General features: G+C 39.1%; 13 protein-coding genes and 1 pseudogene across 16 annotated transcripts in view; 4 read left to right on the top strand and 10 right to left on the bottom strand.

Annotated features, from left to right (window-relative positions):
• The window catches only part of skap2 (src kinase associated phosphoprotein 2), an 11,447-nt gene extending 11,237 nt beyond the window's left edge, over nt 1-210 (top strand). For both annotated transcript variants that reach the window (XM_053326798.1, XM_053326796.1), the window contains exon 13: nt 25-210. The gene's annotated coding sequence lies outside the window, so the exon portion shown is untranslated. The remainder of the gene's footprint in view (nt 1-24) is intronic.
• A 10,303-nt stretch (nt 211-10,513) lies between these two features.
• On the bottom strand, nt 10,514-12,244 carry snx10b (sorting nexin 10b). The gene is made up of 5 exons (XM_053327141.1): nt 12,075-12,244; nt 11,854-11,954; nt 11,624-11,725; nt 11,264-11,478; nt 10,514-10,813 (listed from the first exon to the last, which is right to left on the bottom strand). The coding sequence occupies exons 1-5, from the start codon at nt 12,165-12,167 to the stop codon at nt 10,689-10,691; spliced, it is 636 nt and encodes a 211-aa protein (XP_053183116.1). The 5' UTR covers nt 12,168-12,244; the 3' UTR covers nt 10,514-10,688.
• A 669-nt stretch (nt 12,245-12,913) lies between these two features.
• On the bottom strand, nt 12,914-16,440 carry cbx3b (chromobox homolog 3b). Its single transcript, XM_053326781.1, has 5 exons — nt 16,245-16,440; nt 15,685-15,831; nt 15,411-15,576; nt 14,839-14,993; nt 12,914-14,167 (listed from the first exon to the last, which is right to left on the bottom strand). The coding sequence occupies exons 2-5, from the start codon at nt 15,828-15,830 to the stop codon at nt 14,047-14,049; spliced, it is 588 nt and encodes a 195-aa protein (XP_053182756.1). The 5' UTR covers nt 15,831; nt 16,245-16,440; the 3' UTR covers nt 12,914-14,046.
• Nucleotides 16,441-34,817: 18,377 nt separating this feature from the next.
• On the bottom strand, nt 34,818-45,379 carry pde11al (phosphodiesterase 11a, like). The gene is made up of 20 exons (XM_053327008.1): nt 44,606-45,379; nt 43,738-43,896; nt 42,170-42,259; nt 41,757-41,897; nt 41,498-41,562; nt 40,691-40,811; nt 40,286-40,361; nt 40,130-40,197; nt 39,954-40,046; nt 39,008-39,058; nt 38,703-38,849; nt 38,492-38,599; nt 37,507-37,616; nt 37,329-37,419; nt 36,480-36,580; nt 36,195-36,272; nt 36,031-36,094; nt 35,415-35,489; nt 35,184-35,267; nt 34,818-35,072 (listed from the first exon to the last, which is right to left on the bottom strand). Exons 1-20 carry the CDS (start codon nt 45,377-45,379, stop codon nt 34,818-34,820), a joined length of 2,751 nt encoding a protein of 916 aa, XP_053182983.1.
• A 7,239-nt stretch (nt 45,380-52,618) lies between these two features.
• Nucleotides 52,619-54,744, top strand: LOC128366326 (uncharacterized protein C7orf31-like). The gene is made up of 6 exons (XM_053327007.1): nt 52,619-52,647; nt 52,794-52,984; nt 53,081-53,169; nt 53,286-53,460; nt 53,636-53,724; nt 53,815-54,744. Exons 1-6 carry the CDS (start codon nt 52,619-52,621, stop codon nt 54,742-54,744), a joined length of 1,503 nt encoding a protein of 500 aa, XP_053182982.1.
• A 2,053-nt stretch (nt 54,745-56,797) lies between these two features.
• Nucleotides 56,798-90,468, top strand: osbpl3b (oxysterol binding protein-like 3b). The gene is made up of 22 exons (XM_053326532.1): nt 56,798-56,849; nt 71,903-72,051; nt 74,552-74,668; nt 75,388-75,441; nt 75,860-75,973; nt 76,200-76,364; nt 76,480-76,603; nt 77,377-77,480; nt 77,773-77,865; nt 77,954-78,113; nt 78,928-79,058; nt 82,463-82,600; nt 83,264-83,357; nt 83,606-83,835; nt 84,774-84,911; nt 85,040-85,103; nt 85,216-85,294; nt 85,411-85,555; nt 88,298-88,442; nt 88,547-88,673; nt 89,304-89,426; nt 89,600-90,468. The coding sequence occupies exons 2-22, from the start codon at nt 71,956-71,958 to the stop codon at nt 89,694-89,696; spliced, it is 2,538 nt and encodes an 845-aa protein (XP_053182507.1). The 5' UTR covers nt 56,798-56,849; nt 71,903-71,955; the 3' UTR covers nt 89,697-90,468.
• A 2,878-nt stretch (nt 90,469-93,346) lies between these two features.
• Nucleotides 93,347-98,236, top strand: gsdmeb (gasdermin Eb). The gene is made up of 9 exons (XM_053327171.1): nt 93,347-93,551; nt 93,642-93,834; nt 94,238-94,412; nt 96,010-96,130; nt 96,233-96,340; nt 97,102-97,229; nt 97,347-97,530; nt 97,632-97,705; nt 97,804-98,236. The coding sequence occupies exons 1-9, from the start codon at nt 93,347-93,349 to the stop codon at nt 98,014-98,016; spliced, it is 1,401 nt and encodes a 466-aa protein (XP_053183146.1). The 3' UTR covers nt 98,017-98,236.
• Nucleotides 98,237-98,888: 652 nt separating this feature from the next.
• pals2a (protein associated with LIN7 2, MAGUK p55 family member a) lies at nt 98,889-109,828 on the bottom strand. 3 transcript variants are annotated; one of them, XM_053327090.1, is made up of 13 exons: nt 109,644-109,828; nt 107,248-107,332; nt 105,640-105,758; nt 103,501-103,653; nt 102,803-102,952; nt 102,315-102,542; nt 101,329-101,460; nt 101,104-101,206; nt 100,928-100,999; nt 100,635-100,796; nt 100,356-100,558; nt 100,139-100,267; nt 98,889-100,059 (listed from the first exon to the last, which is right to left on the bottom strand). In XM_053327090.1, exons 3-13 carry the CDS (start codon nt 105,754-105,756, stop codon nt 99,883-99,885), a joined length of 1,626 nt encoding a protein of 541 aa, XP_053183065.1. In that variant the 5' UTR covers nt 105,757-105,758; nt 107,248-107,332; nt 109,644-109,828; the 3' UTR covers nt 98,889-99,882. The 3 variants fall into 3 exon arrangements, with proteins under 3 accessions (XP_053183065.1, XP_053183064.1, XP_053183063.1); XM_053327089.1 differs by lacking the exon at nt 109,644-109,828 and having other exon boundaries at nt 107,248-107,483; XM_053327088.1 differs by lacking the exons at nt 107,248-107,332; nt 109,644-109,828 and having other exon boundaries at nt 105,640-105,849.
• Nucleotides 109,829-110,783: 955 nt separating this feature from the next.
• LOC128366034 (peptide YY-like) lies at nt 110,784-111,989 on the bottom strand. Its single transcript, XM_053326681.1, has 3 exons — nt 111,434-111,989; nt 111,247-111,336; nt 110,784-110,923 (listed from the first exon to the last, which is right to left on the bottom strand). The coding sequence occupies exons 1-3, from the start codon at nt 111,595-111,597 to the stop codon at nt 110,899-110,901; spliced, it is 279 nt and encodes a 92-aa protein (XP_053182656.1). The 5' UTR covers nt 111,598-111,989; the 3' UTR covers nt 110,784-110,898.
• Nucleotides 111,990-115,532: 3,543 nt separating this feature from the next.
• On the bottom strand, nt 115,533-118,853 carry malsu1 (mitochondrial assembly of ribosomal large subunit 1). The gene is made up of 4 exons (XM_053327102.1): nt 118,492-118,853; nt 116,572-116,747; nt 116,396-116,477; nt 115,533-116,310 (listed from the first exon to the last, which is right to left on the bottom strand). Exons 1-4 carry the CDS (start codon nt 118,793-118,795, stop codon nt 116,153-116,155), a joined length of 720 nt encoding a protein of 239 aa, XP_053183077.1. The 5' UTR covers nt 118,796-118,853; the 3' UTR covers nt 115,533-116,152.
• A 731-nt stretch (nt 118,854-119,584) lies between these two features.
• On the bottom strand, nt 119,585-129,196 carry smpd5 (sphingomyelin phosphodiesterase 5). Its single transcript, XM_053326782.1, has 8 exons — nt 129,041-129,196; nt 121,257-122,463; nt 121,052-121,127; nt 120,788-120,928; nt 120,591-120,680; nt 120,432-120,495; nt 120,153-120,312; nt 119,585-119,921 (listed from the first exon to the last, which is right to left on the bottom strand). The coding sequence occupies exons 2-8, from the start codon at nt 122,379-122,381 to the stop codon at nt 119,817-119,819; spliced, it is 1,761 nt and encodes a 586-aa protein (XP_053182757.1). The 5' UTR covers nt 122,382-122,463; nt 129,041-129,196; the 3' UTR covers nt 119,585-119,816.
• LOC128366325 (rho GTPase-activating protein 11A-like) lies at nt 122,407-125,854 on the bottom strand (annotated as a pseudogene).
• Nucleotides 129,197-130,765: 1,569 nt separating the features above from the next.
• Nucleotides 130,766-132,368, bottom strand: LOC128366324 (speriolin-like protein). The gene is made up of 4 exons (XM_053327006.1): nt 132,287-132,368; nt 131,537-131,737; nt 131,332-131,456; nt 130,766-131,092 (listed from the first exon to the last, which is right to left on the bottom strand). Exons 1-4 carry the CDS (start codon nt 132,366-132,368, stop codon nt 130,766-130,768), a joined length of 735 nt encoding a protein of 244 aa, XP_053182981.1.
• Nucleotides 132,369-132,825: 457 nt separating this feature from the next.
• grinab (glutamate receptor, ionotropic, N-methyl D-aspartate-associated protein 1b (glutamate binding)) lies at nt 132,826-139,780 on the bottom strand. The gene is made up of 7 exons (XM_053326646.1): nt 139,631-139,780; nt 138,600-139,037; nt 138,071-138,177; nt 136,181-136,381; nt 135,545-135,673; nt 135,314-135,457; nt 132,826-133,315 (listed from the first exon to the last, which is right to left on the bottom strand). The coding sequence occupies exons 2-7, from the start codon at nt 138,979-138,981 to the stop codon at nt 133,163-133,165; spliced, it is 1,116 nt and encodes a 371-aa protein (XP_053182621.1). The 5' UTR covers nt 138,982-139,037; nt 139,631-139,780; the 3' UTR covers nt 132,826-133,162.
• Nucleotides 139,781-141,365: the final 1,585 nt, after the last annotated feature.

Raw genomic sequence — 141,365 nt, 5'->3', positions numbered from 1 at the left:
ACTGATATTTTTCTCATTTTTCAGGAACATTTCCTTCTTGTCCGCAGTATGAGAGTGATGATGGATACATTTTTATATGACTTGAAAATAGTTTTCTCTTGTAGCAACTATCTGCACTGCTTGTTTTTTATTTATTTTCTATCCAAATGAAATTTCTACCATTCCATGCTCTGCTTTTGGCAAATTTGGTATTTTCAACTGGCAAGATGAATAAAAATTCAAACAAATCTGTTGTATCAGAGATTTCTTTTATTATATAACCTGCTAATTAACCACAAGGTGGCAATAGAGTCTCTTTAAAGGTCATAGATCTTTCCAACAGACATGCTCAAGACAGAAATACCAAGTGCCAGTTTTTTTTTTCTTGCCTAAGGGCACAATCTTGAAATGATATTTACAGACTAAATTAACATAACGTGCTTTCTGTAAAGAGCTGAGCAGTTCAAATCAGACCACTGTCAATATTAAAAACGGCCAACACAGTAATTACATGTGCACAGCCTCCTGCATAAATGAAAATGTATTTATTTATCTTAAAATATGAGTTTACTCATCTGGCCTGCACTTTTGTGCCGAGCTTCAAAGGGACACTGGGTTTCTTTTTATGGCACCAGAGAGAATTTGCTGGGCAGAGGATCACAACGTGGCAGATGGTTGGCTGTGCTGCGTGCGTGAAACGGCTGAGGTGCACTAATAAGACAGCCACCCACACGGATAGCAAGGATGCTTATCGTCCTCTGAGGGGCTGTTTGACAGCAGGCGATGTGGCGTTTGCCGGGCATATCCTGCCGAGGTTACATACAGTACATACTCTACACATCTTTTTACAGTCTTCTTACTAAAATACCAAAGTTACCACACAGTTTTATCTATCGGGGGGGTAACACAGTCCTTTTTGCCGTGCTGCAGACAAAGGGGCCTTGTCAAGGTTTCTTCAAGGTTGTGGTGAAAATGGGGAGGAAAATGCGTTCATTAACCAATAACTCACTGTATCTTTCTCTCCCTCTTCCCTCTATTTTTTTCCTTGCTCCTGTCTCTCTGTTTTGTTCCTCTTGAGTGATGAGCTAGTCCTCTGTCCTTTGGGTGACATTCAAAGCCAACATAAATCCTGCTCTTTACAGTATAGTGAAGCAATAAAGCCTCTCTGCTAATTGGAGATGTAATGAATTACCATAATTAGTTATTGAATATACCACATTGGCTGTAGAGAGGGAATGCTTTGTTTTAAGGCAGGATATGGATGTAGAGGAACAATAACATCTCTGCAACATTACTGACAAGGATCTTAATCACATAATTCAATAATTTAGGCAGATTATGAAACACTCTGACGTTTTTTGATGTTGGTGTTGAATTGTGGATTTGATTCCTAAAAAAATCTTCACTGCTGACATAGTTGATATTTCCCCTAAGAGTCCTCCTCTTAATGTTTGGCTATGGGGTTAGGTTGCCAAAGGCAAGTAAGGCTAAATATTGCCTCTCATTTTTATGTGCCAATAAAGGATTTCCTTAATGGATGTCAACTACACCCCCACCCCGCCTTTAGATTTGGACAGCCATATCCTCAGAATATACAGGTTCTTTTATTGCAATTTAACATAAAGATATAATGTTTCATAGATAAATGCCACTGTGCCATTAATCTATCAAGCACTAAATTACACTAATGATACCAGAATATCACTAATTAATACCTGCAATCATAAAGATACACTTTTACCAGCCAAATATATATAGATTGAGCTTCTGAGTAATAATAAATAACATTAGATTTGCTGAGAAAGATGATGGAAATATAAAACAAATTTCCTTTCAAGACAGAATACAGTCCTAGCGATTTTATAATGATGGCTTAGAGCTAATGTGTATTAATTCTGATACATCCTATCAACTATAACACACGTATTTGATTTTATTAGTACTTTGATGTAGGTTAACTTTTCATGCATGCTCCAGGACATTATCAGTACACTAATGTCACCGTGCTAACACTGATATCTGCTCATCTTTGTTGAACAATACCATCCCAATTTCATACCATCACCCCTGGGGTTGGTGAGAAGGCTAAAGACTTGATCTATACCACTTTAGAGAGAGGTAATCTTGATCAAGCTGTCAGCTGTTTCTGCTGCTCTTTAACCAGGTCACTCAGTCATAGATCACCGCACAGCTTCATAGAGAGTTTCTGTCAGGAATAACACTGCCTTATTTATGTGGTATCCCCTGGCATTTTGCAGGAAATGTATTACCTCTCCAACTGGCCCTCTGTCAGCATTCCATTAAGGCCTCTCCCCTGGTCTAAATCCTTAAATCTGAAATAGACACTTTTTAAATGCAAGTCACTCTTAATTGAGGTCAGTTTCTCTTAACATAACTCAGCGGCTGACAAATTAAGGTTTCCACAGCTGGCTTATGACATAGTGAGAAGACATGGTGTGTTTAAAGTGAACGTTAACGGAGATCATGACAGGCTCCCCTGAAAATTAATATTTTTGGAATTTGAGGCTTTCGCAAGATTTTCACCTCTTTCAGTGGTTTTCCAATATCTAATGTGTAATATTACGAGCTCCAGACCAAGGTTAGTGGTAGGCCAATAAATATGGGTCTAGACGGGTCATTTATTACAACTGCCACACCCACCTTCTCTCACATGTTGTCACAGTCTGTTCTTACTTCTTATTTAATTGCCTTCTGGGAGCTGCAGACAGTTATGTCTTGTAAAGATCTGTATATCTCAGAAAGGCAGGTGGAGACACAAGTGGCTCCACTGTCTGAAGAAAGAAACTAAATAAAAAGTCTAAAACCTCACCATCAACCAGCCAGAGGATGCTAAGTTGAGCCTTGGACACCATCACATCCAAGGCGATATTTTACGGTGATGAAGCTGTTCTTGCTGCAGAGGAGCTTGTCATCTCTCTTGCTTACTGTATGTTTCAGTGTTACAAACAGGTCTCATGTTTGTGGGTGTGTGTTTGGTGGTCCTGGCTGTCATACCAGGCAGAGCTATGTGCTGACATGTCACTCAAGATAAATCAGGCTTATTAAAGTGACAGGTGTTTGTCTACCTGCTATAAACATCCCCCACGCCTCACTCCTGCCCCTTCTCCTCACAGATTATTTACAAGGCTCCAGCCTCTGTACACCAGCCCTGTTTACTCTCCGGCTCGGGGGCTCTAATATCAGGTCAGTGCTCCTCCCCTGATTTACTCTACTAGTTAGTGAGGTGAGTAATGACCCTGGATGGTCAGGGAGGATAGTTTGTAATCAGGGGAGGTCAGAGATGCGACTGATGCTCTAACTGTAATTACAGCCCTCTCCTCATTGTACACCTTACACCTCACTGCAGTTGATTGCCTGCCAATCCTTTGCAAGCTGATCACTCCGCTCTCACCTTCTCCTTTCCTCTCTCACCCCCCAACGGTGTTCAATGCCCCTGGTTGTAATGACCTTGCGTTCTAAGCGAGGTCTCATCTCAATGTCAGCTCTTATATATAGAAGCTTTTTTTGTAAGACGGCCCCTGACATAGGAAGTAAAGGTATGAGGATTCAGTTACAGGGAGCTAACTGAGCCACTGGATAGCAGAATGCTGCCATCACTCCCTTTTAGTGTCAGCTTTGGTATGTGTCCAAGCACAGGTCCTGCCAAGCTAACCCGTGCTAATTTAGTGCTCAAGAAACACATGGAGCTGCACAGAGTGCACATGCACACGGTAAACAGAGTAACATAGACACCTCATAAAAAAAGATTTAAACTAAAGCCTAAATCATCGCCACAAACACTACAGTGGATGATATTTTGATAAAAATGCCAGACGACTTATATATTGTACACTGTATTCATATTTAATTTTCATGTTGTTCGTTTTAACTTGTTACCACTCATCCTTTTTATCAATGCAGCCTATTTGTGGTGACTGTTTCTCTTACATATTACATGTTTTTACAATTTAGACTGATTCACTTGCAGTCACAGATGATTTGACCTTTTTGGCCACTTGGAAGTTGCATCATGTTGCTTAAAGAACTCACTAATTTTAAGTGCTGATAGCCAGACATGTTATACTGTAAATGGTTGCAGCTTATGTTGTTGTGTTTGTTTTGTGTGAAACTTCAGTCAAACACACATGTATATACTTGTGAGACTTAATCTCAAAGAGGTAAACAGCTAGTCATATGTTGTTTATATAATCCAGTATTTGCCACAGGAGGCTTTACAGTCTGTTCAGCAATACAGCATTAACATTTGACCTTTAATGAGGAAAAATAGAAGGAATTTCAAGAAGAGCAACAGAGGGACGCCTTTTCCAGGACAGACAGACATGCTGCACATGATGTGTGTAGCAAATAGACCAGGAAAGCAAAATGACAAAAATACAGCACAGACAAATATCATTTAAAAAAAATAGATGGATTGATAACATACATGAAGAATGTGATCAGGAGGAGCTTTGTGCATGAAATGTGCTTTGTGAATAAGGACATATTCAAGACTGTTTCTTCACATGGGAGAACAATCTTGCTCAATGTTATGAACCTAAATAATCTAATCTTAAAGATCCACTTACTAGCTCCCCAAGCTTTCAACTTTTCACAACTACAGTTGGCCACGTAATGACACCTAAACCAGTTCATCTCCTGAAAAAGACCTTCATATGCAGTTAGAATCTCCAAATGCCTGGATATACATGCTGCTGAGGTTTTCGGAATGTTCAAAACCCAAAGTTTAAACATGTTAGGCCCAGGATTTAATGTGTATTAACCCACATTGGCAGAAGTTCAAGCATTCTCGTTTGGCAGTCCACATCATTTTACGTGCATATTAATGAATTTGACATAGGCCTATTAACATACCATGAATGATAATCATGTGAATTTAGGATACTCATTACATATGTATTACATGAATAGCAGGTGGGGTAATTTGAGTAATTTGTGGCTATATGCAGACACATGGATGATGGACGGTGTCTGGAGAAGACAAGCTGAGCTGGCCAGTGGATCTACTGCAGAGTAAGGAGAATTTAGGCTCATCATAAAAGATTTCTCCTTGCCTCTTATTTCACTCGGACATTTTTATGTTTTTTTTATTTTCTACCTCATTGCAGCCGTGAGCTGCCTGCTGATTTACACACACTGGCAGCAAAGCACAGAGGCCTCGAGAGACGGTGCCCTCTACCCCTCCACCCCCCCCCCCTTGCTTCTCCACCCTCTGTCGTCCTCTTGCTGCCACCATGCATCGGGCGTCTCTCCATCCTCTGAACAGGGTCTGACCAAAGAGGTTCCCCTCTACTCGTTCCTCATCTCTAATAAGACATTAGTCTTGAGGGGTTGTTATTCATACGTGATCTTGTGACACACATAGGGGCTGTTCCCCTGTGTCAAGACACAAATTCATATAAGGATGAGCAAAAGGCATCATAGACATTGAAGCTCCAATGTTCACATTTCATGGCACAGTTACAATATTGCTTGAGCTCACCGCAGCCATTGTTTGTCCACTATGAACATGACAATATGTATTGATTCATGAATATTTTAAATATATACATATATAGATATATAAATTTATACACTATATTGCCAATTGGCTCACCTGCCTTGACTCACATATGAACTTAAGTGACATCCCATTCTTAATCCATAGGGTTTAATATGACGTCGGTCCACCCTTTGCAGCTAAAACAGTTTCAACTCTTCTGGGAAGACTTTCCACAAGGTTTAGGAGTGTGTTTATGGGATTTTTTTTACCTTTCTTCCAGAAGCGCATTTGTGAGATCACACACTGATGTTGGAAGAGAAGGCCTGGGTCTCAGTCTCTGCTCTAATTCATTCCAAACTCTCTCCTCCATGTCTTTATGGACCTTGCTTTGTGCACTGGTTCACAGTCATGTTGGAACAGGAAGGGGCCATCCCCAAACTGTTCCCACAAAGTTGGGAGCATGGAATTGTCCAAAATCTCTTGGTATGCTGATGCATTCAGAGTTCCTTTCACTGGAACTAAGGGGCCAAGCCCAGCTCCTGAAAAACAACCCCACACCATAATCCACCCCCCCCACCACCACCAAACTTTACACTTGGCACAATGCAGTCAGACAAGTACCGTTCTCCTGGCAACCGCCAAACCCAGAGTCGTCCATCAGATCACCGGATGGTGAAGCGCGATTCGTCACTCCAGAGAACGCGTCTCCACTGCTCTAGATTCCAGTGGTGGTGTGCTTTACACCACTGCATCCGACGCTTTGCATTGCACTTGGTGATGTATGGCTTGCAGCTGCTCGGCCATGGAAACCATTTCCATGAAGCTCTCTACGCACTGTTCTTGAGCTAATCTGAAGGCCACATGAAGTTTGGAGGTCTGTAGCGATTGACTCTGCAGAAAGTTGGCAACCTCTGCACACTATGCTGCTGAACCCGCTCCGTCATTTTACGTGGCCTACCACTTCGTGGCTGAGTTGCTGTCATTCCCAATTGCATCCACTTTGTCATAATACCACTAACAGTTGACTGTGGAATATTTAGGAGTGAGGAAATTTCACGACTAGACTTGTTGCACAGGTGGCATCCTATCACAGCACCACGCTGGAATTCACTGAGCTCCTGAGAGCAACCCACTCTTTCACAAATATTTGTAGAAACAGTCTGCATGCCTTGGTGCTTCAATTTATACACATGTGGCCATGGAAGTGATTGGAACACTTGATTTCAATTATTTGGATGGGTGAGTGAATACTTGCATGCAATATAGTACATATAGATACATACTTCTTTTCATCCATCTGTTTTTTGGCTGTGTGCTCCAAAGGGAACAAATCTGACTTTATACGGCATATTATTTCAGGAAAATACAAAGCAGAGATTTTAGCTTCCTTTTCCCCCGTTAAGGCCATGTGTTCAAAGCAGAGGAGCTGCTTTCATGCTGATCAGCCCTGATTCCAGGGGACGAGAAGCTGTTGCTCGCCTTGGTACAGTGATCACGCCCGTTCCCAGTAATTGCTACATCCATGCACCAGGCGACAGACAGCATGTGGAGAGGAAATAGCAGGCATAGCCATGCAGAACCGAAGAAAGGTACTGGGGCTGTTGGGTTTGATGAATGATGGATAGCTCTTAAGTTACCTCATTTCCATCTCTGACAATTGAGTGATGGAGAAAAATGTTTCAGCCTTGAGAAATGACTGGAAAGTATTTTTTCAGCAGATTGAGGCAGGTGTTAGGAGAGGATTGGCTTTTGAGCCTGTGCACACATACACACAGGCGAGCTACAAGGACAGATGAAACGTCTAAAAATCCTTTCTTTTGGCTGTAAGGTTGTGGAATTTTTGTGGCTGTCAGTAAATCACCGCTCAGTATTGGCATGAAATGTGGGAGACCTTGAAAAATATTCAGACCTGAGACTTATGTTATTAACAATTCAATTAATCTAGATCAATCCAATTAATTCCAGATCATTTACCTTGCCCCTTCATCTGTCCCATGTGAAAGTGATCACCTTGCTGTATACCAAGCTACATATCAGTATCAGGAGCCTGTGCTATTGTCATATGACTCTTGTTGGTGTATAATTCTGGCATCATTCCTTCAGTCTCATCTTCTATCTATTGACAGTGCAGCTGGGCTTCTCTGATATCGATGCATCCTGGTTCCACAGAGTTGCAGTCACAGAGATTTAATATCTCAAGTGGTGCTGAACTCCTATTGCTACTAATGGATTCTGTATAATGTGGCACTTAAAATGCATGAGCAGCCCCTGACTTATCTGTAATTTGACTCCACTGGAGCATATCTCCCTCAATACTTCCATTTGTTTTTGGATCTGTGCAGTCAGCTCTGTAGAGGAACTCTGATTGGGATTTCATATTTGTTATGTTCGAGTTTCAACATTTTGGTTGTTTCCAAAACATAAAATTGATTTTTTGCTTTCGAGATTCTATGTTAATTACCCAACAGAGAGAAAAGAAAGCATCGGATCACAGACATGAGGTGGGCTTTATTTGAGCTGTCATGGCAGAAAGACATGCTGACTTGAGCTGAGGCAGATGGACATCTCCCAAAGGGACAATTTTCCTTTATCTCATCTTCTACTGTTTTATGTGTCAAACAATAAGCATACTAACTAGATTAAGCAGAGCTAAGACATTTGTAGAAATAAAACTGTGATTTTATCGTGTGTACTTTTCTCTATACAAGTTATAGCCAGCTAAACTAACCCTGAAAACAGAGTGATTTTACCCTCTCCCTGGGTTTTTACTCCATTTGACCTCTTTAGGGTCACGCAACATGGAGCAGGGAGCTGTTAGCCAATCGATCTGATAGGTTTAAATGTGTCAGTGTTGTCATGGCAGCAGAGTAGAGTCACACTGACAGGCTGGGCTACAGTGGCTCAAGGTTAACAGCCGATGGACCAGAGTCACAGACCATTAAAAGAGGAGTCAATACTGCTGGCGAGGTCAGACTAAAACCAGCAATGCAAATGTTTCAATCCGCAGCACTTTAAACAAGAAACAAGGCTTTAATGTTGCAGAGATATAAACCATGTTGGGAAAAGTCACTGACACATGTATACACTTAACCTACAGACAACAGTCTCTTTCATTTTAACTGCTGGTCTCAAAGTCCAACAAGATTACGATCTGACAGTAATGGGACAAACTACACTTTCTAGCATGGTTAGCAAATGCAGACTACCTGAATACACCCATCATTACTCTCAGGAAATGCTGACCACAAACCATAAAGACAATCTTTAGTTTTGTTAGTCTAGTTTTGATCACTTGGATTTTATTATGTTTTATTAATTCAGTTAACTGTTAATTTATGCTTTGTCAATTTTATCTTTCTTATATTGTTGTCTAAATGATACTTCAAAGTTTTCTTCACACTGCCAGAAAAAAGAATAGCAAGAATAAGAATAACAATATATCGAGAGAATAAGTAGAAGAATAATGGTAAACATTGTGAGAGGCACTTTAGACTTAGTTGTTGAGTGTTAAACAAAATGTAGGTGACATTTTCATGCATTATAGATAGATACACGCCTGGCAAGCTGACTGCAGTAGGGCAGCAAATGAGACATTTCTAGTGTTTGTCACTGAGAAATAACTGCCAGATGACTCACACAATCTTGCCCAGTGTTGCAAAGTGAAATATCACTGAAAGTGAAAGAGTTTGGACTGAATAGATCACATTTGAATAGCCTCTTTGATGAAATGACTCGTATAATCTTATAATATAACCCTTTTGTCAAGCAGGACAAATAACACATTGATATTGGAGAACAGTATTAGTAGAAATACAGTATATAATGTGAAGACTTGTGTGTATGCATATAATATAAATATAAATCAACTGGATGTATTGGATGAATATGTTTTTATAATATATCTAGGAAAAGCTTCATTGTGTTTGTGTGTCTGTGTGTCTGTATGTGTGTGTGTGTGTGTGTGTGTGTGTGTGTGTGTGTGTGTGTGTGTGTGTGGAGGTACAGGAGGTAATACTGCCCCACAGTTACACACTGACAAAGAAGACAGATGTATATTCTACATTAGCATATGTGGGTATGCATGAACATACATTTACAGCCACACATCTTCAGGGAAGACACCCCACACCCAATTTGAGTTTGTGGGCTTTTCTCCTGTCCAGGACGTAGTGCTGATCAGAGCAGAGCAGAGCAGGTCTGGGGTGATGTCACCCTTCTGTTTCCCGCAACACAAGCCTATTGTCTGCTCCTGCTCTGAATTCATGATGAATATCACAACTGCTGCAGAGAGAAAGAGCTGATCTAATTAGCTGTGCTGATATGTCAGACTGCCATCACTCTGTTTAGTGGTCATTACCTCTGTATAAGCATGGTGCTGCTCACTGTGGGAGCACATGCATATTTTCAGTACATGCACACACACACACACACACACACACACACACACACACACACACACACACACACACACACACACACAGACACACACACACACAAATACAAAGTGAGAGAGACAGATAAAGAAAGGTGGCTTGTCAGGGCAGCTGGCATTTTGTTCAGCATGGAGCAATGTAGTCTGTCTCTCTCAGACAGGAGCAAGTCCATTGGGATCCCACAGGACCTACTAGCAGCCACACACCTGACAGGGGGGGGTGTCTGAAAAATCTGCAGAGGCCCTATTACACATGTCACACTGCTAAGCACTGCAGTGGCCACCAGATGACAAGCTTCCTACACCTTACATTTTATTCGGAGAGTGGGTTAAGACACAGAGAGACGATAGGTGTCTTAACCCACATATAAGATATAAGATATTGCATTATTGCTTTATCTAAACATATCTGGTCAATTCTGTTTTGTGACTGACCATAATTCATGATACTTCTGTTAAGTTTGTGTATGAAGTAAATATAGACTGTTAAAATATAGGATGTATGTAGTGTACACAAGCAGATGAATGTATCAACACTGCCATCTTCAGGCACATTGTTGTTACCACCTTAAAAGGACACGTAAACAACAGATTAAGGATATACTATAGTTGCAATTTATTACTATTTACTGTGCATGCTTAAAAGTGAAATACATCAATTAGAATACAATAATAAGCTATGTGTTTATCATGACAGGGTAACAGGCAACTTTTTTCTTCAAATGTTGTACAGAATGCTGCATACTACTTTCTGCCAATGATGTGACGGTAATGTTTTCATGTGGAACTAGATGAGCAGCTGAGATTTTCCTCCTGGCTGGATCCCATGAAGTCAAGTGAAGCTGTACTCTCTGTTTTGTTTGTTGCCAAATCTGTCATCTGTGGCTCTGCATCTCTGCACTCTGCACGCTAGAAACAGAGAAAAGAATTGGGGGGATAAGAGGGTTTTGATGTGAGGTATCATATGCAGTAGGTGAGATGATATATAAATACATTTACCTCTACACCCTAAGCTGTTTACACTAGCAATTTACCCAATCAATCTTACTATGCAAAAAAAGAAAGACCAATACTGTATATATATATATATATATTTTATTTATTTTTTTTTTTAATAATTGATTTGAGTAATGTTGTCATGTTGTTAATCTTTTTCTTTTATATGTTAAAAATCAATAAAGACGAAGGCAAAAGGAGTTCTTACATAATCTGTACTGAAAAATAAATCAGTGAGTGTATACTACAAAACAAGTACAAAAAGAGCTCTATATCCTCATGAGGTATAGACTTTATGATCTATTGAAAGTTTTTTGAGATTTTCCTGGCAGGGATGTGTAAAGCTGAGACATTACGATACCTGTCTGAATCAGAGTCACAAGACATGCTGACGTCTGTCTGCGAGTCCACATCAAACTTGAGTCTCCTGTGGCCGCAGCACTGGACTGCCTGAGCCACAGAGTAGTGGGTCCTTCCAGCAGCACAGGCCTCTATCTTGGACACAATGAGCTGTGACTGCAGGAAAAGGTGCAGGCAACTGTCAGACAACAGCAGGGGGTTAAGGAGGATCCTGGAGAATTGGGACAAAAACAAATAAGAGATGTTGAATACTGTCTATTTTATTGCTTGTTGGTGATTGACGCACCAGTTTTGTTATGTTTGTGCTGTAGTATGTCGAAGTTCATAAGTTTATTGATCTGCAAGATCATTCTTACTTTTCCAAGAACTTCTGGAGCCCTTTCATCCGCTCAGAGATCTGCTGAGCGTTGTTCATGCTGAAGAAGGGATTCTTTGGGGGCAGCTCTGGTAGCTGTACCCTGCAAAAAACACAAATACACCCTAAAAATGAAGCACTGGGCAGATTACAGTTAACAGAAGAACTGAAAGTAAATGTGTTCAGTTGATGAGTCATATTGGCTTTGGAAAATACTGTGAATGGACTTACATTAGCATTGAATTTGCTTGTAGTTTCTGCCTGAGCCATACAAACTCACTGAACCTCCGTCTCACACAAGAGATCTTCTTGGTGAAGCACACGCTGTTGGTCTAAAAGAAGACACAAGGATGACAAATATTCACGACAAGCCTAAGAATAAAGATTAAGATTAAATTCAAATTAGATAAATAATTCAGATTAAAACAGCTTTCTTTTGTAATTTTACTTACATGTAAACAAATTTCATAGTCTATGTAGGCATGCCAGAAGTCATTCTTTTGTATCCGCGGGTCCCGCACCCAGACACTAATGACCTGCTGCATGGAGAAGGCAAGAGACACTGAAACTATCAACACAATGCATTGTGTCTTGAAAAAGGGGAAGTTTTTATGAGCAGATAGAGGAAGTGCAATGACAATGAGAAGAATGAGGATAGGAAAATGCCAGCAAATATCTTCTATTACTCATGAGGAAAAAAATACGTTCTGAACTTTTAATGTCTTTAAGCTTCTTTTAAAAACAGTTATCAAATTTGTTTAAAGCTCATCATATTTACAGAATTTTCAGACCTACCTCATTCACCAAGTCTGTTCCTTCTTTCATAGTTCAAAATTTCTTTACTTTGAATCTCAGTGACATAAAGCCAACCTGATAATGCTGTGCTTACCGTTGAGCCAGCACCTTTTATTTTCAGTGTTTCTGTCCTGGAGCAAAGGTCTCAAAATAAAGTCACGAGACTTTTAATAGAGATATGCTCCTCCTCACGTCTGCAGTAACAAGTCAACAACCCCCCCCCCCTCCGCCCCCCCTGCTGATTACTGGATAAGAGATCTGGTATGACAGCTTGTGCCAACATGTCAATACCTCATCAACCTACTGAATATCTCACGTTTATTGCTTGTTGACCTTCATATTGGATCAATTGAATCACATCCTCAGGCATCATTACATATTTTTAATACAGCTATAGTAAGATTAGGACAGATCATTTGTTTCATAGTTGTCCCTAACTCATGATTTAGGACATGAGAAATGTGATGTGAAAAAAATGAAGAGAAAAGGCTCACAAAAAGTTTCCTTTATTCACAGAGACTTCACAGATCCATGGTCAACAGTTACAGCAATTCAGTAGTAGGTGTGTTTTTAGGAGGTTTGAGGTTCAGCTGAGTGTCCCATAACAGTCACGGGAGATATGTCGAGTCAGGACAAAGCCATAAGAATACAGGTATTTTACACAGGCCTGTATAACTACTGGAAGACAATGCCCTTCACAATTGGACAGTCTCATATCTAAAGTGCTACATTTAACAATCTTATTAGCCACTGTACACTGCAGGTGTACAAAAGTTATTTTCAGTGTATGGAAATCTCAATAGATTTAACTTAAGAAATATTGTGACCTTTTGAATCATTCTGGCAAGACTTCATTTAGGGTAAAAGCACGTAATAATTACTTTAAAACCTGAACAATGTTCTTGTTATAAATCAATATAGAGGAGAAGGGAACATTTGGTACATAGCAGCTGATTGGGAACACTTTTTTTAAATTATCAGCCACAAGGGTCATACAGAGACACAGTGAGACAGTCAAAGCTGTGGCTATGAACACCTCACACAACAGACGTCCCAACAACAGGTCTACGATCTCTAACGAAAAACTACATGGACTGGAGGTAAGACAGCAGCTAGTTCATTCTGCCTAAATAGTGTTGCTGTACAAGGTTTACTGCAGAGCACACACTACATGACTAAGGGCCCTCCACAATGGAAGATCCTTATAGGGAAACAGGACTATAAATACAAACTCACTAGTTAACAACAAATCTTAAAAACAAAACCATTCCACAGTGATTGTGTCTGCTACATGATGACACAAGACCAAAGCTGCTACAGGTTAGTCCAACCTTTAAATCAGCCGCTCTACACTAAAGGTTAGTTTAAGCCCCCAACACAGTCTCCACAAAGGGACCGTGACCTTATGGAGCACCGCAGGGCTGAGAGCACTTAAAAATTCATCCCCACTGAGGTTCTCGCACCTGCCACAATCTGAAACCCCCAACGTTCAGCGGGACGCAATTTCACACAGAGTGCCTCTAATGTCAACTGACGGAAGAGGACACTCGGTGGAGGGTAAACTAAGCTTCAGGTGAGAGCGCAGCTGTTTATCAGTTCACCTCGGTAATGCACACAAACACACACACTTCACTGCTCCTCGTCTCCGCAGTGCCAGGTCAACTTCTGCTCGTAGAAGTCAATGACCACCTGGGGACACCTGGCGCTCGCTTCACGGGCCGGCAGCAGGGCTACGTCATCTGAATTTTTCCTGTGGAGATAGACGAAAAAGATGGTGCTTTTAGATGACAGTAACACACTATTAATGCATTTAACATGATTCAGCAGCAGCAGCACACACACTCCATTCAGACCAGATTATTGTGAAACACAGGCTAAAAGGACTGAGTCACATGACCTCTCATTTCTGTAATGATGAAATTTCCAGTAACTGTTCCTGCACTTTAAGGGGATATTTGGTATTGCATTAACATCAAGTCTGGAAATTCTGAATACAAATTAAATAATGGCCAAATTAAAGCAACAGAGGACAGTACTTTCTACATTTTAGTCCTTCTGGATTTGCAATCTCAAAGCACAAACTGAAATGACTTTAGTAATGTCACATTATTCAACTGTCCATGACTCCTAAACAAACTGCAATCCACCAACTGGTAATATGTACATTTACTATGATTGAAGGTGCTCTCCATAATCTGTTACCAAATAAATGTTTTACTAGGTTGTCAAGGATATATTCATATTATACAGTCTGTAAATGGCATTTTCATTGCAAATCTGATGCTTTGTCATTTTTGCTGTAGCCTATGCAGATACTTCAGCATTTTGAACAATTGTGGTTTTTACCATCCTGCAAACATGTAACCATTCAACTTCTGTCATCATTTCAAGGACAGAGAAAAGAGGAAGCATCGGAGTTACCATTTGACTAGAAACATGAGCTCTCCCTGTCTGTCTGTGGAGCCGATGATGCATTCAGGCTCGAGGTAAGTGCTGAGGTTAGTGGGTGTGTCTGACTCCAGGATGTTGCCATCGCTGTGCACAGTGTGAGACTGCTGCTGGGACTGCATACAAGACTGAAACCAAAATGGCAAGGACAAAAAATGAAGAAGTTATAGAAGAAAACCACAAAGACAACCTCCACATAACGAGACAGTCTAGATGTGGCATTTTTTTTACTGTACATGCCAACTTGGAAGAGAAAAAAAAGAAACTTAACTGCTTTCACTTCCAGAGGACATTGCAAAACAAACAACCTTCACACGCCATTTCATTTCATATTCAACCTTTTAAATGTAAGAGCAAACATTTTTTTAAAGTTGATTTTACTTGACTCCAAGGCAATCTTTTTTTCAGGGTAACTCTGTTGTATCCCAATAATAGGATTCTTTTCTCTCTCCTTTGTACAGATTTAGGTGCAGAAGTTCTGTAAATAACATGGAAACAACATGCACTTCCAGACATTTCCATCAATGCATCTCTGGCATACTCACAATTTCCGTCTCTTGTTCTGTCATCTCTTCTTTTGGAATGAACTCGGGTTCTAGCAGCTCACTTTGTTCTTCCTCATTCATTTCGGACAGATGGGCGTTTCTCAGGAACTCTTCAATGAGTTCAGGACAGTCCAGATTATCCTCTGGTTCCCAAGTGTTTTCTGCACTGTAAAATAACAAACAAAAAACAGGATATCTTACTATCTTGCACACACAAAATAATTACAGAGTATGAGGAAGACACCAAGGATTATTACAACAACATTCCACTCACTCAGTAAAGCCTTTCCACTTCAGGAAGTACTCCACTCTTCCATTGGAGACTCTGCGGCGAATTATTCTCTCTACCACAAACTCCTGGACAACTGTGACGTTTGTCTCCTCAGTCTTCCTCTGTTTGGCGGTCTGCTTCTTTCTCATACTGCCAGGATGAAGATGCAAATGAATGACAACTATGGCATGTATTTAAAAACACAAGCAAATTAAAACATAACAGAATATTATTTGTTAAACCTGCTAAATGTGACAAATCAACACTTTCATCTCCTTGTTGCTGATATATTTGCACAACACATAACAACACGGCAGCAATGAGCACCCAGCTGCGCCCTTCAGACAATGATCCATACTCTTATTATAGTGCTCCACCTGCTGTTCTTGTGTGGAGCACAGCATACTGTACTACTCCAGCCCACAGCGCAACACGTTAGTATCTATACACACGTGCATTGTACATTCCGACAGTTTAGTTTGGCTGGACAGCAGCTTTAAAACAAAAGTGTGAAGCGTATCTGGCTGATGCACAAGACGCTGTAATGAACAATATGCACGTACGCTGTCGGTGTGTACTTAATCTCGGCGGACAGCCTGCTGCTGCGGCGCTGCTCTGCTCAGGTTGGAGCTGGTCGCAGGAAACTACTTGCACACCACGTCCTCGGTGTGGCTCTGAGCTCTAATGTGTCGCTCGCCGTGTTTACATGAGCCACAACAACTTTTCATGAATGAGTTAAAATTAAAGATGGCCGTGGATGCTCGGAGGAAGTGGTTGCCAAGGGAAAAGGTCATGCCAGGAAAAGCGGGAGGAGACGACGTGGACGCGCTCACCGCCAACCAATCAGAGAGCAATCCGCTGCTCCGACCGTCCCAGTCCAGTGGTCCGGAACAGCCCTGCCACCCATGGGCGTCACCTGGTTATGGCAAGGGAATGACTGAACCTGGCATATCACACTGAGAGCAGACTGGCAGCAGATCTTTCATCTTTTCTTTATTTTCTCGCCCCCCCCCCCCCCCCCCTTTTTTAATAATAGGAAACAAATGTGAAGCATTGATTGCAAAACAACACGAAAGCAGAAATGATATGAAGACAGATTCACGTCCACTAATTCATAAAACTATACACATCATTGATTATATTATATTATATTATATTATATTATATTATATTATATTATATTATATTATATTATATTATATTATATCATATCATATTATATTATATTATATTAGGTTATATTATATTATATTATATTATATTATAGGCCTATTATATTATATTATATTATATTATATTATATTATATTATATTATATTATATTATATTATATAGCCTACATGTATCCCAATAAGCAGTAGTGAAATTACTCACGTAGAACTATACTGAAGTACTTTTCTTAGTATTACTTAGTATTTCCTTTTGATCATACTTTTTACTAACAAAAAGGGGGGAATCTCTACTTTTTTCTCCAATGCAGTTATTTTACTATACTTTAAAGTTATTGAGTAGCTAAGAATTTTACAAAGGCTATAAAACAGATAAAGTCCTCTGAGGCAAATTTGTGATATTAGGCTTTATAATTTAAACTGAGTTCTCAATACTTCTTCCACCACTCTCCATAAACGCAACTGTATGTTTTACGGAGGGGCTCTGCACTCCACCACTACCTAAACCGCACTGAGGGAATCTTGGCAAAACAGCCTCTGGAGGATTTGATTGACAGCTCCCTTTTAGCCAATGGCAAACCCGGGGCTGCTGATTGGTCACAGAAGCACCACCAACAGGCTCTTCTGTCGTTTTTCACTAGTTATTTTCCTCACCACAGGGGGACGCTGCCTACCTGCACTGGACTTCAGGATTAGTGGGCCAAAGGCTCAATGCTCCTGCATCCAAGTGAAATAATGAGAATGGATTTATGCTAGAAAGCTCATAGCAAAAGACAGCAGAACAAAAGGTTTTACCAGGAGGTGCATTCACAGTGGAACTGCCTCTGATGCACTGTTGTATCTGATATCATTTCATCCTCAAGCCAGGATTATGAAACATCGGGCGCATTTGTATAAATAATAAAATGTACTCAAGCAAGCACTACAGAACAGCTCTGTAAGAATGTAACACACATATAGGAAAGCCTACAATAAAAGCATCACATGGTAATTTCTCATAGTCCTGAGAATGAATACCTTGGTTTTATTTCCAGCCAATTTCCAATGAGAAAACACTGGAAGAAGCCCAAGGGATGTGATTAAAAGTGGTTTCAATGAAAAGGCTGACAGACGCCTGCATGGAAGATGAATGTGGTGTGCATCATCTCCAGAAAAGGGAACATATTGATCACAGTCTCAGTGGGAACAGGACACAGGTTTTATGCAGGTTACAAATCAATGTTTGGTCATTTGGATCTGCAATACTGTATGCCCAATTCCACCTTTAGTGCAGAGGAAGTTGGAAGGAGTTGGAGATTTGAACCTCAGGAATCACAGGTTCTCCACTGATAAGCTGGCGTTTTCTTCTGTGATTAATTATTAACACTGTGTGGAAGATGTTCTCAACATCCAAATACCATTTTATTTTTCTTTGCTCACAGCAGCTCTCACAACAAATGGACTCCTCTTTTCATAACATAAAAGTCATTAGACACATTTTTTTTACATTGTTTTCTGAACTATGATGACCCTGTTTTGTTAAAAACATAAAAATTGTGTATTTTTTCAGTTGTATCTTCACATTTCTACACATTTTCTTTGCTGTTTTATAGATAAATTATAAGCCAAGATTATGAACATTTGGGTTGCAGTGTTTGGCTGATGCTGTAAACAAATGTTAGCTTTTTTTAACCACAGTCAATCAAGTTTGTAACTGTTAATGTTAATTAGTTGTCAATAAATGGATTGTGGTTCATATATTTTGCTATTTTTTTCCCCAATGAATAAGTCTGGGGGATCTCCTGGGATCTCTCTGGTGAATTAACAAGCTTAACAAATAATTATTTGAATGTTTAAACCTTTTATAAAGGGTTCTTTACTAAAATGCGGTACCTTAATTTGGGACCACATATGGCCACATTACATCTGTGTCTATGAGTCAAAATGTGACTTTCCCACATGAGTTTACCCAGACTCCAAGGAAAGACATGTGTTGGTTATCTGCTGTATGACTGGTTGTTGCCCTCTGACCCCTTGCTGTCGGTTCTTTTGGGGTTTTAGTACTAGTTTCCATAGTAACTGACCAGCTATAGGGTTGAGCTGTCACTGTAGGCGCGGGAATGGCAGTAATGCATGCAGAGAGGTCCTGTCTGGATTTACTGCCCTGCTACAGTATGGATTGTTTCGGATTCTCTTAACCAAATTTTAACTCTGGAGAGCCAGATTATAACTTGGAAACACAACTTGATACTATGCTTAAACACAGGACAATCATTTACATATTTACACCAACTAAGTACGAAAACTATAATTAATTATTGTTTTTTACCTGTTGTACCCAGTGAAACTCATTGCATGGATTTAGAGAATGACAGTTGTAAGGAATTAGAGAAATGTTTTAGATGCTTTATGAAAATATTATGTCTTTTGCAGCCTACACGATTCAACAACTGACAATAATGAAATTATTTTAGTTTTTTTTTTGTGCCTTAATCCAAACTGAGTGAACCCAAGATTGACCAGGGCACTAAAAATGAAATACAGATGTTGATGAAATGACTTGCTCCAGTGTACAGGGTGAAAAGATATATAGCGTTGTGCCGTCATCCCTTAAATCTGCTCAGTCCTCCCAGACAAGCACATTCCTGGGGCCCACTGTGAGTGTAGCCCTCATACAGATGGGCCTTGAGAGCCACCCTGTCAGAGCAGAAATGAATCCAGATGGCTGGACCCTGCTGTGAGGGGCTGTGGGTGGAGTGAGTAGTGGTCTGTGTGGCTCAGACCAAGCCTGACTGGACCCTTTTAATGCGGAGGGCCCCTGGCGTTCATTCAGTACCACCCCGAGGCTCTCGGATTACTGCCAGGGCGAGGACATTCACGTTGCTCCTGTTATTCTTACCAAGCATTAATCTGAATGAATAAAGAGCAGTATTGAGTTCTTTCACAGTGAAGCAGTAATATTCATGGCTGGTCTGACAGTGAAGTGATTTACATGAGCTCATTACTAACCAATTGATTGATTGATTGACCAAATATTTGCTTTGCTTTCTTGGAGATTGTTCCCATATATAATACAGATACACACCCAACACCACATTTGGAGTGGGAACAGCAGTATGAGAGCCAAGATGCTTTATTGTCACCAACTCTGCCACCACTGCAGGAGCTCTCAGCACCTCCATCAACTCCACACGCTGTCTTCAGATCATATTCAAAGTCACATACTGAATCAATCTGGTTATGGTGCGACAGGCTGATGCAGTGGCAGAGAGAAAAGTGACATTTCCTGAGTAACAGAGGACGTGGGACAGCAGACCACCTATATATGCTTGCGTCTCCTGTTTCAGAGCACTTCTCGTGCCCCCAGATACTCTCCTTTCTGTTATGCTATACTTTGCTCTGGCCTGAGGGGGGTAGTTATTGCTTTTTCTTTGTCTCTATAGAGTTACTGGGAAATACAGTAGGAATGCAATCTTCTGAGTATTCATTTCATTACAGGTTTCAGTTGGATGATTTTAAAGATATAAATGATCAAATACGTTAAGAGAACTGAACTGAAACCTTGGACCTAGAGTTGGGATTTTTTTGTCAAATTATTATTTCCAAGGTCAAAATATTTTTTAAGGCAACAAATGTGGAAAGTCCAAAACTTCTAAGGATGAAATCAAAACTGCTATTGGCTTACCATAAGTTGATAAGGACCATGTTGTATGTTTAAAAGACCACAAAAAAGCCAGTAAGTGGACTTATGGAGTTAGCAGAGAGCAGAGTTGTAATGTTGCCAGTGGGAAATTTGATGCACAGTCATCAAATTAACAACTGATTAAAAAAGAAAAGTGCAGCAGTAAATACTGAAATTACACTCAATGAACATTTGACATAACTGCCACTGTTGTTATTGTCACTGATCACCAAAACCATCTTTGGTATAAGGAAGAACACAGCAGGCATGTAAATGGCTATAATATAATAAACACAGAAAATGATTTACATACAAATATATTACAAATCAATAAATTACCAATCACCAAAAACATAAAAAATAATAATGAATTTGAAAATATAGTTTTCAAAGAGAAATAAAAAGCCATGTTGACAAATTGAATCAACAGAGTGTGTTTTAATCAGGAAATTAGAATTAGAAATATTAATTAATAGAATGCTTTATAGACATTTATAAAGCTTCTGTGGTTTTCCATTCATCTAAATGAGAGCAACAAGAAAAATGAAAACTTGCAGACAACACCCCTCAAAATCATAGCACTTTATTAAAATAGCTCTAACTGATGGAATACATGATCAAATATATAGTGGTACTACTATATATCTGATAGTTTCACTTTTATGTTTCTGTTTAACTATTTACAGTACACTAAGACTAATGGCATAATGATTGTTGGTCATTACAAAAGTATGTCTTCATTTATTTCAAAATGTAATAAAAGGATAAACTCCTTGAGATGCACCTTCTTGTTTAAAGGGGTCCATTATACATCACCTGGTTTAAGAACAAGGGTGCCATCTCAGATTCAATCCCCAAACACAGTCAAAGTCCCTCCCTTCCGTTTAGAATTGAGACCCAGGTGTCTAGAAGAGTTTTAGATAAACATGGAAGAATTAATAATGAATTCCCCATTTGGTAAAAAAGTTTCAGAATAGTGGTTTTGTTTGTAACACAAACAGGTGGTGACTTCATCCCATGTGCCTTTCGGCTTGGGGTTTCCGTTTCACAACATGGAGCCCATCGGATCCTGTAACAGACTGATTGACAGGTGAATAGCACCAATGACAACCAACTCCCATTTGCCCAGGGGCCATGTGGCACAAAGTGAATGCATAAGATAAATAGTGCCTTTGAACCTAAAAAAGAACTTTCCCCCCTTCCTCTACACTTCTCCTTTTCTCTCTGTCTCCCTGTGTGCCATTCTCCTCACTTCTCTGTGTTTTCTCAGTGCAAGTGTTTTGTTCTTGTGAGTTTTGTGACCCATGGAGCTAGTTGACTTTAAGCATTAGGCAGAGGAAAATGTGAGTCCAGTAAAATAAAATCCTTTTAATATGTCAGTCAGCTCACAGGCCTGGATTGTCTGCAGCTTTTAGAGAGAAGAAGTAAGTAAAGTCTCTATAAGTGTTGTTAAATGATCAGTAATTGTTGCATATCTCATAAATTTAATGATTCCACTGAAGGCCCAACATTAAATTTTTTGTGATCAAATTTAAGAAAAGACATGTCTGAAAAGTTCACCCAGGGGTTGCATTTTAAACAAGGTATGTAAACAATCACAGATTTCTGTGATGTAATTTGACACAAATACTCACAGTAACTGGGACTTTTGATGGACCGCTCTCTGTTGGTTCTGTTGGAGCGATTATCGCTGCTGTCTACAAGGACATTGTTTGCTTTCTTGTGGCCTGCCTTTTGTCATACATCCCCTTCCATCTCAGTTTCTCCCAGCATTAAGTGTTCTCTGTCGCAGCTGCCCATCACCGTGTAGTGAAACCCAAACAGGGAACACAGTCTCTTGACTTAGTCTCTAAACGATGAGCAGACACAAGAAGAAGAAAGGACAATGGATTCACTCAAGGGACGAAGTCAACACACATGACACTTGATTTGAATCCTCACAAAGTCATAAAGGCCACTCTAAGTCCAGAGATGGCAGATTCATCATAAATGTGTTTTTTATAACATATATTTGCTGCTTTTTTCAATTTCTAAACTTGGCAAAAGCTGATGTACCTTGATCTGAACACACAAGAAGAATCTCTTCTATGTATTTATTGCGTAACATATGAAATGGTCACACTCATAATGCACTTTTCAGTAAGTAGACAGCTGAATAGTATCTCATCCTTGAGTGTTGAGAAGACCTTTGCCTTAGTAAATCTCCTTGTCACTGTGCAGCTGCTGACTGTCTACTCTCATTGAGTGCAGCTCCACAAACCACCGAATCCAGTCTGTTGACCTTTCACTCTCTCTCTCTCTCTCTCTCTCTATATATATATATATATATATATATATCTTTCTTTCTCTCTTTCTCTCTTTCTCTCTCTCTCTTTCTTTCTCTCTTTCTCTCTCTCTCTCTCTCTCTCTTTCTCTCTCTCTGTCTTTCTCTCTCTCTCTTTCTCACACAGCTGTACGCTTTGAACTTTAGATCTGCTACATATCCAATCAGGATTCAACTTCTTAAACCCCACATTTCCCCCCCTTTGGCTTCAGGAAACCGGGCCATCTGCAGTCTAAATCTGTTTCTGCACAGGTCTGGATGCAAGATTCTCCATTGAATAGAGAGTGTTTGCTCTCTGGGTCCTGGGAATCTGAAGCTGTTCTTCCTTAGTCAAAAGTACTTTGACCATGACCCATTTCAGCTCAGCGAGGCCTGTAGCAGCTACGTGCCATCTGAAGGCTAAGTGCTGACTGTGGGCTCCAGCTTGAGCAAATGGTGGGACTAACCAGCTCTTCGGCCTTGCCTGCCATCTGGAAAATAACAGCTTTAAGCAGGTCCTGCCAGTAATTACCCCGCAAACTCTGAACAAAGGCACAGCACACACTCTGTTGAGATCTGGATAATTGATTGAGACAGGCATCAGCAACTGAGAGTCTATTCCAAGTAGTGAAAAGTCTAGTCTTGGCTTAAAAACACTCAATTCGGGTTATAGAATTTGTATTTGGGTTTGAAGCATTAAAGCAGAAAATGAAGATGAAATGAACAGAAGGTCCGCACTAGCTTGTGTCTTTACATGTTGTTGTGTGCTTGAAAACAATACCTGGCCATATGGCTGCACCTAAACTCTAATGACATGTGTTATAAGTATAGTAACATACAACTTGTGAGCTTTTTATAACGAGAGGACTGAGACTACTATCATATTTGTTCAGTAAATACTGTATGAGGCTAAAAAAACCAAAGAGTAAATATGTCAAGTTGCGGTGTATATGTTATGTGCTTGACCGTTTCTTGGCTTTGCACGGTGATTTCATTCAGTCTGCTGGTTGCCTGGTAGGCTTTCATAATTAGGCAAATGGCAACTAGTGAGCTTTAGACGTACTGATGAGTGGATTTTATTAACTTTGAACAAAGCCAGAAAGCTTTCCTTCTTGTTTCCAGTGTTTGTGCTAAGCTAATCTAAAGGCTGCCGTATCCTCCAACAGAACTGGTTGTGTGTGAAGGTCAAAGAACATCTGAAACCAACCCCCCTCACACCTTTCAGAGATTGCAAGTGAAGAGGCTGTGCGCAACAATATCTGTAACTTCCCAAAACTGACAATCCGACAATCATGCCAAACTTTATCCAGCAATGGCCACTCTTCACACAACTATTTCATTTATATGTTTAACTGAGTGAAACACTATAAATATCTTCTAGGAAAGATGGCTCTTCCTTAAACAGAACTGTGAAACAGAAGAGTGAAAATTTGTTTCCATAGCTTGTCTTCTATGTGTCGTTATAGAGCATTGAGAAACCACAACCACTCCCTTGGTTTGAACCACTGCCTGGACCTGACTGAACATGAAGCTGATTTACATCGTCCATCCTCCAAAATGTCACTTTCAATTTGAATTCTATCAGGACCTAATCTGGAAATGGTTACTCAGTGTATCTTGAAAATAAATTGTTTGCAGCTGACTGGGTCAAGCCAAAAATGGAGGAGGGGAGACTCAGGGGGGAAACAAGTGGCAAAGTCCATCCACTGAAATGCCATGTTTAGGCTGATGCACAGGAAACAGGCTCTTACCAGCCAGGAAATGAAGTGGCAAGCACAGGCCGGGTTATATTTCCCCTCCTGCTCTCAGATGGGCCTTGTTAGTGCAGAGACGCCAGGGCTCCAGCTTTTGTTCACACAGAGCCAATAGTAAACAACTCTGCAGTGTTTTTTAAAGACATCAAGTGCTTGTGATGGCTGAGTGGTATGTTGCCATGAGGTCTTGAGTTTCTCAGACCTCCAGATTCCCCATCCCCCTCTGTCTCTGAGGGGGAGCTGAGTCAATTGTGAGAATGTGAAAGAACTGAGACAAATTTATGTGCAAGTGAGGAAAAAGACTCCTCTGACTTATGTTTTACTAATGAAATCTGTGGCTGTGTTTTAGCTTCGGTACAGATTAGGACTTTTGCCCCCATATATGATCTTTTCTCTCCATTATTGACTGAAAACATGATACAGGTGAAGGAAGAATTTTCATAAAACTTACAATGGAGAAACATACCTTATGCTTTGGGATGCCCTCTATACCCAAGGATGAGGAACAGTTAACCAGTAAAATCCTGCTTGCCCTGGATTTTTGATTGTTATTAGTATGTTAATTTGCCATAAGGCCGAAAGGTAATTCTATTTTTGACCTGTTTCAAGAACTGACCAAAGATTAAAATCAATATACTGAATACACATAAAGTTAACCAGAAGTATCATATCTTTATATTTTTGGATCAGAATAATGCTAGTCTCACACACTGTTCACAACACATAAATTACTTATACGAGGGTTCAACAGAACAAAATAAACAGATAATAATGTGTGTATTTTATAAAGACCTCAAGGATCAAGGATAGTGGTACCTTGGGACCCTGACACATTGTTTCGAAGTCACTTTGACTCAGAGCAATGAATTAAGTGCCACAGCTGCCAGCAAAGAAATAGCAATAATACACTATTTGGACAACTCAAGGCTGAACCGGAATTCTGGGTCTGACAATCTGAGAAGTCTGTAGTCTTATATGTGCAGATATTTCAATTATCTTCAAATCGAGGCTGCAACTGAAAGATCATAGAAATAATGTGTTTATTATATAATCAGGACAACCAAAGAAATCCTTTGTTTGAGATTTATGTCATTGAATTTCAGCTTGAAATTGTCCTTTGACCCATTTTAAAAAGATGGAGAAAATTAGCTGTCGGAGAGATAAAATGTAGTCCTTTGAACGAAAATCATTCAAGGGCGTTTTCTTTTTCAGAAAAAAGAGGATGACAAGTGACTGAGACTTTTGAGGACAAAGATTTACTGTTTGCATTCACATGTTCGAAGGTCAGAGCTGGCTGCATGCCCACACAAACCCAGACCTGCTTCTCTCCGATGTAAAGGACCACCTCAATGTGAAGGTCCACCACGAGGATAGTGATTCATGGTGAGGAGCTCTGGGCAAAGTTGAAGTTAATGTAAACAATTACAGTTTAGTTGATGTATTCTGAGCATGTGTATGTGAGCTGGGGAGGGATGAAGAGAGTGAGACAGAGATAATTTATTCTCACAGGCAAACAGTGATGATTCAGAGTTGGGAGGAGCTGTGCTGCGCTGCTTTGGGGCTCATGTGTGGCCGGTCATGGAACAAGTACTTATAATGGTGCATTAAGGGGCTGTAGTTCAAGCTAAACATTGCAGTAGTTATAGGGCTTTAAAAGAGGAGGAGAGCAGTGACACCAAAGACTGGCCAGATCCTTTTAAACAATAACTTGCAACATTGAAGCAGTTTCGCAACCTTTTAGTAGAACTTTAGAAAACTAGAAAACTCAATCATATAAATAAAAACATGTTTAAGCTGGTACTTAAAGGTAGATGCAAAAAGAAAAGTCCCTCTGGCCTTGTTGATTAATGGAGTGATTGCCTGTTCGGAGAATAGACAGCAGTAACACCTTATGGTTGCAAATGAAATCCGAAGAACTTTCTGTCACTTGAGCTGATAAAATGAAGTTATTCCAGTTTATATTCCATATTGATCCGCTTCTTGAGATGTCTACGCAAGTTTAAAAGGTAGTAATATCCAAGAATCATCCCCTTCTTTGTTATAACTCCCAAATGATTCATTCTGTAACTAGTATTTATTGGTTAGCCTTGCATCAGTTTTACACTCCTCCATCTCAGTTGTGGTTGTTTCCATCTGTTTGGAAAAAAAGGTTAGAAGTTGACTGGCAGAGGTCTTGCTCTCTGAGAGTTAGCGGCTCGCTGGAGGGGGCTTGTTTCTATCAGGGGTGAAACACCCTGCCCGTCCATCACCCTGACAGAGCTGACAACCATTCAGCCAAACCAGAGGAGTTCCTGCCAACAATCAAAGGGCTTTTCATTGAAGGAATCCAGCTCTGGCCTGTCATCAGAGTGGGGCGTTCCCAGCTGTCAGCAGGACAGGGGATACTCTGGTACCTCCCTTGCTGTTTTTTTTCCAAAGTTTGTGGTCACATCCATTGCATTGGTCAAGAGCACATGCTCCGCCCTCCCACCCCCTATTCTGACTCTCTCTGTCTGTCTCACTTTCTCTCTCTGTAAAGGTCAGATTGTTTTCTAATCCAGCTGTGGTAAACTATGCAATTCAGTTGTGTTATGTACTGTTGCATAGTTTAGTATATTACATCACTTGCATTACATACATATGGGTCTTCAGTAGGTAGAATTTCCGATTCAACTTAATTTGCATATGCACTTTGATAGAAAATACTACTTGCTTGCTCCTCAATCACACCAATGCTGACATTCACCACAAGAGGGAGCACAACCAAAGAAAATGTCAAGTAGCAGCATGTTTTGAAAACCTATTCAGAAATATTCAGATACATTTAAAAATATCACATTACATACACCAAATACATCTATAAACTTTCTGGTGATGTGGCCAAATGGAAATCTTTGTCCAGAAACATGAATCTTCCTCATTTCAAAGGGATGAGATGGCTCTCTTGCATCATCTATTAAATACTAATTTCTGTGAATGTAGATCATTTAAAAAGAAAACAATTATATATGTATGCATGAGTAAAATCTCTTCTTGCTGCAAATAAATCCAGTCCAAATTTCCTGCCCTAAAAATGTAACCTTTAGGAAAAACATACTGTGATGTGACGTGATGTGACGTGATGTGATGTGACGTGACGTGATGTGACATGATGTGACGTGATGTGACATGATGTGACGTGATGTGACGTGATATGATGTGATATGATATGATATGATGTGAAAAGGAAAACTGTAGATTTCTGTGTTAACATCTTTCTTCATTTAATGCACATCACACCAATCTATAAACCACAATCATTTAAATACACACACAACAAATATCAACAAGCTGTTGTAACATTTCTGTCTTTACTTGCAGCACAGTGTCAGACTCCAGCAATGTCTGATGCTTCACTGGGTATATTATTACATAACCAGTGAGCCGCCTGCATGAATCAATTATTCATCTCCATATCATAACACTGAGGATGCTTTGATTATGACAGACATCCAGACAAGGCAGTGCAGTAAATGGCAAGGAGAAAACATGCACCAATCTCCAATGAGTCTGTGGCTTCATCATGTGACTACTGAGGGAGAGCACCTTCAAATAAGACTTGTTTTCTCCATTGCTCTCAAAGACAGCAGAATGCTTGATTTTAAAAACAGCCCCCAGCAGTTAGGGAATCAACATAAGAGATCATCTGTAAGTCCTTCCACATGGGACTCAACACAACGAACTGTCAGTCTAGTGCAGACAGAAGAGGAGCAGCCATATTTTTCTCTTCTGTCAAAAAATGTTTCAGGAGTGTTCCATCTTTTACTGTAAAGGCCCCATCAGTGGAGGTGGTGTTGACTGACTACACAGGTTGGTTAAGAGGTTAAACAGTACAGTATATCTTGATTTATCTGTCAGGATAATCAGCCTCAAGCATCTGTTCTGGACAGTCAAAACAACTCATCTAGTGACCCGAAGTCAAAAAAAAAAAAGAATTAAAGACAAGTTGTAAAGGTTCAAAGGCTTGTTTTAAAGACATGAATAACAGCTATATTTATGCCCCCACTAAATCATGAGGTTCGAACTCGCCATACTTCATAGTGACACTGTGTTTTTGACTTCTTTTGTACATTTTCTTCTAAGGATCAGTTATGCAGAAAACCATCTGGGCCCAGTGAGGGTGGATTGTCAATTCCCCTGTCACATAATAAAAGCTCCTGCTGGTTCTGGTTTGTTTCTGACAGTCCTGCCTCTACACATTTGATCTCTTAATGTACATGTTTTATTGCAAAAAACAGACATTTTGATATCTCGTAAATACTCAGCAGGTCATTAGGCTGAGCCATGTATGAGGGAAAAAACTATAGTTTGTTGGTGACTGTTGGAATTAACGGAACATAAACAAAACACAGTGATATAATACAGTAAGTACAGCATAGTTTTAATGATTATTAATCTCTTTTAGCTACAGCAGTCAGACTTAAATGTGGCAATAACTGCTGCAACTGCTGTTGTGGACTTTGCACTCCACTTTGTAGATCTGGCTAAGAATTTATATAATCAATATTGATCACAATATTCTGCCAAAAAAATCTGCTCTGTATTGGTTTTGATTATTACAGTTTGTACTAAAAGACCCTCTAAAGAGTGGGACGTCGGTTATTCTGGTAAGTACATTTTATTTTGAAGGTTTTAAGCCTGTTTTTTGCTAGCAAAAATCAGTATTTGCTTTATCACTGTTAACTATAGACTGAAATGCACTGTGCTAACCAAGCAAGCTCAGCTCCACCCTCTTGTCCAAATGTGGTCATTTCTGTCTCCAAAAACAAAAACAGTCAAATCGCTGGACTTAAGGCTTCAAAAATACAGCCTACTAATCAATTGGTGACATGACAGTGACAACATAATTTTTTTTTAACAGTCATCATAATATCTTATTATAATAATTTTCATTATTACTGCTTTAATAATACTTGTGAATACTTCAATCAGTATGTCATTGTCTCCTGTTAAAGAGATCTTGATCTCAGTGAGACTTTCGAAATAAATAAAACTTAATTAACCAATGCAAGACGATATTTAAAGTGGTGAAGTGGGTCATTACAAAATGAAAGCCAGTCATTAATCAGTCAGTTTCCAGCTACAGAGGCAATCAAGGAAAAGTCACGTATTACCGGGTATCTGCCCTAAAGTTTCCTGTTGATTGTGTTCAAGCTCTAATGATGAATATTAAAGTCATCACACTGATGCATGTCAGCGCTATCGTTTTTAAAACTCATAACAGAGTTCCAATGTTGTATCATAAAAAATATATGCACATAATAAAATAAATAATCATGAGGCGAACAAAGCTATTCCTGGTACATGATGCCATTAGTATTGAGAGTGTGTATTAATATTTATAGTCTACTTCACACTATTACATTTGCATGGCTTTGCTCGCCACAATCTAGTTTCTAAAATTGGATATAGGACATTTCCTCTAGATTTACAAAGAGGCAGTAAAGGGCGGCTTCATTACTGTGATGATGTTTACACACTCAGTGTTTAATACCCTCAGTATAACTCATTCTCAGAGGTTATCACAGGTTGGTCTTCAGCCTCCCCCTCACAAGAAATCTCCCAGGATACCAACTAGGTGTATGAATAAAAGTTACATCAAGTCGCTTTAGGGTGTTTGTCTTTCACCCCATCATTTAGTGATCTGCATCGGTTTGCAAGTGTGTACATATAGTACATGCCAGTAGGAGTGAAAGACATTGTGTCTGTGAGTGAGAGAGAAAAAACAGAAAAAATCAGTAGAGAAGAGAAAGGAAAAGAGGGAGAGAGATCAAAGACTATGGCAGAGCCAGGCCCTGTATGAAAAATTAGGTTGGAAGGCTCTGCCTCCTCTCTCCATCCGGCTCTCCCCTGATCATCGACACTGAGGAGAATAAACTCAATCCATGTTAAATTATAGATTAAGGACCAGCACTGGCTATGGCTCGGCAGCTGGCGGCAGCATGCGCGTCAAGCTGCACTGAGTTTTACACACTTCTGCTGCTGCTACTATTGCCTCACCTCAATGCCATATTAAAATCAACATCAAACACTCTCCACAAATGAATAACAGGATTTAAAAGAGACTGCATGAATATGTAAATACTCTCTCTACAATATACTCTCTGTAAGGCTGTGGCTGTGGTTTGTTGGACTCTGCCTCGTTGATGAGTTAACCTTTTGCATCACTTTTCAGGTCACAAGTGTTTTTATCACTCCTAATCTTTTATTCAGAGGAGCTTTGTTCTTTTATCTCTGTGATGAGATGATTTGCAAAGTGCTAGTTAACATTTTTATGGGTATTGTCTCATAAAAAGGATTAAAAGAGTTTTTGCTGTGCTTTGTAAGCAGCCATTTGAAGCATATGGTGCAAATCAGGGAATGTAGAAATGGAAAACTATGGATAAGTATCCGTATCAACAGAGAAGCAAGTATCACATTTACATATTAGCTTCAACACCTCAAACTGCTTCTGCTTTAACTAGTAGAAATAGGTTTTTAAATTTCATATTGATATGATCAGTAAAATGAGTAATCTATCCAAAATCACATCTTTAAATGTGATGGTATCCATTATTGAAAAATATCTGTACATCTTTTTTTAAAACATTATTTTTATTGAGCATCTTTTATGCTACAGAACAAAGCAGTCCAGCTGCTACAAGTGAGAATAAACAATCAAGTATGTATGCAAAAAAATTAAAAAACAAACAAACAGACAAACAAAAACATAAAAATCAAAAACTCAAATTAAAAATCAAAATGATGTGCATATTTCAAATACACAGTATCTCCTCCAGATACATGTCACATAAACACTGCCATATCAGCACAAAAGGAAAACAAAGAAATTGATAAAAAGAAAGAAAAGAAAGAACATTTTACATGAATGGTGCTGATGGAGAAGTAGTGGTGGTGCAGTACGGGTTTAACAGATCACTGTTCTAGGAAGTTAAGCCAGGCTTGCCATGTTTTTAAGAATCGCTGTGGGTTACCTCTTATACTATATGTGATCAATTCCAATTGTGAAAGCTCTGGTTTTCCATGGTTCCCCAAATATTTGGAGGAGCTCACTTTTAGTCCAGTTAATTTTGTAGCCACAAAAACCACTAAAAGTGTCAATCAAGTTCAGTAAGGCTACAAGTGAGGTGTCAGGATTGATTAAAAACAAAAGTACATCGTCAGCGTAAGGGCAATTTTGTGTGTAATGTTTCCAATTGAAATTCCCATAATGTTAGATTCTGCTCTCACTCGTTGAGCCAGTGGTTCCAAGATGAGAGCAAAGATCAGGGGCGACAGAGGGCACCCCTGTCTTGTGCCACGTCCAATAGCAAAGGGGCTCGATATTATTCCATTGGTACAGACTCTGGGTTCATCATATAAAAGTCTAATACAATTTATAAAATAATTACCAAAATTGAAATGTATCTCTTCACCCAAGTGTCCAAGACTGTCCAAGTCTAGGGTGTCCTCCGCTATAATTATGTCCCCTTCTGCTCCACATAGTTTTAAAAATAAAAGACATAAAGTTTAAATCATCATAATTGGGGGCATAGATGTTGACCAGGGTAATGACCTCAGATAATCCCTTACCCTTCACCAATATAAATCTTCCACCTGGGTCATGTTCTATTTTTTCTGGTATAAAGGGAAAGTGTTTGTTTATGAGGATGCAGACACCTCTAGTGCTAGTAGTAAAGGAACTGAAGAATATCTGGCCTCCCCAGATCTTATCTAACTTTTCATGTTCTTTAGTATTCAAATAAGTTTCCTGAAGAAAACATATATCTGTCTTATTTCTCTTTAAGTAAGTTAGAATTTTTTTTCTCTTCCCTGGGTTATGTATGCCGTTAATATTCCAGGATAGCAATCACCAGGTCAGGAATGGTTTTGAGTATTTTTAAACTCTATGTATTTCCCCAGCATGAATTTTGGCATGTATCTGTACATCTTGATTCATTCTCTCTCAAATGTGTTTTAAGCCCCCACATTAGCGTCCTCCATGGTCACACATTAGTTAAAAAGACTGACATGAAAGCCCTGCACACTCCAATATATGTTTTCCATTATTATGGCTGATTAAACCTCGACTCAGGTTGAAGGTTGGCAGATCTATCATGGGAATTACACAAGGTCTGGTGTAAACTCTCTTGATCTAGCAAGTGCAACAAAACTGAAGGAAGTGTCAAGAAATGTCAGTCAGTATCAGTCAAAGTACTCTGAAGCACACTCACATATGCACTCGAGATTAATGTGGTCAAAGTGTTCTGTTTTCAAGGTACTAACAATGTACTTAATATACTGTTGATATATATATATATATATATATATAATTACTGCAATTAAGAATATACTGAAACACATTTAGTGCAGCTGACTGATTTTTTTGAAACACCTTTACGTTGTAATTATGTGTGCGTAAGTGAACTTGCTCACGCACAGGTCAGTGAAGTCTAATCATGCAACATTAGTGAAAGTGAAAAATTAGCTTTTATTTTATGTCTTTAGTCAATCACTTTGTGACAATGAATGAAAGTGCTTTCACACCTGATCAGTCTGTGTGTTCTTTTGCATCAGTATGATCATTACAGTTTTACTTTTCCTATAATCTACAGTAATTGTACCCAATAGAAATGGAAGTAATAATAACTTTGGTAACATAAACTTACACACTAGAAATCACAACAAAGTATCAGTTTCCACGTCCAGTATTTTATTCACAAAACCAGCTGGAGATACATTTGCTCTCTCTCAGCTGAGATTTAATACTTTTTCATTCTTGTCTTCTCCAATTGTGTATTTTTGGTGGACAGTGTTTCAATAGCAGAAGAAAATGCCAATTGTACATCTTGCATAAATATAGAGTCCAGTGTATGAAAAATAATGAGTGTATAATTTTGGTACAGTCTGTGATCGAAAATAGAAATCTTTCTCTGTTCTTAACAATACTCTCAACAACACTTTCTTGACAGTAAATTCATGCAAAGCAAATCTCATATGGCAGTCAGAGGCATCAAGATAATGTCCAGAATAAACACAGGATACATGCATTTTCTTACAGTGATCAACATAATCAGCATGCTGTCCAGTCTAAATGACAAAACACTGTGATGATAAATCTCAAACACAAACACATGGACACATATATATGCACATTTTTCTTTATAATATCCTTACAACTCCTATTTCTGTATTTTTACACACTGTACAATTTTGAAGTCATTTAAAGGAATTGTTGAGGTTTGGGGAAATGTGTCATTCCTACCCAGAGTGAGACAAACTGGACAATGGGCATTTTTTATGTGTGCAGTATAAAGATAGATAAGAATTACGCTAATTTTGCTCAGCGAATGCAAATGTATGAGATCATAATACATTGTACTCATTAGCCTAGCGATAACAATTTCACTTACATGTGAGGAAATACACATACAGATGACATGTGTTTGTCTCACTTAGGTAAAGAATTACTGAAAGTTGTAAAAACAATACACATTCCAAAAAGATGATCCCTTTACAGTCAGTTACTTTCAATAGCCTCAAGATCTATAAGACAGACATGCAAACAAAATCCACCTGAGAGGAGAGGAGGTTTTTCTTTAATACTTCCTTTTTCATTTTTATCCCTCATTCCTTACATACAAGGTTTTCACCCAAACATAACAATGTACATCACAGATATGATACAAACATGCAATTCACAGAATAAAACAAGTTGACGGCTAAAGGCTCAATTAACCTACAACCACTGATGATAATGCCATGCAGCTAAAAGTTGCACATGAGGTAAAACAGCCTATCACTAAGTAACATTCAGGAACAAGATCATGCTCCGGTCTACATTCAGGATGGCAATTTATGTGACAGACAAATCACAGTGAGTCCTTTTTGTTTTGTGAAGGCATTCCAATGGGTTTGTGTCTCTGAGTTCCTATTACAAAACATAAATAATAAGTGGCCCTCTTTGGTTTCAACAGTATCATTCCCATAGATTTCAGAAAGAAATGGGGAAACTGTCCTTTAAAAAGAGTTTAATCCCACTCCTGAGTTTAACCCATGACACTTGGGAGAAGCAGCTCAGCAGATGAAAATTGTATTTCATATACCCAAAAATCATTTTAAGGTTGTGCATGTGTTAGAAAATCACAGGAAAAATGAAGAATGTGTGAGTCAACGACAGATAAACATATACTTTGCATTCAATTTACTTCTTCAATCCAGATGTTACGTTGCCAGCTGATGCTGCTTTATCATCACAGGAACCTTTGTTCACTCTTCTCTTCAGATCGTGCCTGGCCTGAAAACATATCATTTTCAACAGGCTTCATAGTCTGTGTGAACTCTGGCTTTTCACAGGACTCAGGATTCTGACTTGATTCAGTAATCTGATTGGGCATTGAGGCTCTGCGTTTCTGTTGATACGATGAGCAGAGCTCCTGCCACTTCTTTCGATTGTTGTCGATCCCATCAATCATCGGCTGCAATTTCCTGTTAAGCTTCAGCAGTGCCTGGGAGAGACACAGTAGAGTACCATCAACCTCTAAACTCAAAACGTTGTTAAAATGAGCCAAATCCACAGTTTTAAGATTGCTTACATTACATTACATTATCTACAGTACCTGGTAAAGGGGTTTACAGATCCCATCTATCCACTCCAACTGTAAGACAGGTAATTCATCTTTGCGATTGCGGTCGAATATGGCCTACAGAGAGGTGATACGTTTTTATCCTCCACCATAAAGCAACTTTTATCATAATTATATGACAAAAACATGCTTTGCTATATGCTAACATGTAGCAACTATGATTGATAATTCAAAAAATTTCCCTTGAAGGATATGTGTGCTTACCGCTGGGGTCAACTTAAGCTCAGACCTCTCCCTGTCACCTTGTTCAAAGAATTCACTAGTCACCAGCTCTGCAACCTTGAGGCAACAATGGAAACCATCAGTATTTAAATATTTGACTCCAATGTGATGCAGTATTTTGATGTTAAAATGGTCTCAGAGCAAGAGACGATCTAAGGTGCATGCAATTGATGATATGCTTGTGTTAAATTTACTTGACATGGAAAATTATGGTATTTTTCAACCTGTGTTGTATTATCATGACTGTGTCCTTCAGTCAATCTGTCTTGATTTCAATGTTATTTCTTAAGCAGCTCTTCAACACTGAAGCAACAGCAATTTAACCCAACAAGAGTCAAAAACAATCAAAGATGCACAGTTTATTTAAGCTGTAACATACAGTAGAACCACAGGGAACCAGGAGCCTATCCCAGCATGCATTGTGCAGAAAGCAGGAAAACGTCCAAGGACAACATGCAAACCTCTGGATACTAAAATTGACTGTATGAAAAGGGTAGAACATGCAGACAACTCTTCAAGTGCCAGCTACATTTTTACAGCTTCTAGCTGTCAAACATGAAAGCACAGATGTGAGAAACTTAGTGATTGAGACTCAGACCTGTTTGGATATCTTCCAAGGACGAGTGACGGCACCTAGATCGCACGCTGTCATCAGCATAGACCTGTCAAGAGCATCAAAGCTCATTCCTACCTACTTGTTATGCTATTCACAGTTAAAGTGATTTCTGCACAGGACATTTTATTTAGTGCAAAGGAATAAACCTGAGAACTTCTCTGTGTCCTTCATCTGTCCAGCTGAACTCCCCAGAAAGAACACACTCAAAGAACTTGTTTCTGCGCCTTTCAATGCAAAGAGACAGTCAAGGATGCACAAATTATACAAGGCAAAAATTGTCTTCTACTCTACTATTGCAAGACAGCTTTTATCATAAAACATTTTGTAATAAAACAGAAATTAAATGGTTCATTTGTAGCAATGTATCAAATAATTTTTAATGATACATTTAATTTCACCTTTGTACCTAATGCAGTAAAAATACAACTTACTCAAAGTGCAAAGTAAGGTCTGTGGAGAGAATAGCCTGCTTCAATAGGTGCATCATGTTGCTGTACTCTTTAGAGCAGAGGTTTGCAAAGATGTTGTGACCCTGTGAAAAAAATACAATAGCATAGTGTAGGCAAATACACAATAACAGGTGAAGATGAGTAATAGAGGCTAAAACTTCTCCAAGGTATTGGTTCACTATCAAACAAAGCTCCCATTAACAATGTTAATTAGCAATGTGTATAGACTTTCTCTGTCCTCTGTTAAAAGAGATCAATAGAGAACACAGTCCCTGATAATCGAACTGATCTACACCTGAGACACATCAGCCTCTTTATGTCACCAGTGGTCACTGCTGCCGCCTGCCAGTATGCAGTTTGTGCAGCTCTGTGCTCTGAGACACACATTACTTTGAAATAGTTTTTAAAGACTTAAAAACTTAACACCCCCCTGGAAATCTTGTTTTTGCTGTCCTCCAGTGGTCAATCTCTTTCCCCAGGGTTTGTCAGTACACCGTTATAAAGTCAAGCATGCACATCTGATCCCGCCCACATCAGTGATGCTGGGTGCGGTGAAACAGACAATCACAGATAAGTGAAACACTGCTTTTCAGCTCAGTGTTAAATTACTTGTTAAAGAGGGATCAGATGTATAAGAAGAGTTTTTCATTGCATGTTTGTAGTATTTTTTTAAACATTTCAACATTGAATGCAATTTTGTTATGTCACTTTCAATTACACACAGCTCCTACTAAAGAGAAACTCAAAAACATTTAATACAGCAGATGGGTGAGGAATGCATAAAGCTAAGAATGACTTGTGTATTATGATCACAAGAGTTATCAGTCTCACCTCACTCTGTAGGATCATTACTGCGTGGTTGAAGTGATGATGTTCCAGGGTGGCTGATGTCCCATAGAGCAAAGCCAGAGCAGAGCCCGTCCTACAAAGGAGTATACAGCAGTGAGACATCATTCATCTATCAGACATCTGTTACACGTTGTACCTCAGGCCTACATCAGTAACTTACTTTGCTTGAAATGCGTTGTTGGTGCCTCGATGGTCCAAGTCATGGCACAGACAGCCAACCATCAGTGCCAGAATCTCTGCATCTGATAAAACATCCTGAAAGCTGGCTGTCTGCAGAAAGCGCAAGAAAAAATGTTTTAGCCCTGTCGATTAATTCATTAGTGTATTGATTGGTTACCTGAACACTCTTTCTGAGGCTTTTCCCAAATGTTTTTGAATTTTCTCTTAATGATGTTTCTCTTGTGATGTTTCCACCTAATTATATATATGTTTGTATCTGATTGCTGATTATTTGGTTATTAGTTAGTCTATTGAGACATACTTCCCCCATGATAGCCTTTATAAATAACCTTAACAACTTGTTAACCTTGCTCAGAGTCTCAGTTTTGGGGGATTGTTTTGCTTTTATTGGACAGTTTAACCATGCAGAATGAGAGAAAACATGAAGAGAGATACAGGGAGACAACTTGTGACACAGCTCCTCAAACTGAGTTAAATTGGGGATGCTGCAAATACACATGCATATTTCAAAGGTGAGTCATTTTAAATTCATATTTCTGCTAATATGTGGGCATGCAAATCTATTTATACGTTTTAACCCTTTAATATCAATTTGCTCTCTTCTTTTAAACTAGCTATATTACAGCTGAAAAAAGCTTTTTATATTCAGTTTCCCCTTTAAAGGTGGAGAAATCCTCTTATACCATGCTGTTTCATATATATTCTGTATCAGCTTTTCCCAGCTCTTCATTGATGTTTCCACTGAGTGAAAAATTCAAACCTAAGGTTCTGTGTTTTCGATGGCTGCATCATTCCATAAAATCATATTTGGTAGCTCTGAAAACGTTGGGTTTTCCACTAAAATTTAGAATAAAGCTATGAGCGTCCAATGTTTGGCTGCAAAGTGTGAGTTTGTAATGACTAACCCACAGGTTGAACAATGGCATTTTGATGAAGGAAGCACAAATAAATTAGACTTAGCTTACTGTGATGATAACAAACATGCACTGGGACACGTTGAAGGCATGTCTCCAGTTATGATATGCCACAGTTCGATAGTTCTTCCTCACAGTCAGAAGCCAACGGCACAAAACCTAAGAAAAGACACACGCATAGGTGATAAACAGTACGTGCACACACACTCACACACACACTCACTGGACTCCAGCAGCAGAGATACATTTGACAGGACCTCACCTCATAGTCAATTTTAAATTTTTGGACGACACCAAGTTCCAAAAACATCCGGAGTGACGCAGTGATCATGGCATCACTGTCCAAAGAGAAGTCGTTGAAGTGAAACTCAACAATGCCTAACTCACTGCTCAGTGGGATCTTAGCTGCCTTCGGGGGAGAGGACAGAGCTGTCAATCACACAGTGCCAGTGAAGGAGGCAGCAAAGCAATCAGCAAAAAGTTGCAGAGATTGCAGAGAGCAGTCAGATTTCATACGCTGAAAGTCAGTTTAATGATATTTTTTCATTCGCTCTTACAGTGAATTACCTTGAGTCTGTCAACTTCTACCTTTGAGCAGGTAGCATGATAGGACAACATCTGAAAAACAGAAATCATGTAAAAAAAGAAGACATTGTTATGCTGATGTAATGCTAATAAGGTGAACAACTGTCAAAAATACACACAATGCTGCAGTGAATAATCAATATGTTCCAAGAATTTTGATGCAATGTCCTTCCAACTTCTCTTGTTACACAATCACAATCAAAGAAAGTACATACTGCTTTTAAAACCAATTTGTTGCAACATTTTGGGTCAGATTAAAAAAAATCCATCAGGTGTTTGAAGGAACAGAAAAGATTATGTGACAGAGATAAAGTGTGTTTGTTGCCTTTGATGAGTGTTTGTTACGTTTGATGAGCAGACTGGCACATGTATTTATTATGAATTATTGAGAGCAGATGAAATTTTTATGTTTGAGAAGCACAACCTTGTTTGCTAAGGATAATATGACTGTTCAGGTTAGATACCGGGCAGTGGAGCAGGACATAGGTGCAGATGCTAACAAATGTGAAGAGCTTTAATCAGCTTTAATTATTCTGGTTGCACAGATAGGATACCTATTCATTTTTTCCCATAAATCAGTACATGGAATTTCTTCCTTTTGCATATCAAGATGGTACAGCTTTTATAAAGGCATACACTACTCTTTTGGGCTAATTTGTCATAAACAAGAATGTATGTAATATATTTACTTATTTACCCTTACATTATTATTATTACTGTCATTATTATATGTCATATTTAGACAGGAATGATTGGAAAATATTAGTAACAGACTGAGAACATGGAACAAAAACAATACAAACAAATATATATATAAATACTTGACCTACAGGGACAATAAAGTTTCTATCATCATCATAAATATCTTGTGTTGTTAAAGTGGTGGGCTGATGGGTTTTAAAAAGGATCAATATGTTTCTATGCTCACATCCAGAGCTACAGACTGTTTCGCCCACGTCTTCTTAACTTGATTGTACATCATAGTGTTGTTGATTCCAAGTCCACAGAATATCACAAATGCCTGTACACAAAGAAAAAAAACATCAAGAATCCAAAGATGTGGCATAGTCTGAATTTAATGCAACACAAGTTAATGCAACTGACCTCAAACAGCCTCTGATCTGCATCGCTGAAGGTCTTCCTGTCCAAACGATTCAGAATTTGTGCGACCCCTGTGAGGAACACCCATACACCGGTGACTGTAACATAAACACTTATTTCCAGTGAGCGCAAATTAAATGGATTATTTGGTCAACCTACCAATAATCTGATGAGTTCGATTCCAGATAGGGACACATAACACAGATCTGATATGAAATCCTGAGGCCTGATCCGCCTGTAAAGAGAGTAGACACTGTCAATGTAAAAGGATCTCTTTAATGAGATTCTAAAACATTAATCAGTCATTAAAAATATTCATATCAACATAAATAATGTTATGTGTATTTATTCATAAGCAATGAAATAAATTACTTGTCTGCTTAATTAACTGATGTGGTTTTAGTGCAGGCTTAATTAACTGATGTGGTTTTAGTGCAGGCTTTAGACATTATTAACTAACTTTGAAGAATCAATTTTACACAGTAATTCTGACACTTTTGCTGTGGTGTTTTGTGAGTGTGTCCACATATATTAGGTGTAATTGGGAGACTAATAGGTCCACACCTCAGCATCAAAGCGTGGGTCCTGACACACATCGCTGATGTTAACAGGCAGTCCTGTGGAAGCCACCAGCTCAGCAATGCTATTATTGATCAGCCAATCAGAGCACGAAAGCTTCTCCAAGCTGATGTAAGCAGTAACACAAGCAGGAAACAATAGTCACATAACAATATAAACTTATGCATCCAACACAAACAGCAGTAAATGATGTCCAAATGCTCATGGCATGGCTTGAGGGATGGCAACGTCAGTCAGCAACTTTGGTCCTCTAACTTTGCTCCACTTAAAAATATCTTGACAACTATTTGATGGATTGTCATGAAATGCTATACAGACCCACAGGCATTCATGGGCCCCAAAAGACAAAGCCCACCAACGTCAGTGAGCAACTTCTCCTGTTAGTGCCACCATAAAGTTGACATTTGTTGAGAGTGAAACATTTCAACAACTATCTGACGGTTTGCCATGGAAATGTTCTGCCTACTTTTTATTTATTATGCTCCCAATAGGATGAACTTTTATCACCTGACCTTTCATCTAGTACCGCAATCAGGAAAAAAACCCAACAACCTGGTTTATCACTAAATACTTTTAAAATCCAGAGACGGTCCTATTGACTTCAGCTGTACTCTGTGTTTAGTGCTAAATAATAAATATACTAAAACTACGATGGTGAACACACATGGTAAACATTATGCCTGCTAACCATAAACATAATAGCATAATTACTGAGATAATCTTAGCATGTGGATGTGAGCATTTAGCTGTTAGCTTTTCTCGTATCATTGTATGTCTGCTAAAGAATTTCACCTGTTTTCACGGTCCACGTTGCACAAGGGAGACATTAACTCAAATGTCTTGGAGAACTTCACAACCTATAGAAAATATGTATCATTATATCCAGCAGCAACTACATTTAGTAAAAGAAGTAGAAGAATTTAGCACAAAAGGGGCTGTATGGTTACATGCAAAAAATCTATTTGGATAACTGTAGGTGCATCACAGCTGAAAAACAAGCAAAAAAACTAACGTGAGGCAATAAAAGCTGATAATAAGCCAAAGATCTCACCGGTGAGTCGATGTCCTCAAGGAGAAGCACAGAGCAGCGTTCACACTGCAGGAGGGTCAACGCTCGCTGCATGATCTTCCTGACAATCTTCTCCAAGTCAGTCTGCTCCTCGAACAGGTCATTGACCACCTCCAGAAGAGCCTGTGGCGGCATGAAAGCACATCATGACTCATGTTCATAACAAAAACAGTGTTGAAATATTTGTGATACAATATCATGCTGTTAAATGATACTTTATGTACTAACTACAGACTAAAATAATTAAAATAAAGGCATCTATGTGTGAAAATTGAGAGTTGTGATTTACATGTTTTACCTAATTAAGTATACGTTTATTGAAAGTTACATTATCTGTAATTCTCCAGTTGCTGAGAAACAATAAGTCGTGTTTTTCTACATGTACATTCTCTCACCCTAGTCCTTTCATACTCCTTGCGAGACTCAGAAAACAACTTGGCATTGGAAATTGATATTCCACAGAATGGTAGATACATCTGCAGCACCTGAGTAAAAAAACAACAACATTAAAGTAATGAAAGGCATACAAAATGTATAAATGTTAGCTATCTGTATACTAATAATAATCTGTATAATGCACTTTGTAGTCAGATTCATATTTATTCTTTAACTTTGCACTAAATGTTACCTGATTTATATTGTTTGATGTACTGTTGTTGTGTTATATGTGCCTTGTAAGGTGTCCTTGAGTGCTTTGAAAGGCGCTTTTAAATAAAATGCATTATTATTATTAAACAAAAGGAGAGACAACAGGGTAAGAAAGAAAAGAAGGTGCAGAGATGGCGGTAGATATGCTGCTTCTCTGCACAAATGTGTCTTATAAAGTATTGACTGAGAAAAATAAGGTATTTAGTAAGACATCAAGAGCTCTAAAACATCTATATTAGCTGGCAGATAGAGATGTGTTTTCTTTCTTTGTTGCTCAAAGGCAGTTATTGGAGTTGCTGTGCTTTAGCTATATTTTGAATTTTGTCTTTGCACAAACAGTAAAATCATTTTGAAATGCCTTAAATTACTTAAATTATACAAAACTTGATTTAAAGTTTATTTGAAGTTGTAGCCAGATATCACACATATTGAGAATAAACAATTTCCCACAACTTTGTTCTGCCACCTTGTGGACAAACTTTTCTCAGTTCAGCTGGACTCTTGCAAAGGCACATAAACAAAGAATAGTTTGATTTACCAGCATCAGTATCTCTGTGTATTTGCTTTTCTTGCTTTTTTTTTTAGAATATATTTTCTTCAGAGTAACTCAAACATGCACCTTTGCTTTTATTAATGCCTGGCTACAGACTTAAGAAGTCAGTAATGTCCACCCTCTACAGATGTGCTATATTATTTGCTCATCAACAAACTTGGAGAATTAAATTGTATTCATGTAAGCTGCGGAGCTGTAAATGAAGCTGTGATACATGCAGATTCTAGTAAACCCATTTCAAGAGGATTACCTAGGGAGCAATTGAAAGTGTATTGACTCAAAATATGTTGCCTAAATGTGCATATATATATTGCACAGCCAGACATATTTAATGTTGCTCACTTGAGTAAGATGTGGACCTCCTCTCTTCATTTTTCTGGTATTTTGCATCTGAGGGAATGCTTTGCATCTCTCCACAGCCATTAAGAAGATTCAAAGTACAAACAGTGTTTTCAGCTGCATGGCTCAAGAGCTTCTGTGCAATAAATGTTTTGTGTGTGTGTGTGTGTGTGTGTGTGTGTGTGTGTGTGTGTGTGTGTGTGTGTGTGTGTGTGTGTGTTTGTGTGTGTGTGTGCGCCTATGCACGCTCCACAAGAATCCAATTTTAACTTCATCTGAGAATTGCTCCTAATGGTCAAACCAACCTCAATATCACACTGAAGATGATAAATATCCGGTACAGTGCATGTGAATATGAATTCCTCCTGCTGCATGAATCAAGCAAATTACTTTTTTCAACAGAGTCACATAAGAGTACTTCACCTTCTCATCATCTTCAGTGAAAGGACTGCCCATGGGGTTTTTGTTGATTGCTTGCACAACACCTATGACTTCTCCATCACTGTTGCAGATGGCCATACAGAGGATGGATTGAGTCTTGTAGCCTGTTAACTTGTCTATCTCATCACTGAAGCGGTGGTCCTGTTGTAGGGGGCACACAAACCCATAAATCACATAAACACATTCAGTACACATACAGTATGCCATCGCAATGCTCAGTTACAATCACAGCACTTCGGATTTGTAGCCTTATGGAATCACAATCAAACAATATGGGGATTTTAGCATGGCGCAGTTATTGGGTGTGATCCGTGAATATTTGAATCCACGGCTCTGCAAGAGGCGAGTAGTTTTTACTATAAGCAGAAAAACTATAATACCACTCGCTGACACATATCTATTCCATTACAGTTACAGACCTCAAGGGGATGCGCATCATCATGTTGCTAAGCAGCCCAGGGGATCTGGCTTTTGTAAAGCTGCGAAAACGATAACGCTTTAATCATGGTTTCATTTTTTTCTTTGAGTACAGTATGGAGAGTTGTTTTTACCCTGACATAAGCATAGTTGAGGTATTAACCCGGAGAGTATGTTCTCTTCTTGGAGTTGAACGACTCGCCAAGCGAAAAAGTTGCAAACTGACTTCAAATACACCTGATTAAAATAATGTTCATTCTGTTTCAACATTTATTTTACGTTGCAGGTAGGTGCTCATACTCATGTCTTTCCCCTGTGCTGAAAAAGATTCCTGCACCAGTCAAACATCAATAATCACAAATTTCACCTACTTAAAATAAAAAAAACTTTTTGTGTACTTAAACAAATGTGGACTGCAGTGGTTCACATTTACCTCATACGCGTTTGAGATGTTTACAGTCTCTCCGTGCTCTGCCACATATCCAATGATACCCTTTCCCCATGGCACCTGCACTTCATTGGAGTTTAGAGTGCTGGAGGACGGTCTGACTGTGGTACCTGAGTGGACATCAAAGAATTTGGACACCAGCGTCCTCTTATGTGCTGGTCCCTCAACGAGGAAAAGTGAACACCTGTCTGCGTCCACCAGGATACACACGTTGATTAAGATCTTATAACTCAGATTTGTCAGGTCCAAATCATTGGAGATATCCTTTACTAACTCCAAGAAAAACTCTCTTTCGTTGGTCTCTTTTAGTCTGTATTTGTAGTCGATGGCACTGGACGCGTACTGGGGCACGTTGACCCTGGACTCCAGCAGGGCGCTCAGGATGTGCGCGGTGGTTGGTGGCAGAGAGCTGGCTTTACGCAGGAGCGCACGGCGCCTCATGCTGGACTGGGACTCTTGTTCACTGAGACTCACATGCTCGTCATAGGTCCGGTGTGTAGTGGTGGCTTTGGACCGGGCGAAGTTGCGCCGCAGCTCCATATGGGACGATCTGCGTCGGAGCCCGTCTGGGTTGGTCGGCCAGAGCGGGTCCCTCACAGCGCCGAGTCTCTCCTCCGATGTGGGCACTTTCGGAGGCTGATGCTCCCTCAACCACCTGCTAACCTGATCACATTTCGCCTTTCGAACGAGATACTCCTCGAAGAGATCCGGGTGGCAGTCCAAAAACGCCTCCACATCAGAGAAGTCAAATGTTGTCATGGTGAATGCTGCTGCGAGGACCAAATGAGACACTCAAGTGTGTGAACAAGAGTTAGACGAGTAGATGACGAAATGAGGCGGCCGAGCTTCTCAGTGATGCCCTCAAAACGTTCATTCATTCATCCCCCATGTGAGCCAGTCCATCGCACTGCTCCCTAAAACACTAGCTGGGAGCAGTAATGGTCAAATTTTTGAGACTGCACTGCTTAGGAGCTGTCAGTCAAACGAGGCTGAGCTGCATCTCATGGGGATTTCTGTGGAAATACTATGCAGAGGTGGAGAAAAACACGGTGCCTGTATATTATATCAAGAAACTGGAGGGGGGGACTGCAGGGCAGGCTGTTCACTCGCTCTATTTATTCTGTACCACCAGAGTCCCTCTGTGCAAGGCTCCAATCGAAAGCGAATACGAATATGATGTTTCATTTACATTTAAAACATGCAGGCAAGGCAGTTTTTTGAATGTACTGAGTGAAACGTGGAAAGGGGATATTTTAATCCCAGAGAGAATATAGATAGATAGATAGATAGATAGATAGATAGATAGATAGATAGATAGATAGATAGATAGATAGATAGATAGATAGATACTGTTGGCTTCTCAGGTATGAAGGCAGCTCTGACTGTTTTGCTATGTGAATAACTCAAGGGCACTTGGCTCCAGGCAAACAGAATGTGACTGAATAGATGGAAAAAGAAAAAGAAAAAGAAAAAAAAGAAAAATAGCACCCCAAAGCTTTGTTATTTTGCCATGCGATGTCAATAGAATCTAATTAAGACATTTCCCATCATAAATACACAGTGATTTGCTCAGTGTGTGTTTAATGTGTGGTATACATGTGTTACCTCATGTGTGTTACCTCAGTGGCCTTGTGATTACAAAAGTATAATATTGTTCCTTTTTCCTCCCACCCCACCCCCTAACACACACCTCCTGTACACACATGTACAATACAAACACCCACACACTGACGGCAGCTCTGTAGTTGTGAAATGTGTTTTTCTGACACATGAAATGAATTAAATATTTTTTCCAGGGCTGTGTGCTTTGAGGTACAGTTCATCTTTTATTCTTTCATTCTCAGCTCACACATGAAAGAAACAGCATGAATGTCTCCGTAAACTCTGTCAGGAAGCTCACAGTGCACCAGCAAGGTAAAGCTGGATTACCAGGTCATTACTGGCTAGAGGGCCTATATGATCCCCAAGAGATATGGTGGAGGTGGATGTGTTTGCATTTTGGTTTTTGCCCACAACACTTAAACCAAACTTTAACCCAGAGAAGATTAGGAAACTCCTTAATTAATCCTTTTTGTGGTTAGAGAGGTCATTTTTGTTTGTCCTTCAGGAAGACACTGACCAATAACCAGCAGTATTTTTACCTTTACTCTTCTGGTTTATATTGTGCTTACATGGTGAATAACTTTAAATTAATGTGTAATAAATCAGATTACCCTAAACTAACTGATGTACAGCAAATCTAACGCAGTGTTGGGGGCAGGGTTGGTTTTCTGGGGTTTACAGGGTCCCAAAGCTCATTTTTGCTCTGTGAGGCCTCTAAGAAGTTAATTTAACCATGGGACAAAGCTGGCTATCCTCAGTATGATTGGAGAAAATAATTTATATTACATGCTTCTGTTAGAAAAGAGGTGAATTCATTTCTCAGAGTCTTCGAGGAGTTTATTGATGAGTAACTATAGAGTACTAGAGTAACTATGGGAACTACAGACTGAGTTGAATTCCTATTGTGTGTGTTCAACCCTGTAGGGGTTAAGCCTCAACTTGCAACCACACAATATCTTAATATTAGGGAAATCACTGCAGGCTGTGGCACATTTATAATGCAGCAGCAGGAAATGTAATCCAGAGAGCAGCTGTTCCGCTGGGGCAGAGCAGGGTAATTGGTTAGTGGACTTAGCTTAGGCTGCTTGAAAGGACTTGGGTGTTTTGCTGAGACTTTGGACAAGGTCTCTTGGGAATCCCAATTAAAAAGCAAAATATGGGTCTTGTGAGGGCCAACAAACAAGGCAAGGTTTGCTGCTTGAAAAGCACTCCATGTCATGTTCAAGGAGCGAGCTGCATTGATTGAAAGTCTTGTCTATGCACTGATTGAAAACTGGTAGTTAGACTCAGTTTTCAGGTTTCTGATGGTTAAAAAGGATGTAGAGGATATCAGGTGTGCAGTCCTATTGTAATGCATGTTTCACCTCTGTTTTACACTAATGAGATCCTACAAGAACACACTGTTTTCTGACAAAGTTGAAATGTGGCTAGTTTTGTCTTAAATGTTCTCACTGGTTTGAAAGTGATGTCACATACATTTGTGTTTCAAAACTAAGTACAACTGAATCATTTGATACATTTGAATGGGTTGTTATTGGTCACTGTCAACCACATCTGAGCAGATTAGTTGAGTGTTAACTCTTAATAAATAATACCGTAATATGTTTTTTGTTTATTGCTTATTTAGTCATGAATACTTTCTGTTATAGTGAAATAAAAAAAATAGTAATTAATTAGAAGTTTTCAGGGAATTTAATGTCAGAAATGTTATTTTCATATTGATCCCAAATGTGTATTGGGAATCCTCAGGCTTTGTGGGGTCCCTCAGTAAAATGAGGGATTATTTTCATTTGCTATTCACTCACTAAGGGCTGACACAGCAGGGGATGTAGATATGTTATAAATAATTCAAACATAACTAATAAATGACATGTCCAATGGGGTTTCTTAATTGGGAAAAAAATCATTTCAAATAGGGTCTGAGGATTAGTACAAATCTGATCCTTTGAAATAAAAAGGTTTCGGAAGAGTCCTGATACTCAGCCTTGCTTTTAAAAAAAACAATAAAAGGGGGTGGGGGGCTTGTCATTTTGCATTATGGTTACTCTTAATCATTCTGTAACTTTCATCTGAGTCAGAAAGCTATGAATTACCCCTATTCATCAAAGATAAACAAAGTAGTGGCAGAGAGCACAGCACCATGGACAGCGCATATCTAACCATCTGCTAAATCCCAGATGAAAATGTTCTTCAAAATGAGCACACAATTTCCAAATCAAAATGAGAACAAAATGATCCTCAGATGGAAATTGTCTTCTAGATGGTCCCCGAGACTTTCGATGAACAAGTTTTATTGCATGTTAAAGGCTCAAGGTCTGGATGTATAACTGTTTCCATGTTGCATAGGAAAGGAGACAATGAAACATGACTCCTGCAACCAAACACCACCCACACACAGCTTGTATCTGGTGTCGGCATGCACTGGCCAGAGTCGGCTTGATTTTCATTCCACCCCATGCTTAGTTATGCGAGTTCATCAAACTGTAAACGTGTAATATTATCCGATCTACACTTGATGACTGGATGATGGGCATCCGGTGCAGTGATTCCCCAGTGAACATATTGATATCATATGAATTATCAGCACATCATTGTTAACACTTTAAGACTACATGACATGGACAAAAATGGTTCTGGTCTTACCTCATTAAATGTGTGTTATTGTTTAAGAGTTTAGTTTATCTTACATAGCCCTATTAAACCACACCTCTGCTCACATGCTGTATATTTGCCGGGCTGGACTGGGTGTCACTCAAGCAGATCCTATTACGCCGTCACACTAGCTATCCCAGGAATCCAAATGCACCTCACTGGTTAGAGGAGAGAGTCAACAAAACCTTCAATGTTTCACCTCTAATCTACCATAGAGACCTGTCTCCTCAGATCTGCACCAGTAACCTAGAGAAACTGCACCAGTAACTTAGAGAAACTTTTCTGGTTCCGTTTCTTGCCAGTTACAAAAGTCCCACTCTGGAAAACACACAATACAAGTTTCCTCCATACCACTGTCCAGGTGAGTGTCACATTTTATGATTTCTTTGCTGTACAATTTAATTTGCACTATTTTCAGTATTTCATGATCATTTATGTTTAATGTACACAGAGAAAAAATGATCAGCTTGTCTAATTTTGTGGTGACAAATTTAAAAACATGCTAATTAGAGATTTCTTCTTAAACACATAATACTTGTTAGGAAATAATTGCTGAAAATGTGTGAAAAGACTGTGAATTATTTAACAGCTAATACTGAATTGTGGAGTTAGAGCGGAACTGTTATTATTGTTTGGGCAGGCCTATAATGACTGCACCATGACAAAGATGGTGACTAGCATAACCCCTGATCCCAGCCCCTTATATTGTATTGTATAGCGTCTTGCCATTGCTGCGTTAGATGTAAACTCTCTGGATGGACTGAAGGGTCTGTACTAAACTATGACACATTCTAGGTTAGTAGAGCAATACCTCTTAAAGGGGCCATTTCCGAGTTATTTCAAGCCCAGCCGAAGTCTCTGTTGAGAGTTAGTGTTATAGGTCAGAGGGCTGTTGCACAAAACCTCGACAGCGGATTTAACCGGGACTTGCACGAAAGCAGAGGCACAAAAGTTACCATGGAAATTTATTCTGTGCAGCAGCTACCCTGCTCCAGACCAGGATGAGAACCAGGCTTGATTAATCCTGCTTTCTTATTTGTTCAGTCAGCTGTCACTCCGGTCGGAAATAAATGTCTTTTAAAGTTATGTCATGATCTACTGTATGCATCCTGCCTCATATATGAGAGAGAGAGAGAGAGAGAGGTTTGCATTGTTGATAAGTGTTGTAATTGGTCTTTATGGTGAATTTCCTGAGTAACATTAACTTCCACTTGTCACTTTTAAGGCAGAGTGTACAAAGTTCATAACGGGTTATGTGGAAAACTCAGAGTAAGTTAACCCTGAGATGAGGGAAACTCCGTGTTATCCATTCCAGAAAGAGAGGTAACTAAAACTCTGAGTCAGTTTCTACCTGTCTCCTCTTACCTGAAGCAAGCTGCCAGACATACGTTGTCCGTTTCTTCGCAATCTGATAGATATCGAGGCAGAATTAATTCGCAATGCCTTATGTCGGGAGCAGTGTGGTTTTCGTCCAGGCCGTGGAACTGTGGACCAGCTTTACACCCTCTGCAGGATCCTTGAGGGTGCATGGGAGTTTGCCCAACCAGTCCACATGTGTTTTGTGGACTTGGAGAAGGCATTCGACCGTGTCCCTCGGGTAGTCCTGTGGGGGGTTCTCCGGGAGTACGGGGTATCGGACCCCCTTATACGGGCCGTCCATTCCCTGTATGACCGGTGTCAGAGCTTGGTCCGCATTGCCAGTAATAAGTCAGACTTGTTTCCAGTGAGGGTTGGACTCCACCAGGGCTGCCCCTTGTCACCGATCCTGAATTTTTATGGACAAGATTTCTAGGCGCAGCCAAGGCGTTGAGGGGGTCCGGTTTGGTGACCTCAGGATTGGGTCACTGCTTTTTGCAGATGATGTGGTCCTGTTGGCTTCATCAGACCAACTCCAACTCTCACTGGATCGGTTCGCTGCAGAGTGTGAAGCGGCCGGGATGACAATCAGCACCTCCAAATCCGAGTCCATGATCCTCAACCAGAAAAGGGTGGAGTGCACTCAATCATTTCTTAACATTCTCCGGCCATATCTGCCTTCTTGTTAATCTTATTTTTAGGAAATATTTTATTTAATATTCATGTACACATCGTCACATTTTAGTCTTAAAATCAATGACTACAATGTGTATAATAAAATTAAAGTAAGTAAGTAAAATTGTGTAAAATGTTAATACTACTACTAAGCAGGATATTAGATGAGAGGACATCTGTGTTAAATAGCTTTCTGTTGGGGGTTTAAATTACTACATGTTGAAATAGCCACTGTATGAATATTTACTTTGTTTAATAGCCTACGTCAACTATGAATAAAATCAAAGCGAGGTACAATCATAGCCCAGCAAAATGTGCCTTACTTTCCTGAATTATGTTTTTGTATTTCATTTTTAGCTGCTTCCAATTACGTTACACCACTTTTTCACCTGTATGCTACAATTTTAAGTGAGGTAAGTTAAGTCAGTGGAGTAGTGCATTAAAACTTAAGCACTGACTCGGGCAGCAATTTTCTCCCATGGGGCTTTTTCTCTCTTTAGCGTCTGCAGCGGTGTTACTTTTTGTGAAATATATGTTCATAAAACAGACCTGCAGGGGGAGCTCCAGTTCCAGTGAGGTGACGTAACTCGTGCTTTTTTAAAATTTTAGCTCTAACTCTGTAAATATACCACTTTATCGACATTTATAACCTTTTTAGGGGACAAAGTAGCCCTTTAGATCCACAATGTGACGCTAATTTGTCCAAAAAACACGGAGCCACAATTCGGAGCCACTCAAGTTAGCCGTAGCGAGATGATTTTGAAACCTAATTTTATATACTCAGCGATTTACAGTTAAAGTTTAGTCTGATCTATGACTCAAACTAAAATGCTGTATTTTATGTATATTCATGATGTGATTGCTCCTCATTATGAAGTGAAATGGTTTTATAAGACATAGGTGTAAAAATCTATTCTCCTGCTTGGTTTTATCAAATAAGAAAAATATTCATGATGAATTGGTGGGAATTAACAACATTTGCACTGATAAAACATGAGAGGAAAGAACACAATTCATTAAAGCAAGACGAGTTTTAACCACAGATTTGGTTTAATTATCTGTTGTTGTTACTTTTCTGTCCTCAGGGTTTCCACTTTCCTTCACCGTCCTGCATTCTGACTCAGTGCTCCAACAGCCAGATGGAAATATCATCCTTAAACCTCAGCATCCCAGCTGATTTGAATGACCATTATCATTATAGTCATGGAGGAGCCACCATGCCTGAGTGAGTGTAGAGACATCCTGCATAGAAAGAAAAACACAGTTGCAGAATTTTTAAATGCTTTAAATGTATCTTGATTATAGATAGCTATTTTACCTTCACAGGCATGTTGTCAGTCAACAACATTTCACCAATACTGCCAGGAAAAAAAGTAAAGTTCGTCTCAATGACCAACTGTGGGTAACCATTGATTTATTATAACAAAAATCCTATAAACATATTCCTAAATGGTGATACAGAATGAATGTTTTTTTGTTTCTTTTCTCAGCATACCAAAACCAAGTGATATAAGTATGGTGTGAGTACTTTGTGTTTTAACCTTTCCAGTAGATGCATGAACAAACATTTACATATCCTGGCTCCTCCAGTCCACATGTCGATGTGTCCTTGGGCAAGACACTTAAACCCAAATTGCTCCCGTTGCTGTGCCAACGGTGTATGAATGTGTATGAATGGTTAGTTTCCCTCTGATGAGCAGGTTGGTACCCTGCATGGTAGCCCCTGCCATCAGCGTAGGAATGTGAGTGAATGGGTGAATGAGATGTAATGTAAAGTGCTTTGGGTGGCCATGACGACTAGAAAAGCACTATATAAGTACAGTTCACTTACCATTTACCATTTGTACCTGCCTTAACCTACTTAATTCATTAAATTATCTTTAAACAGGGAGAAAACGATAAAGATTGCAACTCCAAAAGAACATCCTTATGCATCCCACATCTCCCGCTTTGCAGTGTTCCCATCCTTCCACTCACCAGATGACCCTGACAAAGGAGTCAGAGTTGCCTCTCAACCTTTCATCAACCCCCTCATCCCAACTGCTGCACCAGATGTCACTCTGAGGAGCAAAGCTATAGGTGGGAGGGCAACATATTGTGGTAAAAAGAAATAAAAGGTAGAGTAAAATAAATAGGTTCTGAAAAGTCTTCAAGATCATCTATCTCTACATACAGGTGGTCCATATAGACATGAGATCTTGGAGTCACCCAATAGAACCAGGAAGACTGCTGTCTTATGGACAGGAGAGCATGGTTTCTTAAATGTGAGTTGGATGTGACTCTCATTTAACGATACATTTTCACATCACATTGTCACTGAAGTTAACCAATGCATCAAACAACTGTTTTGATCATTTTCTAAATTCACCAATGTCCTTAGCACACAAAGCCACTGAAAGGTGATGGCCAAGTATTCTACCCTACTCCTCCAAAGATAGTACTGCCCAACCCCAAACTTCGTGACTGGAATTTCTCATTATCTGAGCGGACAAGCAACATGCTGAAAAATTTGGAGAGGACACACTGGGTCACCTCTTATCAAATGCACTACAGAGGTGAGCGCTTTTAAAATGTCTGCAGAAAACTGAAAGAGCATGAGGACAGAGTACAACTTGGCACTCAAAATAACGAAAGCCAGTGTTTAGAAGACTGGAGTGTATGCCTTATTTTAAAGTCGGTAATCAATAAACTAGTGTGTAATATTTGATATTTGAAGTTTTATGTTTTAAGGGTCGGGGCCAGCTAATCCTCTAAAGATAGATGACTTCAAGGAAAAAATTAGTGATCTAACTTTGATGACTTCACATGCAGCACCACTGGTAAAACCAAGAATAACGTACAATGATATTTACAGTGTGCCATATGGTGCATTAAACTACACTTGCTTTAATGAGCTCCTGTTTTTTCAGAGAGAAAGATCCTATCCTGTGTTTGTTCCCTCTAAACCAAGAGAAGGGTGGAAAAGAAGACAGGGAAGCCATGTGGTGAGAAGCACTTGCGGCCCAGCTGCCACAGCACTCCAAAATCCGTCTCCAGCTCTGAACCAATTCGCTGCTTCAGCAACTATGAACCAGCAGAGGCCACAAGAGATTACAGCTAATCATAATGAAGCACCAGATCCTAACCTAATGGGTCATAGTCAGTCGGAGTATAACAGTGGCTCTACAGAAGCAGCAAGCACTGAGCTTTCCCAGGAGGTCTTACACAAACAACAAGCTAAGAGCAAAAGCTCTGCATATCAGGGCAGGGAGCAAGAAAACTGCAAAGTCAAGTTTGATGAAAGTCTCATACAAGCATCCAAGTCACAGAGCAGCCAAGAGGCTAACACTGCTCAGATCACAGACACAAAGCAACACTTGGACCTGCACAACCGCCCACTTTCCCAGGGAGAGTTAGAGGTTAAAAGGGAGAAAATCTCAATTGAACTGTGTGATGAATCAAGCAACAAAAATAAGTATTTCGAAGTTGGAAGAAATCCATCTAGCCTTAGTCAGCCAGCTGTAATAAAATACCAGGCAGATATTGAATCACATGCTGAGTTATTATCAAGGGCAGCTTCAGAGCAGGGAAAACTGCCAGAGGGCCATGAGCTGCCACACAGTATCTGTAACCCCTGCATCATGCCACGGCCTCCTGTCCTGCCTGGTATTAACCCTGTGAAAAGAGCTGGGACTGTGGCTCTCAGTCATCTCGACCTTCAAGATTCATTCAGTAAGTCAGAAGCCCATTGCAAGTTCAACAGCTCCATCACACATGCTGCTGTCAACCTGAGGGACAATGTAGTCACAGGGAAAAAACATGACTTCTATGGGATCAACTGCTTCTACCTCCATGGATAAGCTAATGAACATGCACATTTCACATCCTATGGAAGCGAATAAAAGCCAACATCATTTTAATCTTGTACGCAACTGAACTTGAACCACTCTTGAATACTTAATAATGCTACCAAGAATAAGCAATCAAGGCTGAATGGAGCTGAACACCTCTGTCCTATCGGGTCGTTTGATATTAGTGTTTTTTCCATTTTTTGATCAGAATCTTGGACACCTAATTATATATCTTAGTTTGTGGAGCATAAAAAAAGCTTTTGCATTTCATCAAATAGTGAAATATTTAAAGACGGAGAAACCACATAAATGAGTACATACAAATTCAGATGAATGGTGTTCAAAGTCATTTTAATGGCATAAAATTTCTGGCATTTCAAATTCAACTTTATGTATATACTGTATTATTGGTTAGATTTCACAACAAGATATCCAGGTGCTTCTAAGATCCAAATTATTAAGGCTATAATTTGCTTATATCCCCACCAAAAACTGCATGCCACAAAACACAGACTCACTATTAAGGCCTGACAACAAACTATTTGCAGTGTCTGTAAGATTTTTCATATGCTGGCAATAAAATAGTTTCATCTTAAGTATGTGACTCATTATTTCTTTCAGATCAAAGCAATTTTGCAGACTGTTTATTGAGCCAGAAGTGATTCAGAATTAAACAGACATTCTTCATTTGCAAACATTATTAATTTGGTCTTTGCTTCTTGACGTTTAATTAGCGATATTAATTAAAGCTTGGGATGTATTATACAGTAATGGTGTTATATAAGGCTGATTGTAATGACAGAACATAATATAAAAAGCCCTTCAAACCTCACTCCTGTGATTTCAGACTGCCACCATAGTACACACTGCAGCAGTAAATTCATAATTCTGCACAGAAAAATACTTTGATCTTTACTGTAACCTGTTGCCTGTGTTATGGAGTTCACCTCTCTGTATTGTAGGTGCTGCAGTAACCTTCTAGCTCACCAATGTAAAAGGAAAAAATACCTTTTTGCACATATTCTGTTGCAGTCAGGCTGACTCGCAATAAAAGTTTTTTTTGTGACAGTAAGTCCTTGAGGACCAAGCCTGCAGCCTTGAGAGAAATAACAGCCTCATATTCAGTCTTTCAAGAAGATAAAAACCCAATGATAATGGCTCCCACTGCAAAGTGGATCAGTGCAATTTTCCTGCTGAATACTGTACACAAACTCAAATTGTAAGGCTATTTCCAAGGAGGCAATCCTGAGGGCTGCCTAGATGAGATTTCATTGTTGGTTGATTTGTTTTTATCTTTGTTTTTTTTTGCTGTTGGTATGCATGTGCAAAAAAAACTGCACTTCTGAGAAGTTGAAACTGCCATATTCAAGGTCCTGTACATTTTCAAACCTTATTCATTAATTTTATGCTTATCAAAAACTGGATGTTCAGTTTCTCTCATTTGGCAGTGAGCAAGACTGAAGAGCTGTGATTCAGTTATTTTTCCAGTAGGGGTCAGTGTATCCATATTTTAAGCACCAATTCAGTCATCATCCTCAATCATTATCCTCCTCGTTTCTCTTGTTTCTGAGAATGTATATTTTCTCATTTTGGTGATGTGAACTTATTTTTAACATTCAACAATAACAGAATTTTAAAGAAAAAAGAAAAAAATGCCAATCCTAATCTACAAAAAGACACGATTATACAGATCTTAACATGCATCTTAACATTTAATCTAATTCAATTATGTTAAAGTGATGAGCGATTTTCCACACAGTTTGTGCTTGCTTTGGGGGTCCTCCAAAACACGTCACGGAAAAGATGCTGTCAATGATGCAAACTCCGCCCTTTCAGGTGACGATTCTACATTTTCATTGGAGTTTGTTTCAGTCAATCACGCGTGACCGTCCTCTTCCGTGCAGCGGTGACCAAACTGATGCTCTTCAAGAGCGGCTGCATGTGTGTGCATGTCAGACTGGAGTATGCAGGCACTTTGGTTCAAGCTATCATTTGAATAGTTTTAATTCCCTGTGTTCATCTTTTTGGGCTAGATAAAGTATAATTTGTCCACCGATCGACTGTTTTCGAGATCTCCAGCCGTACTTGGAAATAACATCTGCAACTCCGTCAAGGTGAGTGCGCTATTTCCTTGACAAGTCAAATTTAGTAGATAGTTCATTCAAGACTTGTCTGTCCTTCTGTGGATAAACAGAAGGAACTGCTTGCTTGAGTATTTATAAAAAAAAGTTAATTGCTGTACATGTTTTCTTGCTCTTGGAAGCAGGATAACTGAACCATTTAAAAGCAGTCAAAGCGAGTGCTGTAAAATCTCCCCTGATGAGCTTCAAAGTGAAACAGTCCAACAGTCAACTACAGTTTAAAGGCCCATAATTAAACTCTGTAATGCTGAAAGGTTTTCCAAGCAGTCTGTCTCCACGCAGTTTATCTTTTCTATCTTTTCAGATAGAAAAGATAAACACTAATAGACCCTCTCAGTCTCCATGGTAACTCTTAGCCCTATTCTTCTTCCTCCAGACGAGTGAAAACAAGTTGTGGGGCATAGGTCTATGTTTACATAAACACACAGTATAACCCAGTCACAAGCCAAAAGTATGAATAATGTTCCTTTATGAGTGGCTGTCTTCTCTCATGCTGAGTGGATGTAGGTTTTTGTGATAGTGATCCATTTTCACACTGTGTGTTACATTAGGAGTAAAACAGGAATATGGGTGATTTTACAGTATTTCTTTTACCATGCAGATGACAGGTGTGCTTGGAAAAAATATGAATAGTATTTGAATGCGTACTCCCTGATAATTACAATTCTGTGTAAATCCAGCATAATGATAGTGCTTCTCATACTGAGTATAGGGCTTGTGCCAAAACGTTCCAGTCAAAGCTGCTTTGTTTGGTCAAATATGGCTCACAAACAGGGTAGCTGTACTTTCATGACTTACACATGAATACCACTCAGCTCTTTTGGGTGTTGTGTCAATAGTACAACAGAGCAGCCTTTTCAGGTGCTGTTTGTTGTTGGAACATGTGTGAGGCTCAAAATGGGTAACTGAGAGGATCTGGAAAACTGTCAGTCGTGACATATAGAAAAGGAGGTGGATAGTGTGCATATCAAATCCCAGATTGATATAGAGGTGAAGGACAAATACAGCATCCTGCAGTGGCAAAAGAAAGATAGTCTCTGGAGCTTTTTTTTCCTGAAGTGGTTTGCTGGTTGAAATGTCTAAATAATGAAATAAATAAAGTCAGCTTGTAAAATACTGAGACCACTTCTCCTCTACTTTTTTTTTTTTTTAAATCACTGTCACAGCTGTGCTCATTTGGGATTGTGGTTTTTTGTTCCCATCACTCCTAAAATCAGTGTTTGCGGTATGGCACAGGGGCGCTGGGAGGGGGAAGAAGGAAGAATCAATAGAATCTGTGGAATGCAGAGGCAGGAAAGAAAAACATCTTTGTCCATGAAAGCCGAGTATTTAAAACAGCAGTGGAGCATTACGTTGCATTGCATGAGGTCACCTACACAGTAATTTCAGCTTTCCCTCAGCGTCAAGGTGAATACTTGAATAAATGTCTACATCCATGTAATACACGTGACTCCTCTGTGTCCATCTATCCTGTGATTTTGTGCTGAGTCTCTACGTTAGAGGGAGTGATTTCCAGTGCAATTTTCCAGGTCACCTGTTTCACATTGTCGTGCACCGTGTACTTTTTCTTTTTCACAGCTGACTGTCATACTGCAGGTGATACTGCTCAAGTGGCCTGACCAATACGTTTAGAGTTACCAACCAATTAATCAGCTGAGTCACAGTACTGTAGTGGAAATTAATGTGTCACTTTAAGTCAAAGCATTAAATGTTAGATCTGTAGCATTGCTCCAGTATCCACACCGAAAAGAACAAAAAAAAGTTTTAGATATCCACTTAAAAACATGTGAATAATGCATGAAGTAGCTGAACAAGACCAGTAGACCAGCTGTTTTGAGAATCTCATGCATGTGGCAGGTGTTGCCCCTTTTTGTGTAGACAGTAGCCTAACGTGAATAATTCACAAGTCTTAAGATGGAAACAGGTTTATGCGCTTTTAGGCATGCAATAGTGAAAAAGTCTTTACTTTCTACATTTCATATTTAATAACAGAAGCTGGTTGTGCCATAGCAGCAAGGACAAAAAGCATTTATATTACATTATTACATTTGTAATAAATAAGTAGAATCATGAATAACTGTCTTGTTGTTACAGAAGTCTGTTTGTCAGACCATCTCATTATAGTGGTGTGGTTTTCTAATGGCAGGTTGCTGCTCTTGTCTTCAGCCTCCTCTAGGCATCAGAGAGGCTGAAGAAAGCTGATTTCATAACTACCTTAGAGACTGCCAGATATCAGCATGAAATTTTAACGAGCAGATACTTTTAGCTTAAAAACAATAGCGTACCGCATGAGTTTTTACTGAATTCTTCTATACAGGCCTGGTCATTTCCTTGGTTTGTACTGAATAATTCAAAATGTTCACCATCTTTGAGGATGGTAGCTCCGATGTGCTTTAATAATGTACAGCTTTGAGTCTTGACGTAATGTTTTCAATTAATCTTTACCTGTTTTTTTCTATTCTGGCAAATGTTAGTAAGTATTGTCCGTATTGGCATGTAAAGGTTATAATTACCTTAATCTCTTTATACATTTTATAATGAAGAATTTAATGACAGTCTAATTTTCTAAATATATTGTTGATGTTTATCAATTACAAATACTTGATCAGCTAAGGAATTTGTTTGATTTTGAAAAAGTACCCAAAGTGAGACTCTCTCCATAATTGTTCTATCATTGAAGAACATTTATCTCTGTCTCAATCTATTCATTAATTACATGATATCCATAATCAAAGTTATAGATGTTGGGCTCTGTCGTTATAGCAATACACAAGGTGTCCCTTTGTTCAAATTCTTCTTTATGGGAACAATTTTCTTTTAGCCTGTTCACAATCTGTGACAAAGTGGATGAAACCCATCATTTGTCACCCTTTTCTTTCACTTTCAACACCAGTTAACTTATTAATGTGTTTGTTTCAACCATTAGTTTACCAATAATCATATGCAGATACATACTATCCCAGCCAGGTTTATTTGTTTGTTTTGCATTACATGTGGTTACAATTTACATTTAGCAAACTTTTGGTCAAAGTAAAACAGATATGTATAAGGTTAATCTTTATTAGGTTTAGTTTTGAGTTTCATAAGTTGGGCATTGTTTTTCTTTGTTGCTTGCCAAGGCCACCATGTGCTTACCAAACAAAGAAGAACTGCCCAACTACTTCCTGTATTTATACACTGGCGATGTCAGTTGTTTGGACTAAGCATGGGGGATTTATTTTACTCAGTTAAAGGGCTGATTTCATGTCTTTGATTTATTGTTTTGGCTTATGGAAATGTTGGGAGTGATGGGTGGTAAACAGTGTTGACTGATACAAGTAGCATTGTTGAGTGCCAATTGGTAAGAGGGAGGGAACACCCCTGCAGTAATGGTTCTGCCTAATTGACTGGATGGCCTATTTAAGGGGAGAGATGTAGGTTTAGAGGAGGTCAGAGGATGAGGGTGTAGCTGTGTGCACTTGTTCATGCCTTAGTTGAGTATCTTTGTATTCTTTTGATTTTGGACACGTTCTTTTGTGTTACGCTGGACTGAATAATTCAGTTTTCACTTATTCAAACAACAGCCTGAGTCTGCCTGCCTACCACCTTCCTTGTCCCTTGAGCTACACTACATCACAGAATCCTTGCTTGTTTTCACAGCAGTAGCAGTAGCATATTTTTGAGAGGGTGCCCAAAACCAAAGCAGGGACAGTGTTAAAAATATGGAAGTTGTGCACCATAAAATAATTATAGTAACTTTATATAGCATGTTACAAGTTACAAAGTGCTTACACTAAAACATATAATACAAGTACATAAGATCTGAAGCATAAGGCCTGGTCACATTAAGGGGTGAGTTGAGATTTTTGACCATCAGTAAGGCTGTGCTATAGGATCTCAAGCAGTGTTTATAGGGAGTTAGCAGATAGGCTAGGCAGGAGTGTCACCATTCAAGGCTTTCAAAACAATTCTAAAACTCACAGTTAACCAGTGAGAGGCAGCAAGGGTAATGTCACTTCTCTTAGGACGTTTTAAAAGCCTGGCAGCAGTGTTTTGTATCATCAGTCTTGTTAAATGTTACACCTGCTGATACCAGAATAAAGTGCATTGCAATAGTCAAGTCTGGAGGAGATAAGCGCATTTCCGACCTTTTCAATGTCGGTAGAGGAAAGGGTTGAGCTTTGTTAGCTGACTCAGTGGGGCGAAGCAGGGCTGCAGCACTTTGGTCACCCAAGGGTCATAAGACAACTCTGAGTCAAAAATAACACTTAGGTTGCAGGCCTCTTTATGGACATTATTAGATAAAAGGACCCAGACAAGAGCAGACATTGTTAATTGCTGGTGCTGGGGCCAGATCTGGTTTTTATAATCACTTCAACTGCAAGACTTTTTTGGACATCTGATTTTTAATTTCAGAGGGACTGGACATAATACAGGTAATGTCTGTGGTACCAGGTGTTAATGGGACATATAATTGGGTGTCATCTGTGTAACAATGGAAATCGATATCATACCCACTCATTCAGATATTATGATTAAGATATTATCAATGCATGTTAGCACAGAAACTTCAAGGGTTTCATGTGCCCTTTTCACCCAACCACAGCATGTTTGGATGGTTCAGATATTACATTAGTAAATTTGACGGAGTGTGTTATTATTATTCTTCTAAAATTCTTGGTGTGTTGTGACAACATCCATAATTTCATTGCAGTGGCATTAATGAATGAAAAAAGAAATAATAAAAACATCATAATTACAGTATACTATATATTTTTTTGAATGTTATATTATATTAATGGAATGACAGTAATCAGCAACAATTATGGTTTTGAGTCATCTTTTCAAGTTTCTTGTTTCCAGCTTCTTAAATGTGAGTATTTTCATAGTAAATCATAGTAAACTGAATATTTTTGGGTTGTGGTCTTTTGGCCGGGACAAAATAACACATTTGAGGTTTCGTTATAAATCAACCAATTTATCGATTAATTGAGAAAATAATCTACAGATTAATTGATATTGAAGATAAAAATTAGTAACAGCCCTACAGTACAGTATATGCTGTGTAATATCTAATGTGCAGTTTTTTAGATGATTATGCCACGCAAGACGGTAACTTGTTTACTGTGAGATGTTTTGCATTCCTTTGGAACTAAATTAAGCGGTAATTAGGTCAGGGCACTATGCAGAAAAGCACAAAAACTTCAGAGGTCTGTGGGTGAAATGCAATCACACCACAACTTTACAAACACTAAAGAAAGTCCTCCAATTCAAGGAAGCTACAGTTTGAGTCAGCTTGCATGCAATGTGAAACTTAATCGCTTATAATATAATATAATATAATATAATATAACAGAGAAGGACTCTTGTTGTATGCTCATCCTCACTCTTGTTCAGTGAATTAGGAATTTCTTACCAAGGTAGTTGACAGAGTTCAGGCATGAAGTAAATATTTCAAGATGTGGTAACTCACAACTCTCAGTCAGACAGTTTATCTCTGTCTGTCCATAAATGGACAGTAATGGAAGATGTCATGTCTAAATATATCTGCACTTTGAGGACTTAGGGATTGCTTGTGGCAGTGCAGATGTTCTATCCACTTTTCATGGTATCTTCTTTTTAGGTCTTTCTTGGCCACATCCATTCTTATAATAGAGTTTCAGCATGCTAACGATAACAGGAAGTTGCTCAATGTCATCATCATGTACATGGGTCAACACCCCTGAATTGATATGTGAATGGAGGTGGAAATTCCGCTGTTGCATCCTAATCATAGCAACGGTTGAGTTTGTAAGGATGTAATCTTTAATTTGGAGAGTAACAGCTGGATTAGGCTGTCATGCAAATTGCTACACGTGACACAGGGTGAAGAGCACTATACACCATGAAGTTCAGCACATTTATGTTTTTTTCCATGACTCCTCTGTCAGTAAGTGTATTGAGCTAAGCTGTGACTCTGCTCTCCGTCCTAATTAGCCGGTGTTGAGTTATGAGATTGTCAGGCTTGCCCACACTGTGAATATAACAAAGAGGAGGACCTCCACCACACTGATCGCAGACAGGAGAAAAAGAAATCGAGAGAGGGAGGACTGCGGTGTGGGAGGGGAGTCAGCCTGTCAAGGATGTGGTTGATTAACAGGATGCAGCTTGGCATTTGTGAGTGATACAGAGCCTGTCATATGTCAGACAAAAGTAGGCATGAATGAAAAGAAGTCTAATGTAGCCCGCAGTTGCTGAAGGGGGTCTTTATCTATCTCCTCATTAATGCCATTGTAACTCTTCAAGGTTTCTCTCTCAGGCTGTATATGAGGAACTTTCTGAATCTAGAGAAAGAACTCTACTTAATACTGCTGAAATTGTAAGATTACAGATAGTGGAGCGAGGCATGCACTCTTTAAGCTCAGTAGAGTGAACCTATTTTTGGCTGGATCACAGCAGCAGAGCCAAGCCTATAACTGCAGTTGTCCCTGACTGACTGACTGACTGACTGAGCACTGTTGCCAGATTGGTTTGATGTTTACCAGTCCAATAAGTGTCCAAAATCTGCTCAAAAAATCCGAATATTATAGAAAATAAACAATGCATAATAATTGATAAACAATAGGATCAGTATTGTGGCTCACCAATAATAAAATAATAAATAATAAAATACATCCGAGAGAGAGAGAGAGAGAGAGACAGAGAGAGACTTGTGTACACACCCATGAGAGCAGAGATAAGTGTTAATCTCATGTGATTTATCATATTATGTTTGACTAGCATCACTTAGGGAAACACTCTCTCAACATGAGCATGAATAGAGTAAGTATGGAATGCATGTTTGTGAATGTATATATTTTTGTATAGGGTGCTATTAAATTTGTAATATGATTTAAAAACTGCAAAATTATTTCAACCCAACAAATCCCATTTTTGTGAGAGAGGCTGAGTGCTGAAGGTACACCACTGACCAGTCAAATGCTGCCACAGGATTTCATACGCATTCTAGCCATATAAAATGTTTTGAACTAGTCTTATTTGGGGAGGCTCCCTCTGGCAACCTTACCTTGATGTCTTAAGCAGATCAGGAGCAGGTGCAGCCATCTGTGCAACACATCCTCATAGTTAAAAGACTATATTGAAAAGGTGTAGCTGCACACACACACACACTCAGATGTGGGCTGGCAAACATTACCGTGCTTGGTCAAGAGATGTACTAATGAATAATAGATCTCATACTGGAATGAAGCCAGGTTTGTCTCTGTGTCAAATGCTCTGGGCTAATTGCCGGCTGGGCACTGGGTGTTCTAGCCTGAAGAATATAGTTTTAAAAAGAAACACTGACAGACTCTTTGATGACCTGATTCTGCAGATGGATGTAAGAAGAGAGGTTTATTTTTTGTCCTACTCTCTGCTACAGTGCTCAGGACCTTTTAGGAAACAGAACAGAAATAATGGCTGCAGTAGGTGATGAATTGCTGTGCCTGATAAAAGTGACTGTTGTCCACAGGGGAGAGCCAAGAGAGACTTTCAGGACTTGACTATTTCCTGTGCAATTGCCCACGATCCAGCTACTCACCATGATAACTCTTCAGACTTGGATAAGAACATGATATAAACTGCCTGACTGATTGCAGCTCCATGAAGGACCTTATCTAAACTCTAATCACATCTGTTTTTAATACCTCATGTTACATTCAGATTTCAACAGCCTGTCTTCCTCTCTTATGCCATCCTCTCTTCAATCAAAGCTACTGTTGTTAATGATCATACTAAAAACTGTACGCTGTAGATAAGAGGCTGAGGAGAGCGCTCAATCATTTGTGTTGGATGCTGATGTCACTCTTTAAAAATTGTGTTAATTTACTGTGATAAGCTGTGTACAATGTGTAAAATATCAACATCATGTGAGTTTGAGTTAAATCGAGGTATTACAATAAGCACAAAACTTGTATTTTCATAGATGACCACTGCTAAATCAGCCATTTTGAATCATGATGGTGTTGACAGGACTGTTGTGACTCCTGGTGGCTATCTCTTGCACATGTTAGTAGTGAATTTAAAGAGAAGGGTCTATCTGTAGTCTTGCAGACCAACATGACAAACACACTTTTCTACATGACACACCCTCCAATGTTGTCACTGTAAAGGCATGCTACAAGACGCACCTCTTGGCCCCTAAGTCGAACCATCCCACTGTTCATGCCTAAACTTAACCAAGTGGGTGAGTTGTGTACAGTAAATATTGCAAGTCTGCAGATAAACCCCAGACTTGAATTTAATGGTTACATTTACGTGGAGGACATATGACTCTGCACACTGGCCTGCACTTTTGGTGCTTGTTAGTTGATGTTGTTTCATCTGGTTAAGAGAGTCAAAGTGCTCCAGCAGCCTTGGTAGCTGAGTGGTGACAGTGCATGCCATATACCCAACGTCCCTGGTTTAAAGTTCATCAAGGGACTGGCAAGCACTGATTTGAGAGTAGGGGGTGGGATTCAATAAGTTTTGACTTCTTCCCACTCCATTTCGAATGTTGTTGACAGTGCATTATATTTTCTGTCGGGTGTAGGTTCGCTATTTTTGGTGAGAACACTGTGCTTTCATTTTTTATGTGCTGTTTTTGTTTTGTTTTTTGTCACGCATTCGAAATAAAAAATAATCTAATCTAATCTAAGGGACTATTGTTGCATCGCATACCCATTTCACTGTCCCCTTGTTTGCCACTAATGATTAAATAAAAGTTAAAAAGCCCAAAAAAAGAATTCACAAAAAGATGAGACTCAACGTGCTGGAAGTGGACTGAGCAGTTTCCACTGTTCAGTTTGTCTCTATGTGGCAGCTTGCTAATGCTAACTAGCAGCAGTCTGCAGTGCAAATATCAGGTTGATGTCTTGTGAAAGAATAGAGACAGCTGTGGATCAATTACTGACCAGACCTTTCGACTCTGTCTGTGCTCAAACTGATTATTAAAGCGGATGCTCGTGCTCGTCTTAGCTGAAGCATCTGGCACTGACAGTCAACAGCTCTGTGGGATAACCTGTATTTTATGTGTAATGATGACAACTTTGCAGGTGGTGCAGGGTTTTTTTTATTATTCATGCACAACTGTCAGAAAATATGATGTCAAGTTTGATATATTACACAGTAAATAAAATAATAAAATGATACGGATTTTCAAATATGCAGATATATTGCAGTTTTATGTAAATCACAAAAGATAAAAAATAAAAATATGATTTTATTGTGGCTAACGCATTATGAGAATTATGTTTTCTGCTTACTTCCCCTCCCTTTCTTTTTATATCAGGGTTTCTCTTCCCCTTCCAAGAAAGAGCATGTCTGCATTTTAATAATGTAATAACAAAGACTAAGTGGCATCATCACAGCAGGGTAATAAGATCATGGTTATTAAAGTGGTAACTTTTAGCAGTAAATGAGCACCAAGTGTTTCTCCTTCAGTGAGTGACAGCTATCAGATAATGTTCTTAATGGCTGTGCAGTTCCGCAAAGCAAACAGGGAAGAATAACCCTGGCTTCGGATGAGTTTAGCAGGAGTAAAATAAATCTGAATGAAGCAAAAGGTTTTGATTTGAGTTTATTCAGATGGATGGTACGACAGCATTAGAATAAAGGTAAATGACTCACACTTTCCTCCCTAGATTTAGCAGAGTTTGCATTGTTACCAGAGAGCTTTGTATTGAGAGGGATGAGCTGTCAGAGAATGGCCAGTGGACTGCAGAGATAAGGTGGTTACTGCAATGCCACGTTAGGTGTTTGATGAATGCAGAGGACATTCATTTTGTTGAGTTTAGGCTTGAAAACACCAGAGAGAAGCTTAGAGTGCATTTGCCTCTCCGAGCAATTTTAAATCAACATTGATTTTCTTCAGTATAGATAAATTCTGGTTCATCAAACGAGCTCGGCACACATCAAAGGGAATCAGTCTAGTCTCACTTCAAGCTGGAAGGCCATTCTTTTAGTCTAATAAAATAAAGAGCCGGGTTTTTTTAAATATAGTCTTTCTTGTAGCTTTGCCTGCTTTATACATAAACATGGGCTATTTCATAAACATATGCCTCATAAACATGTGGAGCCACATTTTCATGGCTTGGAATTGGAATATAATTCTGCTCTCACAGCTGGATTTAGCATATGAAATGTTATTTAGGAGATTATGCAAAGCTCAATGTATTTAAAGGTTATCTAAATATCATCAGCTTGGTAAAAGTCAATATCTATATTTTAAGATGACTCATTTTCACCTGGGGCCATGTCCTCCTCTACAGTAGCTTTAGGCACTTCCTCTCTCTTGTTATTGCTAAACTCCAGCAGTGTTGCTTCACTCTTCTTCTCTACTTTCACTTCACTTTTAGTGCTTCACAGGCCGTTGTCACCAGATGTCTTAGAATTACTGTAGTGCATCAGCTGACAATAAGAGCGTTTACATGTAAGTGCTGTCATTTTTGCAAGCCATGATTCTATTTCCTAAGAAAACTGCACTGTGGGGGTTTAGCCATGAGCAGTTTATTCTGGTGAGTCATATCCTAATGATGCCTGAAAGCCTGTTAGACTTGTCAGCCCTTCGGCAGGGTCTGGAGACAGTGGAAGGACAGAGGAACATCTGCAACATGAGCTGCAGAATGTAATAGAGGGTTTTCAGCTTTTGTCAATCTAGTTAGTGCAGCTTAAAAGGACATTAAGCCATCTGTAACTTCAACTGAGATTTGTAGCTGACCGGGGAATTGTTCACAGTTCTCTGATACACCTTAAACTAACAAAACTAAGAAGGTTTGTGTTCCATAACAAATGTGGATGAGCTTTGAAAAACAGAAATCTCTTCAGTTGCTACAGGAAATTATATGTCCAGTTATTTAATGGTACTGCAGTACAATATTATCTTTACTCATTACATATTTGAATTACATAATTAATAGTGATAAGAATGTCCTTGCCGTGGGAAACCCTGCTGGCTTTGTGTTTAAGATGTTAACCATGAAGTTGCAACGTGACTGAAACAATTAGTCGACCGAAAAGAAGTCATTTCACAAGCAGCGTCAAACATTCATTGGTTCCAGCACTGCAGTCACAAAGCTGTGGTGCTTTTCTCAGTCTTATGTGCAATGTTATGAACCAGAAATGTTGACTATTTTCTGACATTTTATAGATGATTGTCTGAATAAACAAGAAATTAAGAAAAAAAATTATTGGGTACAGCCCTAACTGCATGTCATCATCAATCTGTCTCTCTTCATTGCTTGTCTACTCCCCATGGCATACTAGTTAATGAAATGCAAAAATGTCCCAAAGAAATCAACAGCAATAATGAAGAGATTTTTGTTTTTAATGTGTGAAAGATGTGAACTTTCTGTGGTCCAGGGGTCAGAGAGAGATTAAAGATGAAGATGCTGTTGAGTGAGTCGTTTATGAACAAGTATTCTGGTTATAAGGTTTTTGGAGTATCCAGAATATGTGTTACACCCATAAACACCATATCCTGGTTTCAGAAGCCTGGATTTACTACATGTTGTACCACTGTGGCATGTAAACATCTTCTTAACATTGTCTGTTGGTAGAGAAAGGAGTGGTTGATATGTCGAGAAATCAAGACACAACTGGACACACATGATGACAAACGTGCAGGGGTCTCCATGTAAATGCCATGATCATAACCAGGATAACACTAACAACCAGGAAAGTAGTGTGCATTTAAACAGTGTGAAGAAATCGACATTATAGGTTGTAAGCTCCTGTTAGTTACAAATCTCTCTCGTCCAGGTGTTGTGCTGTTTTCAGGCAGTACAGTACAGTTAAAGCACAATTGTGGGTGCCACCCACCCACATTGTAGTGGAATATTCATGGGATGTCAGTCACCTCTCCACAAAAACCGTTTAGCCTTTTATACAGGAAACACTTTCAAATGAACATTTATACATGTATAAGCTTTTCCTTTCACAAAGTGATCAGAGGATAAAGCAAGGCCTGAAAACTTGCCAGTATTCTTTTACACAAGTGCTTATATAATTCTACAAATAGACTGAACCTTAGTTTGACTAATTTGGTCACTCAGAAATTACAGTAATATGCAGGGAGCCTGAAAGGTTGTATAATGATGCCACCCCCTTAGATATTTCTCTTTCTTTGTCTTTATCCAGCCTAGAAAAAGGTTATTATCATTAATCATCTCATTTGAAGATATTACTGTGAATATGTACGGAGGTGTACTGAACAGTAGAGAATATACTGTATGCTATTTGAAAATTATTCAGATATTGTCTACTAAACATACTCAACTTAATTTTTTCCTGCTTATGCTTTTTTAACTTATGAATATCAAGACGTTACTGTGTGTCCCCATGTTTAGCTATTTGGTCCATACTGTCTGATAGATATGTATTTAATGGAGTAAATGAATCACAGTCATTCTTAGTAAAGGTCAGTGCCATTTTTATGGATAAAGTATAATCAATTGAAACAACAGTTAGCAGTTTGTCTGCAGCCAACAACAGTTCTTTATTTTGAAATGCTTTTGTTTTGGTTTTACTCCCTAAGACATTGACAGGAGAAAAGGTGTCCAAAACCCTTGCATGTGCTTGTTTGTACATGCATCTTTGTATGTCTAAGCATTCCTATTTGAAGACAGTAGAAGTTTCTCTGTGACTTGTGTTTATCTCTTTTTCCTCAGTTTCACTGTCCATATGATCCTCTTCATATCTTTAACCCAACATCCTGCACACACACACTCAGCACACACTGCCTGTCAGCATCCTCTTTTTTGTAGCAAACTGTGGTCTCGGGCACGACTGCTCTGCTCGTTAGCCGTCGTTAGCCTCCCACTGACTGCGTTTTCGTGTTTTTCCTTACAAGCTGGTGTCTGTTTACTCATGTTTCTCACTCTGTAAGTGACAGCAACAACTGTTGAGTCGAGTAAAAATCCATACTAACGTGTAACCCTAACCCTTGCCAAACAGCTCCTGTTGTAATCTAATACACTTTTATTGAAATCGCTTACTGCATTTTGTCATTGCCATCAATAAGCATGTCCTCTTCAGTGAGAGAGGGTAATTATGGGAGCTCTGACGTCTAATACTGTTGTCACCCTGATGAAAGCCTTAGAAGTGGTGTTGTTGTAGCCGATGAAAGGGTTCCCTGAAGAGTGACAGTGTGACAGACCTGTGCATAGCTGGTGTGATCAGTGGAAAGTGAATGAATAAATCATCGGAGACACAGAGGCAGCACTGCATCCATTGGATGGATGGATGGATGGATAGCTAGCTAGATGGATAGATAGGGACCTTCTGTTTGTGTGTCCTGCCACTTTGATCCATTATTCTGACTGCATTTCAGACATTGTGCTCTGTCAGTGCGCCCTATGGCCCACACACACACACACACACAGTGGTGGTGTAGTCTTGGCTGAAGGACGGTGGTTTCAGATGACCGCAATTTTGTCTGTCCAACACGAGACGATGTGGCCATTATGCAGCACAAAGCTTGCGGATGCAGAGCAGGTAATGTGATTAACCTTGCTGCTGCTTCAATTTGGTAGTCAACACATGGCACGTCTGATTCAGTCTGAGACACTGTTAACATGATCACCCAGTAAAGACAAAACATATCTGAACACAAGGTATGCAAAGACTTCCAGTGGAGAAGGACAATATGAGGAGTTGCATGATCACATCATGTTATTGTGTTTAACATATCTTTTTTGTCCAAATAAATTATTCACTTTTTTAATTCCATAAAAAAATTAATTTTTTGTTTTATATGTAAGTTTTTGCCTGATATTGCATTATAGTAGAACAGAGCTAATGCCACTTGTTGATTGTTGATTATTCAATTATTCATACACTCCTTAAATGTGAGGAATTACTTCTCTGTAAATTAAATATGGGTACATATAATAAATACATAATACATGATAATAAAAATAATCATTGTGTGCTTTGAGAGTCAAGACTTAAAAAACTATTCAGACAAGAACAGCTTTGTGTCCTTGACAGACACTCACAGGTCCCTTAATCAAGCACAGCGATGAACTCAGAACCAATGGTCCACAAATTCAGTGCTGCTTATAATAAAGCTAAAGTAATGAGCTTCTGCTTGCTCCTATGTGGATCGTCATGATTTATACAAACGCATCATGCCTGGTTCCAGACTAGAGTATGACAAACTGCCACTCACAATGCATTAGCAAAATGTGGTTTTGTATGCTAACACTGTGAGCCACGCATATAATGTTAATTAGTCTGCAGGAAGAGTGGCAGTTGACTGAGAACTGCCATTTCCTAAAGAGGCCCAATTATTTTTACACGCTATTGAAGTGATGGTTTCACTGATGATGTCACATTTCACTGCATCTTCGCATGTGACAGTTGCCTTTTATTCCCCCACTGAGCTCTTTGTGGATTCAGATCAGTCACCACTCAATGTGCAATTTACTCAAATACAATGTGCAGTTCATTTTCTGTTGATGACAAACCAGTTAATCAACTAATCATTTGGGTATTTTAAAATGATTTAATATCTGCACCATTAGTATGTCTACTTTTCACACTAAAGTACACTTTGCAGGTGATAGATCTGTACTTTCTCTTTTACAGGATATTTGATTGTCTGGCAGTATTTTTACATTCAGTATTAATATTTTTGCTCAAGTTAAAGGGTTGAATACATCCTTCTTCCACTCCTGCTGTACATAATACTTGAAGTGGGTACTTCACTTATATGATCCTTAAATGCTGACAGTCCATCACTCTCTGTAAGAGAGATGTAAGATATGAATTATTTAAGCCTGCGGTCTCCACACTTTGAGACCAATTTATGTCTTCCAGCCTGGTCTGTCAATTTTCTTTCAGATGTTGAGAACTCTTCTGTGCAGCTGTTCTCATTACATCTCATATTTCTGCTACATCAAGATGAAAAAACTAATCACTCTAAATAACCTAATGCATTTTTCAGTGAGACAGAGCTCAAAGGCTTTTAGAGGGCTTTCCTATTAAAGCCTTCTTTCGCTCCACCCTCTATTTTTATGACCCCATCTCTGCTCCATCTTTTCTGTGTATAGAGGAATGTTCCTGATACTCCAGCTGTAGCCTGCACCGGCCAGTCTGCAGCGTAATGGGCTCTGAGGAGCGAAGCTCCGCCATGTCACAGAAGATCTCCTCCCTGTCACGCAGCAACAGCAGTTCCTCGTCCAAACATGACAGCCGACAGGTAACACATGCAGTAGGCCATGTACTTTGGTGAAATACATCTCCATCAAGTGATCATGTTATCACTTGTATAGCAGATAAGTTAGGGAGTAAATTTTGAACTTGTCTTTTTTCTCATTATACAATGTCTGTGTTGCAAATGGGAGAATGACCTGATAATAAATGCTTTAACCACTCAAACTGTTGCTAATAGGTTGTGTGGTTTTCTCCAATGTTCTACCAAGGCTCAATGTGACTCTTTATAAATGCAAGCCAGAGGAAATACAGCTGGGACTTTCTTAGCATTTTACAGCTCAGGCAGCAGGGACTGAATGCTGAGTAAAGCCAACTTTAGTAGGACATTTGGGTTCCCATCACTACCTCAGCCTCACACACAACCACTTTCTCCAAATGTGGGAAAGTTTGCACACTTACTCTAAACCACAGAAGTTTAAGAGTGATAATGTTTCAATCTGACTTGGAAAGGATCTAAACATTTTCATGTAGGATTTAAACATTGTCATTGTTAAACTTTCATGGCTTGGAGTAAGTGAGTGGACCCTTACCCTTTTTTCATTGATTCTGTTTGCAGATAGCTTTACACCTATGTGATGTGCATGTTACTCTTCTTCAACTCAACTTAAAATTATAACAACATACACATTTTGGTAAAGGTGTTTTCATTAGCAAATATCCTCTGAACAAACAAATGATCAATCAAACACATTCATGCCCTCAATGTGCTAAGAGTTATAGTTCTATAAAAAGAAATCATTGTCAGATGTGTCATATCATGATTTGATGAAACGTAAAAAGTTGCTAATGTTTTTGTTTTATTTATACTCACTGAACTACAGTGAGTTTTATTCTTGAAAGAGCATAAATATGGAGATTATTTCACCACTAGACAGTTTTCTGACATTTACATTACATTTAAACCTAGGTGATAACACTTGTTGTGTAGTATTATTTTTTCTGATTTTGGAAGAGTATTCATTCTTCACAGACTTCAACAGGACTAGCAGAATGTTGGACTACTTCAGAAACACTCTCAGTTGTGTTATCCTGAGAGTCATCGCTGTGCCCAGGCATGTCTTAATGTCAGTTATGCCACTGTGTTCGCTCTCCAAGTGTCTGCTTGACCTTGAAGAAAAATCCTCAGGCAGTGTGTGACAATGAATCACTGTGTGTCAGAGGGAGATGTGACGAGCACCCAGGGAGACTGAAAGAGTAACCCACAAGCCAAGCCCTCTCTATTCCCCCACCCCCTTTGGATATGAGAGTTTATTTTAGATGGCCTCAGCTTGAGCAGTCAGCCTAATTTCTGATACAGTTTGTTTAGCCAGAACTTTTAGAACAGTCAGGGACACGCTGGGATAACAAACACAGGTCACCTCAAACCTCTGCCAACAACCCAACGTCCCTCGGGACAGCTGCAACATGAACATAATTTGTACCTGAGTTTTTGTTGTGCTTGCATTCATTTATGGATGGCAAGATATTACTCTTAATGCATTACCAACACAAATATACTTCCATAAAACTGTGGGACAGACAGATTTTTGATAATGGATAAGAGTGTTCCTCTGTGAGTTTTTTGAGAAAGCTCTACATAGAAGCAGCAGGGATCAAGATGTCCTGACTTTAAGCTCCAAAAACACTGCATCCTACATTTCCCTCAATGCAACTAAGAGGGGTTTTTCGCTATTTCCTCCCTTCCTGGTCAATATGTATTTTCACATTCCATATTCCTGTTTCTGTTAAAATAATTATTCACCAGACCCAAGAAATTATTATCATGACGAAAAAGGGAGTACTACTCATTATGAGAAGCCTGACCTTAATGTGTGAAATTTGTGGACTGCCCCTTTAAGCAATGCACCAGCCATCAAAATTGTTGCTTTTTTGTGCTGAATGACTAATTGATTACATTTTTCAACACTAACATAAACTACACAGTTATTAACACAAATGACGTAATATTCTCTGTGCCCACAAATATATTACAAAATCCTGTGTTGATATTGTTTATGCCGCCTTCCTGGAATTCTCACTCACTGAAGTACATGACAGAGCTATCTGGATTAGTCTGTGATGAAATATCACCTTAATCTCTGTATTTGCAGGGGATTTGGACTTGAGCGTTCTAATCTCAGTCATGAAATGATTATTGTGAAGAGTGAGATTAGACGGGTAAGCTAATTTTATAAATGGGACCATGAGGTGACAGTGCCCAGTAGCCCCACGCTGGACACCTGACCTCAGAGGACTGAACACTGAAACTCCCCAGAGATAAAATAGCCTCCCTCTGACTGTAATAAAGAGAGGCCGACCATCTAAACAGCATCAACAGCACAAATTATTCTTTAGACTCTGACCTTGACTCTTGAGTGGATGGCTCATTCAATTCATGTTATAAAACCTCCCTGCAATTCTGATCTGCATGCGTGTGCAAAAGTGTCTAGTAATATCTGCATCTACTGTATTGTCTCTAAGTTCTTTTAAACCATCTTTGCTCACAGGACAGCTGGGAAATTGTGGAGGGCCTGCGCAGAGGCTTCAGCAATGTCCTGGAGCCACAGAAACAGGAGGGCTTCATGCTTAAAAGGAGAAAATGGCCCATGAAGGGCTGGCATAAGGTATAATCCAACCTCTGTGAAGTCCTGAAATGACCCAGGTTACATTATGCTTACTCATCTATCAGAGTGATAGATGTATGACGCATTTTTAGGTGACAAATTTGCACGTCATCTGAAATTCCTGGTTTTACCCTTGCGCTTTTCCGGTTCCCTTTGCAAAAATAAATAAACAAATCTGCTGACATTGCTCATTTGTGTTTTAAACTAATTGAATGAGCTTATGCAGTAGATGATTTCCCCCACAGAGGAGTCACATGTGACCTGGGTCAGTTCCTGTTCACACTCTTTCTAAAAGCTTTCACTGGGATGATACAGCTTAGATATCTTGGTGGTCCTCTCAGATGCATTAGCTGATGGCCTGCTGCTTAACAGAACTGTATATATTTAGTATTGACCTACTGTCGGAGCTTCTCTGGTCTTTGAGCTTTCAAGAGTCTGATTCTAGTGATGTACATTAAGAGCTCCAGCACCAAGCTTTTAAGAAGGGGGTGGAGGAGAGGGATTGCGACAGGGTGAGGGGAAGAGTAGTAAAGGCAGACAGATGCGAGACAAGAGGATGAAAAAAACATCTCAGTGCAGAGACATTAACAACATACTGTATATTAACAAGAAGCTGACACTGTGATGATCACAGTCATTAGAGTGACTTCAGACTTGCTGTCAGGGATGTTGCATATCATCCCAGCTGCATCACTTATTGTCCCTCTTTCTCCCCATAGAGATACTTTTCCCTGGACAAGGGCATCCTGAAGTATGGCAAGTGCAGTGCCGATGTAAGTACAAAAAATCTGCAGCTACATAATATGAGGGCTTGTCAGTTACAGAATATTACAAGACATTTAGCATCTTTTGTTATATTCTTGTTGTACTGCTGGCTGTCTTTCTAAGAATATTTATCTGTGCCTGTAGAAACAAAAGGTCTTGATTGCTCTCACAGTCTTCATATCATTGAAAGGTATCACAGGGTGTATTTTACCTGTCAATCTCACATAATTATATATCAGCCATACAGATACTCCACTTGGGCAATGTTAGGCATATAAGGGTTTATTATTGCTGCCTTAAACATACAATGTCATGTCTGCTGGTGAACAAACTTATAGGATAGTGCATTTTAAAACTGAACTGTTACATTTGTATTAGGTTCAATACATTCCTAACATAGTGTGTCGATTTTGCCCTGACTTGCAGATTGAGAAGGGGAAGCTTCATGGCTGCATTGATGTGGGTCTCTCTGTCATGGCCATTAAGAAGAAAGCAAAGTGCATCGATCTTGATGCTGAGGAAAACATCTATCACTTGAAGGTAAACCACAAAGCTTGTAAATATAAGGCATTCCCCCTACAGATTATTCCCTTTTGATTCCTGGAACAGATGCTTATACTAAAATGACTTTCAAATGACCTTATGTGTTGTTGTATATGTGGGTGAGGGGGAATTACAACACCTGCGTGTGTATTTTTCCACTGACACACCTCCTCCACCTTTCTTGTCCTTGTGTTGATTTCTGATTGTGCTATCTGCTCTACAGATTAAGTCGCAGGAGCTGTTTGATGAATGGGTGTCCAAGCTACGTCATCATCGTCTCTATCGGCAAAATGAGATTGCCATGTACCCTAATGAGAAGTCCTTCTACTATCCCCATTACCCCTCCCCCAACTCCCCTAGTATGGCTGACAGCGCCTCTATCAGAAAGGTATAGCTGTGCACTCCACAGCACACTATGAAAACGTATGTGCCAGCTCTATTCTGTTTAAAGTCGAAACGTTCTCAAAAATATAATTATTTTATCGACCTGTTTGCTGTTGCAGTGCATGTCTCTACGCCGACAGTCCACAGTGCCTTCTCCAGGAGCCTTTCCTTCAGGCTGCAACAGTCAAGCCAAAGTAGTGGCCTGGCTGCAGTCATCTGATGATATGGATAAGTGCTCAAAAGGTGAAAACTATCCCTTGTGGCACTCAGAAGCATCTGATGCCTGTTTTTTTAAGATCATTTTATGTCACTTTTTCCCATCTGTCTGCGGCCACTTAACCCTAACACCCATTAGTTACATTTTAGTAGGTCTGGAATTTCCACTATGAGACATTTTTCACTTTAAGTGAAAGCTGTTCTGCTTCATTATTGAGTTGCTAAAAGGTCAGATGGATGCTAAATATTTTCATGATAACTGTTCAAAAATCAAACTTGAGAAAAATAATAAATAAGCCTCAGCCTACATGAAAGCTGCAGCTTGGAGCTTGAAGAATTATTCAGTGTTTGTGAAGGTTTGCGCTGTATTTAGTCATACCTAGTTAAAGCGGCCAGTGAGATCTAACCTCACTGTGTTCATTTTTCGGATTGCCTCAGTTGATTTTAAAAAATCTGTCTGCCTGCTGTCTTACTTGAAAGTAAGATATGTAATGTAACAAAGATACCCACAAATTTGCATAAATACTAAAAGGACCTACTGTCCCCACCCACCCCGAGTGTGAAGTGACAATGGTGCGGCCATGGCAGTCGATGATTTCCCCAAGCAGGTCACAGTTAGAATTGCCATTTATTTAGTTGTCTGCTACCTATTATCAAAATCTATTTATATCTAGATAATCTATATCTCTATATGAACCCATTGATGAAATTTCCTTCATCCTGCAGTCTGTTAAATTAGTTTAGCTAATTTAGCCCTTCTTCTTATTTCTAATCTAAGTTTTTTTCCCTCCTCTCCACAGACTTGTCAGTCTGTGAGGCCTATCTTCTGGATCTTAACCACCTCCTTCAGAGTATGGAAGTCCTCCACCGCACCTATTCTGCTCCATCTATTCAAGCCCTGCAGGTCAGCATTTTTGTGACTGTAACATAATTTATGAAATAACATGGAGCAAATTGACTATCTAATCACATCAAATCTCTATCTAATCAAAATACTAGATGACTCAGAAATTCTGTAACTTGTCTTGTTTCTTCTGTTATCATTTTTCTCCACCAGCACTTTTGTTGAACTCATGACATTTACAAATAAAAATAGAACATATTGCATCCTCTCTGCCAGTTTTTTTTAAATGAAAAACCTTTCTTAAAAGCAAAAACTACTCTTATGCAACAGTACTTTCCCTTATGTTCCCTAGACATCTACATTTGACAGTCCCAAAAAGGAAAAGAGACTTCCAAGGAAATGGCGCAGTAAGAACTACAACAAAGATGCCAAAACGACTCTGCAGGTAGAAAATGTGCCAATGATGTGTGATGACATTGTTCATGTTTGTTTTCTGAGTTCTTCCAAGCTCTACTCCTCCTGCTCCACTGTAGGTTCCCAGCTGCATCTCCTCCAGCTCTGTCCGCCTCCATGCCTCTAACCCCAACCTCTCCACCGCTGCCCTCGGCAACGACAAAGCCGACCCCGAATCCCTGGATGCAACTTTTGATGTGGCCAGGCTGCAGGAGGATTTCTGCCGTGTTGCCGCCAACTGTGAGTACAACAGCTGTTCCTTTTAAATAACAGTGATTAATTAACAGATTTTGGTAAGCATGTCTGGTGCATTCAGGGTTTTTAAAATAGACTGTCTCAGTTTTCATTCAGTTGGATTCTGGTAAGAGGTTATAATTCTCTGTACCAGACAACTTGGAAAATCTATTTTGTAAAGATAATTCCCTCCTAGGGGTCCCTGGTATTTCTAAATGAAACTGAATTGAATTTCAGATACCTGATGCTCAACATGGCGCAATGAAAAATGATTTATGCATCATATTCAGGCAAAATGATTCCATCTTTTTCTGTAAAATGGTGAAAAGCTGCTCTAGGGAACATCTGACAATTCTACTAGCATGTAAATTGCTAGATTTATACACATTCAAAATTATGAAGCTAAAGATGTATGGTGGGTGTAATCCACTACAGTGATACATTAACGCCAGTGCGTTTAAATAATGTAGCTTCTCAAGCAGCTATTATGAAATGCGTGCTAATATTAATGTCATAAAACAAAAATTGTGGAAAGGAAATCACACTTGTGCATGATGTGACAGACTGTCAGGGTCTCACTGGTGATAAGTAATAACTGTGACTGTATCTATATGGTTCATTGTTTTGAAATGGCTACTAATTGGATCTCTCTCTCTCTCTCTCTCTCTCTCTCTCTCTCTCTCTCTCTCTCTCTCTCTCTCTCTCTCTCTCTCTCTCTCTCTCTCTCTCTCTCTCTCTCTCTCTCTCTCTCTCTCTCTCTCTCTCTCTCTCTCTCTCTCTCTCTCTCTCTCTCTCTCTCTCTCTCTCTCTCTCCTTGTAGTGCACACCACAATGAAGTCAGCCCTCACTTCACTAATGTCTGAGAAAGAGAGATTAAAACAATGTCTGGACCATGAAACCTGTCCTCCTACCTCACCGCAGGTTGTTGGCATGAAGAATGCACTGGCAACGGTATGTGTGATACATTAACACATATTCACAGACACAGAAATGTAATCAGTCAAAAGAAATAGGTTAGGTTACTCCACTTTCTTTTTACACTCCTCTCTGATGACATATCCTCCCACACCACTTGTCAGGCGTGACACATTGTCGAAGCTCTTAGAGGGATTACTAGCTGCTGGTATGAGGTCTGCCCACCTGTACCAGAACATGTTCAACAGTCATGTTTCCCGTGGCTGCTGCCACCCACCCAGAGGCTTTTTCTACTCTTCTAGTCTTTACGTTCATTGTCAAGCTGACTTCTCTGTTGACACATTAGAACTTGCGTGCTCTCTACACCAACACATTTCTTTGACTTTAAATACCCTGCTGGGTGCTAGCTTTTCCAGCAGATTACGCATCTGCCTACTCTACCTCACAGCGATTCAGTAATGGGTTATTGATATATTTTGGGCTACGATGATTTCCTGTTTGAGGTCTACAAAGGTAACCGTTGACATATGTGTATCTTTGTCCTAATTTCTATCTATGCAATCAGCTTTCTCTCAGATGATAAAATAAGGACTTGAGTTCTGTTTTCAATAATCAAGACATTGTTTGTTGGGTGTGTGCTATAAACAATGTTTACACTGGTGTTTTTTCAGGCTTTAGCCCAGAACTCTGAGCTGAGAGAGCGTCTGTGCAAGATTCATGCTGAGTCCCACATCGTAGAGCCCACACTAATAAATGCCTCTGCCCCTGTGCAGGTGGGTGCAGGAATGCAGTGACTATTCTCACCCCTCCACCACCCACCCCCTCCACTATCCCCTACCATCCTGATGATTATTATTATCTCCATCTTTATTTTACATCCCACACAGTCTAGAATTTGCCACAGAATGAATGAGCTGTCCTTCCCCTTGCATCCAGATTCAACAGATCTTTCTCTCCTCTCACCTCAACTCACTTCATTTTATAAGGATAATAACTAAAGAATTTCCTTCTGTGCACACTTTCAGGGAACACTACCCCCTCAAATAAGTTGCAAGTCAGTTCTTATCTTTGAGAAAGTGCTTCCTCTTAATCCTGTGCACTATCACACGGCTGAGGGGAACACTTCAAACTACCTGCCACATTATCGTCTCCTAAATGAGGCTCTTTGCTCACTTAATCAGATTTGCTGACCACAGAGGGTGAACTGATCTACCTAATCATGTCCATGGAAATTTGTTTCATACACAGTGCAAGACTAATGCACCTCCTCTGAGATTATTGTCTGGCTAATTAATCAGCCTTAACAGTAACAAAGGATAGGCGGGCCTGCTCACTTCCATGTGTGCTTCTGTGGAAAATTGGTTGCATGTATTTTGTTGATTTAAGAAAATTATATAATTGTTGTGGGTGCATCTTGTAAATGTCAACATCAATCTGAATTGGCAATCTTGCACAAGAGTGGGTTTGCACACTTGTTGTAGGCTTGCCCTTCTGACTGGCTCTTAATAACTGATGCAGTAATAAATAATAATAGATTGTGATACAGTTTCTTGCAATACTTGATTCATACAGAAAATTCTCTGTGAAATTAGGGTACCTCTGTAGTAGGGCTGGGCGATAAACCGAAAATTTATCGATACCGAAATTTACGACAGTAACCGACGTTATTTTGCCCATGTCGGTATACTCGGTTTTTAACCTCTTAACGCACGCTGTTCCGTCTACGGGACGGGACGGATGTTAGGAGGTAGCCACAAGTTCTTCTGAATGTTTTAAACACCAACCCTTAAACATATATATTCATGCCGTACATCGTTGGAAAGCTTAGATTGTCCTGATTCATTCAAGATCACTCACCAATTATATGGTTGCTCACAGCCGTAATAGTATTAGCGATTAGCTCGGCTAGCCACTCAGCTAAAGTAAGCTAACAGCTATAATGCTACATACCTTCAAAGTCTTCCCTTTATCCACAACGATCATCTTATGACTCAGGACATTCTGTACAGCTCGCCAAGTATCCATTCTTGTGAAATATGAAATCCGTTTCCTTCTAAACGAAATACTTTCCTCAATATGTCCATGTAGTTAGTCCAACACGTAACGTAATAACACAAATAACAAACCATATACGGTCCCTTTTACGTCATTTCCTGACCTGCACGTCCATCTCAGAGTACACGTGACTAGATGTTTACGACCGTGAGCCTCTCCTGCTTCTGACGACACCACACACAAGCCAATCGGTGTTTAGGATTAGGCCGTACATGCCTCCAAAGCCAATGAGGACATGTGACCGATGACAACGTGGGTTTGATTGACAGCTGTTCTAGCCAATGGAAGTATTCGGTGAAATGAAGTTGATAACTTTTTAGCCAATAGTCTGAGGTTTCCAACGGTGTATGACACTAAACTATCAGGTTTGGCTGTCCATAAACAAACTCCAAGCGTAACCGGCGTGCGCCCTGTGCGTAAAAGAGTTGAACCATATCATTACGCACTCGGCATTTTGGTACACGGTTGGTTCTTCTTCGAGTTGACATATGACTTATAGCAAAATAAACAGATAGATAGAGGACAGTTCAAACGTCGAAGGGGCAGCTGCAGCGCCGTCGGCGGAGGCACACCTGGAGGAAGAGGAAGAGGAGGAGGAAGAGCAGTAGCTTGTTCCCAAGAAAAACGCGTCTTCAATCGTGTGGCAACATTTTGGTTTCAAAAGGGAAGATACTACTCAGAAAGATGTAAAATGTAAGTTGTGCAAAAAGACTGTCGTCACCAGCCAGGGCAATACATCTAACCTTGGAGTGGAGCAATTATGCTGCCACAGCCCCATCTAGTGGCCAAACTTTTTTTTAGCACACGGGGTGGTGGTAGTCAGAGCAATCGCTCTGGTGGTAGTTATCGTCCATTTATCGTTATCGAGGTGAACTGCTCAATATACCGTGATATTGATTTTAGGCCATATCGCCCAGCCCTACTCTGTAGCAGTATTTACATTTGAATACTGAACTAGATTTTTGGTAGTTCATCATATGGCTGGTTTCCAGTCATTTTAACATTAAATTGATGGCTTTTGTTGCATAATGTTTCATCTCATTTGTCTCATTTGTCTATAAATATCTATTAAGCTTAAACCATTTCATAATGCTGGGAAGAAATATAGTGTACTGCTGGACTTATTTTAGGGTTATTTTTGGGTATCCTCTTCAGTAACACTGATGTACTGTATTACAGGTGACTGTCTTTCAATATATTGCACATCAGATTTTAGTATGCCATGGCAGTGCCAACATGTTGTTATTGCATCGTGTTGTAAGTTACCCTGTGATTCCTACCTCTTCTGGCTGTGATGATGATGATGATGATGATGATGATGATGATGATGATGATAATGCCTTTTTCTTGCTCTTAATTATAGCTGTGAACGTTGTGTCTCCTAGAAACAGGACTCTGTGGATGAATCCCGTCCCCTAGTGCATCAAGTATCCAATGAGAGCAGAGCTTCAATCGCAGAGTCGTTGTCCGAGTTCTTTGATGCTCAGGAAGTCCTGCTGTCTGCTAGTTCCTCTGAAAATGAGGTATGTGTGAGCTCTAAACTGTGACCAAGGGAAGATGAAGTGATCTATCTAAGTGATTATATTTTACTCAGAATCAGACAGTGGCACAAACTTCCAACAGGATCATCATTACTTTTCATTTGTCTTGTTTATGACCAAAACCTTTATACAGCTCCTGTAGCTATTATTTAATAAGAAGAGCTGATAAAAAATGAACCCAGACATGTTGGGTCTAAAACAATATTACTAGAGATACTTTATTTATTTATCACCTAACATATCATCAATCTGTCTCTGTAACATGTAACTTTTAAACCTATTGTGACAATTCACCGTATAATAGAGAGAAAAACATGGCTTAAATCAACATGGCTGTTGGAAGCATCTTCAAGTCTTCAATGTTTTGCCCTCTGTTACTTCATTCACATCTTTATTTAGTGTTCATGTGGTATTTCTGATCAGTTAGCAGCTGGAGCGGAAGCCATGTGAAAATGGAAGTTAATTACTTTGATCTAAAAATACAGCAAGTCGAGCTGCAAATTTGTCACTGTAGTGCTAAAAGACATTCATCTCTACCACTGATGTGACAGGATGTTGAAAGAAACCTGCCCGATCCCTCGCTGCAGGTTGTGTTAAATTTTTTATCAGTGACCTATTATCTAAAGTTTGCATGTTTTTTTATAGATATCTGAGGATGACTCATACATTAGCGACATTAGTGACAACATTTCTATGGACAACTTCAGTAATGAGACAGAAAGTGAGAGACCAAACTCAGGTAAACTACTATATATATATATATATATGTGTGTGTGTGTGTGTGTATAGACTGTTATTTGTTTATTATAGGTTGCATTAAATGAAATGAATTGTAGAACTGTAAGTAAATGTATAAGTACAATTTTTTTTTTTTTTTTACCCTGACTTACTAGTATTATAGTCATTTTCATATGTGCTAGTTGCAGTCACTATCCAACGATCTTCTTCTTTGGAATACATGTCCCCATGCAGGCTCTGCTGAAGAAGGCACTGTCCTTTATCAGCGTAGATCCTGTCTGTCCTCACCAAGCCCCAACAACAGCACCATCAGCCTGTGGAACATCCTCAGGAACAACATAGGCAAAGACCTGTCCAAAGTGGCCATGCCAGTGCAGCTTAATGAGCCACTTAACACCCTGCAGAGACTATGTGAGGAGCTGGAGTACAGCGAGCTGCTAGATAGGGCTGCTAACACACAGGACCCTTTTGAACGTATGGTGAGTGTTGGTTTGTGTTGTTTAAGTGTGTGGGCAGAGTATTTTTTGCTTGAATCACATGTTCACTTATAGAGCTCACTGGACCTTCTCTGGCAAGCAGTTGCTGTTGGTGAGGCGACCTGTGCAAAAGTTTTAAGAATTTCTAAAACACGACCCATGTTTGTCCAAATATATAGGTTAGGTTTTTACAGCTGAGGGCCAACATTCATCAAAGCAGAAACCAGGTTTAAAGTGGAGAGTCCATGCTGTCTGCTCAAGTTATGTGTTCAAAAAAAGAGAAACTGTTTTTTTCATGGGCTTTAAGAAAGAGAAAACATTTTGGCATGTTCCACATGTCGAAGCGTCCTCGGGCAAGATACTTAACCATATGTGTGTGTGAATATGGCTTATAGTGTAAAAGCACTTTGAGTGGTTGGAGTAGAGTTGCACCAACTCTGCTTATTACACAGGATAAATATTAATCTGTCTCTAAATTTCAAGCAGGAAAATTCTGTATGTTTTACTTTTGCTCACATTTGCATTGATGGACTATGGAGCAATCGCAGTTTATTGGGTGAAATTTGTTCATTTTTGTGTGGGAGGTTCAGAAGTACAGCCTGTGGAGTTGCCTAATTATAAAAGACAAATGTGCCATGTAGAGTATATTAATTTGAAATGAAAAGCAGTTGAAGTCTGTGTCAGCCTCACTCTGTGGCCTCCGATTACACTGTGGAAGCACAGTAATTATCTGTGCAAACTTGACTCATAGCAACTACTGAAGGGATACTGAGACAGAAAGATACTCTGATCATTACAATAAAATGGAAGGGAAATTAGACCTGCTGAGAATTAAAGTGGGATGCGACACACATGAACCAGTATATACTAATATGACACATTGTTTGTAATAAATATCACAAACAAAGCACTAGTAACATCATTGGTTTCTGTGTGTGTAGGTGTACATAGCCACGTTCGTAGTATCAGGTTATGCATCCAGCTACTACCGCACTGGGGGAAAGCCTTTCAACCCCATCCTGGGAGAGACATATGAATCTGACCGACCAGATAAAGGCTTTCGATTTATTGCAGAGCAGGTATGAATAAATCCCAGTTACTATACTCATCAACAAGTCATTATTTCCAGTATACAAATAATAAAGCACTGAAAGCAAACACTGAATCAATTTTGTTTTCTAACCTTTATCGCCCTTCATATCATCAGGTCAGCCATCACCCTCCCATCTCAGCTTGCCATGCAGAGTCTAAAAACTTCATCTTCTGGCAAGGTAGTGGATTAAAGAGATTAGTTTGACTAATGCTCAATGTTTCTGTAAAGATTATAACACTAATCCAGGATGAATGCTAATTTCATCAGTTGCTTTTCTTTTTATCTTACAGATGTGCGTTGTAAGAATAAGTTCTGGGGGAAGTCGATGGAAATTGTGCCAATTGGCACCACACATGTAACCCTGCCTGGGTGAGTCTGATTAGCCTCATTCATTCCTTTGACCAGACACCTATTCAAATCAGCATTCATTTGAATATCTAATGGTGTCATATGGTAAGGAATAGTGTTTTAATTTCTCTCTGCAGGTTTGGCGACCACTATGAGTGGAACAAGGTGACGTCGTGCATCCACAACATTCTCAGCGGACAGCGCTGGATAGAGCACTATGGGGAGATCTCCATCAGAAACACCAGTAGTAACGTCTGTCAGTGCAAGATAACTTTCATTAAGGTGAAGCAAGCACTTTCATTAAGTGCAAAATTTCCGTTTTATTAGCTGTGGTTGACATTGCAGCTGCACCTCCAACAACAACTGTTTTACATTCACCCATATATACAGAGGCGGAGAGGGTTGTACCCTTGAGCTATACAGATTGCCATTTCTCATGACAAATAAGTTCCCTATTTTGTAAACTTAAGGTTGAACCACACTTTTCTGTGAAATGCTGCAAGACAAGATGGCACCTTTCAAACAGAGAGGCAACTCAAAGTGCAGTTGCAGTAGATACCCTTAGCATATGAGTTGACCTTTCAGTTTTATAGCATTTCCACAACACCGACGTGGAATATCAGGGAGCATCTTGCATTCAAAAAATCTGATTTATATTCAATTTGGGATAATAATAATATAATAATAATGCATTTTTTTAAAGATGCCTTTCAAAGCACTCAAGGACACCTTACAATGCACATAACACAACAACAGTACATCAAACAATATAAATCAGGTAACATTTAGTGCAAAGATAAAGAATAAATATGAATGTGACTACAAAGTGCATTAGTACAACAAATAATAAGAATGTGATTGCATAGTCAGTGTGAGACAGAGTATGCCACTCTGAATAGGTGCATTTTCAGGCGGGATTTAAAGGTGGAGACAGAGTCAGAAGTGCAAATGTCTGGTGGGAGAGAGTTCCATAGACGGGGGTCACATCAGCTGAAGACTCTTGACCCCATGGTGGTTAAGTTGGTAGATGGGGCAAAGAGCTGGTTGGCAGAGGAGGATCGGAGAGTTCGGGAAGGTGTGTAGATGTGAATAAGTTCAGAGAGATACGATGGTGCCAGGTTGTGAAGGATCTTGAAAGTGAGGAGTAGAATCTTAAAGTCAATGGGATTTGATAGGGAGCCAATGAAGTTGCTGCAGGGCAGGAGTGATGTGTTCAATAGAGGGAGTTCTGGTTATGATACGAGCGGCTGCGTTCTGTACCAGTTGGAGTTTGTGAAGAGATTTCCACGGAAGACCAAAGAGGAGAGAGTTACAGTAGTGTGATTTTCACTAGGGCTGTCTCAGTGCTGTGGAGGGGACGGAAACCAGACTGAAATTGTTCATAGAGATTGTTGTCAGACAGACGGGTGTGGACCTGAGCTGCAACAGTTCTTTCTAGTATTTTGGAGAGAAATGGCAAGTTTGAGATGGGATGGAGGTTGTTCAAGTCATTCAGATCGGCGGCAGGTTTCTTGAGTGTTGGTGTTATTGCAGCAGTCTTTAGTGATGATGAAACAACACCAGAAGTCAGTGAGGATTGAATGATGTCAGTTATTAACGTGGACAGGGCAGGTAGGCAGATTTTTACCAGGTGGGTAGGTAGGGGGTCTAACTGGCAGGTAGATGACTTGGATTTATGAATGAGACCAGTTATTTCGGAGACAGTTGGCAGTATGAGGCTGGCGAGTGGACAGCTGAAGGAAGATGTAGTCCAAGAGTGCAGAGAGGATACAGAGTTATTTATAGCAGTCAGTGTCTGGTGGATATTTTCAATTTTGGCATTGAAGAAGGTCATGAAGGTATCACACTGTGTAACTGTGAGTAAGTGAGGTGGTAGAGCATCAGGTGGTTTCAGAATATTGTTTAGAGTTGAGAATAGGGCTCTAGTGTTCCCATCAGCTGTCCTGATTAAGGTTGTATGTGATTATAATACATTTCTATGTGAACTGCAAGGCTGTTTTTTACATAAAGGCACTCCAAACAACGGCCTTTAGTTTTGAACTGGCGTAGTGCTGGTGTAAACCAAGGAGCAGAGTGGGTAAAAGAAACAGACCTATTTTTCAGAGGTGCAAGAATATTTAGGAGTCCATGAAGTCCATCATTGTAGTGAGATACCAGTTAATTTGTGGTGGATACATTTTCTCTGTAGGAAAGTCATCAATTCCATTGGAGAGGGCCAACAAGTCAATATTCTTAATGTTTTGGAATGTGATAGAGCGATGCATATTAGTCTTGGATAATCTTAGATTGACATTGCAGGATATTAACTTGTGTTTTGAGATAGGCAGATCTGAGGCACAACAGTTATGAGGGGTTACACCAGAACAGTAGATTAGGTCAAGAATGTGTCCTTTGGAGTGTGTGACTTGCTATCCTGTATAGTGTGTGTGTGGATAGGGAGAAGAACAGAAGGTGTAGACCGAAGGTCAGCACTGTAAACACAAAATATGAATGAATGTGTTATTACTGAGGTGGAGAATATGAATCTAACGTTCTCCTTTTCTTTCATCAACAAACACTGCTGACACTGGATATAATGAGAAGACATATGGTAGTAGAGAAATGGCATTTCAAGTCTGCTGTAATGCCTTCATTAGTCCATAAGCCTTCTACACAGATGGAGCTCTTCACCTGCATGCCAACAAGGACCCCTCGCTGTTTTCAGTGTTTGATGTATTGAAGGCTTTTCTGAGAGGAGAAGGTTAATTGCTTTAACGTGTGCTCATTTGAAAGACCTCCTGAAGCTATACAGGATAGCAAGTCAGGACCTGTCAGAACTCATTATGCATCCTCAGCTCTCTTTAAACACATCCAGCCAAGCAACAAACATGCTGAGGATGGCGTATGCTACAGCAACATCTGCTAACTGCCGGAGTATCATCTTAAGCTCTTCATTGTCCATTGACAGGCTTATACTGCTGCTGTTCAAAATGATGTTATTCATTTTGAAGGGTATTCTTCTCTCATTGTCACTTCTTTTCTCAGGCCAAATACTGGAATTCAAGTGTGAATGAGGTGGAGGGAACTATCACAGATCAGAAAGGAAAGGTCATCCACAAACTCTTTGGGAAGTGGCACGAAGCAGTTTTCTGTGGAGATCCGCCTTCAGCCAAGTGCATCTGGAGAGCGAGTATGACAAGTTTTATTTATGAGAATGCACTGAAAGCCCTTTTATGATTTATGCCTTCCTATTACAGTGTCTGATGCAGTGGATGTTGTTTGTGTGCAATGTAGACGCAATGCCTGTTGACCATGAGCAGTACTATGGTTTCACCAAGTTTGCTATTGAGCTGAATGAACTGGATCCATCCCTGAAGCTGCTGCTGCCACTCACAGATACCAGACTGCGTGTGGACCAAAGGTAAGAGAAAAAACAAATCTGTGTAATTACATGCATTTAAATATTGTTTGTTAATGTATAATGCTATTATCTGCTTCCTGCAATAATCTGATTTCTTACATGAGAAGCACTATTTTTAAATCAAGGTAATGAAGAAAAAAAGAGAAACAAGATTAAAACTGTGATATTTCTGCCACTTTATCATAGATGTCTGATTTCAATAGTAACACACCTTTTATAATCTGACACCATGCACCTCAATCATGTGCTCTTGACGCGCTGTCTCGACACACTCTATGATCAAAATAGCACCAAAATAGAAACATCAATACTCATGTTAAGAATAGTAACTGCACTAGCTACTGTGTTCTCCTTTCCACTCACATTTAGATGTCTCAAAGCTCATTTTAGCTCAGATTTATTACGGTCTGTAAGCCGTACTCTGCTGCTCTACGGCACCACAGAATGATAAAGCATTTGCAGCTTTGTCATCAAAGTTTTTTTTAAAGGACACTGCTCCAAATCCTGTTTGTCTGTAGGTGAATTATCTTACAACAATGAGCAAAAACAAGAAACATGAATGTAGATTCAATTTGAATGTAAAAGATTAATTTTTTTTGCCTAATGAATATGTGTGGCTCACAATGACAGACTGCTGGAAGAGGGGAACTTGGAGGCCGCTGAGGAGCAGAAACAGAGGATTGAACAGCTGCAGAGAGAGAGACGGAGAGTCCTTGAAGAGGGCAACTTAACACATGAACCTAAGTTCTTCAGGTAGCCTAAATATGTAGATTTATTAGTTTCTAGTGAAGAAAGTCATTTATGGGAAAGTGAGCATGTCTTATCTTTAAACAGCTTTATATGCAACTATCACTGTAACAGCAGATTGTGTCACAAGTATAATATTATCAACACACTCACCTCTGGCATTTCTTTGACCTCCTCAGGAAGTCAAAGGAGGATACCTGGGTGAGCAACAACACGTACTGGGAGCTGAGGAAGGACGTTGGCTTTTCCCACATAGATTTCCCAACACTGTGGTGACCTGAACTAAGTGATCACACACATTTTGAAAAAACACACAGACTCTACTGTGATCCAGGCTGGTTCTGGTGATGCCTGTATTCCAGTCGCACCATCCACATTCAGTACTGGTTTTCTTCATTAGAGCTCATCTAAAAGTTATTGCCTTAATAGCAAGTGCTTATCTGAGTTGTGTAAACATGTTTATGCAAGTGTATTATGAGAATGCTCCCTTACGCCCGCAAATGAGGTACAATCTCCCGGAATCTGGAGCAAGCAAGCAAGAGTGCGCTCTAGAGAGTGTCTGCACGGGCAATTTTTGCCCCTAATTTCACCTGTTTATGATACACTGTACAACTTAAACTGGGAAATGGAAAACTACATGGTATAGAGGACAACAAATCCTTTTCATAACTAGTCTCTGCTAGTTTAAAAGAACTGAATAACTGGTCACTTTAGCTGCGATCTCATCATGGACATTCTCTACCTCTGAGATAAACTAGCCTTGATATGCCATTGATTAAGTGTACACATACAATATTTATTCTGCACTTGCCTGATGCCTTACTGGTTGTATTCATATTAATTAATTTATTTTTGTTGCATCTTTTAGATGTTTAAAAAAGGTATGTTTTGTAAGGAATTCTTAAGAACAGAGGAGTATTGTTCACATGATCCTTACTGAGCCTTTTACTGCTTTTTGCTATGACTACGTGAACAACTGTGTAACTATGAGCAGCAGTAGCAAATGTCAAATCCATCCGTTTTTCACTTTGTCCAATGCACCATTGTCTACCAGGGCCATGGGCTTTAGGACCTGAGTGTCCAAACTATGTTCCATGAGCTCAAATAAAAACTCTGATCCTTCATTCTTCTGGAATCCTTTGTGACTGTATGTTCAAAACAGTAATAGTGATTTCTGCCTACACAGATTCACAGCTGTGTTATAAATCTAAAAAACCTGAATCATCAGTTTTAAATTAGCCTTATGTCTAAAGAGGAGGAAGTTAGTCAATAGGTTATGTGAACCAGAAGCATTGAACCACTGGACTTCCTAACATCCCATGAAGGCGGAAAGATGTATATTTATGTAGGGCATGAAAGGTGTTAGACTCTATTAAACAGTGAGTATGGTCATCATTATTATCTTGGAACAGATGCAGCTTGTTCCATACATTTGTTATCTGGTGTAACAACTCTCTAAAGTGAGTCTCCATAACATTATAGAGCCACTCCTTGCTTTTTCTGTTTAGTTTGAATGTGGGACACAGTTGAAAGATCACTCACTACATTATGTAATTTTAAGGGCTGCAGTTTTTCATACTCCTCCCATCATGGTCATTTTATGAGTTGGCTTCAGTGATTGTTTTCCATAAAAAATTTAGCAACCTGTCCGGTTTATTTCACAATGTACAGGGTTTTTTATTTTATTGTAGCAGTACACTGTATTACAAGTGTTTAACGTCTTACTGCCACATGTCACATGTCTTAATTAAATTCCTTAAATGGTAGCACACAGCTAACTGTGATTATCATTTTACTCATTCAAATATCATTCAGCCACTTTACTTTGGTATTATTGATGTTGTGTTTTTTCTGACTTTTTATCTATGGTTCTATATATTCGCTACACAGGTAGTTACTATGAAGAAAGTCCAAGGATTATAGAAGCAATGAATGAAGTTAAAAGTGTGTCATTGATGAAACAATAGTACGTGTAATGGACTGCCTGTGGTCCCCAGAGCCTGCATGTTCATTATGTTTCACTTTTAAAACTGTCTGCAATTACGAATGATCTGAAAGTTACAGTTTTCACCTCTGACCTCACCATAACCAGCATCACTGATCAGCCTGGTCAGTTGTGTGCATCATTGTACCTGTAACTAAACCAAGCAGTGATATCACTGGGTCCAGGAGTATACCTGTACATCACTGCAGCAAGGTGTTGGAGAAACCTCTGGAGGGAATATTAAAGGAAAAGACAAATTCTTATTAAAATGAAAAGAGTCTGTACACCATTAATATAATCGCAAAATAAATATAATACTACATATTAATGCTGAACCAGCAACTGTATCCAGCACGTGTAAACAGTACAACACGTTACATAAGATATTTCTGGTAGACTTTAACCAGCCACTAGATGGCAACAAATAGCCATCAATAAGAAAAAGAACAGCACACAGTACAAACACATCAGTGAAGTGCTGTTGTCTTGCTTGGCCTGCTTTAAATCGTTGAACCAAGAACCAAGCTGTCTTGCTAGATAGCTGATATTTTCAAGGTTGATAAAAACGGTTCCAGATGCTGTCACAGATTTCAATCACAATATTTAATCACGCAGGGGTGATATATCTGAGCAGGAAATCATTAGTAGTGTGGTCAAGATTGTAAAACATATTAAGACATTCACTGGTCATTAAATTTCAGCAAGGACAGCAATTTAGTTGTATTTGCATTCACCCCTTTAAGATGAGAAAAACATAATGCATAGATAATACTGTAAAACCATAGAGTTCCATCTGCAACCATGTCTGTGCTGAGGACAAAGAAAAGCTAAATATATTTTAAGAATTATTATTATTATTATTATTATTATTATTATTATTATTATTATTATTATTATTATTATTATTATTGTTGTGTGTTCAGATGTACAGAGAGAAGAGGGAACAGGACAGACAGTACCTTCAGTAACACAACAGTTTCATTTAGAGGGCGGAGCGTCTGCGCGTCTTTTGTCCAAAACAGATCTTCGCTGCCCCGGTCTGGTATGTGGAAGTGTTGTCTGCTCTGAAAGTATCGCCATCAAAGAAGAGTTTCACGTCTGCTTCGTCACTGACGCAGAAAGCGGTAATATATTACACATTTTTTCCACATTATATATTGTTATCTTCCTCTAAAAAGCGAGCTTACGAGTGCATAACAACGTTAAGACAGACAGGTCGGTTGTTGATGTCATTAGCATGTGATGTGATGTTTATGTGCAGATTATTTATACAATAAACCACTGCTTTAAACTTTCTTACATGCTGTCTAAGTTCAGTAAGTGACAGAAGTGTGCACTGTAGTGGCATAAGGATTTTTTAAGGAAGGAAAGAAAGGAGCGCTTGATGCAGAAATGGTTGAATCAGCAACAAAAGTGCAGAGGTTTGAAGTCACTTTTCAGCCCGAGGGGCTCACATACAGACAGATGACAAATTAAAGGAAAGGTACAGGTTTGAATGCTTGAGGGGAACTGGTGGCTCTGTTATTTTGTGGGGGGGCATTTGGCTGGCATGGTTTTTAGGTCCACTTGCCCCCTCAGATTGTAGGATCACTACAAATCAATACGAAATAGTTCTGAGTGAAAACATTTCTGTTCTGATGGGAGTGGTCTCTTCCAGGATGACAATGTCCCCGTCCATAGTACAGGAAGGGTCACTGAATGGTTTGATGAGCATGGACATTATGTGAATCATATGATGTGGCCTTCACAGACACCAGATGTCAGATGTCTCCATGTGTTCACCCCTCCAGTCCAGAGACTAGAATAAATCATAAAAATATCATATCATAAAATAATTTGTTACCCATCTGTACATTCTTCTGTAATCTAATTAAAAACAAGTCCTCACTCGTTAATCTCCTGGCTCCATTGTCACAGTCACAGGTTTTGATCCTGCAGGGAGATGTTTGCCACAGCAACCAGGAACTTTGTGGAAGAGGTGGATCATGGAGGTTTATTGATCCCGGTGTCCAGCCTGAACGACAGTATCGCTCTTCTGACAGTGGTGGTGAAGCGCAAGCGGTACTGGTTCTGGCAGAAGCCCAGGCATGTTCCTACTGATTTTAGCCTTAACGACATACTGACAGGAGACACACCTATAACGCCAGGTAAATATCAAACCCCCCTCTCTAATACTAGGTTGTGTCAATTTATGCTATTAAAACCACAGAAAACTTAGGTATTTCCCCTATCCACAGTTTTCGTGGAGACAGACTTCATCAAGTATAATGGGACATATGGTGACCACATTCAGGGATCGCTGGGTGCAAACTTTGTCCACACCAATCTGAACCTGGAAGCTAAAGACTCTTCCAAACTCCAATCATCCTTCGGCAGTTTGAAAAAAGAGGAAGTGGATGTGCAGAAGCTGCTGCGAGACTCCAAAGGCAGGTCAGTTCTCCAGCTGTATCCACCGCCCTGCCTGGCAGAATTTTTATAAGTAGCATTTCAATGTAAAAAACACCATATATATGTCATCTGACATTCAGTATCTTAAAGATCTGCAAGCAGCAGGAGTGATCTTTGTCCAACCATAAAGGAGGCCTGGTTGAACATTAACACATAGTTCCTGTTTTGATTTATGATTAACATTTTTTTGTCCTTGCATTAGAATTTCAAAATGTGTATCAGTGTAAAGAAAATGTTACTTTACTGAATTCCCAGTTTTGTTTAGTTTAGTTTTATTTCATACCAGCAGTGTGCTTTTAGAGTTGTAATCAAACTTTCCAAGAATGATGCCATTGAAACACAACACTAGTGTTTTATGCTTTTTTGTTTTAATCAAATGTCTCAGGATCTTGGACATGTCCCATTCCCTGGTCCAGCAGACAAAGGAGAAGCGCAGACAGATATTTGGGATCGTAAAGGAGCGTGTTGTGACCACTCAGCCCTGCTCAGTCATAGAGGAAGTACAGCAGGGCGGAGAGTGTAAAGGAGTATTTAGCCTCTGTGGGCGCAAGAGCCCAAAGGTAAATAACAAATGTATACACTTGGACATTATTTAATGAGTGTAAGCCTTCACAACTTCAGCATGTGCATTCCAGGAGTAACATGGTGATAAAAATTATATCATTTTTACTCTCTCCTCTTCCTCTTAGTTGTAACTTACTTACAGAATTCTGCATGCAACAGTGTGTTATACGCAGTGTTGGGCACGTTACTTTGAAAAAGTAATTAATTATAGTTACTCATTACATTTCCCAAAAAGTAGCTGAGTTAGTAACTGAGTAACATCAATGTCAAAGTAATTAATTACCAGGAAAAGTAACTATTACATTACTTTTTAAAAAATTGTTCAAATATGTCAAACTACTTGGCTGCCCCAATCAACAACAACTGGCCCAGAACACGTTCACAATTAAATTATGCTTAAGAAATGTACTAAAAAGAACTCATCATGTAGCAGATGTGCAACAATTGAACTGTATTCCTCAAAAAGCAACAACAATATAAACTTTGCTTAATATAACAATGAAAAATTGTACTGGACATGAATAAATGAATAAAAAGGTCCAGTGAGGGGAGGAGTGCGTTTGGTCTAATAAGCAGCAACACAGAGCTATCAGGACGCGTTGCTCTCACACGCGCTGCATTGATAGTCACATGCGCGTAGTCACTCTCTACAGCGCAGTCTTGCTCTCTCGCTCCAGATTCTGGGAGATTATGTCTCATTTGCGCCCACTCTGTCTTTGGTTATGCCCCTAAATGCAGCTACTCTTTGGCAGGGAGACAGAGAGAAAAGCGCCTGTTCGGTGAGGTCTGAAGAAGTAACAGCGCATTTTTTGGCAGTAACGGTAATGGCGTTGTAACGGGGGAAACAGTAATTAATTTGATTACTCGTTACTGAAAAAAGTAACGCCATTAGTAACACTGTTATTCCCATCACTGGTTATACGAGAATGTGGAGAGAGCTGCAGTGAAAGCAGAGCAATGTCTTTTCATGTCCAGTAGAAGTTTTGTAAGTTTTAAGAGTGTGAATGGCTTTGTGACCAATTTGCTTGCCTATTTTATCTCAGGCTTATGTTTGCAATGTCCCCATTTAATGTGTGTAATGCCTTGTCTGATGCAGCAGTTCCCTTAATCCAAGACAGTAAAGTAACCTTAACCCGAAGTGAAATTTGTGCCATTTTTCATACTGTAAAATCCTGCCCAGTGAGGAAACTGTTGGTAGAAAAGTTCTTCTTCTACTACTATTATTTGGCAGCCCTCTCTGTTATTTTTGTTAAAAGTGTTCACAATTGAGAGAAGCCTCTGCTCTTTTATTCTGAGAGACAGAAATAAAAACTGGGCAGTTACTGTTCATGGCCTCAAATATATAAATAACTAAGGATTAATAAATGATTGCGGATTGATGTTCAATCGACTAATCAGTCAACTATTTTTGTTGCAATCATTCTCACTTCCTTTAAATCAAATGCACCAGTAAATGGGTTTACAAATATATAATGCATCCATTTCATGTCATCCAGCAGTGATAGATGGTTTTAGATTAGATATTTCCTTTATAACACACAATTTTCATGATCTCTGTGTCTCACCTGTCTGTTAATGTTGATGTTTCTGCAGGTTTCACTCATGGAGAACGGGAGCCTGAGCAAAGACAGTGATGTTTCCATGGAGATCCCCACTCATACCACCCTTGCCTATGCCCTCATAGAGCTAGAGATCAAACAGGATGGACACTACGGTGAGAAATCGGTCATTAAACACGACAAATGAACAGGAGGAGCAACTCTTTCATTTTAGATGGATGTGGGTATTTGAAATAGAAATGTAATATTCTCCACAGAGCTGTGTCTGATGTCAGACACCACAGGGGGCTTTGAAGTAGATGGCCCCAACAAGAGGCAACTGTTTGGTGGGTCTGGAGCAACTGAAAATAGCTGCCTTAGAGAAGGTAAATTATTGTTTTCTTTTTGTGTTTTTTCAGTCACGTAAATGATGTGATTGTAGGTGGTTGTTGGAGTTGAGAAATGTTGTTTTCAAGTCATATGGGCCTGTAGAGATATGCAGCCGGTTGTATCAGGATGGTGTCGTAACTGTAAACATGTGCTTTGACCTATATTATAAGGTCTCAGTACAGCCACCATACTAAGCCATTTATGTATGGTGCTCAGTTCAAATTTCTAGTTATATTCATTTTTATTGAATTTTAATCACAATTTAGCCTGTACATGTACTATTTTTGTATACTTGGCCCCAGCAGGCATCAGTTTATTGATTAGGTGTTCATCTGGCAAATATCATAAGTATTTAACACATTTTCATAATTTTATTAACCTTGACATGTGTACATTCATAAATACTGTAGAGCAAGCTCAGATTTCTGCTAATAGAAATCTGAGCTAATAGATAATTCATCATTATGCATTAATAAAATCTAGTCTAGTTTCTTTTGAATTGCCACATCTTAGTATTTAATTTCAGATTAGCTGTCTTAATATTCATAATATTCATATAACAAATACTTGTCTTTTTGTCATAATTTCTCTTGTCTGTCTCCACTTCAGTACAAAATGAAAATTGAATAACATCCTCCATTTTCTTACCAGGGCATGACCAAGTTAGATGGTTAAAAGAGACATGATTATCATTCCAACAAAGTTTTTGTCTTTGGAGCTGAATGATAAAGTGTGCTTTTTATTTTTCTCTCTGCAGAACTGGAGCGACTGAGCGATCATTTCCAGGTGCTCTCAGCTTTGTCTGACTCCACAAGGTCCTCCCTGCTGCAGCAAATCACAAAAGTAATGGAGGACCAGACAGCTGTCTATGCACTTCAGAATTTGGTGAGTGGGACAGAGAATTCATGTTGACGCAGAGGAGCTCTCATAATGTGGAGTTAGCAGTATGAACTTCTCTTGTGTTGTGTCATCTATAAATCTGGACCTCTTGCTCTGTCTCAGCTGGACCAGATGTGTCTGGAAAAGAGTCCTAACGTTGGCGATGTTACGATGACAGAGTCTCAAAAACAGAACATTCAGGCCATCCTGGGTCTCTTGGAGCAGTCTGATAACGTGGAGTCAGCTCGGACAGCGCAGTCCACATCTGTCCTCAGCGCCCTTCACCTCATTACCAGTGCCTTAGATGGTGAGAATGCATTGGTCTATACAGCCTTTATTACTGATATCATGACCTCGCTTAAAGTCCTCATTCTGGTTTTGTCCTGTTTTGGGGTCTTTGTCTTTCAGAAATGACATATGATTGCCTTGCTGCCTTGTCAATGTGCTGCAGTCCTACAGTGTTAAAGGACCTGGAGCTGTTGGTTAGTAAATAATTAGCTAATTAGTAATCAGCTTTTACAAACATTTAATTTGAGTATTTTTCAAATGCCTTTTCCCTTTTGCTTAACACCTTTTCCAGGTGCAGTGTGTATCAGGAAGCGGAGAGATGCCTCAGAGCAGAGTGGGTCTGACAGAGGATGCCTATGTCAGGGCTGAACATCTGTTTACCTCCTCAAATGCGTCCCTGAAGAGAGATGGCGACACAGTGAAGACAGAAATAAAACACCAGCCAGGACACCTTCCTCTGCTGATGTGTATTGCTGTCAGAGGTCTTGCCTCACTGGCCCACTGATGACACCTTTATATCAACCTTAAACTTGAAATACCACACTGGGATGAGCTCGATGGGATTACTCGATGCAGTGGCAGAATTCTACTGTATGTTGATGTGGGGTAAATGCACTAGTCAGTTAATGCTTTAATCATTTAACAGACAACATCAATCAGTTTATAGCTCAATTCCTCAGTTTTGTAATGTTGGGTGAAAAAAATGATTTTGTAGATATCTTTTTTATTACTGACTATTTGATGATGAAATGTATAATTTTATGATCACAGTTGAATCCAGATTAATGTGCACAATTAATTTAGTGTCTGGATGAAAATAAGAATGAATAAGATTCCATGACAGGACTCCCACAAGTTAAGAACTCATCATCTTGTTTTTGAATATTGCTATTTGACATTGTATGTGTTCTCTCTTAAATAAGCATCGCCTTTTAAACTTTTTTCTAAAGTAAGTGCATTTTATCAATGCTAAGAATTGTATATAATTGGGCTCTTGGTCAGCATCGTGGAGATTTTACCCAAACCCCTCACCTTTGAAAAATAAACAATCATTTCTTATAGGAAATCTTCTGCTTTAAATTCTCAGCTGTTCAGTTCACTTGAAACACTCACACAAACCATAGCAATAACCTCCAACATGTTTTTTTCATTTTTACACTTGTTTTTTATGTTGCAACTAAAGACCTCATTCTTGAACAACTTGAATAAATTGATTTCTCTTTGCAAACTTTTCATGGAGTTGTCTTATGAATGTGAATTTATTATTGTAATGCATTATTTCAATTGTATTGTAAAACCTTTCTTAACATTTTTCTCTCCCTAATTGCAAAGTAACTCAAATCCAAAAGAAAACAGCAAAACCAAAGCAGATCATTAGAAAACACCAGTTATTTATTTGACATCTGAAAATACATCTTATCTGCAATATTGTAAAATATACCTTTTTTTATAAGTAAATATGAAGTTTATTTAAAACAGTTACGTTTTAGTAATATCACATCAAAAGGGATGGTTCACTGAGATGCAGTACCCTGTTTTAAGAGTCCTGTGGAAAGTTTTTTTGTCTTCCAAAAAAAAAAAAAAAAATACACAGCACCATATCCACTGCTCTAACAGTTCGATACACTTACATGATCCAAATGTCTGACAACAAATCAACATAATTAATGTAATATCTCTTGTGCTTAAAAGAGAAATCATGGGTGAACCCTACAGTATTATTTTTCTTCCTGTTCAACATCACACAGACTGGAAAGATATTTTCCATCTATAAAGGTTGAACTCCAAGGACACTGGGCCATAAGTGTAGAGGAGGAAAAAAAGGACTTGAAGACATATGACACTATTCTACATGAATGATCACAAAGTTGTAGTGATAGAAAATGAGATGACATACTGGAGGCATATGCACTGTAAACCGTAACACTGAGGTATCATCCTTAACAATGAGAAAGCCCTCATCATCTTTGCAGAATAAATAGACTTTACCTATTTTACAGACAGATGTAAAATGAATATATCAGGAGATGGCAAAAAACTGTTTTTGCTTTTATTAAAACATCCTGACACAAATGCCAGTAATCTCTTCCAATCCATTTGAATAGAAATTATTTTAAAAATATTTTGCCAATAAATAAGTACACTTCCTGTGTGTTGTGAGTTGCATAGTGTGCTAAAGGGCATCTGGCAATTCAGATCAAGGTGACTCTGATGCAGCTTTGTGCGAATTCACACAGGGCTGATGTCCAACACTTTGTCCATGTGTGCAGTACAGTGTTGAATCCTCCGTCCCTTCAGGTGTCCCCTTTCATCCCAGGCCTAGCAGCTTGGTCAGCCATGTCTGTCCAGTCGGGGAGGGGGTGTTACAACATCAGTAGACCCAGCTGAGTGGAACCCACTGTGGCTCTATGAATAACCGCTCTACCGCCTCCTGCAGCTTGTCAAAGGCCTTGTCCAGATTGTCATTGACAATAGTCAGGTCAAAGTAGTGGCTGTACGCCCGACGGATCCTCGCGCTCTCATCCACAGTCTTCTTCAAATCGTTCTCCTGTTACAAAGCAGATCGATATGTCTATATACGAGTATCATCATTTACAAAAATGGTGGAATCTTCAATTAAAACTTACTGTGAGGAGTTTGGTAGTAAGTCCAGCATCTATCACAGCTTTGTGCATAGATCTTAATGTGTCCAGTTCAGGAGCAGCAATAAACACCACAAATGGCATGAACTCAGCAGTCTTCAACACTTTCAGGGCCTGCACCGAAACAAATTAATACCACGAACATCAACAAAGCTGTAAGGAAATCTCTTTAATGGTTTGAGAGTGTATGCTGTTAACTGACCTGAGGGTTGACGTCTAGGATGCAGGTACGTCCTGTATCCACCACTTCATGGATAGAGTCGATCTTGGTGCCATAGAGGTTGCCGTCATACTCGCCGTGTTCCAGGTAACGGCTCTCCTTGATGTCCTTCTCCATCTCCTCCCGTGTCACAAAACAGTAGTTCTGCCCATCTCTTTCCTCTTCTCTGGGACTGCGTGACGTGACTGAAGGGAGGAAAATGTGTTAGATATGAAAGTTTAGACAATTAGATTTCCTCAGCCACCTGTCTCGCACACTCACAGGGTACAGTGGTTCCGTATTGCAGAGGGTTCAAGACAATAAGTCGGTTCTTCAGGCTCCGCCTCCCAACTCCCTGGGCTCCAATCAGAATGAGTGTTTTCCTCTGGAACGGTGGCATCTTGGCGACCTCCTCATAGATCTGCAGCTCATAACGGTCAAATTCTGTTCACAGAGATACACAGGCTGGATGAGCACTGTATTATGTATGCACTTATGCTTCCTTACTTTCCATACTCCAGCTTCTCACAAAATCTCTTTTATGAAGGAAAATTAGACGCAGAGGTGGTACACACCTGCATTCTTCGCAGTGAGGTACATCATTTTTTTCTTCTTTTTCTTTGCAGTTCGAGTTCCACAGAGCATCCCTGAAGAAATAAAAGAAGTGTCAGTTCACCACACGGTGCTGCTAAAATCAAGGTTTTCTGACTATCACGATTCGTTAAGTTGTGTGAACATGATTTGTACTGACCTGTACCAGAAGTATCCCAGTCTCTTCTCACGAAAGCTTTCCTCTTCTCCTCCAAGAACTGACTGGGGATGAGCCCAGTGGCTCCACCAACAACATGACAGGCCTAGAAGGAAATCAGAGCAAATATAACTGAGAGATGACTGGTTTAAATAGTTCACTTAGAATACCTTCCCTGTCATCTCTAGCAACCTCTTGCAGTTTTCAACAGTCAATATTATTACTCACCTGCCACCAGTTGGGGTCCTCCTTGTTAACAACATGAAGGATGTCTCCCTTGAGGAAGGCCAGGCCTGCCTCTTTACAGGGGATCAAGTTGTCGGTGGCTGGGTTATAGTTGAAGTGTGGCTTCAGATAAACCTACAGGGTGTGAACAAGATATCAGACTGATACATTTTACAGAGCACACACAAGAGGAGTAAGAAATTCTTAAATCCTGATTAAGGTTTATATAGTGTTGTCACATTTACTTTATAATGTCATAGTTTAAATGTAACCATTGTTATTGTATTTATATCCTGGTTTGCAAATACTCTATTTATCACCAGAACAAACTAATAATATGTCTTATAGCTCTTAAATTTTGAATATGTTACATAGCTACAATGAGTGTAAGTCTATTTGTCCACTTTGTAGCTATTGTTGTGTATAGCAGGTTGAATGAGCTGAATGGATATGGCAATATTTAACTTAAGCAAATGTCACATGTTCAAAGTAAGAAATATGACAGAGTCATTGTGTAGTTATGACTTTTTACCACCTCTCCCTCATTCACAGTTATAACCCAACACAAAGATAACAGTAGAAATAGGTAATTTGATCCTTCCCCAGCACAAAGGTCAGTGTCTGACATAATCCTACATACTGCTCCTCCGTGTCAGCTGCTGTGTGTGACTGTTACAGTAAGAAGGGGGGGGGGCTTCAGTCAACAGAGTGGTTTATGTTCCAGATAGTGTGAGGGGCGTTATTAATAGACCCTCACTGGTCTCAATTTTCAGAAGCCTGGCATTCTGAGATCACACAGGCCACATAGTTCACACCCAATCCCTGACAGGTACAGTATGGCTCCCTGACAGCCTTAGTACACACCAACCATCAACACAACTTTATTCCTGCACACAGAAAGCAGTAATTTTTAGATTTCAATCAAAAGGGTTCATCGAGAGAGATTCCTAGTTTGATGGGGAAAAAAGAAAATGCAGCCTTTTTCTCACCTGTGGAGGTGCTGGCGTGTCTCTGTAGCTGGGCAGGACCTTGAGTGTAATGCTTCCACTACAGTCCCTCAGCAGCTCCTGGAGTTCACTGGGGTTACTACCGACCTCGCGACCATTCACCTCACGGATTATGTCTCCTGTGTGCAGCATGCCCTGTCTGTCAATCGAGCTGCCATGCAGGATCCGAGTGATCACCATCTCTCCCTGCTCCAAACGGAACGTCACTCCCTGAAAGACAGTAAGAGTCATTAGGCATCGTAAGTCCACACTTCATAAATCACAGTGGTCTGTTTCACGGATTGGTCCATGTGGCTACTGTGAAGGAACCCACTCATGTAGAGTTGCTATGTAAAACTGAGTCAACCTGTTCACACGGATGGTCAATAAAACAGAAGATATGCAGAACACACTGAACAGCCAAACAGGAGTGTTGCATGTTTCCAATGCACAGCTATGGTTGATATAAATGCCTGACTGACTAATCTTACCAATGGTTCCCCAGCTTTCTTCTGGATGCCAATCATCCTGACAGCATCAGCTGGCATGAGCGAACTCGTCAACAAAGCATTGCTGTTCACTGCCGTATGGGGCATTTCATAGCACTTTGCAGCCACTTTGTCATGAGCCTCTATCAAAGACTGAGGGGGAGAGAGAGAGAGAAAGTGGAATGCAGTGAGAAATAAGGTGAAGCCTTGCTCACAATAAAACACAACCACTAGCAATTACCTGCACCGCAGTATTTGGTGTATTAAAATGAAATAATGAAGACATAAATCACTTTGCTGTACACATTCCTTTGACACAGACATATGCAAAAAGGTAGACAAATCAGATAAACAGAGAGGACAAATAAGTCTTGTTCTTACCCCAGCAGCCAGAATATACAGTTAGCATTGGTCAGAGACTACAAACTGCATCAGCAAATCTGAAGATTTACTGAAACTAAGGGTGACACAGTCTTCTCCCCCTCACTTTAACCACATGACTAAGCCTGCCATTGGCTCAGGGGAATACACCCCCACCCTCCCATGCCGGAGCTTGTAAGTGGTTGAGAATATAAGCAGAGCTGACTGACGGGCCCTTTCAGAGGAAATTAGGCAGTGGTTGGTGTAAAAAGCTCTGACAGCCATTCCTAACAACAGTAACAATGGTGTGCACGTAAAAAGGGGAATAAAGCCTAATCTACCTTAAAATGAGGCTCCTGGAGGATTTTGGCAAGTTCGGCAGCGGTAGCATCTTTTTCTGGCAGCTTGTTGAGGGAATCCAGGATCTCTGTGGCCAGCTTAACATTATCGCCTCGCACGGCTTGTAACTTCACTTCCCCAAGACGCTCATGGGCCTGCACATACATATGAAAAAAAATAATAACTGCTGACTTGAAGGATATTTGCACAGTTCCATTAAGATGAAAAAGTGGGATACAATGGGGGGGGGGGTTGAAGGCACATTCACTAACTTTATTTATAAGCATGTTTATGATAAATCATAATGTCATAATGATAAATGTCAATATACATGTTTTTTTGCACAGTCCCTTGTGGAAAACAGTATTTTTTTCCTGGCTACTTCATGTGGCCACAGTAAGCACAGAAATGAATAAGTAAAACTGTTTTTGTCCAACTTAACACCCACTCACCATTTAAATGAACCCAGTTTTGACCTCCATTTAGCTAGAATTTATTAATTTTGGTGAATCCAGAAATTATTCGACAGCTCAAGCAGCCGTAAAATGAAAAGCATTTCATAGTGAATTCCACCACCGGCTACTCTGAGCACACAATGGATGTGTGGAAGTTACTTTTTCATATTATATCCCAGCTGCACATTAATTAAAAAAAACTTTGTCAGATGTGTAATAGTTAAGCACAAATTTCCTGTTCATGTAGAGTTTACGTGGATTCATTTGGTCTCTCACACCGTTTCTCCTCAAAAATTTGGGATTGCTTATTTTGTCCTCCACTGGATTACAGTATTTTCACATGAGCACAAAAAAAGCTATTAACCCACCACCCACTTGTGCTAGGCGGAGAAAAATCTAATTAACCCTCCTCTGCAGTGCATTCCACAAAAATCACTGATGGCTGCTGATTGCAAAGGGCGAGACACAGTAGATAGAGGCAGTTAAACAGGATGGAAACCCAAAAGTCGGAATGAGTGATATAAATGGCATTTTATATTGACTAATGCATTCTTTAATTTATATCACAATATAGTACAAAAGCTGAGAAACCATTGTGCTACATTAGAGGAATTGAAAAGCTTGCAGTATTCCTCATACTTGACTCAACACTTGTTCCATGTAGTAATTAAATAACTCTCCATGAAGCAAGTGTTGTTGTGTCCAAACATTATGTGTCAAATACAGTCATAAGTACAACATACAGGAGGCACTGTTTGATAAAATGTTGCCCCAGAAACTACATATAAGCCCATCTACCAGGAAGAAAATGTAATGTCTACAGCAAGCAGTGCTCCATTTGTTAGAAATGAGGACAAGAGCTTGCCTTCACGACAGGTTTTCTATAGAAATCATTCTATTTATAGATATGGAGGTTGAATGTGATGACCTCAATCTGCTTTGGAGGGTTTTTTCTGGATAATGTTATGTAAGCCATTTGTTCAGCATTGTGTCTACCTCTGTTAGCTATGTGAAAAATGTATTTAACCATTGTCAAATGAATGATTTCTATCTGGTAAAGCTTTTTAAGTGAGTATATGAAAGCTAAAGGAGATCTGCGTCCGTGCCATGCTGCACACAGAACATTTAGCACTCTCTTTGACTATCTTCAAATGATAAGCAGATTCATCATGTGACACTGCTTATCATCATATGAATCATAGTAATTTAAACTAAGTCATTTAAACAGTGGGCACACTGCTTGTTTCTTTTCTTTTAGCCTGATCTCTCATTATTGCTCCCTCAAACCCACAGTCATTTGCAGGGGTTGTGAAACTCTGAAAAATGTATTTGCTGATTTACAGACGTTTCTTACACGATATTGGTCTATGAGACAAAGTATTTTTGGGTCCAACAGCATCAAGTGATCTTGTAAAACACAGTAATGTCAAATTGGCTTCAAAGTCTGGCGTTGCTCCTGGGGTCTTGTTGACATCTATTACACCTACACTTCATCTGGCTCACTGTGACATTGGCTCCTCCTCTCAACTACAGCTAAAGCTTAATGAGCAGCTAATGAGATTACACTATGTGTATGTGTGTATGTGTGTGTGTGTGTGTGTACTGGGGTGGGGTTGGGGGGTGGGGGGGGGGTAACAGTGTATCACATAGCCCTGGAGTAAACAGTAGCAGAAGTGTGTATATTACCTTGGCGAGGGAGCGGACGATGGGACTCTCCATGACGCCTCTGAGGAAGATGAGGTCAATATCTTTGGCTCCTGTGCCTGATGGCAGGTCTTTAAGGTTGTCCAGTACTTGCTGCATGGCTGAAGAGAAAAAAATACACATCCAGAATTGAACTAATATAAGTCCAACCACTGCTGTCTTTACTTCTGCAGACAGAAATGTTCGTGTCAAAAAAAGCTCAATGCCAATAATGACGAGAATAATCAAAATTCAAAAGTGAAAGAAAACACTGATGAGAAAACAACAAAACACTGTGGTTATAATAAAAGCTTACGAAGCAAGAACAACAAGTGGAAAGTCAATCAATGGACCGATTCACAGAGAATGTCTCTCATTTCCATTGCAACAGCAACAAGCAGGCAGAGTCACAAAGGAATTATTCTACTAACAGATCTGTCTTGTAGTGGCTGAGCACAGACAGCAAAAAACTGAAGCCAAACTGACAAGTTCTGCATGAAAAAGAAGAAATATGCAGCTAGTAGGTTGATTATCAGCCATCTAAATACACATGTAAAATGTAATGTTTACTGTAATTATCTAGCCATTTATGACATTGATAAATCAACAGTATAGTCAAATCACTTAAATAAATACATCAGTTCTTATTCTTAGATTTTTAGAATAAGCAGTGCATTTGTCTAACATGTTTCCAGATTGGTCAAAAATAGAAGTGTGCAACAGAAACAGTAGTAGTTGTTTCACAATTAACATTTGTTGTGTTTTTTCCTTGTGTGGTTATCATATTTCACAAGATTCAAACTTGTGACATGAGAGACGAAAGGAAAACTTCAAAAGCAACAGACAACACAGCTGTTTCTGGGCAGTGGGCAGAGTACCAATTAAATGATAATCAAACATCATATTTTGCACACAACACTGAAACAGTTCATGTGCAAAGGACTAGTTAGGACTTTGTCTTTGACAGCTTACCTGAGCCAGACTTTGCATTGGCCACAGTCATGTTTTTTGTCCTCAGCTCAGGATGGTGAAACTCTCTAAACACGGTCAAAAGCCGCCCAACTGCCCGCTTACAGACACCAGTGCAACTGGATGGCTGGAGAAGGTAGGAAACCCGCTTATGTCAGTATAATGTCTGCTAAGATCACCATACAAGTCAGGTCATGAAATGATTCAGAGACTGAGAGACAAAAAATAGCACAGCCGACATGGGTTTGTCTTGGTGTTTTATAAGCATGTGAGCACAGAGAGCACTTATGAATTAAAGGAATGACAAAGAGGGCCATTGAACGACAAAGGATGAGTCTTCCCATCCTTCTGACTAAAGGTTGTGCCAGTCACACACAGAGAGGCCCCTGGGGACACTCTGTACAAACATACTCTCCAAACAGAGGGAGGCAAAAACAGCCCTGCCAATGCCTTAGTTAGTAGGTAGGTGGACAAACATAAGTAAAGGCTTTTTTGAGCAGGGGCTGCCCCATTTATGTGTAAACTGTGAACTGTATAAACATCATAAATGCAACATTGTAATCCATCGACATACGTCAACAGAGACTTTAAAAAGGCAGATAATGATTCAGAACTGAAGCAAGCATTAAAAAAAGAACTCACCTACAAACTGTGTTCAAATCATCCGTCCAGCACTCCGACACGGAGCCCCACTTTTTCTACAAAACACTCATCTGGTACGTCTGAACTACAGAGAGAATTGGAGGGGGGGAATCACATTATTCTAATTATTTGGTGAATTTGTCCCAGACAATCACTCATACACAGTACAGTCTAAAACCTCTCCTGAGAACTGATAAAAGCAGCTCATGCTGGTAAGTAGCTTTCTCTGACCCCAGGGGTGCCTTCAATGCCCAGATTTCTTCTGTTCATTCAGTAGTATAGTAATGCAGCCAGTCTGATTGGCTAAGTCAATCACATGACCAGTGTCCGTTTCAAAAGACTGATTAGCCAGTCAGATAAAGCTGAGCGAGAGTCGACTAAGGAGTAATTATTGTATTGTGTGAAATTTGTCATGTTTGTGACTTCAAGAAGTCTTTAATTTGTACAGGACATATTTTTTGGAACATATTTAACTGAATTCATATGAAAATTGTGACAGTGGTTATTATCTGTGATCCTTATTGTTTTGCAGCTGCTCAAAATGGTCTTGTTTTACATTACACACAGCATAGCATACGTACAAAAACATACAATTGCAAGGTTTTCAGCTATTTGTGTCTTATGTACCCATTTCTCCAATTTTAAATAAGTTAAATGGCTTGTGTTATTTGCAGTATAATATCCCTACTAAGAGTAATGGTTATTAATGGTAAAGAAAAGAAAATATACAACAAGGGGTATGCTTGAAATTAGAGCATCACCACTATACTAAGCACATAAAAACACACCTTTACCAACATAACACATTTTAGAGAAGGCTACAATTCTCACTGGCCAACTTCAACAGGACAAAATTACAGATTTATAGATGCTAAACAGATCATCACATTAAATGTGATACAATAAGTAAGTGGGTAATAGTAAATATAAAACAAGTGAAACAGTTGCTTTACTTTAATGCAGAGCTTAAAACCAGGAAAAGACAACACTTAGGCCATAGTAACAATATACAATATCTAGTCTCATTTCATGATACTGATATCATATTGATATATTTAACCCGGCCCTAACTATATCCCTAGGCCACAAAGAGAAAAAGATATGCAAAATACAATAAACATATAAACATATACAATGACAAAGCAATTAAAAAAAGGCATACATTGTGTTAAAGTATGCAGAAGTGAATAGAGGGGGCTTTAGAACAGTGGTTCTCAAACTTTTTCACATCAGGGACCCCTAAACTGACACAAATGAGACCACAGACCGCCATTTGATAAGATTTTGTCCCAGGGTCTCCAATCTGAATTTGCTTTATTATGTTTTATTACATAAAGTGTATGAAACCCATGACTAAAATAATCATACATTATGTCATTCTGTTACTTGGAATACTTGGAATGGAATTAAAGTGAAATTAGATTATTCCACTTTTGCTAGGGACCCCTTGGAATCTCCTCAAAGACCTCTAAGGGTCCCCAGACCCAACTTTGAAAAGCACTGATTTAGAAAGTGTGACTAGACTTCCAGGTTCTAAAGTAAGATGGAGGGAGATTTTATGGTATACAGGTCATAAACCACAGTAAATTATATCTCTTTCATTACTGCATAACAAGCACCCACTTTGCCCCCCTCCCCCCATTGCTCATCATATCTGTGGGTGCAGTGTTGATGAACGGGGCGCAGCTGAGACAAACAGCCTCTACTCGACACATGAAGAGCAGCCGGGGGGAGCTGACGGCTAACGCTAAGTGCTCATGGTGGCAGATAAGTTCGCAGCTAACTAGCACTTCTTATGTCATGAAATTAATAAAATATCGTATATAAGACAGTTAAATCCAAACGAGCCTCTTCACGAAACATGTGGCTTCATGTCGTGGTTATAATTTGCTGTGTAGATAATGTTACACGCGCACTGGGCACGTGTAACCGTTACCATTGTGCTTCAACTAAGCTAAAATAATTGATAGCCACTGGTTGCTAACTAGCTGCGGTAAACACATTTAGCGCTAATACACAACAACCAAATATGATTTCAATTATCTTATTAGCCTTAATACCACCAATGGCCGCCCTGTGCTAATTTGGTGCTAGCCGCTGCTAATGACTGCTAGCAAACACTAGCGTACGGCTACACGTGTAGTTAAAACACGTATTTCGAGTTGGCAACAAACCAGCCAAATTAAAGTAATGATATAGCTTTACTTGTTGCTGTCCACTTGCGACGTGTCTTAGTCTTAGTGACTTACAGTTGGCTGCAAATCGAGTCATACAGTAGCTAACTGTAGGAGGTAATAGTGATATCATGTGGCTTAAACTAGATAGCTAACAGTCAGGAGGTCCCATGGCGAGACCGTCGCTTCAGTGTCTTATCAAATGAATGACAGATACTTTACCTGATAGTTCTGTGTACGATCCAGTCACACCTTGCTTTCTTTCATTGCAGAGTTTCCTAATTTCGGAGGTCACTTGCGCAATAGTTAGTGCATTTCCAGTGTGCCTGCCTGCGCCCCTTCCCTCAGTTCCCCGTCCAGACAGATAGACAGTGCTGTGCTAATGACATCCAATGCCGTTCAGGTTATATCTAGCCCATTGAATATTGCACAACGCACCATGCCAATTTACTTTGAAATAAATGAGATGTTAGATGATAAAAAAAATGTGTGTGTGTGTGTGTGTGTCTCGCGTACAGGTCATTCACCTGTTTGTTTCTCATCAAATTTAATTACCCTTATATGACATCTGTGATACTGATTTTGATTCTACTCTGTACACACTGTGATTTGACAGCTCTATACAGCCATATGGCCAGATGTATACATCAGCCACTGAAATCCACTACTAATTTAAATTCACAACGGCTAGTGTAGTGTATCTGTAATAACTTTCACTACTGCTGGCAAATTTCATGTTTCAACAGCAACAACATATTTAAGAGTTCAGCTTTAAGGATACATTTACCCCATACCCCATAGAAAGATATACTGTAGATCATTCTATCATTAATGTTACTGTAACAGTACTGTGTATACCCACATCTGGCTATACATAATATTTATCATCAGTAGGTCACCATGAAGCACCAAGCACTATCCTATTCACCAAATCTGGCCATTCAGGCTGCATTGAAGCTGCTTTATAGGGAACCAGAGTTTCCATCTTGGAAACTTATAGAGAACTTGTATTTTAAGGTGGCATAGCAGAGGTAACCAAGTTCTCAGTGTTACGTCATTCACTTTTGATGTATCCAGGTCACTTGATAGGATTAAACTGTTAATCCGTTTTCAGGCAGAGTGCAGGTACATGTCAGCAGGCTTGATATAACAAGCAACATTAATGTGACACTGGTTTACTGAACTTGCAATTAATTTCTCTTTTGCTCTCCAAACAAATACAGCTGCATGAATTTGCTCCACTTGAAACAGCCTCTCATATTTAGATGTATGTTCACCAGTAGAGAGCACTGTAGTGAACAACAGACAATATGTCAAAAACATGTGTCAGTGTAGCAATGTTCAACATTACAGACCAAAAGTGCTTGAATGACACAATATTTATTCCATGCAACACAGGTTCATTTCAAGTCAGCAGTAAGACACATGACAGCAGCTTTGTGGGAAAGTCAGCGTGGGTATGACGGGTCCAGCAGCATCACCACATCGGCAGCTCATCATACCTGTAACATGAGAAAGTTGGAGTGTGTCAGGTGTTTCTAATGTTTGCCTGTCCAAATATACATACTTGAGAAGGACAGAATATTTTTGTTTCTCAGTATAATACAATCCAATTAAATGTACAACTTCTATCTACAAACTTTAAAATAAAGTTGAATCAACATGTCATTCATGTGATCATAATGTGAGCATTAATATCCATACATTCTACAGGTGGTTGTACTTGTCTGTTATCTCAGTGTACATATTTATCATGTTGTACAGTATATTGTAATGACATAGACAATAATCTAAAGAGCTCCAGAAAATATTAAAAGCAGCATACCTAACATAGCTGGATCCTGGAATACTCTCTGTGCTCTCCCTCACCAGCACATCTGAAAACACAGTATCTGGACCGGCTCTTTTCCCATACCTGTGCATGGAAAAGAGCCAAGTACCATGTCAGTACCTCTTTGCATGCAACTTATAACATTTCTTCAACCCAGTTTTGTAGAAAATCAAGAACTTACCTCTGTCTTGTAATAAGATTGATGTAGTGTCTTAGTGCAGAATAGTATTTGGCAAGCTCCTCGGGTGGTGCGCCCTCCCGGGGACTTGCAGGCTTTGCTGGGTATGCATTCATGCCAGACTGAACACAAGCCAGCAGGCAGAGCGCCAGGATAGTAAGCTGCATCACAGCACTGGAGCGAATCCTGGATCACTAAGAGAATTAATAGTGAAACTGTATAATAATAAGCATTTATCCAACAATGTTTTATTAAAAAAGAAACTCCATCATTGACTGATACTCCTATGAACCATAAAAACTTCCATTTTCAAAATTACTCATTGACTTTCAATTTAAAAAAGGGAAATAAAAATATTGCTTACATAATATAACACCTAGCTGTAGTTGGACTTCCACGCTGTTCAAAAGCACCTCTGTCAAATTTCCAACATTGCCCGAGTTTTATACAGTGTGTGTCTGATCGGGAGGGAGGGTCATTTCATTCACTTTTAGAGTACTCCTGAGAAATATCCACCACCTCATTAGTTTGGTAGTCTCTAAATGCAAGGCAATGAAACAAACGGAGATACTCAATAACACTTGTCAAATGAAACTGATACCATGCTGATTACCATTAAATAACAGGTAAAAGTGGCTTGACTGGTTATGTTATTTCATAGTATTAGATGTATACATGCCGAGTGTGTGCTTTTAAGATTGAGTTCTTGAATTTCATCACTACAAATTTGTGTTTTACAACATTATCGGTTTCTTAGCAGCAAGCGTTGGGTTTGATTAACATAAACTAACACAGACCCACATAATAGATTCATGTCAATATGTGGTACGGCTATTTTATCCTTCATTTAATAAGGTAGCCTTAAAAGTTTGAAGGGCAGAAAAGAGTCTACTTAATCACAGCATGTTCCCACTTTTATCTAAAAAGTTTTTATTATAGATGGAGTGATCTCGGCAAAGTACTGACACAAGTTCAGACACTCTAAACCCTTTATTAATTTAAAGAGACCACTTAAGAGTCACAACCAGCATGACAAGTCTTAATAAAACAGACGATGCGTAACTTGAAATGGCTGATGATGGTCTGTTTGTTCCAACATTAAGATGAAATATGACAGGATGCCCCAGGTGTTTGAAAAGATGACTATTTGGTTTAAAGAGAAATTCAAAGGGAGTTTGCATCAAGACACAGAAAAACATTTATCCATTTAATAATGCATACAAAATATAAAACGTGTAATCCAAATGAGTAATGTAAAATAGAAAACAGGCATTTACCTTATTCATTTAATAAAACAGTTCTTGTTAACCAAAAAGAAATGCTTCAAATGTCTGATATTCAAACTAATAAATAAATGCCTTATCTGAAGATTTCCGCTCATGTATCATGTCAAATCTACGTGTATTAAAACAGTGGCAATACAACTTCATTTTTAACACTACTGACTGACATATGGTTGTCTCAAGACAATAACTAAACCACTTTGACCAAGCCAGCCCACATGCTGTAGCCCCAAATTACACCAAATCATTCAAGAAAGGCCAGTAAATGGCACAAACCCATACATTTTCAATTCCAGTTGATAGAGGGCACAAAAACCTTTCAGCCCCTAAATGGTAAAGACAACTTTAATGGCCACTATTTCCTTTGAAGAGCATTTTACTGAAATTTGACAGTTGATTGGTGCTGTTGTTTCTTATGTCAGTCATATGAGAAGTCTATTCCGAAGTCTTTCTGCAGGAAATGTGTGGACTTAAAACCATCTTACTCATGTAATACACAGAAAATCTGGATGTTTGTCGTATGCCAACATGCTTTGTTTCACTTTGCAGAAAGTAAGTGTCATTCCCACACTTTGCTGTTAAATTAAAGTCCAAAATATCTGCAGAGCAATGTAATAAAATTGAAATAAAAATGGAAATATACTTAACTGTTAGTCACTGGTGTTTTACTTGATAAGGAACCTTCCATTATTAGCTATTTCTGAAATGATGGATGTGCTCTAGGCAAAATGCCAAACCTTAAATGCCTGATTAGAATATTCAGTAAATGACACAATGTCACATCAGCCTGAACAGAGCTTTGCTCTCAAAGGAAGGCCAGGTGATACATTTCAGTGTCCTTTAGGTGTCATGTGTGATACAGGTGATGTGCTCCTTGGTACATCTCCACACACAGAGAGAGAGGACTTATTTATTTATATCAAGGAACCTAAATGCTCACTTATTGTACTTTAAGCTTGCTTTCATAACGCAACACTAGAGTGTGTTTGGTGGATGATTGAAGCTGAGAAGTTATAGATGATAAATGGTTTATTCTCAGCCAGTTGCTTACTAGGGAGTCATGAACAGCTACTGATTTATTAGCTTATTTCTCTGTGCAGCATAGAGTACAGTATGTTTATCATGCACATGCACTAATTGAAGTATCCAGATGTAAAGAATGATAAGTTATGGCCTATGTACACTTATTTTTAATAACATAAGTCAAAACCAGACTAATAAAAAATAGCAATTTTATGGCACTTGGTTTACTTTATTTCCAGTTATAAAGCAATGATGACAAAGACTCTGCTACTGCTGTTTCCATCAGTGTCTTTCTTCATTGTCTTCTCCATCATAGAGTGTATTAATATGATACCCATTATTGACTGCACAACAGTTGGTAAAATTGTTGTGCAGTTAATGAGAACATTAGCCACAGTGGCAACTTTTTAGTCCAACACAAAACTAATCCTTTTCTTTCACTCCTTTCAATTTTCCCTGTAGACTCATGTTGCTAATCCACTCGAGAGCAGTTGGTGTAAATCAGTTTTAGACAGAAAAGGTCTGAGGCTTAAGCAATGGATTGTATTAATTGGTATTTTGTAATCTCATGCATGTCACCATTATCTCTCAATGGCATGCAAATAGTGCAGTTTAATATAGATAATATAGTATAATATGTCAGAACATTTTTTATTCGGGTTAAACTTTGTATGTGAAACTGTTAGACTCAAATGTTTCCATCAGTGTTGCTGAACATTAGTGTAAGTCATTATTCATTTTCAAACCACGTCAGAGTAAGCGACACAACCACATGGCACAAAAAACATTCACACACCAGGTCCTGTCTGGCTCTGTGCAGGCGTCTCCCGCCTCATTACATTTCTACATTTAGCTAATGTTCAAATCCAGCAGGACTTAGAACAAGTCAATGAAATGGAATGGTCACTTGCTAAGAAAGTGTCATGGAGGCTACGTTATGTGTATGCATGCACTCGTATATGTGTATACTTTTCTATGCAGGTTAAAAAAAAACCCACAGCGTCTAGAGTTACAGACTGTTAATGTTTTATTCAACAATTGCCAACCAGCTTACCTTTGTTGCCAATTCACTGAGCAATCTTTAGTGGCGGTAAGTGCAGAGTGAATGCGTGTCAAGTCTAATAGTTTGACCAACAGCTTCTCTTTTCTTACAAGAAACAATCTGCGTGCTTTGATTTGGTAGAAAACATCTGCTGCTGTAGTTTGTTTTGGTAACCCCAAAAAATAGTTCTGTTTCAGACAACTGCTCATTGAATTTGGGTCCATAGATAAGGGATGAAGTGCCCCCCACCCCCCTTAATTTCTTTTAGTACAACTTTGAGATTCTGGTACTATGCTCAAATATTTCTTTAGCTCCAAAACATATTAAGATGTTAATACTGTGTTTTACATTAACAGTATAAAAGCTCTCATTCTAACTTTGCAGAATGAAATATTACATCCAAATATTTACAAAAAAGATCACACAACCAAACAGTATTAGTCTGACCTGTATAACCCAAACCATCTACCTTAAAGTACGTTGAACACATGAAGATATCAGTGATTTTAATACTGAATACTTTTCTCCATAATGAGTACTTTTGATGCGGATTTATATTTTACTGCTGAACTGAACTTTGAAGGCATCTACTTTTCCAAAGGTTGTTTTAGACTGTGGTATTTCTAACTGTATTTTAGGATTGGAATAATTTTTCAATCAAATTGTTGATTCAAATGTTTAAAAAGCATCTGATACAACAATCTATGACTGCAGCAGCTTGAAGAGATAACTGCAATCCAATCCGTGTGTGCACGTCTATAAGTGATACTGACAAAGTGGTCATTTATTTAAAGGCATATGGGAAAAATGTGTTTCATTCAAAAGGAATTAAATACAGTAACACTTAATTACTATTAAAACTTGTGTTACAGATAGAAATTGTGCTCAAAATGCTTTAACATAATTTGCATAATGAACATGTCTTTACACAGCTAGAAATTAATCCTGGCAGGGCAAGTCATTTTATTTTTATTTTACTTGCAGATAATGTTAAATACAATACCCAAAAAATAAATCAATTTTTATTATAGTACAGCTATCATTTTTGTTTAAACATCAATTTATTTCAAACCATTCAAAAATCACACAAAAGAAAATAACCATATTTTATATATATCTTGTTATGACCTCAAATGGCCAATTTAAATGAAAAAGAATAATGTAATGATGTCCACATTGACTCAATATGACATCAGTGATCCTCAGGGTGCAGCTGTTGTATGTTGTTATTTATTTCCCCAATCCAATGAAGGCAATTTAATCCCAACAAAAAGTGTTTGGGTTTTACCAAAGATAACCAAAGCAGGTTGTGGTTCTGGATGTTTCCAAAAGTTACAAGTCCGGTGGTGAAGTTTGTGCACTACTTCATGATGATTAGTCTTTTGTGACTTCAATATCATATATGAAGTCTTCTGGTAGTTTCTCAGCAGGGATACTCTTCAGCTGTTCATCATAGGAGCGGAGCGTCCACAGTTTCTCCAGTTCATACAGTTCTCTGGTCTCTGGCAGCATGAAGTGAACCACCATATTCCCTGGGAGAAAGACACTATAATTAAAAAAACACCACTTTACATCACTAGCTGTCAAAATTAGATAGGATCTAAAGACTTCACATACCAAAGTCAACGCACATCCAGTCATCTGCATCCTTTCCTTCAATCTTAACATGTGGATCATGATTTGTTTTCAGAAATTTATACTGGAAGAAAAGCATCATTTTGTATTAGTTTTAAGAACAAAACAGGTTGCAGCTGTAAAAATCAGTCTGACAAAGAGGAAATTAAATCAGTTACCACTTTAATGGCATAAAAAGCCATTGCACGGAGATGTCTCGGCGATATACCGCTAACAACAATGAAGTACTCTGCATATTTGATCTGCTCTGGTACTTTAATCACACAGATGTCCACTGCATTTTCCTGACGCAGCAGAGACACCAGCACATCCAGATTGAAAGTTTCAGAGGATCCTGGAGAAAAAGAGGTAGATATATTTGGCCAGACACTAATTAAAGCAACAAATGTAGTATATTACCCCAAGTAGACTGCACCCTTTTAACCCAAATATCCCTGATACCTGCATTAAATGTAAACAACAGAAAGGATCCTTATTTCATTGCATGTGGGAATGCCCTCTGATACTCTTTTTTTGGAAGAAAGTGCTGAACTTGTCCAGTCAAATCATTGATAAAGAGGTGCCTCTCAAGCCAAAGTTATGTTTACTGAATATTTACTTGGATGATTTTGTGACTTCTAAAAATGAAAAATCCTTACTCAATGTTTGCTTTTCGGAAGCTAAAAGATGTATAGCCTGCTCATGGAAAAATGAAAAGTCTTGTGTTCCTTCACAGTGGCTGTCAGGAATGTCTTTTTATTTTGCTTTAGAAAAGATAAGCTACTGTACACCACAAAGAACAAGATTGATATGTTCTGTAATTTCCTTGAGAAAAATGATATGGAATGGATGACTGGAATGAAGAGCTGATCTGAGGATTTTTTTTTTTTTTTTTTTAAGTAATTTGATTTATTTAATTAATTTTTTTAAAAACGTTATTTATTTACTTATTTTTTCACAGTTAATTGTATTTATTTTTATATACTGTATTTCTGTTTGATTATCATTATTATTGATATTTTAATTACCTATATGTGCCTTCTTGTTCTGTATTGTTCTCTGTAAAACTAACAAAATGTAATAAACAGATGTTTAAAATAAAAAAGCAACAAATGTGGTTCAGCAGTGATCGTCATTTATTGCCTGGTAGTTAAATGTTATCCATGCTGAAACAGGAATGCACTCCCTCATGCAAGAATTGATCAAATAGGAGTTCTAAGGTTTATTTTTTCATTGGATAACTTCCGATCATTTTCTTGATTAATCAGTTATTTGTTTAGTTTTTTTTTAAAGCCAAATAACAGTGAGATATACAAATCAGTAAACTTTAAAGCACAATTAGTGACATCTTCAAACTGGTATTGATCCTAAAACATAAAATTTACCATAATGTGAGAGAGATAGTACCAAAACAGTCAAATCAATTTGGTGATGATGATAATTATAGTAATTGGCAACTATTATCATAGTCAATTAATCATTGTCTTTTTTCCCATTAAAATGCCAAACATTCCCTAATTCCAGCTTCTCAAATGTGAGGATTTGATGCTTCTCTTTGTTTTATAGGATAGAAAACTCTTTTAGATTTGGACTGCTGGTCAGACAAAACAAGTCATCTGAAGACATCACCTTGGACTGTGAAATGTGTGATGGGCATTTCTCACTATTTTCTGATATTCAATCATGATTCCTCAGTTAACTGGGAGGAAAACTGCTGGATTAATCGATAATGAAAACAACTGTCAGGTGAATTTCTAAGAGCACAAACAGATACTCAAAATGGTAGTTTGGTCCAGACAGTCAATAACTCAGTTTGTTACCATAAAAGATGAAGAAGAGCAGCTAATCCTCACATTTGAGAAGATATAATTTGATCTGATAAGGTATAACTTTTTTTCCTTCTTTAAAAATGATTCATTATTAAGGTCAGTTACTTGATTTTTTTCATCTCCATTTGAATTTATTAGGATGTAAGACCAGGAAAAGGAACATATCCTCACATTAAACAAGCTGGAACCATCAGTTGTTTGGCACTCAATGAGTAAGTCAATCTATTAATCGATCAATTATCTCATCTCTGAAACTGAACACCTACTCACTCTGGCTCAGGTGGGCACTGACGTCACTCTCCACCACCTGTGATACCTCTTCAGTAACATCAGTACTCTTCTGTGAATTACTGCTTTCACTGTGCAGCTCCGAATACCATCTTTTACTGTTAAAGTAATAAGTGGATAAGTGACATGAGGCTAAATCTGCTCTGTAACACCGAGGCGAACTCAGGCTGTGACACGCAGCTTTGGATCCCGAACAGACTCTTCTGAAAACACTCGTTTGTTCCAGTAAAGCTCCACCTCTACATACCGGTGATACCAGTGGTTTAAAGCGATTAAGGATACTCATGATTTTAACCTAAAAAACACCACGGTATCACAGTCAATGCCATCCACGAGTGTATCAAGGGCTCAAAACAGGAAGAGACTCCAGTCCTTGCATTTTGATTAGCTAGTACGACTTCTTCGTTGGTTACTAAGCTTTACCTGAAATAGCTGAAGTGCACCATCTACTGACCTAAAAAGGGTATTGACCTCAAAACTTTGTGTACAGTCTACTTGCCTAAAGCTTTTACAGTCAATATGCAAATCAGTATACTGAATATTTCCCATTATTGGGTTATAAAATTAATGATTTAATGTTTATTTTGCCTGATGGTGATGTTTTAAATATGTAAAACAAAACCTTGGTCAGTTTTAGGAATATTCAATACAGTCTGAGTTCAGATGGTTTATAACCAGTAATAAAACCTCAGGATATTTCACATATTTGAAGTTTTCTTAAACTAATAACATGACTCTGCTACTGTTTCATTACACCTCATTATTCATTTCCTGAAATTGTTTGAAAAAAATAGATATGGGCCAAAAAACAAAGTTGTCAAAGTTGTCTTTATGCTTGCTCATTCTGCTTTGTGAAATGTACTTCTGAGTGATGAATGCCTTTAAAAATCTCGTTCTTACAGTATGGGAGAGATCATTTTCTGCCTGCCAGGTGTGCATGTCTGCATCAGCTGGAAACAATGCCATTTATAATTTATGGTAAATTAAAAAGAAAGAGACATATAGAATTCATTCTTTCCATTTATTTCTGTAGGACAAATTCAGAATGAAAAGCCTTAAAAATATATTGTCTTAAAAAAAATAAATCAGTACCTCTGGCCTGAAAAGGTCTTAATGTATAAAATCGTATACATTATGAAATATCAATAAAATCATATTAATGCCACCTGAGTTATTATTTTAGTACATTGTCATTGAAATCACAATTTAAAACATGTAAACAAATCATTGTTGTCCCTGTAGAGCAATGTACGTCTCTGTACATTTTGTTCCCTTTGAACACGACACATTTTTTGCATTAGTCCTCATTAATCAGTAGAGTCACAGTCCATTAGTACATTCAGTCTCATGCCCACAGGAACATGGTCCGTAAGGCCAGCCAGCTGGGTAATGAACGACACTTCTTCAATTTCCTACGAGGAGACAAGCAGAGAGTGTGGCTTTCATGATGCTTTATACCTCTTCATGGAGAATAACTTAATGTGATGTGTTTTGCTGAATCATGCAAATGATGTACATGAAATGAATGACATTTAAACTATTTGTGGCATCACAAAGTACCTTGTTACTTCAAGCAGATAAATTACACTAGAAAACAGGAGAGAATTGGGAATAGGAACAAGTAAACACAAGTGGTCACGTACTGTTTGGCAGTGTTTTGAAATGGAGGTTTCACGGAACAAGATATAGTCAATCCGTCTTCCTATCCACGGCTGCCCAGGTTCAGGGTAAACCATTGGCTGACCATCTCTAAGAACAGGGGGGGAGATGTAAAGCTTTCTCAGCTCCTCTCTCTCCAAAGTTCTACACAGACACATCAGAAAAATCAATGTTAGTAAATATACTGAGTAATTAGTTCTGGTTACCTTTGTTGTACTGTTCCTCAGAGAGAAATGGTTTAAGAAATGTGGAACTGAGTGTACCTTTGAAGATTTTCTGGGGTGTTTACATGATCATCATACAATTTGGGCTGCTTCAGTAGAGTACCTTTTTAAGAGGCATTGAGAAAAACACGGTTTTGTCACACATGTATGTAGTATGTATCTACAATACATACTTTAAATGGTTGAAATGATACACACCAATGGCCCAGGGTTTCTCTTTTCCAGGACCTGCCCTGCAGGGGTCTTTGTATTCATCAAACAGAGAGTGATTCTGTTCCAGGGAGTCATCTTGAAGAACAGGAAAACGGGAGTTTATATGTGCACTACAGAAACTTTTAGTGAAATTGCTTTTATAGAAATATTAAGAGGCGGGAATGAATGAGAAAAACACATACTAGGTGAGCAGTTGTCAAAGTTGAAATCTCCACAGAGCACATCAAAAACAACGTGCTCATCAGACTGTCTGCTTGCAGCTTGAAAATCACTGATCCACTTCGTCACCATTTTCAACTGCTCACAGCGAATTTCCCCATCACCTGATTTAAGAAGACACAGACCAGCTATCACAGACCTGGCTTATGTTTGTTTTTCTTCAAGGAAACTGACAAATTTGAATTAAACTGAACAAAGCAAATCAAATAAAAGGAAATATGACTTACACTCTGGTGCATGAAGGTGTGTACAGTTAAAATAGCCAACCACTTTCTCCTGTTTTCGATTCTGCCCAATTAGCACCTGAAATATAAAAAAAGAAATGACATCATATTGTAACAGTGTTAATAGTATTATATAACAATGACTAGTTGATATAATTTCTGCACACAAAAAGGAAAATTGTTTTATACATGATTTTAAACAAGGCACCTTAACAGAAAGGAGGCCTTTGGAGGCCAGTGCATCTTCCCCTCGGCCGTTTGGATAGCAGTGGTACTGGGCTTCCAGCACCGGGAATCGACTGGCAAAGAACAGGCCACTGTTCAAGAACTTGAAGGAAGAACATCTGCATGGTGGCTGGCAGGCATACACACCAACGTCATAAAGTATGTGTCCATACACCGGTCTCAGTGAATTGACAAGTTTCTGTGCAGCTCTCTTATCAAACACTTCCTCTAGGCACAGTATGTCTACATTGGCTGAAAATAACGATGACACTTCCCACGGTACATCATCCTGCTGGCGGAGACCCTGAGAGAGCAAAGCACGGGGAGCACTCCGGTGGCCCATTCGGTCCTGCTGGTTGGAGCTCTCATTGGAGTTGAGGGTGGATGGTGATTCACTAGAGGTCTCTTTTGTGTCATCACAGGGCACAAAAACTACCCGGCTAATGGACTTTGGGATTGAAACATGTGCTTCAGCTGAGTCTCTCTCTGAATGGTGACTCGCCAAAGGCTGCACCTGTCTATCTGTGGCACCATATGTACTTGAGTTACCTGTGGCGAGTATACTGCTAGAGGGACTGAGAGTACCACAACTGCTGGGGGAGTCAACAAATATGCGAATATGGGGTCGACCCACACCCTGCACAATACGCTGGCCAATAGCTGTAGCCCTGTGCTGAGTGTTTGCAAGGTTGTTGAAGCGAGCCAGGCTGTCAGGTAAAAGACATAGGTTGGCTGCTGCAAAGCCAAATGACGCCTTTCCTTCCAGCTCAAAGCCCTTGTGTGTCTCCCTCTCTGGTGAGGATGGTGTCTCTCTGTGATAGCAGAAGGGTCTGCGGCAGGCCTGAAGTGGTGCCCAGAGCAGAAAGCCTAAAAAGGCCAAGGGGGCTGTTGCGAGAAAAAGAATGAAGAAGAAGATGGCGCCAAAGAAGACCTTGAGGGGGTGGACATTGCATTTCTGCTTCCGTTGCTCAGCTTGTTCCTGGGTGGTGGGCTTGCACACAGCAATGGCACGATCAAGAGACAAGAAACAAGGCAGGATCAATGCCCATCCCACAGCATGGATGCCTGCGACAAAACAATTAGGAAATGGAGACTCCTGCAGGGCCATACTCTGCTTCTTCTCTAAACAAAAATCAGGACTTCCCGTTCTGCTGCATTCCTATGCGCTCTGTCATGGACTCCACTGGACACTAAAACAGAGGAATGAATCAAAATGTTATGACATGGCTCTATTCTTACAATCCACATATACATTTACAAGGTGGGCTCGCAAGAGAAACTCCCCTTTTTCTCACTCTATTCTGACAAAGCTGACAGTTGTACTGATGTGACTGGAATACAGTCAGATGTAGAGGGGAGATCAGACTAGCTTATGCAATGCATCACGATCACTTGTGGAAGAGGCAAAGAGGAAAAGATGACGCAAGCAGCCTGTAATCCAGCTATCACCATCTGCACAGTGTTGTTGATGTGAGACCACAATGAACAAGATACCCACACCTTTACATGCATTTACAAATTAGCTAATTATTGTCTAAAAACAATGGGTGTGTTAAGACATGGCAAGTTTATTTGTATTGCAACAAAAGTCATTCAAAGTGCTTTACATAAAACATAAAAGCATCAAGGCAACATAAAAAGTAATTAAATGCAATTCTAGTGTAAAATTGGAAATAAAAATAAGCTAAAATTGAATAAGATAAATAAAACAAGTGAGTAAAAGTTACAGCGCAGCGTTACAATATCAATCAAAAGCCTCAAATCTGATTTAAAAAAGGCAGCAGAAAACAGAGAAGTCTTCGACCTTGAATCAAAAGAACTGGGTTAAGGTAAAAAAAATACAAATAATTAAAAAACCCAAATACAGTTTTTATTTCAACATTTCTCCGATATTTACAAAACACACAATTTAACACGATGACATAAATAGTGCCCCAGTTTGGACAAAGTAATGGTTAAAATAACATCTCAAGTTAGATGTCTTAACATGGTCTTTGTGTTTGTATATGAAATCAGTTTGAGTGACTTTTACTGTATGGGCAAAATGATATCCACACAAAATGTATCACATCACATCATTTATTAGTGCTTATTTCCAATTTGTGTATGTGTAATCTTGTCAGATTAGGTTTGTGTTTGGATAGAAGGCCTTTTGCACCCAGTGCTCCCCATTTTCTCACACTGACTTGATGAAGTTGCAGACAACACCAGGGAACTGAAAGTAGGACTGGGCAATTAATCGAAAAATAATCGAAACCGACATTTAGAAACTCTAATCGACTTAATCTTGCTCATGTCAATTAATCGTGGTGTTCACTGTTGCCATGACAGTAAAGGTTGAATATCTTTAAGGAATTTGAAAACTTGTCTCCAGTGATCATTTGAACCCAAAACATGATCTTTACATAGTTCTAATCAAATAAACTAGACATTAACCACAGCGTCACTGTTACGGCCCTAGGCCGTTTGCATGGTTTCCCCCCTTCCTTTCTGTGTGTGTGTTCCGCTCCGCTGTTTGCAGTGGACCAGTGAAGCAGACCCTTGGCGGCTGGTGGATGAGGCTGTTGTGGGCCTTGGAGCCTCTGGGAGAGTGAAGGGTGAGGCTGTTGAAGTGTTGGACGTGATCGGCCACTCTGGTCTTTTGGGTATCCAGGCTGACTGATGAGAGCGATTTCTGGTTTTGGACTTTGGTACCGATCTCTGAGGAAGATTCGTGATCTTCATGTACCATACTGGTTGTAGTACCAGCTCTAGAAGGTGTGTCATGCTCATGGTTGAGTTCAAGACCTGGCTTGTAGGGAGTGGATTGCAGCCCAGAGGGAAGACCCCGTTTGAAATGAGTGGGACTTTGGATGTCCAGAGCATCAATCAACCTGCTGCAGTTTTTACTTGCTCTGCCTCCTCACTTTCTTCTACCATGGAGCTCTCATGGTTATTGATGGCAGCAGCAGCACAGAAAGAACCTTCATCAACCCTTACTGCTGTACTGCAATACACATCAGACTCAAAAACTACACTATCAATATGCAAAGGAGACAAAGCAGCTATTTCAATCTGTAATGTTCTGTTCTTTAGCCAGAAAGCTTTGTTGAGTTGGGCCGCTGGATGCGTCGGAGTCCACAGACAGAACTTTGGCTGCAGGAGTATCTGGTGGAGGGAGGAGGATGCTGTGGGCACTTGAGGCACACTGGGGGGTCAACAGGTTGTCTTCAGACTTGCTGATGTACTTAGAATTCTTGGATTCAGGGTTTCTAGGCAGAACTGATGGGCTGAACTCTTTCTCTTTGGTGAAACAAAAACTGGTGGTGCTATCTTGAGTGGCAAGTCGCCAACCAATGGACTTAGATCCAGCATCTTTGCTGCTCTTCCCCAGGCTAAAACGCAAGCGCAGAGACTTGCGTGGGGCTTCTTTTTTGCTGACTTTAGGAGAAAAACAGCCAGCTCTTCCAGATTCAACCCTGTTGACCACATGTCTGCTGCTAAGTCTTCGGCTCTTCCTTCTTAGAGAAGTAGCTGATTGCCTTCTAGACTTCCTTGCTGAGGACAAGGTATTCTGGGAAGAGTCCAAGACCCCTGAAGCACTGTTAGCTGATCCAGGAGTGGTGGTCCCACTGAATAGAGAATTAGGAAGTAATTCTATCCCAAGGTCTTTTTGACAGATTTACGTTTCTTGTTTGAGAATCCAAAAGAGTGACCAGATTCCAAAGTAAGTTTTCACTTAGAGGTTGGTGTTGCAATCAAAGGAGTTGCAGAAGAAAAGACTCTGAAGCTGCATCTGTGTCTCCTCTTCATCCCCGAGTTTAAGTCCAGCTCCCTGAATTCATCACAGCCCATCATGGCTGGAACCTTCTCTAGACGGAACTGTGGTAACACACCAAAGTTGTGGGCATTCTCTATGAAGCAGTGTACTACAGCTGCCTGTAGTTTGAGGCGTTTCTCTGTGTTGGCGTTCATCTTCTCTGTACAGTCTCCAGAGTGAAGGAGATTGGGAGCCAAGATTACAGACAAGTTACTGCTATCCATCTAATTCTCTGCACTCCTCTTAGACACATTGTAAAGGAAGTCAAAAAAGTGATGCAGGACGTTAAGGTTTCTGTCGGGCAGTACACAAGACAGCAGCATAGTGGCAGAGGTCCTCTCCTCCTCAGTGGGGAGCTGCTGGGCCTTGAGGAAGGCCTCCTGCAGCTCTGCGGGTAGCACTGGTTCTGGCAGCTCCCTGAAGAACTGCTTCACTAAACCAGCTACATCACAGGGAAGTGCAGGTGACAGGCATTCCTCACCCACATCCAGCTTTGCCCTGAGCGCTTTCACACGGACAACAGAGCCAGATTTTCTGAACAGGCCCTCCGTGTCAACATGTGCAAGCAATTTCATACATGCGTCAACCAGAAATCTTGGCATGTCCCCGCATTCCATATTATAGTATGGTAAATTCTCCAAAGGAACTCCGAAGACCTTAGGCGAGTTGCTGGATGTTGACTTGCAGCTGGCTCCTTTGTTTTTGTTCCAGTTCTTTGTCTTTATTCCGTACGCGGTTCGGAGCTGTTGCACAGCCACTAAACGCATCACATTTCTCTCCATGTTTTTTTTTTTTAACCTCGTAACGTTACTTTAAAATAAACGCTGCTTGTCGTTCGGCCTAGAGCTAATGTTAGTAAGCGGACACTTTCCAATTGTTCACTTTCTCGAAGCGTCTAACTCATTCTCACGTATATTTTAATGACACCCAAAATGGGTTTATCAAGCACAAAGCTACTCAGCTCCAAGGAGTGTCTTAACCGACCTGACCGAGCTAACGTTACACACGGAGAGCCTTCCTAATAGTGAGCCTCATGCTTCTTTAGCAATGCAGTTAGCTAGCCAGCATTAGCCAACAAGCCTCGCTCAAAAACAAAACTGTCACACAACTTAAAATTACCGTTCAACTCTTCTCAGACAATTAACTGTTTGAATTACGCTGGCTTTAATTACACAATTAGCAAGGTAACTGCATTGTGCTAGCGGTTGTCTCGTCCGGTCGGTTGCGAAGTTGTTTCCGCAGAGCATTCAAACAGTGGCGGTCTGCTACGCTCTGCACTGTCAAATATCATTATTTTCACTCCCTAAAGATACTCATGTGCGAAAATATCACAAAATATTGTGTGAGGGCAGCAGTGTAAAATACAAAACACAAGAAACTGTGAAAATACATAATTGTTCATCAAAGGTGGAGATAATCCTAATCGAGGTTAAAAGTTCAATTAATCGTGATTTGGATTTTTGCCATAATGGCCCAACCCTAACTGAAAGCTCTACTGACATGACCACAGCAGATATAAGACTAGCATACTCCACCCTTTTGCAATGTATCACAATCTCTTGCGGAAGAGGGCAAAAAGATGGCGTAAATAGTTGATAATCCATCTGTCACAATCTGCACAGTTTTGCTAATCACTGGTTATGTGAGACAAGAATTAACAAAATACTCACACCTATATGTGTATTTACAGATTAGCACAACAGTCTAATGACAATGGGTCAATTAAGGTAAAACCCCACATTAGATTATTCCATAAATAATCTTCAAACTGTTAGAGCTGAATTTTTGTTAAAGCATTTCTCCAATGTAATACAATGACATAAATACGAACCTGATATTTTGATTATTTTAGCACCAAGTGTTGTCAGTGGATTGATTTTATAATATTATATTTATAATATCACTTCCAACATGTAAACTCTCACTGATTTACAGTGGATTTGCCCATTAACATTAACCTGTCGTTTTCAAAGGTTTGCTTTCACTGCAGACTTTGTGATGCGACTCAAAATAAGGAAGTTACAAACACCCATCACCCTGATTATTCACGCATGCACCCCATTCAAAAAAAGATAACTAAAACCGTTAAGCAGACTTTTAATAGTGTTGCGATACCAAATAGCAATACAGTCTGGCTAGCTCCATGACAGACTCACTCATGATGCAGTATCTTATGATCCATGATGTGGGACATACATGTACAGTACATCCCACATGTTTAGCAAGCAGACATCAGTGGGATTACCACAATTGATTATTTCTTGCACTAATTGAGGGTATAGTGCCCCACTTTGGACCAAATATTGGTTTAGAATAGCATCATGTTAGATATCTTTGAACTGGCCCTTTCTGTTTGCATATGAATTCAGTATGAGTGACCTTCAATGGTTTATGACTTCAATAAAGTTGACTGTCCAGTTTAAGATTGTTCTTGTATATAAATAAGCAAATATGTACAGGCTTGTATTCTGAATACACAAAATCATGCCCACATAAAATGTATCATATCATTTCTTAGTGTTTATATCCAATTTGTGTATGGTGTAATCTTGTCATATTTGGTGTATGTTTGGATATAATCATGTCTATCAGAAAAGAAGAAGCTTTCTGTCCTTATCAGATCTGACTAGCTTACTGAACACTTACGCAATGCATCACGATCACTTGCAGAAGAAGCAAAGAGAAAAACATGGCCTAAACAGCCTATAATCCAGCTGTCACCATCTGCATAATGTTGCCAACCACAGGCTATACAGATATAAGGCTACAATACAAGATAGCCACTCCTTTATGTGCATTTACAGATTAGAGACTAATGTCAATAGGCGTATTAAGGTAAAAAAAAAACCTAACTCAAATAATCCTATGACTAATCTTGTACCTGTAACACAGCTGATTTTTTTTATTTAAACATTTCTCAAACATCATACCAAATGTGTCACTTCTAAATATGACATTTCGATTTGATTCCACCACTAAGAGTGCGGTCAGTGTTTGCCTGGGTCGGTTTTTACAGTCCTTACTCACTTTTCTACGTGTGTCACTTAGAGTAGACCTGCGTTAACATTCGGCGTAAGGTTTACTCCCACATCACATTTGGGGATCTGACTCAAAATGAGGAAGTTGCAAACACTCACCAACCCGCATGCACCCCATTCAAAACAACATAACGCCACTTAAACCATTGGGTCGCCCTTTAATAGTCCAACGATGCAAGCGTTCAGTGTGCTTGTTTGTTCACCTGATGTACTGCTGTATGATCCGGACACCAGTTTTTAAATTCTCATACTTCAGTTCATATACGTTGATACATGTTCAGTTCATACATGTTCGTATGATAGCCACTCCTTTATGTGCATTTACAGATTAGAGACAATCTAATGTCAGTAGGCGTATTAAGGTAAAGAAAAACCTAACTCAAATAATCCCATGACTAATCTTGTACCTGTTACACAGCTCATTTTTATATGTAAACATTTCTCAAACATAATACCAAATGTGTCACTTCTAAATATGACATTTCGATTTGATTGCACCACTAAGAGTGCAATCAACCCGCATGCACCCCATTCAAAACAACATAACGCCACTTAAACCATTGGGTCGCCCTTTAATAGTCCAACATGCAAGCTTTCAGTGTGCTTGTTTGTTCACCTGCCACTCATACATGTCGGTTTGGATGAGTTTCATTAACCACACTGCCACTGACCGTGCGCATCTATGCTAAGCTAACCATCTTCACTCAATAAAACAACTAAAAGACATACTTTAAAATCCGTAGAAAGTCTGGTGTGTATGTCCACATTACGCTGGTGTATGATCCGGACACCAGTTTTCAAATTCTCATACTTCAGTTCATACATGTTTTACATAGTCTACGTACGTTATAGTTATCAAAAATGAAAGCTGTCACCTGTTTTCGTTAGCTAGTTCAGCTAAAGTGGCAGTCCACTCCAGCTGGTTCTTACCTTAGCACGAAACCCGGGACAGTCCGACTGCTGAAGCCCTGCAGGAACCACCTATTTATGCGTTTGCAATCATTGCTTTTATCACATGGCGAAACCCGAAGTTTCAGTTGAGACCTCGGGCACCGGATATATGAAATAGTTGAGCGAACATTAACCCATGCTAGTGTCAGCTACTCTTCCCACTAGTATTAATAAGCCCCTCCCTAATGACGGTGTGATGGTGTCGTGCCCTCACCTGAGTCCACCTGTTGGCTAGTGAGATCTGTTATGTACTCTGATTCATCAATTTCACACCTGAATAGACTAGGAACCCTTCTACCATATTTAAATACCGTAAGGAAATATAGCCTACATAAAAATTGAGCCATATCATTAAAAAAACAAGTCTTTTACCGCATCATGCATATTGCATTGATTGCATGATTAATTAACCTATAATTACTAGATGGTTTATTGGTAACCTATTCCACGTTACAATAGCTGCATGTAAATGTTTTTTGCCTATGTTTTGTAGACATGATCTTCTGTATGCTTGCCAATAACATTTAATCCCGCATGATAGGCATTAACCTGCAGGCATTTTCTGATATTAAGATATCCCTTGCATGATAATAGTACTGCAGAAAGTACACTGTGGAGCCTGCTCCACATAAATTAATAATAAATGAATGAGTTTAGAATAAAATACTGTAGTGAGCGAATGGGAAGGGCCATAACAAACTCCCGATTAAAGCTTGAGTCCCTTAGTTGATATTACTTATTACTAGTTTTAAATTGATATTACTCCAACTGTGGACTCATCACTGGTCAACTACAACAGCATATTTTTTTGCTTTGACACTTTGACATTTGACACAATGGATAATATAACAAGCTTTTAAAATGAAATTCATTGTTAAAGATTAAACTAGTTGTTTGCAACCTTTTTGGCTTTTGATGTGTTAAGGCAAAAACCCATGCCAAATGATTTCATAAATACTCTTCAAACAGTTATACAGCTGAATTATTGTTTAAGTATTTCTCAGATATAACTCCTGCAAAATGTGCCACTCAATGACATAAATTCTAGACCTGATATTTTTGATTTTCAGCACTGAAAATGTTGACAGTATTTATCTGGATCAATTTTACAGTCTTAAATCACTTTTAAAAATGTTAAATCTAGCTGCCCCTTTTAACACTTTGCGTTCAAAGATCAACTCCCACAGCAGTTTTTAAGATGTGACTGAAAATCAGGCAGTTGCAACCACCCAACGCCCTGATTACACATGCATGCATCCTATTGCAAACAAGATAACATTTCTTAAACCATGAAGTAGTCTTTTAATATTCTACCAATACTAAATAGCAATACAGTCTGGCTAGCTCCATGACAGACTCACTCATGATGCTGTATCTTATGATCCATGATGTGGGACATAAAGTGCATCCTATATGCTGAACAAGCAGACATCAGTGGGATTAACATATTTGATTATTTCCTGCACTGTCTGAGGCTGTTTGGCCCTTTCTGTTTGAGTGACCTTGAATGCTTTATGACTTAATCTGAGTTAGCTGTCCAGTTTCAGCATGCATACTTGTACATGAATACGCAAACGTGCAGGTTTTTTCTATATGCAAGTCATAACCACACAAAATGTATCACATCATATAATTTATTGCTGTTTATCTCAAATTTGTGTATAGTGTAATCTTGTCAGATTTGGTGTTTGGGTACAGTCATGTCTACCAGAGAAGAAGAGGCTTTTTATCCTTCTCAGTCATATTGCAAAGGCAGATGAGCACAAGCAGTAGGTCCTTCTGGAGTTTTTTCGGTGACGTCTTTATGATCACGTTCTTCAGAAAGTCTGGATTATTGCAGTCCATTCCACTGTAGTCACCAGGCCTCTCTTTCAGGATCCCATAGTTGTTGACAACAAATTCAGTGAATGGAGGGTGAAGTGTGGTTTTATACCCAAATTGGCTAAGCCACTCCATCAGGTCAGCATGCCTCTGAGTGAGATGAAGCCGATAGCCTTCATCCACCTTCCCTGTCAGCGGGTGTGTGCTCACCTGAAAAAGAGACAATAGGCTTGAGACTTCCCTCTGAGTCATGTAAGTGGAATGTTACAGTCGGTGCAGTTTTTCTATCTGAACTGATAATGGAACAAGATACTTTGCTCTGATTTTATCTCTTACCATGTAGGTGGGCTGTCAAGGCAGTCAAAAGGGAACATGTTTTTTATTGACATTCCAAAACCAGGTTTTGGATAAACAAATATAAATATATCCACCAATTAAATATTTCTTACCTCTATAATCTTGGCTGGCACATTAAGCAGAGTGAACCCATAAAGCCTCTTATGGCCCTGGAAGACATGGGACAGAATTCTCCGATCTAATTGATAGGCAATCTCTCCTAGGAGCCTTTCCGGACCTTCAAAGAAGAAATTAACAATAATAAATACATTTCCAATAGCTATTTCTGCTCTCAGATGTTGCTCAGCTATGACTCACATTTGACCACAAGAGGAACTTCTGCCTGACAGCTGTGAACCTCTTTCTCATTTGCATCTGTGTGCGCTGAGCTTTGGATAAAGGACTTGAAGTCGACAGGGGATGAGGTTCGGTGTTCGTGGCTAGATTTGGTTTGTTGCAGGTCTTTTCTGAACTGTCTCTCATCGATAGTGATTTGCCAGAGACTGGATGGTTTTCTTCCTGGGGCTGAGCAAACATCATCATTCAAGTAGATTTAATATATTTTATAATCTGACTTTAATTTGCTTCCTTGTGAAGCACTCCCCATTAATAAAGATTATTACAACCATTGTAATCAGATACATTACAAGTAGCGGTAATAATATACTGTACAATTTCTTTGGAAGTGTGTTGCTAGGAAACAGCTTGTGTAATTTTTTGTCAGCAGCTGATAACAAACTTGTATCCATTGGAAACAAGATGTTTATATTTAAAATCATGAAATTGCCTGTGCTTGTACATGCTTTCATTTTTACTGTGTGCTACACAGACAAGCATCACAAGACTAAAGATGAATAAAATATATGGTTTTACTCTGATTTAATAGTGAAATAAAACCGTTTTCTTCAACACTAACTTTGACTCAGAAAGCTACAGAATTATGCTTTAACACCCAATTCTAGTTCCTGTTTTTAAGTTCAATTATTCCCCAATTCTTTACCTTCTTTAACACTGCCATAAACTGCATCCTGGCTGCCATCTAGTGGCAGAAATAATTCCTTACAGTACCTGTTATGTCCTCCAGAGAATCATTGTTGAAGCGCTGCACCTTGGCTCTCAGGTCTAGGTTTTCCTTGACTACACTTAGCATTGACTTCAACTGATCATTTTCCAACTCGAGTTGTTCATTTTTTGACAGCAAGACCCCAACTGTTTTCTCCAAGTCCATTGTGCAGCTCCCAGCTTCACAGCTGAGCCTCAAACACCCAAAACAGAATCATATCAAATCAGTAGAACAGAGCTCTCTGATTGGATCATTGGATCATGTGACCATGTCAGGATTCTCTCTCTCTCTTTACTTACAAAAGATTAAGATTATGTTTAGAAAATATGAATGAGATGTTATTTTTTTAACCATGCTAGTTTGAAAAGACAATATCAACTCAAGGCCCACTTACTAGCTTTTTCCAGGGCTTTTCAGCTACTGAGCTTTGATATCAACAGATCCATCTCCATAGGAACAGAGCAAACTCCTGCTGCTGATGAAAACCGTGTGAAACTGATGAAAGACCCAGAAAATTATAGCAGGTGAATTTAATTTGGGATTATGTTGTCAAATGTTCATTCGGTTTCTGTCTGTTTCTGTGACATTAAGTATAATATAAAGTGAAGTAAAATAAATAAAGATTTAAACTGTGGGTCATACTGTGTACTATACAAGTTTAATAATAAACCCAAAAGGTTACCACATAGACACTCTATTAATATCATCATAAAAAACATCATAAAAAAGAACATATACACAGGGTGAGGAAAAAAAGGAAACCATTATGTGATCACTGCAACTACAAGACTCGAAACTTTAAAAAAACAAAACTTCATATATGAACTTGAAAGCAAATTTCGTTCAGTATTGTTTAATCAGTAGCTAGTAGCTCTACCTGCTCAGTTCCCCCTTGCTTTGCCAAGAATAGCGAGAATGTAAAGAAAGATGTTAATGATATCTGTGTACAGGTTAAGAGCAGCAAAGACGTATTCTTCTGGACTCAGGGACAGTTCCTTGTTGCCAAGCAGCAGCTGTGTGTCCACCGCCAAGAACTGCAACACAGAAATACAGAACACATCAAACTTTTTTCTTTTTTTTTTTTTTTTTTACAAAACATGCATAAAATCAGTCACAATCAGGCTGTTAATCATATGATGTGTCTGCACAAAAAAAAAAGGCCTCATTCTTTTCCCACTTTCTGTAAAAACCGGTGTATAAGTCGTGCCGGTGTAAAGACACAGTCAATTTTGGGGGATCTCATGCTGGGAAAAACTCTTTTCTATACTGGGTTATTTGATTGCACCAGTAGCTATTCATTTATGAACATAGACGTTTATACTCCAAAACTTTTTAAGTTACTTTTATTAGAAACACAATACAACACACATATTACACCTGAAACAGTGTGTCGGGTTAATGGTTAATGGTCCTATAATGATTTGCTTAACTGGACTGAAACGCTATATTGACTAAGACTGGGTTCAGGTTAGGCTATGAGTTTCAATTCAACCATTTAAAAGAACACAGTAACCTTACATATTTGATACAGTGTGTAGCTGTATCACTCAAGTCCCAAAAACTCTAAAATAACTCTAAACTCTAAAACTCTAAATGAATACTTACTGGTGGGGTCAAATAAACCAGTCTTGAATAGAAAAGTGTTTTTCCTAGCATGAGACCCCCCAAAGTAGAAGGCATTTTATACACTGGTGTGACTTGTACACTGTTTTTGGTGTATGTGTGAAAATAAATATAGAGTATAGTTACTGTTTTAATTTGAAATAAAAAGGAATCAATCACCACACATTTCAACATTCAATGTTGACCTCAGCTCTTCTCTATGTTTCTTTTTTTAAATTTTTTTTATTGATAAAGTACTTTAAAAATGTATTTGAATGAAAGGGTATAAATAAACTTAACTTGGATAAAAAAAAATGTAAAAATAAAAAAAAACCCAGACCACACAGTACTTTTAAGGAATGTGTTTGGAGAATTATAGTTCTTTATAGGTTGCTATGAAATTTTTTGAAAATTTAAATTTACAGGCCAGTTTGCAATGCAGCACAAAAAATAAAATAAGATATATATGAAGGACATGGACAATGACTCAGCAGAATCAGAGGATTTGGAAGAATTGACAGTTGCGTAAAAAGGACTGATGAGTTTCGAACTTTAAAACTTTAAGAGAAGGAGGAAAGTTTTGTTTTCGTTTGTTTTTTGTTTTTGTTTGAAAACAACTCACAATGTGTAAAGATGACACATAGAACTGAGTATGAACTTTCCATTTCCTACAGTGTTGATTAATGGATGTAAAAGCTCCAGTATTTCCTATAAAAATGTATCTTGAATACATGTGATGTATTTTGAGTTTCTGATAATATGCTAAGTAATCAAATTGGTTCTCAAATCAATCAAATTTGAAGATTGATTTCTTCAAATTTTTTGTTTTTAAGTTTCATTTATATTTTTGATGTTTTGAATAGTACTGAGTAATAGTTGTGATTTGTACACAAGATTTTCAACACGTTCTCACACAGTAGTTTTGATGTGTATTTCTGATTCATGTTTTGAATTACACACAACTGCACAACGCAGGCAAGTGCAAATTTGAGAGGTTTTGCCATGCTTACATTACATTTGTAACTTACCTTAAATACCCAATGTTATATATATATATATATATATATATATATATATATATATATATATATATATATATATATATATATATATATATATATATATATATATATCTGTATAATTATTGCAATTGAAGCACTGTGATACCCCAAGCAAAGCAGGGGGTCATGAGGGAATGTTCCAGCAAATTTAATAAGTGAAATGATGCTAACTGCTAACTGCTAATTGACTATGACTTGGCTGGGTTTTTGCCCTCACTTGCAGTGGTTGGTTTGGGGGTGTGATAACTCCAAATCTATTTTAATGCACAGGGGACTGAAATACTTTGAACAAGGGCAACACTGATGGCTACAACCATCACCATCCAATACAGTACAGCTGGAAGAACAATGTTTGTCTGTTTGACTTACACAGGTGAAGAGCAACGCTCCCAGTCCAGCATACACAATGTGCAGAATCCTGTCACGGATGAAGATGCAGAGGATTCCGAAGAGGATCAGGACAATCAAACAGACGAAAAGCACACCGTGGCAGGAAGTGAAGTCATACTTGGTCTGTGGGAGCAGGACATTAAGGTATCAGAGTATGATCGATGTACATGACATACATAAATGTGGGCGAGAGGGTTGAAAACTACAAACCTGGAGGGAGAAGATGACCACTGTGAAACACACAACTGCTGTGATGCCCACTGCCATGACTACTGTGTCAGTGTCATGGAAGCTGGCGATCATCCCCACCATGTAGGACATGCTGAGAGTCAGGATGGACTGAAAACAAGAAACACAAAATACATCAACACTGCTGCATATGTTTGAGTGGAGAGCAGCTTCAAAGAATAAATAAGAAATTAGTCATTTTTAGACCTAAATTTTGCCTAAACTTTTAAGAAGAGTAAAGTTTTCACCATGTTCTGTGCAGTATGAGGCGCTTTTATGTTTTTGTACAATGCTTTTCTTGTATAAACTGAAAAAGTAATAAAGATATCTTTCAAAAAAAAGAAGAGTAAAGTTTGATATCATCATAGGCCAAAAACAACATAAATAAAATAAAGTCAGCTTTTCAGCAAGTCATGAGTCTTATCTCACATGACAATATCTTTACATAATAAAAAAGTGAAGAGTTTGCATTTTTCCAAGACAGTATATTAGAAATCTTACACAATGATGTTTAGATAGTCCAGATTAGATACCACAGTTCTTCCTCAGTGGTACTCCTCCTCTCTTTATTTTCTATTTAGAAAAGATAACAACAACAAATACTGAGAGCAGGCTTACTAGTGCAACTAGGTTCCACGGATGTTTTCGGCGTACGTTTCCACAGCAGCTGATCACACAGACAGACACAAGGAAGACACCGTAGGACACATAGTAAGTCCAGATGTTCACCATGACAAATGCCTTGATTTCTTCCACAAAGGTGAAAACAGCCACAAAAGCGAAGGTCACCATCAGCTGAGCAGTCAACACCAAGAATACCTGGAGGGAAGAGTAGATTGTGAGACAGCATGTTCAACAAACTCTGAGTCTAAACCTGAACTCTGAGTTGATGAACCCAGAGATGGGAAACTCAGAGATTTCAGTTCCACAACAGCTGATCAGATACAAATCAATGAACTCTGAGTAGGTTCTCATTGAATTAAAATAAGTTAAATAAGCCATCATCAATGAAGCTCAGATACTACGATTCAGCATGGACATCGGTAAAGAAAAAGCAGAGCCATTTGAATCCAGTAGAGTAGTCATTTGAATCTCTACAGTAGTAGAGATAATGCATAAATGCAGACAGTGCACATCTTTTAAAAAAAAAAAAAAAAAGGGGGCTGAGTCAAAGCTGGAAAAGTGTCAATAAGTTAACACCATTAAGTTTTATTAAGTGTTGTCTATTGATGTATCATTTACCAGACTTAAATGTCCTTAATGGATTATAAAGTGGTGGAATCTGACTGTGTATCACGCTGTAGCCAATGTTACATTTTAAATATGTTTGTTTATGTTTGTTGAGCTTTAATCTGATTGGGACAAAACATTGGAGGCAGCAACTGAAGATGAAAAATATAGTTAAAGACTTAAAAATATGTAGATCAAAACAGAGATGACTGTAAGCTCACAATCTGATCCAGTAATGATGTGTTTGGTGATTTTCACTTGAAAAGAAAATATAGTTGATGTTAAATTTTTACACATCTGAATAATAAAGTAAAATGTATTAAAAAATGTATTAAAAAAAGGACATGCAAAGGTTTTATTCGGAGCTGGCGTGAATTCACACTGTGTAATATTTGAATGCAAGTTTTAAAAAAAAAAAGAAATGACTAAAAGCGGTAACTTCAGATACTACTAATATCCACCCAATATTTTGTTTCTGATAGACAGTAAACCTCAGCTAATGAATGCTTTGATACAGACTGAATGAATGAGAAGAAGGAACAGTGTGTCTGGCTCTGTAAGAGGGAGAGGACAGAAAGAAAATCCAGGTTTCATCAGGGTAGCGTTACAGTTACAGAGTCAGTTACCATGGTAATTGACCCCAAGTTTAAGCTATCTCTCTTTCTGAAACTGAAAACCCAAAGTTTCCTTCATCACAGGGTTAACCAACTCAGAGTTTTCACCAAATCCACTTTAAGATACAGGTACACATTCTAACAAGGAATGTCTACTCCACTATTTTTCACATATATGTTGAATCATATCAATGGTTATGATTACCAACACTGAGGAGGTTTTAGATCTTACTTGTTCGTCAGTGGCTTGTATTAAAAATCTTCAATGGAAAGTTACAAAATGAGCCATGGAACATGTCATTTGTATTTGGTGTTAATGCCAGGAACTTTTGAGGGACATTTCACCACTAACACATGAACATAACATTTTTGAACACACATACATACACAGTATATAATTGTCTCTGTGTCAATGTGGGCAATATGGAAAGGGTCCTCTATCAGGTATTGCAGCATCAATGACATCATAACTTTTCTGCCATTTCAATTGGGATCATTTTGATAAAATTAAGTTACTTGTCTGACAAATTCAACAAATTAATTGTATTAATAATAATTAAATCAAATTATGTCAGAAATCAGTCCTGCTGATTGATTTGCAAACGCGCCTCAAATGCTCAAATGCACCCAGACATTAATTTCTTCAATCACACAGTCCCCTTACCTTTCGAATGAAGGCTCTTCTTATGCTTTTGTTATCCAATCCAACCATAAAATCTTCATTGTCATCAAAGGGTGGCGGATCCTCCTGGCTGTGGTGATAACCATCATCTGAAATTGAACCAATCAGATTCCTTGTTGGACAAGTTTGTTTATGCATACAAGGAATCTGACTCCGGTTTAGTGGCTCTCAGTGTATTCACACACAACACAACAATCTTCAGAAAGATACACAAGAAATGTCTATGCACAAGTGATACCACTTCTGTGAACTGTACACAAGAAATAGTGCAAAGAAGTTAAAAGTGCATGGAGTGCTGAGATAAATGCTGAATGGTGAAAAGAAAGCAATATGTTATATATAGTAGTAATTATGTACAGTAAACAGCCTGTTCAAATATACAGTATTGCACATTTTGCGTTTTAGACTAAATTTAAAATTTTTTGGTGCCGTTGGTAACAATCAGTTTGATCAGAAATATCAAATTTCAACATTACAGAACTAATCAAATTCCACTGTTAGAAATACTAACCATTGATGTTGACATTAAAGTCGGGGCCAGGTGGAGAATAAGGCGAAGGGGTGTGGGGGTTGGAAAAGTATCCAGGGCCGCCCTGAGGGTTCATGCCCATTCCAAAACCCCCAGCCGGTCCAAACGCAGTCGGTGGAGGAAAAGGGAGAGACCCCATCATGTGTGTGTCGGGCTTGTTCCCATCAAATGCGACAGGGTTCATGCCCATTCCAAAACCCCCAGCCGGTCCAAACGCAGTCGGTGGAGGAAAATGGAGAGACCCCATCATGTGTGTGTCGGGCTTGTTCCCATCAAATGCGACAGGAAACGCTGCTTGCCCAGGGAGAAAGGGTGGAGAGGATTCCCCTGTCACAAGGGTGTATTCGTTCTTCTCGGCTGCCATCTCTGGCTTAGAAGGGAAGCAGAGACCGACTGGAGTTCGGTGTTACTGGCACAGATCTGAAGGATAAAGAGTGAGAACAAGTAATAAGAACGGCTACGAAGGAAAAATGAAAACAAGCACTATCTACATGACATGTTGATGGTTAGTATGATCGAGACGCCAATGCTGAAGTCCACTGTGCGATGCGCTCTGACGTCAAAGGGTCATGTGACTAACTTCCGGTAGATATGATAATTGGTATAAACGACAACTTAATTAAAACAATGTCTTGGATTCATTGTGCATATTTTCTAGTTCTCTTCCACTAAAACTGCAGATGTGTGTAGCTTAGAAGACGGACTGGGCTCCAGCTTTCATAACAAGATACAAGCACGTACATTTAAACCGGGTTTGTCCGTAAATACCGAGCTTTTAGCTAATATTAGCTTTCACTTTCAACCGAGAAACAACCATTTAACCTGCAAACCTAAATCCAGTAGGCTATTCGACTCTTATAAAGCACCTGACTTACTGCTTTGACAGTGGACGAGTTGCCTTCGCGTTGGTTGTAATCGTAAAACAAAATGCAGGCCCATGTTTATGCACCAAACAATGGAAAAACAGCACAACTGAAGGGCAACAAAGTTAGGACTGTCATAAAGCTACTCACCCTGTCTGCTGTCAAACACGGTCCCTCTGAAATGAATTAATTATGGTATTTTCTTTTCGGTCGTTGTTGTACTCGACTGCTAGGAAACAGCTATTCCAGTAACCCACCCCCCCAATGGCAGCGGAATGTAGCGTACCCGATGACCCGAGAGACAGTCCCACTGAAATGCGTCAATACCAATACAAGCGAAAGTAAAGTGCGGAAATCGACCTGCCAGGAACATGAGTTTATGTAGTCAGGATTGAGTACGCCTATGCTTTTTGCGTTGGCGTTTTAAATGAAGAGACACAAGGCGGCACTGGGGCTCAGGTCTTTACTGTTCTTCGATCTGGTAAAAAAAAATATATCTAAATTATACGCAAAAACATCAGCTGTGTGTGAGTGTTTGTGTGTCAGCGGGAAAATGTTAATTTCGTTCAATTTCGTATAAGTTTTAACAATTAGACATAGCAGCTTAAATCACAAAATCTAATCTAATCATTCCAGTTTTAATACTGCAATCAGGGTTGGGGAGTTACTAGTTACATGTAATGGCGTTACGTAATTTAATGACAAAATAAATGTAGGCTACAGTAACTGTAATCTGTTACAGTAAAGATGTGTAATTAAACCTGAAGTCAAACCTTTAAGAATTCGCTCAGTAGTGTTTTTTTCCTCATTTTTTATATTTAACTGAATACATATATTTCTGTTTTTAATTCTTAAAACAATATATTTTTTAAAATATATTTTGACTTTTTCATGAAATATCTTTTTATTTTATATTCCAAAATCTACATGAACAAATGAATTGTCAAATGAGAGATAAATCTCACTTCATAAGAAATTATCTCTCTTATAAATCATGTCAGTATCTATGAAAAACATAGATTTTGATGGGCTTAATGGTTACACTTAACCCTAACCCTTATCCTAACAGTTGAAAACCATTTGTTAGAAAATTAATCAATGCAATCAGTTACATTACTTTGATTAAGTAATTGAAATAGTTACATCCCTAATTACGTTTTAAATACTTTAATATTATATTGTTATAGTGATAGATATGTTTTATTAGATTTATTAGTTCATTAGATTGTTTTTTATCAGAAATGACTGTTTCACTTAGCAATTTTAGAGGCCCATTTTTGCTTATCAGCAATCTAAAAAGTGTGGAGTAGCTAATTTCAACAGCTGTAGGGCCTAAACAATTATATTTTCTTACATACATTCAACACAAAAATATGAAAAACAAACCTTATTCATCATAAGAACACAAATAAATGTCATAGATTGTTCTTTTGTTAGTTTCCCATGCCGTTAACCAAAAAGTGGCCCAATTTAGACTTCACCTACAGAATAGTAACCTAAAGACCCATATTCCATTATTTTAATACATAAGCATAGAAAATGACAATATCATCCACATTGAAGTCAGACCTTATTACTACATAATACACAGTGCTCTAGTGTTATCACATAAACCACCATCTAGATTTGGTTTAAAGTTCCATAGCTAACGTTAGACTGGCAAATTATCAGCTACAAAATTGATTCACTAAGAAAAACATCTCCATACCTGGTAAAATATGTACAAAGTAACCAAAACATCAGCTGGCAGTTTCTCCATCCAGACTTTCAGATGATTCAGCCCACATCTCTGTCAGTTGGAAAAAAAGTTTTGACACACACCTACGTAGTAACATACACAAAAACCTTGGTGACACACAGTTACAGTATGATACGCTTACCCAGT

This window comes from Scomber japonicus, chromosome 10, assembly GCF_027409825.1.
Source record: "Scomber japonicus isolate fScoJap1 chromosome 10, fScoJap1.pri, whole genome shotgun sequence".
In the NCBI taxonomy this organism is placed as follows: domain Eukaryota; kingdom Metazoa; phylum Chordata; class Actinopteri; order Scombriformes; family Scombridae; genus Scomber; species Scomber japonicus.
The sequence above is the reverse complement of the archived record's forward strand: the minus strand, read 5'-3'. Positions and strand labels throughout refer to the sequence as shown.

Bases quoted from the DNA above. Each gene is read 5' to 3' on its own strand.
- snx10b (XM_053327141.1), bottom strand. From the start codon at position 12,167: ATGCAGCAGGTCATTAGTGTCTGGGTGCGGGACCCGCGGATACAAAAG. The intron at 11,479-11,623 runs GTAAGAATGATC...CCAATTCTCCAG, and splicing joins CTCCAGAAGTTCTTGGAAAA to GATCCTCCTTAACCCCCTGC. The intron at 10,814-11,263 runs GTAATGTCTCAG...TCTAGCGTGCAG, and splicing joins CTCTGATTCAGACAGGTATC to AGTGCAGAGATGCAGAGCCA.
- cbx3b (XM_053326781.1), bottom strand. From the start codon at position 15,830: ATGAGAAAGAAGCAGACCGCCAAACAGAGGAAGACTGAGGAGACAAAC. The intron at 15,577-15,684 runs GTGAGTGGAATG...GTTATTTTACAG, and splicing joins AAGTGGAAAGGCTTTACTGA to TGCAGAAAACACTTGGGAAC. The intron at 14,994-15,410 runs GTGAGTATGCCA...TTTTGGTTTCAG, and splicing joins CAGAACAAGAGACGGAAATT to TCTTGTATGCAGTCCCAGCA.
- pde11al (XM_053327008.1), bottom strand. From the start codon at position 45,379: ATGACAACATTTGACTTCTCTGATGTGGAGGCGTTTTTGGACTGCCAC. The intron at 38,850-39,007 runs GTAATTCACTGT...TCTCCCCCGAAG, and splicing joins TAGAAGTTGACAGACTCAAG to GCAGCTAAGATCCCACTGAG. The intron at 37,617-38,491 runs GTAAGCTAAGTC...CGCTTTCTGCAG, and splicing joins GCATGTTTGTTATCATCACA to ACAGCCAGCTTTCAGGATGT.
- LOC128366326 (XM_053327007.1), top strand. From the start codon at position 52,619: ATGGTAGCCCCTGCCATCAGCGTAGGAAT. The intron at 53,170-53,285 runs GTGAGTTGGATG...CAATGTCCTTAG, and splicing joins GAGAGCATGGTTTCTTAAAT to CACACAAAGCCACTGAAAGG. The intron at 53,461-53,635 runs GTGAGCGCTTTT...TTATGTTTTAAG, and splicing joins TTATCAAATGCACTACAGAG to GGTCGGGGCCAGCTAATCCT.
- osbpl3b (XM_053326532.1), top strand. From the start codon at position 71,956: ATGGGCTCTGAGGAGCGAAGCTCCGCCATGTCACAGAAGATCTCCTCC. The intron at 79,059-82,462 runs GTATGTGTGATA...TGTGTCTCCTAG, and splicing joins TGAAGAATGCACTGGCAACG to AAACAGGACTCTGTGGATGA. The intron at 85,104-85,215 runs GTAGTGGATTAA...TTTATCTTACAG, and splicing joins AAACTTCATCTTCTGGCAAG to ATGTGCGTTGTAAGAATAAG.
- gsdmeb (XM_053327171.1), top strand. From the start codon at position 93,347: ATGTTTGCCACAGCAACCAGGAACTTTGTGGAAGAGGTGGATCATGGA. The intron at 96,131-96,232 runs GTGAGAAATCGG...TATTCTCCACAG, and splicing joins CAAACAGGATGGACACTACG to AGCTGTGTCTGATGTCAGAC. The intron at 96,341-97,101 runs GTAAATTATTGT...TTCTCTCTGCAG, and splicing joins AAATAGCTGCCTTAGAGAAG to AACTGGAGCGACTGAGCGAT.
- pals2a (XM_053327088.1), bottom strand. From the start codon at position 105,780: ATGTGTATTTTTTTCTCTTCAGCCATGCAGCAAGTACTGGACAACCTT. The intron at 103,654-105,639 runs GTAATATACACA...ATGTATGTGCAG, and splicing joins TCGTCCGCTCCCTCGCCAAG to GCCCATGAGCGTCTTGGGGA. The intron at 101,000-101,103 runs GTCAGTACAAAT...TTATTTCTTCAG, and splicing joins CTGGGATACTTCTGGTACAG to GGATGCTCTGTGGAACTCGA.
- LOC128366034 (XM_053326681.1), bottom strand. From the start codon at position 111,597: ATGCAGCTTACTATCCTGGCGCTCTGCCTGCTGGCTTGTGTTCAGTCT. The intron at 111,337-111,433 runs GTAAGTTCTTGA...TTCCATGCACAG, and splicing joins AATCTTATTACAAGACAGAG to GTATGGGAAAAGAGCCGGTC. The intron at 110,924-111,246 runs GTATGCTGCTTT...CTCATGTTACAG, and splicing joins CCAGGATCCAGCTATGTTAG to GTATGATGAGCTGCCGATGT.
- malsu1 (XM_053327102.1), bottom strand. From the start codon at position 118,795: ATGAGTATCCTTAATCGCTTTAAACCACTGGTATCACCGGTATGTAGA. The intron at 116,748-118,491 runs GTGAGTAGGTGT...CTTTTTCTCCAG, and splicing joins CAGTGCCCACCTGAGCCAGA to GATCCTCTGAAACTTTCAAT. The intron at 116,311-116,395 runs GTATGTGAAGTC...TCTTTCTCCCAG, and splicing joins CTGGATGTGCGTTGACTTTG to GGAATATGGTGGTTCACTTC.
- smpd5 (XM_053326782.1), bottom strand. From the start codon at position 122,381: ATGGCCCTGCAGGAGTCTCCATTTCCTAATTGTTTTGTCGCAGGCATC. The intron at 120,681-120,787 runs GTATGTGTTTTT...CTGTTCTTCAAG, and splicing joins CTTTGACAACTGCTCACCTA to ATGACTCCCTGGAACAGAAT. The intron at 120,313-120,431 runs GTACACTCAGTT...GTGTCTGTGTAG, and splicing joins ACCCCAGAAAATCTTCAAAG to AACTTTGGAGAGAGAGGAGC.
- LOC128366324 (XM_053327006.1), bottom strand. From the start codon at position 132,368: ATGCTAAGTGTAGTCAAGGAAAACCTAGACCTGAGAGCCAAGGTGCAG. The intron at 131,738-132,286 runs GTACTGTAAGGA...GCTCAGCCCCAG, and splicing joins TTCTCTGGAGGACATAACAG to GAAGAAAACCATCCAGTCTC. The intron at 131,093-131,331 runs GTAAGAAATATT...TCTCTTTTTCAG, and splicing joins TGCCAGCCAAGATTATAGAG to GTGAGCACACACCCGCTGAC.
- grinab (XM_053326646.1), bottom strand. From the start codon at position 138,981: ATGGCAGCCGAGAAGAACGAATACACCCTTGTGACAGGGGAATCCTCT. The intron at 135,458-135,544 runs GTTTGTAGTTTT...CTGCTCCCACAG, and splicing joins TGGTCATCTTCTCCCTCCAG to ACCAAGTATGACTTCACTTC. The intron at 133,316-135,313 runs GTAAGTCAAACA...TCTGTGTTGCAG, and splicing joins GAGCGTTGCTCTTCACCTGT to TTCTTGGCGGTGGACACACA.